We start from the raw sequence: 131,987 nt of genomic DNA, 5'->3' as shown, positions 1-131,987 counted from the left end.
TCACTAAAAAATAATCTTTGTCATTAGTTCCTTACCACTAAGTTGTAAGCCTATCAAGTAGGAATCGACACAAGAAAGAAGGAGGGAGAAAAGTATTACGTTGTTAATGGCATAGAGGAAAGATAGAGAAGATAAAAATATGTTTAAGGGCTTGAAAAAACACAGCTTCCCTCATCAGACCATATGAATCCATTCTTCTTCAACAAATCAATCATTATCCGTTCTATCTCTCCATAAAATTTCACAAACCCACGGTAGTAATATGTCAAACCTAGAAACCCTCTCAATTCGATTACTGATTTTATTTATGGGAGGACAACATTGCCTCTATCTTGTCTGAATCTTCAGCCTCTCTTTGTGCAAATATCTTTTAATTTAGATAAGACACCGCCATTTTGTCAAAAGAACATTTTTGGAGTTGCAATATAACTTGTGTTGCTGCATCAGTTGAAGCATCACTCCCAAATGGTCCATATGAGTTACTACATTACACCAAAAATCGTCAAAAAAGTACAACTTGAGGAGATATGGAGCCTGTTCGTTAAGTTGCCGCAGCAACCACATCCTGCAATTAAAAAAATAAAGGTTGCCGGAGTTTAAATCTTTGCAATGAGTCGCTCCTTCTGTTTAAACAAGTCACCGCTTCTGTTAAAACAAGTCGCAGCGGCAATTAAAACTATTGCCTGTTTTTTATGGCGAGACATGATATACCGGAAATCTCAGTAAAAGTAGTCGCAGCGGCAATTTTCACATTTATTTGGCCATAATGACATTAAAATTTTGGCCGCCGGAAGGAGACGCAGCGGCAACATAACAAACATGCTCATGATCTTTTTTTTTTTTTTTTTTTTGAACAAACATATGCTTCCTTTCCATTAGATAGACAGTAACATACAAAGCAGGTTGAAAAACTTAAATAACATAAAAGGGCATACCCCAAATTCAAAGGCAACAAGAGTACATGGATAGATAATAGCAAGAGATATATGGGTCTTGAGAGCTATGGATCAAGTGCTGAATAGCAAGTTGGAGCCTGTGAGATCAAAACATATCAATGCAGCTTCCAAGAGTAAGTCATTGGAAGGGAAGGTGGCCAAGGTCTTGATTCGAAGACTGGGTGGCGATGAAGTACGCAAAGCTGAGGATCTCATCGAAATGAGAAAGTCTACACGAAGTAGTGCTTTGTCAAAGGTGTGAGCAGGGTTGAGAATGCTCTGATTACCGATCACTGCAAGGGTGGTTGCGGTTTTAAGGCTGTAAGGGAGAAGCTTGGAGAGGTTGTGGTAACCACCACTCCTTGGAATGGTGATCATAATGCCACTACTCTTCAAGCCTATATGAGCGAACTTCAATAAGTAGATGATATACAGTTTGGAGAGCTTAGAACAAGGAAGTGATGGAGAAATCAAGCTGGCTAAACATCGGTAATCCCGCTCCGCAGAGGTGGAATCATAATGCCGAGTTTAAGCCTGGTTATACGCTGGGGCTGAATGAGTTGAGAGATTGGTGATATGCAGCAAATAGGAGCAACGGATGCAAGCATTATAAATCGCCGGAGAGACGGGTCAGGGTTAAAGATATAGCTCTGTAATGCAGTCCTCCATACCAAAGTAATCAACTTTCCTCGACACAAAAAGATGTCAAGCCAATCCGAAGAAACCGAGACTCTACTACCAAGGAGACCCCGACTTGACCAAGTAGAGAAACTCGATACTAAACATTTTGAACTTGAAATAGCTTTATCACAACCAGTTCTGAGGACGCAGACTCTACACTCAGAAACAACCAGGTGACACAGAAGTCTAAACGGGTTGGGTTCAAAACAGCTTTAGCGGATCTAAACATCTTCCAATTCAGGGGCAACGCATTTGACCAAGATATCCTAAGAGCCAAGGATTTGGGTAAAGAGTGAGAATCAAACCTAGAACAGAGCGGAATCAATGGTGTGCTAGAGATCGCCAAGGATGTGGTTTTCACCGTTAAAGTCTTCGTCGACTCCAGTGTCAAAACAGAGCTCCCGTCCAGCTGCAGCCAAGCAAACCACTTGGTGAGGGGAAAAGATTCCAAGGATCGGAGAGTTGTTGCGGTTGACAGTGTTAAAAGGCAGTAAGACCGGCGGAAGCCGAGGCAATTGGGGCGTTCAGGGATCTCAGAGGGAACATCTCGTGGCTGGACCCACGAAGGAACAGGCACATCGAGACGATTCACCAGAAACTGAGGCAAGGAAAGGGAAAAAAGAAGCTGAAGCATGCTCGGAGTCGAGATCCAAAATCTCGAGGGGACTTCGGGAAAATTAGGTGACATGGAACAAAGAAACAAAAGATCCAGTGGAAGAATGAAGAGCTTGACAGAACTGAGAGAACCGAGAGAACCCGACGCCGGCGAGCCGGAGCCCTACCGGCGTCGGGGAGAAGAGATGGTAGCGGATCTAAACAAGTCATTTATGATGCATTGAAATGTAGAGGGAGCATTAATTAGCCCAAAATACATGATTACAAACTCATAATGTCCATAACAAGTTTAAAAGGTGATATTCTCTATGTCATCACTCCTCATTTAGATATGATAGTACATTGACTTAAGATCTAGCTTGAAAACACTGTGAAGTGTATCCAAAAATTCTTTCTGTCATATGAATTGGGTATCTATCATGAGTGGTGGCTTTGTTGAGTGCCTTGCAATTAAATCAATTTTTGACACACTTCAACGCATAATATCATAAATAATTATGTATTCCGTGATGCACAAGTTAAGAAGAAATTTGATAGAAAAGACAAATGTAATATACATGAATTAGATTTTCTCCAAAAAAATAAATCTACATGAATTAATAAATAGGTTTCAACATTTTTCACAAGCTTATATTTTGTATACACCATAAATTTTTCATAGTAATATTATATATGTATCAAACTATTATAATAGGATTGTAAAATATGAAATTCAGATTTGAATCATATCATAATCGCATTACATATCGGAATCTAAATCGCATTAAATACAATCACATAAATAATATTAAAATAAAATAATCATAATTGAACATACACCACACCAAGATCATAAAGTATGAGATGTTGTTGATTCATACTACCTTAAAGAATCAGAAAAAAAATTTGCAAGAAAATAGTGAGTTAAAATGAAAAAATAATTAAGACATAGTAAACAATGTAGCTAAAATCAAACATAATAAAAATCAAATATTAATCTTACAAAAGTTATAGAACACATTTATAAAGATTCACGCTGAACACATTTATATTATCTTTCAATTATATAGATTCATGCTAAAATCGATCTTAAACATGAGATGTTTTTCACTTCTTTAATCGTTTTTTTCATCTTCTTTAATCTTTTCTACTTTAAATTTTGATTTCAGATCCAAAACTCTATTATTTCTTCTTTACGACAGCCTAACAGATACATATATTTTGTCAACTATAGTCTCATTAATTTTTCTAATAGTCATACTTTTGGTCTCGTCTATTGAAGTTCATAAATGTCGTTAATCACCACCACACTAGTATTTTCTCCAAAATCTACATTTAAAATTTTTACCGTAGTTTTGCCAAATTTTTAACATAAAAAATCAACGTAAAAAAAATAAATCCATCCCATTTTGTAATGCTACGAATAGATAAAACATGTATATATTGATTGTGCCATTGCGAATAATACAGGCGATATTGAGTGAACACTTTGATTAAATTTGGAAAAAAATTATTATATTTTAAGCATCCTGAACTACTTTACTACATATATTTTTTTTCAAAATATAAAGAGAATGTTGAAAATTTGATTGTTGTCAAGAGGATCACACTAGAAGAACATTATCCTTATTGGTTTTTTTTTTCAACTTAAATACAAAAATAACACTTCGACTGCGATCTTTGTTTGAGAACTATAATAAAAATTAATATATGCATAACCAAGACACGAGTTGGTATCTCAGTTGCGACAAAAGTTTAATTGCTAAAATAGCAGGAGTGATCTCATTAATTATTTTCTAATTTATTTCTCTGAATGCTTTCATTAATATCTCTTAATTAAAACAAAAAATTCTTTCAGTTATTTTTCCAATATTTTCTTTAGCTTCAACATCAAATAGTACCCAAACATATGACGATGATAAAAGGTGAATAATATATGTTCAAGGGTGTATCTACTCTTTAAGTTGAATGTTTAATTGACACTATAAAATTTCTAATAAATATTTTAAAATTATTGAATTGCACTTGCACCAACCTTCATGTTTGACACCATTAACATTACTAAATTATTATTTCAGCCAAAAAATATTATTTTATCTCAAAAACAAGTAGTTCATGTATTATTTTGACATCCAAATTAAAACTAGAAACAAAATGTAGCAAAAAATCTCAACCTAATTTTTTTTCCTTAGCAAACTCTTGTTAAGCTATTTTTTTTTTACATCTTGTTATGTGTCTCTTCAGCTCATTCTTTCATATTCATCTTAGTTCAACTATTGAGTCTTATTTGATCGGATTGAAAATTAATTTTTGAATAATAATTTAGTTTGTTTCGTCAGAAGTGATGTACATATTAGAAACTATTATAAAATGAGATTTTGGTAAGAATATTTTAGGATAGGAATGATCATAGAATAATAACAATACACTAAAATAATCTATATTAACATTTTTGAAGTACATTTTGTGTTATGCCCTTTTAGTTTTGTTTATTTAAAAAGTTATTTACAACATTAACCCCTAAAAAGTTCCAAAACTAACATTACATCAGATTTTTTTCCTAAATATTTTAAATTTCATTCTAACTAAAAAATAATAGCAATCAATATGGAAATAAAAACTATCATATCTTTAACCACACATTCTGTTGTGTTTTGAATCTGAATCCTTCACAAACAAAGAAAACAACAATTTGATTTCCATTTCGTTTTCCAAAACCTGTGAGTTTTGATTCTTAATGTAAGAAAAACTTCGATTGATATTTATTTAAATATTATAATTAACATATATATAAATTTAATCAAAAAATTAATTATTACGAATATGTAAAATTAAAAAAAAATTACTATATAATGTGGTTATATAGTAGATGAGTTATAAAGAGGACATATTGGAATTAATAAAATATTATTAAATTTGTGTTAACACGGGTTAAATCCTCATTTAATTATTTATCGACACTACTAATATTGGAATATTTGACATAAAATCAAGTTGATTTAACTAAGATTGTGTTAAATAATTAAATCATTAGGAAAAATGTGATTTAATCACAGCGTATAAATTACTTATTATGTATTTAGATCCCTTATTTTTTTTGTTATAATAATTAAAAATCAAAATAGAATCTCAAACACTAAACAAAAAAAATATATAACAAACAAATGGTCATGAAGTGTATTGCAGGTTAAAAAAATAATATAAACATTTAGCTGCACAACACCGGAAAATTTAGTTATTTTTCTATTTACAAAATCTCTAATATTTAACAAATAAATACAACATAAAATATAAATTATATGTCTGCGGTGTACCGCGGGTTAAAATCTAGTGATAATACAAAGAGAGAATATATGATGGCTAAATTACAAGAATGGAAGACTAATGTGTCAATGAAACAATTAATTATCATTAATACACAAGTTCAAAATAAAATTATACAAACAGAAGATATGATATCTAGGTAATTTCTAAAAAAATAAAGATGATATGTTATAAAAAATAAAGAAAATTAATACAAATCTATGACAATACATAAAAGTATTTAATAAAAATCCATGAAAAATGTCTTTAGTCAACTGGACCGACAGTTTTAAATTTTTTAGGCTTCTCATTATGCATGAGAGAAAGTTACCAAAGTGTAACAAAACATTAATTGGAATGGAATCAAATTTGTTGATCTTTATGTGGTCTTATATTCAACTAACCACGACGGTGCTACTTTTGTGTATCAAGACAATAACCTTTTGTTATTATCACATTGACGTCCAAGGGAGTATTGAACTAGTAAATATGAAATTAGACATCATTCGAATGGACCTTGATGGATTGCATTAATTACCAGTTGTGATCCTTACAACCATTACACATGTAGATGCATCAAATGTTTTAGCCAGGACAATAAGAAACATAACAAAATGATGTTTTACCAAAAACCCACTAAGTTGCAGCAACAATCGGTTTTCTCGACTCACGAAAATGAAGTTTCAAAATACAATGGATGCCGAATAATATTTCTTATAATAATTGAAAATTTATCGCGATATGTATATCAAAGGATGTCATTGTACAACGTACAAACTTCATCTGCAAATTCCCCTCTTCTAAACATAATTGTCAGATATCTTTCTCACATACATATATTCACTTTTTCGTTATTGATTTTCAAATCTCAAAGTCTTAATTATATTTCTGGTATACTTTTAAGATCAACAATTAACTATTTTAGAATTTACGATTTTTTGGAGATTGTGAATTTCGTGTTGAATTTTTTTTGTCAGTATGTTGATGTGTTTTTTTGTTAAAAGTCACATTGCTTGCATATATTAAGTATGAAAAACTATTGACCACAAATACATTTAATTTTTTAACAAACCTGTTAGATTCTCGATATCAATTCAATATTGTAAATCTTCAGACCAGTTTACCATTTTCATAAATACTTTTACAGAGAAAGTTGATGAGACTAATGAACATAAATATGTCAGTTAGGGAGTATTCATAATTGTTCATTACCTTCTCTATCACATTTAAAATAAATTGTTGGAGCTCATATTCTTTTTTCTTTTTTTTTGTCAACCATTGGGCCACAACTGGCCGGCCCATTAGCCAAATCCCTACATTCGTAGGGAGCGGGACTCGATCTCGGGTGTGATGGTGCCTTGTGCATTAAGGACTTATCATTGGCCACTACACTAAGGTCACTTCACGAGCTCATATTCTTTTATATGTAGCATTTAAAAGTTAAAAGTCTTACACTGTTTTGTAAACCAAATCTTCATCAAGTGATCTCATACAATGTTACTATAATTTAAGAGAATACCTTAGTTTGAATCTTTGATACACCTAGTTTGAAACTATTTATCATACTCATACTCTTCTAGAGTTAAATTTTAATGTTGTCAACTTCTTTTTCTTATTTTGGAATTTTCTATTTGTTTCGCAACATTTGTCGATTATGCTTTATCCAATATATTTTTCTTATCTTCTCCTTTGTTTTATTCATTGATACCTTAAATCGGTTTGTGTTATTTTATTGATCAATGTTTGTGTTATGTTCTTTTAGAGCTTGAATCGGCTTGTGTTATGTTATTGATCAATGTTTCGGTTTGTGATACGTTATTGATCAATGCTTGTATTCTGTTTTTTTAAAGCTTCAATCGGGTTGTGTTCTGTTATTGATCAATGTTTGTGTTAGCGTCTTTTAAAGCTTGAATCGACTTGTGTTATATTATTGATCAATGCTTCGGTTTTGTGTTCTGTTATTGATCAATGTTTGTGTTCTCTTCTTCTAAAGCTTCAACTGGTTTGTCTTATGTTATTGATCAATGCTTGTGTTTGGTTCTTTTAAAGCTTGAATCGGCTTGTGTTATTTGTTTTTGTTTGTGTTATGTTATTGATCAATGCTTGTGTTATGTTCTTTTCAAGCTTGAATCGGTTTGTCGGGCTGATCAATGTAATCTAAGTGTTTCTACCTTCTTGTGTGAGGTTAATTGGAGCAATTGCGACAATGATATCTGATTCATTGGGAGTATCTGAGGTCATACAATGATAGCTGCTTCCATTTCATGCATGAGTCACGGTAAATCATCAACCTAACACTTTGTTATATTTTTTAATGCTTGTTAGATATTTGAATGCCTGTTGAATGCCTGTTCAGAATATAACCTAAGAACTGATCTATTTTTCATAATGTAACTAATGGTAACATTGCTCACAAGTTTATTTGGTTCTTCTCTTTGTTTACTCAGCGGAATAACATTGCTCACAATGTTTGATATGATAACCATTACCTGCTTCCAGTTTTTGTGTTTTGTATTTGGTATCAGTGATTTGTGGTCTCCAATTCTTGCTAAAAATTGAAATAGTTTGTTGGTTTGCGCAGATGAGGGTTTTGCTGGTTTACGATGATGGTTTGCTGTTTGCTGCAGATGAAAGGCAATGATGGATTGCTGGTTTGCTTTGTGGTGAACTTGTTACAAGAAAAACAAAATTGAATTTGCAGATGGGTCCCTTCCACGTTATATGAGCTATGCCTGGGAGAACTAGCACATTCTTTCCTTCCTATGCAAGAAAATTGAACTAATATTAGACACATATTTTAACAGAACAGAACAAAACTAATATCTAGCAGCAAGAGAAGTAGATATCTCACTAGATCAACAATAAAAATGTTCATGAGGCTTAGAATTGCTTACTTTGAACAAACCCTTGCACGCATCTTGATGGTCTTTGAAAGCGTAGCCATATTTAACCGTAACCTCCTTCAGTTTATCATTTAATTTTTCTGTTTCTTCCTCCATACCAGGAATGTGTCTCATGGCCTGCAGATTTCCACTCATGCAAACATGGAGTGTTTTCAGCAGCTCAAGGATTTTCATATGTAACTCAGTTTTTTTCCTCTGTGAAATAACACCAAAACTTGAATATTAGTTACCCTCAAGTAAATGATTTTACAGACAATAAGAAAAAGCCTACCAGTTGTTGTTCTGCCAATCTCTTCATTTCTTCATCAGCTTTGTTTTGCTCTTGAATAGAATAGCCATTAATTTTCGCTAACCAGAAGAGAAATCACAGGAAGAGACATAAAAAATAGGAACTTATGAAATGTACTATGTAAAGAGTGGCTTGAAACTTGAACATTAGTACCTTCAAAGTGAATGATTTTACAGACAATAAGCAAAAACCTACATGTTGTTGTTCTGCCAATCTTTTTCATTTCTTCATCAGCTTTGTTTTCCTCTTGAATAGCTATTGAGTTTCGCGAACCAGAAGAGAAGATCAGGGGAAGAGACAGAAAAAATAGGAACGTATAAAATGTACTAAATAAAGAGTGGCTTGTGGTGAGTGGAGACGTTTGGTGAGTGGTGGTGTTTAACGTTTCAACGTTTTGTATTGATGCTATAAATGTAAAAGATATGTAAATCGTAAACTTTTACATCCATATAAATTGATTAATTTATGACACGCCCAAAATTCGAGGATCGCTCATCCGGATTAGAAATGATAGAAACTCGCCAAGGTGCAAGGTGCAACAAGGGAGATTTGATGGATTGAGGGGTCGCACAGCAGTTGCGGAAGGCTGCTGATATTTCCAACTCCAATCACTGCTAGATATGACACACTAGTCAAGCAAGAGGAGGTTGTTGCTTGGATATTACACACCAAGAAACAAAGAAATGTTCTAGACAAAGAACAAAGAGATAAACTCTTAAAATGAAAAAAGAAAATTGATTGATTATTCTCAAAATGAGATTATATGAGTTTATATAGGGATAAGAAACTTGGTAACAAAGCCAAGTATTGATTATTCTTGAAACTAAAACATAATAAAGATAGATAGTTGAATGAAGATTCAACTCTTGAAGTTTGTTTTCCCAATTGACTTAGGCACTCCATGCAAACGAACAATTTCCTTGAAGAACAACTCAGCAACATGCAAAGCATTATCAGTATTGTGACAAGGTATGAAATGCGCCATTTTTTAAAATCGATCAGTGACCACAATAATTGAATCTTTACCAGTCCTAGTTCGCAAACCAAGCACAAAATCCATAGAAATATCATGCCAAGGCTGAGTAGGAATAGGATGTCGATACTTTACCGTGATGTTGTTGATGGCTCTACAATCAACACACATGCGCGAATTTCCATCCTTTTTGGACACAAGTAGGACTACAACCGCACATGGGCTCACGCTCTCTCTGATATGTTCCTTCTCCATGAGTTCATTAACTTGCCTTTGAATCTCCAATGTCTCCATGGAATTAGCCTTGTAAGCTGGTCGGTTTGGAAGTGATGCATCTAGGACGAAATAAATTTGGTGTTCTATACCTCTTATTGGTGGCAAACCGTTAGGGTTCTCTTCTGGAAAGATATCTGAGAATTCCTGCAAAACATCTATCAAATCACTCGGGAGCTCCAGTGCAAGGTCAGAAAATGCTATTAGTGTTTCTTTATACACAAGCAAAAGCAATGGCTGTTGAGAGTACAAAGATTTCCTTACTTGACTCTTTTTGACAAAGAAGTTGAAGTTCTTAGAAGATACCTCAGGTTTTGCTGGTTTAATTTCTTTGTCTCGGCTTTTCTTCAACTGGACCTGGTCTTGATGGACCTCCAACGGAGTTAAAAGAACCAGAGTGATCTTCTTTCCTTTATGCTCAAAGGAATGCCGGTTGGTGTAGCCATCATGTATCGCCCTCATGTCAAACTGCCAAGGTCATCCTAGAAGAATATGGCTTGCATCCATGGGAAAGACATTGCACAGGATCTCGTCTTCATATCGGCCGATGGTAAGAGGAACCGTGACTTGCTCCCTGACGTACTGTTCGCCCGTTTCATTTAACCATTCCAGATTAAAAGGTCGCGGATGAGGTCTTGTCTCAAGTCCAAGCTTCCTAACAAGAGTTTCACTAGCAACGTTAGTACAGCTTCCACCGTCAATGATCAAAGAACAAACTTTATCTTTAACTAAACATCTAGAGTGAAAGAGATTCTCCCTTTGTTCTCGGTCATTGGACTTAGGCTGAACGCTCAATGATCTCCTAGTGACCATAAGTGTCCCTTGAGTTGGATATTCAAACTGCTCTTCCTCTTTGTCGAAGATTGGTCCGAGATCTTCCTCTTTTTCTTTATCGTCCTCGGACTCCACTTCACCGTTTTCTAGGAGGATCATTACCTTTTGATTCAGACATTTGTTGGCATAATGTCCAAGTCCTTGACATTTGAAACACGGAATATCCATTGCCCGATTTTTGGTCTCAACTACCTTTCCTTTATCAAGACGAGTAGGATCGTTAGTCTTAAAAACTGAATTTGATGGGTTTGGAGACTTACCTTTATCTTGATAACTTGGTTTAGGGTAAAGGAAGGTTTAGAGAAACTCTTCCTCTTGGTTTGTTGTTCGATTAGAATCGTCTTAGGCAACATTCCCTCCAAGCTTTCATTTTCTTGAAGCTCCATTTTGTCCTGAATGTCCCGATTGAGGCCTGCAAGGAATCTGGCCATGGTAGCTTCTAGAGTTTCATCTACGTCTGCCTTGATCATTAAGCTTTCCATTTCCTGGAAATAGTCCTCCACAGATTTGGTTCCTTGAAGCAAGCGTATGAGTTTTTGGTGGAGATCTCTGTGGTAATGAGCCGGCACAAACTGTTTCCTCATCAAGGTAGTGAGCTCATCCCATGAAGCTATTGGTCTTCCACATGTCCTTCTCCTGTGAGTCAAAACTTGATCATACCAGTTAATAGCATAGCCTATAAACTCAGTTGCTGCTAACCTAACCTTCTTGAGTTCAGAGAAATTTTGACATTCGAACACTAACTCTATTTTCCTTTCTCATTCTAGAAAAATATCCGAATCATTTTTACCTTCAAAGGTTGGAATTTTAAGTTTTAAACCACCTAAATTGTCATTTCTTGTACCAAAAGGATTAACATCACCTTGATCACAGTTTCTATGACTTCGTCTAGGTCGGTTGATGGATCGATCATCTTCTTCATGGAACTCCTCTACTTCAATTTCCTCCTCGGGCTGGTAAGTCCTCCTTGAACGTTCTCTCCTGGCTGCGGGTCTAGAACGGGTTTGTTGGTTGTTCTGAATCTCGTCGAGCCTCTGGTGTAGTTCTTCTAGACTTGTATTCATAAGGTTAGTAATAGTGTCATTCAATGCTCTCATTTAAAAGTTAGATAGCCCGACAACTGAATTCCCTGGCCGATCTCTTTCTCCATCACTTTTCATGGTTTCCTGAAAACTTAACACAAAAAGTTAGCAGATAAAAAGTCCTCACACACTCAAGTGTTTCTCTCAATTTTTTTTGGTAGGTCACTCAAGAGCTTTCTCCCTAAGTTCTAAGAGAACAAATCCAAGCAACCCAATGGAATTCCCAAGCAACAAGGGAAGAAAGAAGATAGAAAGACAAGAGGATTTTGTGAAATCTGTTTTAACCACTCCAAGGCTGGATTTCTTTTGAGCCAGCAGGATTTATCTTCCACCACCTAGCCAAATGCAATTTTTTTTTTTTTTTTTTTTTTTTGAGAAAATAGAGATGGCCTAGGTAAGGAGATGACCCAGATTTAAGATAGAAAGAAGAAGAAGTATTTAGAAATGGAAGATGAGAAGATAAACGGACAAATACCGGTTGAGTGGCTCTGATACCACTTGATACGCCCAAAATTCGAGGATCACTCAGCCGGACTAAAAATGATAGAAACTCGCCAAGGTGCAAGGTGCAAGGTGCAACAAGGGAGATTTGATGGATTGAGGGGTCGCACAGCAGTTGCGGAAGGCTGCTGATATTTTCAACTCCACTCGCCACTAGATATGACACACTAGTCCAGCAAGAGGAGGCTGTTACTTGGATATTACATACAAAGAAACAAAGAAATGTTCTAGACAAAGAACAAAGAGATAGACTCTTAAAATGAAAAAGGAAAATTGATTGATTATTCTCAAAATGAGATTACATGAGTTTATATAGGGATAAGAAACTTGGTAGCAAAGCCAAGTATTGATTATTCTTGAAACTAAAACATAATAAAGATAGATAGTTGAATGAAGATTCAACTCTTGAAGTTTGTCTTCCCAAGGTGTTCTTCCCAAAGTGAGTTGAACTCTATTTTCGTCACTCCTCTTTGACCACAAAGCAAAGTGATTATTTTGGGTTTTCTTGGACTTGAATTTGGCTCAAAGTGGGCTGGACTTGATAGGTATCATCCCCAATAGTTTTTCTCATGCTTTCTTTGGCCATAAACTCTTGAATAAGCCCATTTAGTGCATTTCTTAGCTTCTTAGCTTTTGCTCTAGTCATTGGTCCTTCATGTACAAACAATGGTTCCTCCGCTACAAGCTCCTCAGGTTCAAGCTCAGCTACAAGTTCTTCAGGTTCAAACTCAGCTACAAGATGCTCCTCATTAGCTCCATCCTTGATCACATCTATTTAAAACTAGAACTCCTTGGAAATTATCCCAAAAATGCGTGTGAAAATTTCTAATTTAGACGTTTGGTGAGTGGTGACGTTTGGTGTTTCAACGTTGTGTATTGATGTTATACATGTAAAAGATATAATGTAAAGCTTGAGAGAGGGAAAGAGGGTTTTTGTGGTTTACGATCTTCCAAGGGGTTGAGAATGAAACCGTTGAAATTTTGTATGATAAGGAAACAGTTTGCTAAAATAGAACATACAAGACAAAGGAAATGAATGATACAAATTAGAGTTTTGAGTAAACACAAGTGAGAATTCCAGTGCTGATTTAATGGGTTCGTGAAAGTGACAGTTTTAGCAATTTTGAAATTGTACTGTGTCATTTTGAATGGTTCAGAATTGTTACTTGTGTTTACACTTGTGAAAAAACATTGTTAAACATGAAACATTGTGAAATTGTGCTTCAAACAAGACGAGTACTCAGATTCACGAGATCATAAAGAGGAAAATTCTTAATCTGAAAAATAGTGTCGCCTTAACGATCGCCATTGAGCGTCTGCTCCAAATAGTGGTTCAGTATGATATATCCAAAGCTGTGGACTTATGCATTAGATTTTTTGCCTCACTAATTTCTTAAGCTGCAATGCAGTGATCAAAAGGAGATTATTCTGACTACTCTTTTTAGCAATAACATTAACTGTTCTTATTATTGCAGGGTAAAGAGCTATTAGAACCAGTAGCTACAACACAAAGCAAGCCGCAAGAAATATCAAGTTACGCTTACCGAAGCAAGCACATGCATTGTGAGTCGAATTTGTCTTTTAAAAGTTTTTGTTTTTTGCTTCTTGTTTACAGTTTAGATGGAGACTGAGATTTTAGTTTAGATGGAGACTGAGATTTTTGTTTTATACCCTTGTAGGTATGGAGAATTAGGGTTCCTGGAGCTTCCAACTCAAAGCCATGGGTTCTTTTCTATCTAAGTAGTAAATGCAACTTTCTAATAAAATAATTATAAAATTAAATAAATTCTATCTTGAGTGAAAATTTATCAACCAATAATTATAATAAAAATACATGACTTCTAAAAATAAAATATTAAATAGTTGAATTTTAAAAACACATATTTTACAAGAGTTACAATGAATTAACGCAACTGTAGGTTACATAATTAAAGTTGATTAAATTTTTATATTACTATATTGATTTCTAAAATCTTTAGTCAGATTATAGAATAATGTTGGATATGATATTAAAATTTCTATTATTTAGATTCAGCATGAAACAAAAACTTTGTGTCAGCGAACAATAATTTGTTAGTTATCTAAAAAGAGACAAGTATATATATATACACACATATATATATATATATAGTTCAAAAGACATTAACATGTAGATAAACGTAAATATTGGAACTAAAAATTGTGAATAAGATATGGTGAAAAAATTTAAGAGCGGATTGTCTCACTCGGTCTTCAAGAAGTTTAATTTCTGAATCTACTTTTGTAAACTCTTTTCCTCCGGTTTGGGCAATCAATCTTGGAGTTATCTTTTAATTTATTAATGTTTGGTTGAAAAAAAAAATATATGGTGAAAAAACACAACTGTACAATAAACAGACACAACCGCATAAATTTTTTTAATGGTAAAAGAAACAACTCTTTAATGAACAAACACAACCGTTAGATTTTTAAAAAATAAATATAAATAAAAATATTTAATAAAAATGTACGACGAAAAATCGTAACTGTTGTAGTCACAACTCTAAAACAAACAGATGCAACAGTCTAATTTTTTAAAAATAAACATAAGATACATATTTAACGAAAATGTACCACGGAAAATCGCAATGGTTATTGGCTTTTATTCAAATTAATATTATTATATAGATTTCCTAATTATTTCTAATAAACTCTTGTTTATTTTTCTTTTTAAATAATGTAACTTCAATTAACTTTAAAGTAATTTAGTTTGATTTCAGTTCTCAATGTATAAGTATTCTATATGGTTTTAGCCTTTTCCTTTTTTTATGAAAAGATAATATTTTAGGAGTTGGATGTCAAAGCTTTGAGACAGACTGTGCAGAATTGGTGGCGATGGTGCAGACGCCTGACGATTGGCCATCTTTTTCGAACCTGTTAGAGGAGTTTCTTGTGCTCAGACCATGCTTTTCCTCGTTCTCCCTGATCAGGATCTCTAGAGAGCTCAATGTAAGGGCAGATTGTCTAGCCCGTTCTTCAAGATTGCTTTCCTCTGAAATTTCCTTTGTAAACTCTTTTCCTCCGGTTTGGGCAACCAATCTTGGAGTTATTTTATGTTATTTGTAATAGTTTTGATAATTTGTTAGGCTTTCTACATTTTATGTTATATAATAATTTGAACCATTATAAAGTAAAACGGTGTTTACACATCATTTTAAAAATCATCTATCTAATCCGCAAATTTACATAATATAACAATATTCACAAAATAACATCTCGTGACTTTGGTTTTTCTCCCAGACACAAGTCTCGAGACATCCAAAAGAAGTTAGCTTTCTCAAAAGAAATAGATCTCACCAACTTTCTATTTCTAAAAACAGAAAGTTTTCTTCTTCTATTCTTGCTCCCTAGTTTCAAACCGGATGAGGATGGCTTCGTCATAAGGTTTATACTCCTGCGTACTCCTTCATCAGCGGTTTTTGTTGTTATCTTGGTCTGTCTCTCTGTTCCCCCTTTCCTGAGATTATCTTCCTGATGACAGTATCAGAGCTATCTCTTTTATTTCCCCTGCTCTGAATTTTTTTAACTGTTGGTGGATAAGAAAACCAAATTTAACTAAAATTCAGATGGGAGCTATACTCACTGTTGTCTGCTCCTGAAAAATTCTCCTGCTCCGGCAGAGTTCTGTATCCTCTAGTGGAGGGTTAAAAGCTCCCAATTTTCCAGCTGCAAGCTAAGACATGTGTTATGCCTGTCATGACTTCTCTCCAGCAGCCAGCTGCCTTCCGTCACGGACGAGTAGTTGAGGAGGAGGGTGAAGTTGTCATTCTGTCGGAGGTGGACAACTCGGCTCTTATTGAAAGGTACAAGTGGAGTCTTGTTGGACGGATGTTCCATCAAGGAGGTAGAAGTATTCACGCAATGATTACCCTCTTACCCAAACAGAACATTTGGAATGTAGCAGGACATGTTAGAGGTATCTCCCTCGGAAATTCCAGATTCCAGTTTGACTTTGAATCGGAAAGAGATCTTCAGAAGGTCTTGGACAAGAGTCCTTGTCATTTTAATGGCTGGTCCTTCTCCCTTGAGAGATGGGATGTTAGATTTACGATACTGTAAGCTCTGATTACACGAACACACAATTAAAACTAACTGATAAGAACAGAGAGAGACTAGCACATCACTAGCTCAGCTCCCAACACACCATAAGAGAGATACTAGCACATCTCTAGCTCACCTCTCCAACCACAAGCACATCGCTTGACCAATCTTCACAATATTCAACATTCAGCATAATGAAGAAGAAGAGCTTCAGAGCTCTTTTAAGCTGATCCCGTAACGGCCACGCCTCCTCCACAATCAGAGTCTTTCCTCTCTTCTTGTCCACGTCATCAGCAACCAACTTGAGTCCTCTTGACGTGGCATTGTACAATCGTATCAATACTCCCCCCATTGAGACAAGCTTGTCCTCAAGCTTGAAGAGAGAAAATTGCAGTGACAAGATACAAACGCCGGTCCTTGTGAGCTTGCAACAACTGTGACAGTCTTGCGTCTCCAGCGGTGCCATATAGAAGATGACGCTTGTATAGCAACCTTCTGCAACATGTACAATTGTTGACGTAATAGAGTTTCTGTGATTAGATTCACTATCTTGTCCCACTCTGGCTTTTCACCCCTTGTATACTCCATTGCACCACTCTCTTTCATCTTGTATTTGTACCTTGCAGCTCACACTCAATCAACCAATTGACCATTCGACATATCAGTCCACACTGAGTATGATGTAGTTGTAGTAGTGAAACTTGTATCAGATTTGCTGAGAGATAAAGCAATAAATCTGCATTTGTGGTCAGCCATAAATGATCCCGTACTTGGACCTTCTGTCTTGTATACAATCCAATCACAACCTTGTTTCCCATGCCCAAACTGTGATGAAAAACTGAGATATCCTCCAACCAAATCACCATAAGCTTGAGTTTATATTTCCAGGATATAGACAATTTTGGTCTCTTTAGTAGTTGATCTACCCTGAAACCTAATTGGAGCATTACATCCCACACTTGATATGCAGAGTAGTAGATCATGATATATAGCGAATGTCCTATAGTCGCTGCCACTCCTTTGCTAGCAATCAAAACCACAAGATCACAATCAGACCATGGATCACCAATATGAAAATTCACACTTTCTTTGTGAATTCTGGAAATTAGAGAAGTTGCACGCTTTGTCTTATGAACAAACTGAATGCAGATCAAGCTCCAAAATAGAAGTGGTTTACTTCTCCACTTGTGATACACTTGAAACTGTGCATCACCATGGATAAACCATGTCATGAGTGTTACATCTCGGTCTTGAAAAATTGTGTTGACTGCATGAACCCTTGTTAAGCTAACTGCATACTCTGGAATATCCATTGCTAGTCTATTTTGTAACTGCAGCTTTCCATACACCTTTGGATACGCTGTCAAGACCTTGAATCCTTGAAAAATCAACTCAGACACAGCTTCCTTGAGTGTGAGTGTTGTCGCTTCCCCTGATTCCACTTGACACAAGAACATGAGCTTCGTATCCCCATGCAGAAGCTGCTTCATGCCTCTTGGATCATGCAACATCCTCATTTTAGACATCACCCTTGACATGTGAGCTTGCTTTTTCATTCTCAGGTTCTGAAATCTTTTCTTCTTCCTCACTAAACCAATGTTATGATCCATTTGTGATCTATTGGTCGACATAGCCATGTTTTTGAACTTAAATTTCCATGTCTTTGAAAATTTGCTCTGTTTCATCAAACGTTTCTCACGTCTGATACTAAAACTTTGCATCGAACAGTTGGTGTGCAATGTTGTTAACAATGACACATGTTGATTGTGATCGATCTTCTGCCAACAACACAGATGGTACATCCTTCCTAATATCCAATGACTCACTGCAAATCCTAACGCTAAGGCTAGGTTCCAATTGTGAAATCGATACCTTAGGATTTGCAACAACATCAGTCTCCTTGTTTGATTCCATTGCCTCCGCTTCAAGCTCTGAAATCGAATCAGTTTCACTAAATGAAATGTTTGCAGTTGCACCAAGGGATTCTGCATCGTGAATCGACGATTCTGTTGCAACCAATTCAGGAACACAGGACGAATCTCTCGCGGATGAAGAACAACTCTTCACCAGATCAAATCGAGCCAACAACCTATGCTTAAAGACAGTCCATTCCATAAATTTCTCTTTATTAATCTCCTGCATAAACCATGTCAACGCAACTCCGTCTAAAAACAAGAAGACTAGATCAAGCTTCGCATCATCTGAGAAACAGCCACAATTGAAAAGCCTCTCCACTTTTGAGATCCACAGCAACGGATCTGTTCCGGTGAACATAGGCGTATCCATACAACCATCATCGTCATTGATCACAAACTCCACCGTCTTCATCGCGTTGAAGCTCCGATCACAGTTTCATCGCACCATTGTTAGATTTACGATACCGTAAGCTCTGATTACACGAACACACAATTAAAACTAACTGATAAGAACAGAGAGAGACTAGCACATCACTAGCTCAGCTCCCAACACACCATAAGAGAGATACTAGCACATCTCTAGCTCACCTCTCCAACCACAAGCACATCGCTTGACCAATCTTCACAATATTCAACATTCAGCATAATGAAGAAGAAGAGCTTCACAGCTCTTTTAAGCTGATCCCCTAACGGCCACGCCTCGTCCACAATCAGAGTCTTTCCTCTCTTCTTGTCCACGTCATCAGCAACCAACTTGAGTCCTCTTGACGTGGCATTGTACAATCGTATCATGGGAACCCCACATTGGTGATACCTTCCCAAACACCATGACCTTCTGGACCCAAACAGAATGTATTCCCAATCTCTACTGGTTGGAGCCTACTCTACGCAACTTTGGAAACTCTACTGGCACAACAACCTCCAATACGTGATAGAAGTGCCGACGGTGAGACCTAATTCATCGAGATACATGACAGAAAAAAGAGCACCTATTCCTCCGAAAGAGAGTAGCCGTCGTAAGAGAAGATACGATGATACCTTCGGTGTAGAGAAACATACTGGAGAATTCGAAGGTAAGGAGCTAGCGTTGGTGCCTCGCCGTGATAACCCCTCCCCATCGAACTCTCAAGCAACGATATCCGACCCACATGTTGCGATATTCAGAGCAAAACAAGTTGTTATTTCCCCAGATCATGCTCGCGAGCGACCATTCCGGCTTAATCTGCAAAAACAAATCAGAGAGCAACCCTGTGGAAAGGGATATCCCGTGTCAGAGTAGAAGAAAAGCAATTACGCCCGAATCAAAGAAATCGGCGAAAAAGAGTTTACTCTTTGACTCGAGGGATTCGGTGGAACCGCAAACACACTCCCCGGCGGTGGACACCACATCAAATGTCCCACCGGATCTGGTTATCAAAATTAACAAAAGCTGGTATGAACAAACCTTGGAGGAGGAAGAGGAAGAAAGTCACAGAACCCCTCTAGAAGATAGATTCAATAACTTAATCCGGATTGAGGATCCGAGACCTATCATGCCACCCTCGGAGGTCGAGCGAAGAGAGTCTCTCATTAGAGAGCCGTCTCCATCGCCGATTATAGTGGACTCCAAGAAAGACGATGTTGAGGACTTTCTCGACGATGTCGAGAGAGACGCAATGGAATGGGAGAAAAACAATGAGGATCTAGCAAAGGTGGATCTAGATTGGACAGAGGAAGACGCAGAAGCGTACCGAGAGGTGGTGGCGTCGGGCTGGGATCCATCCGCTTTATATATGGAGGAAGATGATTTGCTGGGCAAAGAACCTCAAGAACTTGGAGCCAAAATCAAGGAAGTGATCCCTACGGAGCTCACAAAGGAAGACGAGGATAATCGAAGTCGTCCCCCTCTTCCGTTAAGTGATGTGGGCCGGGCTAAAGGAAAAACTAAAAAGAAGGTAAACAAGAAAAGAGAGCCCAAAGAAAAGGCCCATAATGGTGGTTTCGTGGACAACCAAGGTGCAGCATCTAGGAAACTACTGAACCTTCGTTTCTCTACTAAGTGCCAAAGCTCTAATCTGGTCCCGACGAAAACCAGAAAACCTTGAAATGGATCCACCTCCTCAGGAGGTGAGAATTTAAAGAACCAACAACAAGAACAAGTGCTAAAAGGAAGTACTAGCAATTTCACCGGTGCGGAGGAGGATGGAGATCCGCCCACCATCATATCATGACAGAACTTATTTGGGGGAGAAAAGGGATGGTAAGTCTATATCAATACCATCGACTAGAAGTACTTTTATATCTAGGTTCGTACTCACTCCTAAAGCCAGGGCTCCCATCGTCTATGTGGCTCAATCCATTTCCGGTCTTGCAATATCATGATCTCCCTAGATATTTCTGGAGGAACATATTTGTAAGCCGAGAACCTTTAGTCATTATCTTTGACATTCCGGTTAAGAGTAATCAAGACATTCCGATGTTGAAATTTACGATGTGTGGTTACATGTGGAAACTAAGGACGCTAGTAAAGCGAATTTCAGCCATTTCTCATTGTTTATCTACTGGGTCATTGGCGTTTGCTCTCCACTCAGAAAAATCAATATTGGAAGTACGTCGAAACCTTTTTCAAGTGTTTTCTCAGGTTCATAAAGAGTTGGGCAATACAATACCCTCCCTAAGTGTCCTTTCAGGTTCTTATCCTTCAAGACTCTCGTCTTGTCCAACGTGTTACCACCCTTTTCAGGGACCTTTGGTGCATGTACGGAATCCAAATACCGAGTTCGTTCTTTTGCAACGTCAACGGGTATCAAAATGGCTGACTATGTGGCAGTGGTCGGTCATCCTTCACTACGAGCGGTCTTGAGATACGCATCCTGAAATAAAAAATGTATTTAAGATTACGGAAACACAAGACACAAAATGGTTACTAAACAGAGAGAATGGCATGCCTGAAAATCCTTAAAATTTGCTGCTGCTTCTTCGTGACTAATCTCTACCTGCTTTCTTCCCTGGTCAGAACCAATCCTTCCCTAATCATCCAAGGGACGCGTACCAATCCAGAATCTCTACCTACCCTGGTCCGATTCAATCTAGAATCTCTACCTACCCTGGTCGGATTCCATCTTTTCTTTCTAATAAGTGCTTCCGCTGAAGCCAAAAGACTAGACGATCTTGAAGATGACGATGATGATGCAGGAGCACTTGTAGCTACTTTCGTGCTTTCACTCGTGGAAAACGAATCAGACTTCTTCGGTCCAGGACAAAAATGATCAGGTCCAAACCGATGTTTCAAGCAATGATCTATGCTGCAGTCCCGACATTTTATGGTACAAGAGAATGTCAAGACTGCTCCGCACTTTGGAACAGGACATTTCGTCTTCTTCTTCTTCTTCTTCTTGTTAACATTTGAGGGATCATCACAAACTGAATTAAGATGTTCCTCCCAAGCTATGTTTGGAACTTCGTCGGGGTTTAACCGAACTCCTGTCGCACAAAACGGACAAACAACCACTGTGACATCTCCTCTGTTTCCTTTTGGACAATCGTGTCTCATATAGCTACGATGATCCAGACAAAGCACCTACAAAAAAAAAAAAAACGAGTTTCAAAAGTTAGATAATTATTCCGATTGATTAGAAGCAAATGAATATGTTCACTCATCTACTGAACATCAATTATATTTAAGAACAGAAATATATCAAGCATCGATTCCAATCAGCAAACTGAAATTGAACAAAAGGAGATAGATAAATTCATAATTTTCACCACAGATTAAGAAAATCACATTGTTCCTCTCTATTTAGAAAAAAATCATGCAACACTGTAGATCGTAGAAACTAGCGAGATCTAAGAATCAAAAGCGAAGGAAAAAATATGAAAGAGACCTGGAGGCAGCGATCGCATGTGAACGGCAAGAAATCGAGCTGCTTGCAAACATTGACGGCGCAGTGTTTCCCCAGATCTGGAAATTCCGGAGTTCCCATCGAAATTAGGGTTTCAAAACAGATTCCACTCTCGAGGTACGAGGAACGAAGAGAGCTAGCTTAATCAAAAATCTCACTACTTTGAGAACAATATCGGTCGAAGAAGAGAATTGACGCGGAGAGAGCGATATAGGTTAACAATATATCTTTGTTTCGATCTTCTCCTTATATTGGGAAAATTCCCACACAAAAAAAAAAAAAAAAAAAAAAAAAAAGAAGAAAAAAGGGAAATTTGCAAGAATACCCGAAAAAAAAAAAAGAAAAAAATAGTCAAACAACACTTACTTATAAGTTGTTTATTTACTCAAATAACACTTCCAACCAAACTTTTACTCAAACAACACATATAATTTGGAAAAAGACACTAAAGCTTTAGGTTAAACTGTTATTTCATACCATTATAATTAAAAAAATAAACTTTTTAATTTTTGTGTTATATATTTCATGCCATTAGTTAAAAAGTAAAAGGATTAAAATCAAAGATATAAACAAATTATTATGCTCATATTATAAGAGCAAATTAAAGAGAATAATCACACCAAATATTTATATTTTTCTGATGATATAGTTTTGATTAAAATGCCAATTTTAATGTTTAGTTTTGAACTGGTTTTGGGAGATTTTCCAATCATTTTAATTGTTCACATTTCCCAATTTGCATAATACAAACTGTCTTGGATAACACATGAATAAAAACATGATTCGTTGCAACAAACCATCACTGGATTCTTTGCAACATAAGGTGATATTCTTATGATTCAGAGGTTAGCAACTAATTTGGCGACGACGGCCGTTAATGCAGCGAGGAGGCGGAGGTTAGCCGCTATGAGTTGGTCAAAATCGCTTAAAAATCGGGAAAAGCTCCTATTACTAAACTTTTAGCTAAAAACTCATAATGAAAGGTGTATTTAAGCTTTTTGGACAATAAATGAGAGAAAATGACGGGAAAAAAAAGAAACGAAAAAATCTGAAGAACAAAATGCAGGAAATGTGTAGCGGCCGCTAGGGTTTCTGGGAAGAAGGTGACCAGAGAAAATTATGAATTTACCCTTTTTAATTAAGTTTTACAAATTTTTTTTTTGCCAACTGCTAAGGTTTCAACGACCTATCACGCCTATATGTATAACTCTACCTAACTTTTGTTATTTCAGTAAGAAATATGTCTACCACTACATTAACTCATAAATCTATCGCTTTTAATTATATCTACCCGTCTGGAAAGATCTACCATCTCGTAAAACTATATTTGTTATAAATCTATCTCAGTGTATATGTCTGCCATAATGACTATATAAATCTGTCAAACAAAACTGCTACTCGACATAAACCTATTAAATCTGTCACCATTGTAGTAATATCTCTATCAAAAAATCATAATTCTATCATCATTACAATATATCTATCCAATATCTCTACCGATAATAATAACTCTCCTTGCTTTTATTTTATCTGCCATCACTGATATTTCTCTGCCAAATTAATCTAGTCATTTTGAAAACTCTAGCCAATAAATCTGCCAATATTTATATAACTCTATTGTAAATAATTTCTCTATCGTTATGTAGATTAAATAAGCGGGAGTTTTTCCCCCCCAAAAACTTTGAACAGTTGTGATAAAAACAATGAGATGGCAACGCTTTTTTATGGCACACTCGTAATTTTTTTTTCCTAACTCACCTCCTAAAGGGTTTATATGTCATTAAATATTCCAAAAAATGACATTCTAGTCATTTCTGATATTTTCTACGCTATTTGAGTAAACCTCCAAAAAAAAAATTTAAATTAAACTTTTAGCACACCTCACAATAAAAAAAAAAGTGGATATTCGGTGTATCTCCTATATATTATTAACATAAAAGTACTTACAAGAAAATTTCTATAAATTAGTAAGTTCCAGACCATAAAAATTTATTAATTAAAGAGATTTTAATTTCTAGATTAATTATTATCAATAAATTAATAAAATACTAAATTTCTAGGAGAGTAATCCACGCTCTTGTGTGGGCAAATACTGATTATAAACATGTATTATAGTCATCAAAATATTTTAGTTTTGTAAAGAAACAAACTGTAGTATCAAGCTAGGTTGCATGGAAACGAAAACGGATATGCGGAAGCGAAATGTTTCGGAAACGGGAAACGATTTTTTCTAAAATTAGGAAATGAAAACGTTTTGGAAACGTATGGATATATAAAAGGGCAGATGCAAGGCAAGGGAGGGTGGGGCACGTGCCCCACACTGTTTTCTTGTTCTTTATACATTTTATGTTTGGTCCAATTAGTGCCACACCCTAACTAAAAATAAAAGTGATGCTTTAGCCTTAAACCAGTGTAATTAAAGAAAAAGCAAATATTTCAACCCAAAAATATGAAATTAAAAGAGTCGCATCCCCTATATATTAATAGAGAAGCATTCTCAAGAAAATGCTGATGTGTCGTCGCTAGAGAGCTCGAGACACTAATGAATTTATTGTTCTCATTTTTATGGATATTTACACATAATTGCTATTGAATGATTAAGAAATATTCATTTTCAATTAACTAAAAAATCAAACATTTTAATAAAATATATTTTAATCATTTTTATAACATATTTAATTATTATATCATTATTAGATCTAAAATATTTTCAGAAACCTAAATTATTCACCTTTTAAAATAAACTGATTAATATTCACATATTTAAAATTTTCAAAATAAAATTATCACAATAATCTTTATTATAGGCAAGGTTATTATTTAATACCATTGATATAATATTTCACGGGTGAAACATATTCTTACAAAAAGAAAATTAAACAAAATAAATAATGTTGCATAGGTTGAAGAAAGAGCGGATGATATATATATTTAGTTGATACATAGTAGTTTGATCTCAACATAATCTCACGGGTTATATATCCCCTATATATTAATAGAGAAGCATTCTCAAGAAAATGTTGATGTGTCGTCGCTAGAGAGCTCGAGACACTAATGAATTTATTGTTCTCATTTTTATGGATATTTACACATAAGTGCTATTGAATGATTAAGAAATATTCATTTTCAATTAATTAAAAAATCAAACATTTTAATAAAATATATTTTAATCATTTTTATAACATATTTAATTATTATATCATTATTAGATCTAAAACATTTTGAAAAACCTAAATTATTCACCTTTAAAAAAAAACTGATTAATATTCACATATTTAAAATTTTCAAAATAAAATTATCACAATAATCTTTATTATAGGCAAGGTTATTATTTAATACCATTGATAAAATATTTCACGGGTGAAACATATTCTTACAAAAAGAAAATTAAACAAAATAAATAATGTTGCATAGGGTTGAAGAAAGAGCGGATGATATATATATATATATATATATATTTAGTTGATATATAGTAGTTTGATCTAAACATAATCTCACGGGTTATATATCCCCTATATATTAATAGAGAAGCATTCTCAAGAAAATGCTGATGTGTCGTCGCTAGAGAGCTCGAGACACTAATGAATTTATTGTTCTCATTTTTATGGGTATTTACACATAATTGCTATTGAATGATTAAGAAATATTCCTTTTCAATTAATTAAAAAAATCAAACATTTTAAGAAAATGTATTTTAATCATTTTTATAACATATTTATTTATTATATCATTATTAGATCTAAAACATTTTCAAAAACCTAAATTATTCACCTTTCAAAAAAAACTGATTAATATTCACATATTTAAATTTTTCAAAATAAAATTATCACAATAATCATTATTATAGGCAATGTTATTATTTAATACCATTGATATAATATTTCACGGGTGAAACATATTCTTACTAAAAGAAAATTAAACAAAATAAATAATGTTGCATAGGTTGAAGAAAGAGCGGATGATATATATCTTAGTTGATACATAGTAGTTTGATCTAAACATAATATCACATGTTATATATTTGGTTATTAAACAAACAAATTTTAGATTTTCGATAATAACTACTTATAGCACTCATATTATTTGTATACCTAGTTACCTAGTTAAATTTTTATTTTCACAAACAAATGCATCCAACAATTTTTTCTCTAAAATTTTATTAATTATAGATATTTTAATTTATAGATTAGTTATTATCGATAAATTAATAAAATACTAAATTTTTTTAAAAAATTGATTTTCATAATTTTGAAAATTTTCTATTACAAAATAAGATACTTTTGTTATATCATTCACATTTTTATAAAAAAAAAATTAGTTTATAATCTTGGCTATCGTAATAGAATTGATGCTAATAGTTTACTAAATTATTCAGGTGGAAATGATAAATATTAAAAGTTTAGAATTTAGAAAAAAATGAATTAACTATCCTTCATGGTATTCACGAAGTCAAAGAAGATATGGCGGTGCCTTTATAACCAGTTACATGTAAAACAATTACTCTCCATAATTTTTGGATGCGATTTGAGAATATAATACCAAAAGTTTTTGATGCAATGTAAAATTTTAGAAATGAGCTCCAACTAGAATGAAATAGTTTACTAAATCTTCTTAGATATATATATATATATATATATATAGTTTATATCATTATTAATTTATGATACTGATGGGGCAACATTTTTACATAGGATTTCCAAAAACATTATTGTGACACCCCGATTTCACAGACATGCAGAGAGGTTTAAAAGAATTTATTGGACCACATATATCACCAATGTGCACTTCTCTTTTCGGTTAAGGGTATTGAGAGAATTTCAGTATTAAGCGTGCTTGAGCTGAAGTAGTCTCAGGGTGGGTGAACTTCCAGAAAGTGATTGTCGGAACTGTGCGAGTGGGAACAAAACACAGGGAAAGATCATGTGGTGAGTAAAGAAGTCTTTAAAGCCACGCGGGCGTAGCAAACTGAGCATTGGATATGGATGGACACACGGGCCTAGTGAGAGGACGTGAGACCTATTAAGGAAGACCCATGGACTGAGATTGGACATGGGATCCACTAAGATGTGGCAGTCAGGACGTTACAATTATTATCTTATTATTTTAGCGAATTGTGTTATTTTTTACACCGCTCCAACTTGGAACCAGAAAATTTTATTAATTTATACCGATATTAATTTAAAGATTATTAATTATAGAGGTTTTACTGTATATACCATTGTATTTTTCAAAATAGTAAATAACATCCAAAATTTGTCTAGAGACACTATTTCCTAATTTTTCCTCGGCTTTATCAATATTTACATTTACATACCACTATATTTTAAAAATAGTAAATAACATATAAAATTGAATACTTATGTTATATTTCTCTTCTTCTTCCTCATTGGTTTCACCATTCATCAGAAGCTTTGCAAGAATCCAACTCACACCCTCTATCTCCTCGCCAATCTGACCACCACCACTCTCTTCTACTCCTTTCTCTGTAAAACTAGAGTTGTAGTACACTGCTACTAAAGACTAAAATTGTCTTTTCCTTTGCCTATGCTGCTAGATTTTAATCCGCATGACAAGTTATTTATTACTACAAAAAAAATTAATTTTAAGTTGCATTTGTGTGTTAACCAATTGTTACTTGATTTAATGTTGAGAATTGTATAATTGTATTTTGATTGTTAATTTTATAATTTAATCCTCGCAATATCGCGAAACAATTTGATTTTTTACATAGTATTAATAATTAATCAACTTAACTAGATTTCTTTATTACTCTAATATTGATAGTGTTAGCAAAACAATAAAATGATATTTTACCGTGTAGCATCGAGTTAATGATTTTTTTAACTTTTTAAACATAGAAATTCTTTAAAAAAAAAAAAAAAAAAACAGAGTAAACCAAATAAAATTTATAAATTTGAATGTCTGATAAATTAAGCTCCCTCCTCATTTATATTTGAAATCATTTTGGCTTTTGGTTTCTTTTAAAGTATTCGAAACAACCGAACCCATTTTTCTTTTCTTTTAGATAATTAAATAATAATAATCACATATTCACTAACAACCTAACATCAATTAATACAACCAGCGAATAACAAATCAGTAGAATAACCCAAAATCATTAAACCAGGGAATCCAATAAACGAATAAATCAATAATCAATATCCAACAATGCCAAATATCTGAAAAACAATGTTATAGAAATAGCAACCTAAACATATGTTCTATACAACATTGTTCCATTCTAAACCTAACAAAAGCAAAGAATAAAGAACAAAGCCTATTGAACATCCTTCTCTTCATTACCTTTATTCCATGATCACACTTTGCTCATACATGCACCACAACACAAAAGAGACGCATAAGTACTTCCAGAAATATTTAACGAGGCAATCTTCTCATCTATTGGGCTATACACACAAGCAATAAGATCTCAAACCAACAAAAAACAATCATAACCAAACCAGGAAGCAAACAAGACGTGTCACCCACCTGCTAAACACTAGTCATTCATGGTGGGTGTCGAGCGACACTAAATGGTGGGTGTCGACACCAACAACTTTGGTGTGGCAATTTATTTTTTAAATTTCCGGTTTGGTTTGGGTTAAGAAAACCCTAGGGCTCGAGCATATATGGGATATCTTGATGTCCTCGTTAGGAGGTGGGTCATCTTATCGTTCGAAGGAAGATAGAAGCGAGGAGAGGTTAACATGGACGTGGACGCTTTCCATGGACGTATTGTTGCAATATTTTGGTTTCAAGCAAGACCAAGGTGGTGTCAGTCGACACCAGCATTTTGTTATGTGTTTGGATCGTAGGAGAACGGGCGGAGTTAGGTTTGAATGAAAAAAGTTTGAGGAAGGTGATGTCGAGGGCGTCAGTATCCACCGACACCGGGAGGGTGTCGATCGACACCATGTGTGTTGGACCACAAATGGTACAATGGGTGACGATTGACACCAAGTGGAGGTGTCGATTGACTCTGGAGAAGTTGATGGTGAATAGGAGTATCACAGGGGAAGTGTTGTTTGTGGCTGGACGAAATCAAATATTCCATCACACCTGAAACAACCCAAGACATTATTTTTTTAGTATCATAATTAATTACCCCATAATACTTAATTAAACCTACCAAAGCACAGATCATTATTAAACCAACAACAACACAGCGGAAACATACCAACAACATAACCATCTCCAAGCTATCATTGATACAAAAACATTCATAACCATGCTCATCCAATAATCTAGCATATCACTATACAAGGTTCCAAAACATAACAAACCATAACCATCAACACACAAACAGAACCCTACATCATCCTCTCCCTCATCAACATGATTCCATGTTACATACTTGCACACCACAAACAACAATCCAAATGTGTGTGTATTATCACAAATACTCAGTGAGGCGATCCTCCCATCTACTGGGCTATACACACAAACGAAAAGACAAAGACAAACAATACACAAAACAAGCAAACTAGACAATTCTGAACACATCTCTGATTTTGCGACCTTGCGTTGACCGATGCAACAACGTTGCATCAACCGAAGCACTTCTTGCATCGATTTATGCAACCTCCAAATCTCGAGCTGCATCGACTGATGCACTCCTTGCATTGACCGATGCAACGTCCATCATCTCCCTCAAATCCCTACCTGCATCATTGATGCACACCTTGCATCGATCGATGCAGTCGCATGAAGCATCACCGAACACGATCTCCATCGTCTTCTCTTGGCTCTGTGGTGCCGATTACATCCTCCATAGGCCATAAAACTCAAGGCAAACACTCACAAACACCCACACAAGAAATAAACACCCAAAAACACACAAAACACATATCTAATCGCTTAGATCAGCCATGGTCACGCACTCACCTTGATTTAGAAAGATAAGGATGAAGAACACAAAGATCCAAGTCTTCTAGAAGCCTCCAAACGTTACTCTACGTTCATATCTCCCTTCCCACAGACAAATCCCTCCAGAAACCATTACAAAAGACTCACATAATGATTTTACTATGATTTCTCTTTCTCTCAACTTCCAGAAACGAAAAAAGCTAAAACCCACACTAACACATCGAGCTTCCCTTATATAGAGAAACACTTGGGTTTGCAAAACCCAAAACGCAACCAAACGATCGTTTCACTTAAGTCTAAAGATGGGGTCCTTGTATCGCCCCGAACACCACTCTTAGTGAGCCTTGTTTCCACTCCCAGTCCATGGGCCCACTTTTCTTAATGGGTCTCACGTCCCCTCATTAGGCCTGTTAGCCATCCTTATCTGAACGTCGGTTTGCTACGTTTGAGAGGCTTTAAAGACTTCTTTACCGTCCAAATAACCACATGATTTGTCAATGTGTTTTTGTCCTCTTTTGCACAGTTTCGACAGCCACTTCCCAGAAAGTCATCCATCCTGAGACTACTCCAGCATAAGCACATTTAATTGTGGAGTTCTCTCAGAACCTTTGACTGGGAAGATAATTGTATTTTGGTGACATATGTGGCCAAATTAATTCTTTTAAACCTTTCCGGATGTCTCTGAAACCGGAGTGTCACAATTCACTCTCACTAACATATCGCAACGTCCTTGTTGCGCACCAAGACTGTCACCCCCGACAGTGTGAGCTCACTGACTCCAAACTCGTCTAGGTTTGACTAAGATACCACTTGTAACGCCCCAACCGCCACCTCTTAATGGACCCCATGTCCACTCCCAATCCATGGGCCCACCTTCCTTAATGGGCATCACATCGTCTCACTATGTCTGAGAGCTCATCCATATCTAACGGTCGATTTGCTACGTCCGGAAGGTTGTAAAACTTGTTACCATCCCTACAAATTACCACATGATCTTTCCCTGTGTTTTGTCCTTGCTCGCACAGTTTCGATAGTCACTTCCCGGAAGTTCACCCATCTTGAGACTACTCTAGCTGCATGCGACCCCACAACCAGAATCCCAGCAATACCGGTCAACACGGAACCAACATCTCCCACACCAGCTCCACTGGCCCAATCGATACCTCCATCGACCAACCCCTATTGTCCCTTCGGAAACGCATGCGAGTCTGCGACGCTTTCACCCGTGAACCTCTAGTCCATGATCACACTAACCTCAGGGCCTCAACCCAAACCCTGACCTTGACCGCGTCCACGAATATGACCACAACAATCAACAACACCACCTCTAACCAAATGACTTCTCAAGAACAGAAGCTACACAAACAACCAAACCGCACATACAAATACAGAACTTACCGTGGAATAACATTGAAGGCTCGAAAAGAATGTTCTAAGACCCCATGCCACAAACATTTGACTAACTCATATAATAATCAAGCATGACATCCAAACATACACAACACAAAGCCCACAACGAACCAATACCTAGAACTGTAAGGGCTCTAATACCAAATTGAAACAACCCGATCCGTTTTTTGAAAAAGAATAAATAACCCAAAATATTTATTTAAATATCGAGAAACTCAAATCACAAAATAAGCTGCAGAAAATACCAAAAATAATAAACCAACAATTAACTAGAATCATATAGCAAGAGCTATCAACTTAAACCATGGTTCTACATCAACATTCCAATTCGAACAACCTAGAAGAAACCAAAGCATAACAACTAAACCCCTAGAACATCCTCCTCTTCATTACCATGATCTCACAGTCACAATTTTCCTTTACCTACACCACAAACATAATAAGATGCGTGAGTATTACCATAAATACTTAGTGAGGCGATCCTCGCATCCACTAGCTATACACACAAACAAATCAAGAGTACAACCACAAATAAATCAAAACAAACCAATCATTAAATATAACACCCAATAATACATTCACCACACCTACACATCATCACACATAACAATTCATATATACAACTAAATTGCTCAGATAAATTCATAGTCACACACTCACCTTAACAAGTGATTCATGAAAATAACTACAACCAAAAGAGAGGCTCCTACAACCAATCACAGCAACAAATAAACATTGAAAACAAATTGTCAGGAAAACAGAAAAGAACAATCTCATAAGTGAAACCACAAAATCAAAACTAAATGTTAACTTTCCAATCCTTCCAGTGCAAAGCAAGGAATATACTCCCTGAAACTTCCCACAAAGTTTTGTCACGATCGGAACTGAGATGAACCCGCATTTGAGCCCCAAACACCTGCTGGTCTCAGTTCGCGACCGAGAAGAAACACCCCATGAAACTGCAGATATCTCATGGATGATTAAGTCAAATTCACTTCTGTAAATAGAAGAGTATACGAAAATTTCTTAGCTACAACCTTACCAAAAATAATACCTTTAAAAACTATTTAAGCAGCCGGATCTTCCTTCTCCCAACCCTGATAGTTCTGTTTTTTTTCCTTCTTTCTAAGATAAAGCTTTGTTGATCTCCTTCTCATTTTCCTTCACACCGAAACAACCAAGATATCTCTCTCTTTTTCACTGAGCAACCAGTGTCGACAATCCACAAAAAGGAGAAGGAGGCGTCACTTTTAGAAAGAAAACTATAGATTTTGGTTCAATCAGGATTTAATTATACGAAAATTAATTAAAATCCACTCATTTGGTTTATTCAACACATCCAAACTTCTATTCCCAGAACACGGTTGTTACACGAGGCATCTACACAAGGCTAGAGTTGTAACATCCATGTTGCATCGGTCGATGCAAAGCCGGTGTAGTCGCAAGCGGATTAAGTTAAACGTTGCGTTTTAGGGTTAGAGAAACCCTGTAAATCGAGTATCAAAGGAGAAACTCGTGGGTTTGGCCAAATTTGGCCGTTTTTGAGAAAGAGAGAAGAGAAGAAGAAGTTCTTAAGTGTTCTTGAGAGTTCTTGGTGATTTGTGGCTGTTCCTGTGGAGATCTGTAGATGGGATCATTGCTGGAGCTTCTTAGGAGTGTAGATCTGTCGTTTTAGAGTCAGAATCTTCTTTGGCAAAGGTGAGTGCAGGACCATGGTTTATCTAAGCTTGAGATTTCTTTTATTTTGCTTGTTTATGTGTTATGTGGTTGGTTCCTTGGCTTGTTAGGATGTTTATGGGTCACTTGAGGCTTTGAGAAGCTTCTTTGTGGCTTTGGATTGTGTTTTGGTGGTTTAGGGACAAAGATCCGACGAGAAGCTTTCGGGAAGAACGATGCTCGGCATGTGCGTCGGTCGATGCAATGCAAGGACGTTGAAATCCGACCTAGGAGCATCGGTCGATGCCATGTGGAGGCGTCGATCGATACAATTAGGGATTTCATGAAATGTCGAGCATGCATCGATCGATGCAGTAATGGTATCGGTCGATGCATGAGGTTGTGTCGGTCGATGTAGTTGTCCTGGTTTGTTGTTTGTCTATTGATTGTTTTTTGATGGTTAGAGTTATCTCAATCGCTTGTGTGTATAGCCTTGAAGATGAGAGGATTGCCTCAATGAATGTTTATAAAATTATCTTGCATCTCATATATGTTGTGGTGTAGGTAAAGGCAAAGTGTGAACATGGAATCAAGGCAATTAAGAGGAACATGTTCTAGTGGCTCGTTGATATGTTGTCTGACTTCTGTTAGTTTGCTAGATTTGAGTCAGTAGAACATTGCTAGGTTGCTGATTTTCTGTTTAATGACTTGGTTGAATTATCACTATTATTGGTTTATAAATTATTAGTTATTGGTTATTGATTATTGGTATCTTTTGGTTATTTCCGCTATTTTATTTGATTGTGGTTAGGTGGCTAGTGGGTATGGGACCACTATTTAATAATTATTATTAAAAAAACAGGTTGGTCGTTTCAGTTTGGTATCAGAGCCCTTATGGTTCTAGGTTTTTGTTGTTAATGTTGTGGATTTGCACGATGTGATTGATTATGTGAGTTAGTCAATAGTGTGTGACATGGGGTCCAAAAACGTCCTCTCAGAGGCTTCAATGTGATTCCACGATAAGTTGTGTTTTGTATCTTGTTTGATTTATGCTTGTTAGCCTCTGTTCTTGGTAGAGCAACGGTTTTGAGTTGTTGGTCATGGATGTGGGCATGGTTGTGGTTGGGTCGGGCAGGTTCCCCGGGCTAGCGAGTGTGTGGTCCAGAGTTCCACGAGGAGGCACGTTAGAGGGTTGCAACGCAAACATATAAGGAGGGCCCAGACAGGGTTAGCCGGTGAGTGTCCCTGGCGTGCTGTGAACCCAGGTGTGAGCCCAGGGTTGAGATGATCGCTTCGCGGATCTGTTGACGTGTTGTTGGAGCGGTTACCGAGAAGGATACCAGGGCTGGCTCCAGGTGTGCCGCATGTGGCGGGGTGCAGATGAGGGCTGTTGATGTTGAGGAGTTTCCATCATATCTTAGGAGGATGGAGCAGTTGTAGATGATTGGTATAAGATTCTTCTCGAGAGGTATCGAGCCTAGAGAGGTGGATAGGTGGCCAATGCAGTTGGAGCGGATATTTCTCTGTTTGGTGGGTGATCCAGTTGGATATCGGAACTTGACTGGACATGTATAACATTGCAATGTTATACTCGGACCACTAGATGTACTTATGGTCAGGAGATGTTAATAGAAGTTAAGGTTTATTGCTCTTTAGGGGATGGTGAATTCCCATGGACACCAATAGCTCGCAGGGCTGTGGGCCCTGAGAATGGTAGAGGGGGTGGTGTTCCCCTGAGGGGATGAATTCTTTCCCTGATACCGAGATCTCGGCGATTGTGTTCCAAGACTGAGATGGTTTGACTCGAATAGGATGGTCTGATAGTGAGATCGCTATGGCTCAAAGGTTGCGACTTAAGGGTGGATGATTTGGGAGCAGCAATGTCTAGGACGCGAGTATTAGCATAAGGACTTAATGTAGACGTCAGCAGATTGATGGTAGTTTAATCTCGAGTTTTGGTTTTGCTGGCTGGTGGAGCCAGGGTTGTGATTATCGTTGCGGTCAAGATTGTGTGGACGATGGTGTTGTAGTCCCAGGAGGGGGAGCTATGGCAGAGTTGAGCCAGGAAAGGCATGAATGTCAGCTGCAAAAGTTTAGGAGAAGCCTTCGAGGCGGGATAAACTAATTGTGGCGAGAAATGGTGGTTGAAGTTCATTGGAGATGTAAGGGGTTGCTAGGTTCAAGGATTTGACAAGCTTACTCTGGGAAAGTAGGTTAAGTGGCTTGAGTTGGCGGCTTACAAAGCATTTGATGCAGTGAATCAGAATATGCAAATGTATGGTACTTGTTTGTTTTGTTACCCTCGTATTGATGATTTGCTGTGGAGAATTGCCAAGCGAGAAAACTATTTATAGAATGAGCTATCTTGTGTAAGTTTTCTTAAGAGGTAAGTTACTAGAGGTTCTTGGACGGGCGAGAGGAGTTGGTATTCAGATCCGTAGAGATTCATGGCCAACAGATTTGCTCATCACCCCGGTAGAGTTGTATGATGTTATCTTGGGAAGTGATTTGTTGCATCGTCATGGTTAACCTTGATTGTCATCGGGGTAGAGTGGAGTTTGAACGTCCAGGAGGAAAGTTGGTTTTTGAGGGAATTAGACCGACTTCGGGGAGCCTCGTGGTCTCGACCATGGAAACTGGGGAGATGATCTAGTAGGGAGAAGAGGCTTATCTGGTAACTATATCAATGCTGGGGTCAGTAGGGCAGTCTACGGTTAACGGTATTCAGGTTGTTGAGGAGTTTGAGCATGTAATCCAGTCGTTGCAGGAGTTACCACCTTCTTGGTCTGATCCTTTCACTATTGAGCTAACTAGGGACAACGTCGTTATCCAATGATCCTTACAGGTTGGCTCCAGCAGAGATGGTATAACTGAAGAAGCAGTTGCAGGATCTGTTGAACAAGGGATTCATTCGTCCTAGTGTATCACCGTGAGGAGCGTTGATATTATTCGTTAAGAAGAAGGACATGACTTTATGCTTGTGTATTGATTATCAAGGTTTTAACCGGAATACTGTGAAGAACAAGTACCCTCTTCCCATGATTGATGAGTTGTTGGATCAGCTGAGAGGTGCTACATGGTTCTCCAAGATTGATTTGGTGTAACAACCCGTCCCACGGACACCACTGGCCCCCCGCTAGCTATCCCAACGGATCGTCCGTGGACCCCGCTAGCCCCCTGCTAGCTGCCTAAACGGACCCCAAGCTGGCTCTGTAGGGCATCGATCCTAACCCATCACGATGGATATCCCTATCCACCAGTAGGTTATTGGTGCGCCAGGCGTTCCTCGAACCCTGGTCCTCACCCTTTATCAACCTTCCCACATGACAAGTTGCCACCAATTGATCTGCAGGTCAGGATCAATTGATATGCAGGTTAGGATATCCACAATGATGGGTTAGGATCGATGCCCTGCAGGGCCAGCTTGGGGTCCGTTTGGGCAGCAAGCGGGGGCAAGCGGGGTCCACAGATTGTCCGTTAGGGCAGCTAGCGTGGGGCTAGTTGGGTCCACAGGATGGGTTGTTATAAAAAAATTGATTTTTATATGACAACCCGTCCCGTAGACCCCACTAGCCTCACTGCTAGCCGCCCCAACAGACCCCAAGCTGGCCCTGCAGGGCATCAATCCTAACCTCTCACTGTGGATATCCCAATCCACCAGTAGGTTATTGGTGCGCCAGGCGTTCCTCAAACCCTGGTCCCCACCCTTTAACAACCTTCCCACAGGACAAGTTGTCACCAATTGATCGATGAGTTGTTGGATCAGCTGAGAGGTGCTACTTGGTTCCCCAAGATTGATTTGGCATTGGGATACCATCAGATTCCGATAGATGAGGCAAATGTGAGGAAGATTGAATTCAGGATGAGGTATGGCCATTATGAGTTTGTGGTGATGCATTTTGGGTTGACTAACGCACCAGCAGGGTTTATGAGATTGATGAACAACGTGTTTCAAGATTTTATGGACGTGTTTGTCATCATTTTCGTCGACGATATATTGGTTTATTCCAAGATTCTTGAGGAGCATGTAGTGCATCTGAGAGCAGTACTGAAGAAGCTACGGGAGTAGAAGTTGTTTGTTAAGTTGAGCAAGTGTAGATTCTGGCAGCGGGAGATGGGTTTTTGGGGTCACATTCTCTCTGCATGAAAAGTTTCTGTAGATCCGGAGAATATTCAGGCCATCAGGGATTGGCCTAGACCGTAAAATGCCACAGAGATGAGGAGTAAAACTGTTTACAGATCATAAGAACCTTAAGTATATATTCACTCAGCCTGAGTTAAATTTGAGGCAGAGATGGTTGATGGAGCTGTAGGCGAATTATGATCTGGAGATAGCTTACTACCCTGGTAAGGCTAACTTGGTTGTTGATGCTCTGAGTCGAATCAGAGTTCATATGAAGGAGTTGTTCATTTTACAAATCAGGTGAACTCATGGCTATGCGATTTTGACCTACGAGCATTCAACGGAGGATTCCGACCAGGTCAGAAGTATTCAAGGTATGAATGAAACTGTTCTGGAATCTTGATCCACTACATAACCACGGAGAATTGGAATCACCTCAATATCAGTTCATATGTGAAAGATATAGATATTTCAAGTCAGTGGATCTATCCGAGTTCCAGTTTCACGTTTAAGCCAAAGATCGTGTTACACAGACCAACTCAGCAACAATTTTGACACGAAATCAGTTGGAGGATGTCGATAGATCTCGTATGTTTCTAACAAGTACAAGAAAACAAGATTTCGCTAACAAACCACAAAGATACGCTTCATTTGCCAAAGGAGGTCAATCTAGTGCTTCACCTGTCCAATTGGTTTACGAGCTTCCAGAATTATGTTTGGCAATCATGAGCTGTTTCTACTAAGACCAAGGTGAACAAATCATACTTCCCATGTTGTTTCTCATCAGAAAGTTGGAAAGAATCAAAGTCAAAGAAGATTAAGGATGCACTTAATGGGTCAATTGAAAAGCTTATGGCCAAAGAGAGTATGAGAAACCCTATTGGGGATGTTGTCTATCAAGTCCAGTCCACATTGAGTCAAATACAAGCCCAAGAAAGCCCAAAATAATCACTTTGTTTTGTGGTCAAAGAAGAGTAACGAAAATAAGAGATACATGCACCAAAAGTCACTTTGGAGGGAGGGAAACATGCACCAAGAGTTTGGTCTTCATTCAACTTAGTATCTTTAATGTTTTTAGTTTCAGGAATAATCAAGTTTTCTAAGTTTTCAAGAATAATCAACTTAGTATCTTTAATGTTTTTAGTTTCAATACTTGGCTTTGTAACCAAGTTTTCTATCCCTATATAAACACATGTAATCTCATTTGAGAAAATCATTCAATCAAGAAATCTTTTATCTTTTATTTGATAGTGGTAAACTCCTTTGTTCCTTTTGGATCTTGTTCTTTCTCATTGGTGGGTTACATCAAAGAGTTTTCGGTATATCAAGTGATTCCACAGCACTTGACGTTGCCATTCAGTAGCTGAGGATTGAAGAGTCGTGACAAGAGAGTCTAGGGCACAAGGATTTTCGGGATTTGTCTCACGCCTTGTCATCTGTCTCCGCGAAGCTTCTATCTAAAGTTCCACCGCCTTGCTTTGTTTGGTTTGTTTTAAGAGAGTTTAAGAGAGTTTGGGAAACACTTGAGAGAAACACTAGTGAGATATTTTACTACTAACCATTTGTTCAGTTTTGTAGGGAAAAATGTCTTTTAATGAAGGTGATAACTCCACCATCAACAATCCTAGAAGAGAAGAGGTAGCAGGTCTTTCGCCAATACAAATGGAGGCATTGACGGGGCTTTTTACACGGTTGTTTCAGACTGAGATTGAGGCTATACACCATCAGATTGAAAGAGCGCAACAACCTCAACAACAGTTCGAAGAGGAACCAGACCGGAGGGGCAAAGATCAGCCTAGACGTAACAAAAATGAAGAAGACGACTACTACATCCGCAGCCACTGGCCGCTGCTCCTCCGCCACCACTGGTGGCACTACCTGAGTCTGAGTCGGTGCCACTGGTGGCAACCGCTCCAACAAATGTGCCAGCAAACCCGCAAGGTCGACACCCAGGACTCCACCCACTGGGACACCCACAGCCGGGGCCCTAACATCACCGGCTACTGGAGCATCAACACTGCCCCCTCCGGCCACACTCATGAAATCCCCCTGGACACCCTGCGACTCGCCCACACCCTCTGCTGTCACACTCTGGTCCGCAGTCTCACTAACCACTGGGACTCTGCCCCTACCACGACCATGTCTGCGTCAACGACCACGTCCGCGACCACGACCACGACCAGCAACAGCATCCTCTCTAACCATCTGCAGTACCATGAACAGAAGGCTAAGCACACAATTATCATAACACAGAAACATAAATTCACAGTGGAATCACACTGTACGCTCGAAGAAGATGTGCTAGGACTCCATGCCACACACAATTGACTAACTCACATAATCAATCAAGACATGCAATCCCAAACATAACAACAAAAACCTAGTGAACCCAAACCTAGAACCGTAAGGGGTCTGATACCAAACTGAAACGACTTGACCCATTTTTTTTTAAATAATAAATAATAATAATAATATAATAATAATAATAAATAAACTACGACTAGTGGTCTCATACCCACTAGCCACCTAACCACAATCGCAAACAACAGCGGAATAACAAATACCAATTAAATAACCAACAAACCAATATCCAATAATAACCCATAGTAGAATAACCAATAACCAACCCTAATCATTCCAATGTCAATACAACAGGAAACCGGCAACCTAGCAAGTTCTAAGGACCCAACTCTAGCAACCTAGCAACGCCAGAACATCTTCCTCTTCATTGCCTTGATTCCACGATCACATTTTGTCTTTACCTGCACCACAAACACAAATTGAGATGCATGAGCATTTGATAAATACTCAGTGAGGCAATCCTCCCATCTACTGGGCTATACACACAAGCAACAATGATCCAATGTTCCAAAACAACCAACAAACAAAGCACACAAACCAGGAAAATGAACATCGTCTCGCTGGAAGGGAGGTGTCGACCGACACCAGCCTAGTGTCGACCAACACTGGCATTGGTGTCGACCGACACTACCCCACAGTGTCGATCGATGCCCATTTTTTCTGGTGTCGACCGACACCAAGTGGTGTCAATCGACACTCCACCTGCAACTTCAATCCGCACGAAGCCGAGAGTTGAATCTCGCTTCCCAATCTCCTCCAAATCATCCAATACTCAAAACCCATGCCGGAAACATCATTAGGAACCTGTATAATCCAATTCCCAGCAAGAAAACACACAAAACAACAACAAACAAGCAAGAACAAGGAAATCAAAGGCTTAGATTAGCCATGGTCATGTACTCACCTCTTTGCAGGAAGATTCAGACCAAGAGCAATGAATCCAACCCTCCTTGCAAGCCTCTAGATCCTTCCTAGCTCCAAATCTCTCAAGAACAACCAATAAATCTCACCAATCTCTCTCAAAAACTCAAGAACTCAAGAAAGCGGCAGACAAAATAAACCTCCAAAACCCTTATGGTCAACAATTCACTTATATAACCCGGTCCAATGGTTTTTCCTAAACCAAACCAGTTCAAATCGATAATTAAATCAATCTGGTCGAACCACAATAAGTGGTGTCGACCGACACCAACATGGGTGTCGATCGACACCCACCCCCAAAACGCAGAGTTTTGGTTCGCAGGCGTTACATTTTGAGTCATTTTGGCCCGTGTGTGGTTGTCTTGCGAGACAATGTGTGGCCTTTGTGACGGGCTGTTTAGCCAATTGTGTGGCATTTGTGGTGGGCATTTTAGCCAATTATGTGGCCTTTGTGGTGGGTTGTTTAGCCATTGTTGCATGTTTAGGTGGTCCTTCGTTATGTGTGGTCTTCGTGACAATTGTTCTTTGTGACGGTCTTCGGACACGTGGTCTTTGTGATGATCCTTCGGGACAAGTGGTCTTTGTGACGGTCATGTTTAGGACATTGTTTGGCTTTGGTGGCGGTGCTGTTTAGGACATTTGTTTGGCCTTAGTGACTGTCTGTTTAGACATTTGGCCTTTGTGGCCGTCCTATTTAGGATAATTTGTTGGCCTTTGTGGCGGCTCGTGTGGTCATGAGGTATTCCAATGAGGGGATATGTGGTTGGTAGGACATTATGTTGTTTTACGCGAGCCACGGAAAGGAAACCTTGTTAGGAATAGGGCTGAGACGTGTTCAGAATTGTTTGCTCTAGGGAAAGTTGGTCCTAAACGACTCTTGGGGGACTTTACTTCTCCTAGTACTGCCATATTCTGAAACCTTGTGGCTTGAGAGTATGGTTACTATATCGCCTAGAGATGACCTTCGTAATTCGGTCGGAGGAGTTCAGGTTGTGGAGATGGTTACACGGGAGTCCTTGGCTGATGATTTTTTGAGATTTGAGAACGGATCTATTTTGGTTGGGGAGAATTGTAACATACATGAACTGGAATCCCGGTTTGGGATGTGCACCGTTCGATGCAGCTGTTGAATCGGTCGATGCAAGGCTGGTTTGGTCACAAGCGGATTAAGTTAAACGTTGCTTTTTAGGGTTAGGGAAACACTGGACATCGAGTATAAAAAGAGAAACTGGTGGGTGTTGCCGAGTTTGGCCGTTTATGAGAAAGAGAGAAGATTGTAGTTCTTAAGTGTTCTTGAGGGTTCTTGGTGATTTGTGGTTGTTGTTGTGGAGATATTTAGGTGGGATCATTGTAGGAGCTTGTTAAGATTGTAGATCTGTCGTTTTAGAGTCAGAGTCTTCTTTGGCAAAGGTGAGTGCAGGACCATGGCTTATCTAAGCTTGAGATTTCTCTGATTTTGCTTGTTTATGTGTTATATTGTTGATTTCCTGGCTTGTTAGAACGTTTATGGGTTACTTGAGACTTTGAGAAGCTTCTTTATGGCTTTGGATTGTGTTTTGGTGGTTTAGGGACGGAGATCCGGCGAGAAACTTTGGGGAAGAACGATGCTCAGCATGTGTGTCAGTCGATGCACTTTGTGCGTCGGTCGATGCAATGTGAGGATGGCGCAATTTGACCTGGGAGCTTCGGTCAATGCCATGTGGATGCGTCTATCGATGCAATTAGGGATTTCGGGAAATGTCGAGCATACATCGGTCGATGCAGTGATGGTGTCGGTCGATGCAGGTGAACCTTGCATTGGTCGATGCAAGCTTGTGTCGGTCGATGCAACCCCAGTTGGTGTCGGTCGATGCATGGGTTGGTTTCGGTCGATGCAATTAGGGATTTCGTGAAATGTTGAGCATGCATCCGTCGATGCAGTGATGGTGTCGGTCGATGCGGTCGATGCAACTCCAGTTAGTATCGGTCGATGCATGGGTTGGTGTCGGTCGATGTAGTTGTCTTGGTTTGTTGTTTGTCAGTTGATTGTTGTTTGATGGTTAGAGTTATCTTAATCGGTTGTGTGTATAGCATAGTAGATGGGAGGATTGCCTTTATAAGTGTTTATAAAATACTCACGCATCTCATATGTGTTGTGGTGCAGGTAAAGACAAAGGGTGAACGTGGAATCAAGGCAATGAAGAGGAGGATGTTATAGTGGCTCGTTGATGTGTTGTGTGGCTTTTGTTAGGTTGCTAGAGTGGAGTCAGTAGAACATTGCTAGGTTGTTGGTTTGATGTTTTATGACTTGGGTTCATTATCACTATTATTGGTTTGATTATTGGTTTTTTTTGGTTATTTCTGCTGTTTGGTTTGATTGTGGTTAGGTGGCTAGTGGGTGTGAGACCACTAGTGTAACATCTGCGAACAAGTTTTTAGATTTTTTAGAGTGAGTGTCGACCGACACCACGGGTGTGTCGATCGACACCACTATTTCTGGGTTCGTCGGGTTTGGTTTTAATTCACGATTTCGGTTTGGTTAGTTTGGTTATTGGATTGTTGTTGTTGGAATTCTTATTGGTTTAATGGAATTGTTTTGGTTATCCGCTGTTGTGGTTTGTTGCTAGGTTGTTAGTGGGTATGGGACCACTAGTAAATTAATATTATTATTATAAAAAAAAACGGGAAGGGTTGTTTCATTTTGGTATCAGAGCCCTTATGGTTTGAGGTCTAGGGTTCACTATGCTTTTGCTGTTGATGTTTGGGATTTCATGCTAGAGTTGATTATGTGATTTAGTCAATTGTGTGTGGCATGAGGTCCTAGAACATCCTCTTTGAGCCTACTTCGTGATTCACAGTGATTAGAATTATTTGTTGCTTAGCCTTCTATTCTTGGTGATACAGATGGTTAGAGGTGAGGATGTTGTTGGTCGTGGGCGTGGTCGTGGTCGTGGACGTGGTCGTGGTCGTGGTCGGGGACGAGGTCAGGTTCCCGAGGCTAGTGAGAGTGTAACCCAGAGCAAGGCCAGTGAGGAGGTAGCAGAGTCACAGGTTCATCCTAATGTGTCTGGAGACCAGGCTGGTTTGGGTGACGACGGGGCGGATGGGCCTGGTGTCGGTCAAGGTGTTGCCCCGGGTGTGGGGGTTGCAGCGTAGGGTGCTCCAGGCTGGGAGGTTATCTTGATGGGCTTACTAACTCAGGTTTTGGCGCAACTTCCAGCAGCAGTGCCGCTAGTGGTTGGTGGGCAGGTTCCAGTAGTGCCGGCAGTGGTTGGAGGACAGGTTCCAGTGGTGCAACTTGTGGCGGGTTTGTAGGCAGGTGTGCAGCCGGGGGCCGAGATAGTGGACGCTCAGTATGTGCAGATGATGGTGCAGCTGCAGCGAGTGGGAGCAGGGTCTTTCTCAGGAGGTACGGATCCGAGTGTAGCGGATGAGTGGAGGGAGCGGAAGGAGGATCTGTTCTGGTCGCTTCGGTGTCCCGACCAGTTTAGGGTGGATTTGGCAGTGCACTACTTGTCAGGCGATGCACGTGTGTGGTGGAGGTCGGTGACAGCACGGAGGGTGCAGCGGGATATGACTTGGGTGGATTTTGTGAGGGAGTTTAACTCCAAATATTTTCCACAGGAGGCTCTTGATCGCATGGAGGCACGGTTCTTGGGGTTCACTCAGGGGGACCGTACAGTGCGGGAGCTGGATGTTGAGTTCAGTCGGCTTGTGGGGTATGCAGGTCGGGCTTGGGAGCCAGAGTCGGCTCAGGTGCGGAGGTTCTAGTTGGCCATGCGGGATGATGTGAGGACTCGGTGCAAGTGAGGAGCTATGCTACGAGAGCGGAGCTGGTTGAGGTTGCAGCTGGGATAGAGGACGACTTGAAGTCACAAGTGGTTGTGATAAGTCCTTCGGTGCAGCCACAGCGGTCCCATCCGCTTTCTCTTCCTAGCAAGGGCGGCAAGCCTACGCATGGGCAGAAGCGGAAGTTTGATGATATACAGAGATCGAGGCACAGTGTTGCGAGATGCTTTGGGTGTGGTAGCAGGGACCACAAGGTGAACAACTGTCCGCAGAGAGGTGAGCAGCGGGCAGTGATGGAGCAACGGGCAGTGACGGAGCCATGGACAGATACCCGAGTGTGTTACTACTACAGGGAGACGGGGCATATCAAGCCTCGTTGCCCCAAGTTGCAGCAGATGGCAGTAGCAGCGGTGCAGGCTAGAAGTCAACCAGGAGTGAAACAGGGTGTGCAGCCGGTGGGTTGAATCGAGTCGACATCGCGGTTGTATTCGACTGTGGAGACTGGTGGCACCAGTACAGGAGTGATCACATGTATAACTTCTGAGATGCGAACTTGGTCAATTCATTAGTGCAGATTATGTTTGTATTTGTTTGTGAGTGATCACATGAACCCACATTCTGTTTGACTCTAGAGTAACTCATTGCTTCATTACTCCGGAGTGCGCGGAAAGCGCTTGTATCAGCCGAGATCCCGGTGTGAGCATGGGGGTTGTCATGGTTGCAGGAGGGAAGTTCCTGAGGGTCTTTGGTCGAGCGAGTGATGTGGAGATTCTGATTGCGGGGGAGTCAAGACCGGCAGATTTGATTATCAGTCCAGTGGAGTTGTATGATATGATTCTAGGTATGGATTGGTTGCATCGTCATAGGGTGCATTAAGACTGTTACAGGGGCAGAGTTATCTTTGAGCGTCAAGAAGTGAGGTTAGTTTTCGAGGGAGTGACACCGACTTCGGGGAGTCTCGTGATCTCGGCTGTGCAGGCTGGGAATATGATCGGGAAGGAACGTGAGGCCTATTTGGTTACGATTTCTATGCCGGAGTCAGTAGGGCAGTATTCTGTAGGATTTATTTGGGTTGTGGAGGAGTTTGAGGATGTGTTCCAGTCGTTGCAGGGGTTACCACCATCTCGGTCGGATCCCTTCATGATAGAGTTGGAACCGGGGACAACGACGTTGTCTAAAGTGCCCTATAGGATGGTTCAAGCAGAGATGGCAGAGTTGAAGAAGCAGCTGGAGGATTTATTGAGTAAAGGTTTTATCCGTCCTAGTTGTTCACCGTGGGGAGCATCAGTGTTGTTTATAAAGAAGAAGGACGGGAGTTTCCGGTTGTGTTTCGACTATCGGGGTTTGAACCGGGTCACGGTGAAGAGCAAGTACCCTCTCCCGAGAATTGATGATTTGTTGGATCAGTTGAGGGGTGCTACTTGGTTCTTCAAGATTGATCTAGCATCGGGTTATCACCAGATTCCAATACATGAGGTAGATGTGAGGAAGACTGCCTTCAGGACGAGATATGGGGATTATGAGTTTGTGGTGATGTCGTCTGGTTTGACAAACGCGCCAGCTGCGTTTATGAGATTGATGAACAGAGTGTTCCAGGAGTTTCTGGACGTGTCAGTCATCATTTTCATCGACGACATCCTTGTATATTACAAGAGTCCTGAGGAGCATGCAGTACATCTGAGAGCAGTTCTGGAGAAGCTGCGGGAGCAACAGTTGTTTGCTAAGCTGAATAAGTGCAGTTTCTGGCAGTGTGAGTTGGGATTCTTAGGCCACATTTTTTCTGCAGAGGGATTTTTGGTGGATCCCGAGAAGATTCAGGCCATCAAGGAGTGGCCGAGGCCGCAGAGTGCCACTGAGATCCAGAGTTTTCTGGGCTTAGCGGGTTACTACAGGAGGTTTGTTCTGGGTTTTGCGAGTATGGCACAGCCGATGACTAAGCTTACAGGGAAGGAGGTCCCATTTGTGTGGTCACCGGAGTGTGAGGCGAGTTTTGTAAGTCTCAAGCAGATGTTGACTACCACACCGGTGTTAGCATTGCCTGAGCAGAACGAGCCCTACATTGTGTATACAGATGCTTCTGTAGTGGGGTTGGGTTGTGTGCTTATGCAGTAGGGGAAGATTATAGCCTACGCTTCACGGCAGTTGCGGATGCACGAGGCTAATTAACCTACTCATGATTTGGAGATGGCAACAGTGATATTTGCTATGGAGATTTGGAGGTGTTATCTGTATGGCGGGAAGGTACAGGTATTTACAGATCTTAAGAGTTTGAAGTACATTTTTACTTAGCCTAAGCTGAATTTGAGGCAGAGGCGTTGGATGGATTTAGTAGCGAATTATGATCTGGACATAGTGCGGCTTCGGCTCAGGAGCAGGATATAGAGGCGTTGGTAGGTGAGATTAGTTCATTGAGGTTGTGTGCAGAGTGCGGTTAGCTCAGGAGAGTCATGAGGGGCTGGTGAATGCCTCTAAGGATGCGGGTTCGGAGTATCAAGTTTCTGCTAATGGTACTATCCTTGTGCATGGTCGGGTCTGTGTGCCCAAAGGTGAGGATTTGAGGCAGGAGATACTGAGAGAGGCTCATTCAAGCAAGTTCTCTATTCATCCAAGACCGACCAAGATGTACCATGACCTCAAGCGGTATTATCATTGGGCCGGGATGAAGAAGGACGTATCCGATTGGGTTGCGAAGCGTGACACTTGCCAACTAGTGAAGGCAGAGCATCAGGTCCCTGGTGGATTATTGCAGAGTTTGCCAATTCCAGAGTGGAAGTGCGATATGATCACGATGGACTTTGTGGTGGGATTGCTTGTGTCGAGGACGTTTGATGCGATTTGGGTCATTGTGGACCGTTTGACTAAGTATGCGCACTTTCTGGCCATCAAGAAGACTGATGGAGCAGCGATTTTGGCCAGGAAGTACGTGAGGGAGATAGTCAGATTGCATGGTGTGCCTGCTAGTATTGTGTCTGATAGAGATTCCAAGTTCACCTCGGTATCTGGAAGGAATTTCAGGCTGAGATGGGCACGAAGGTGCATATGAGTACAGCCTACCATCCTCAGACGGACTGTCAGTCGGAGAGGACGATCCAGATTTTGGAGGATTTACTGAGGATGTGCGTGTTGGATTGTTGTGGTCATTGGGCAGATCATTTGAGCTTGGTAGAGTTTGCTTACAACAACAGCTACCAGGCGAGTATTGGGATGGCTCCTTATGAGGCATTGTATGGGAGGCCGTGTCGTACATCGTTATGCTGGACTCATGTGGGGGAGAGGAGCATTTATGGTGTGGATTTTGTTCAGGAGACCTCGAAGAAGATTCAGGTTCTGAGGCTGAACATGAAAGAGGCTCAGGATCGGCAGAAGAGCTATGCTGATAAGAGGAGGAAGTATCTTGAGTTTCAGGTGGGTGATAGAGTGTACCTCAAGATGGCCATGTTGCAGGGTCCGAACATGTCATTGACTGAGACTAAGTTGAGTCCGAGGTACATGGGTTCGTTCAGAGTGGTTGAGCGGGTGGGACCAGTGGCATACCGGCTGGAGTTGCCTGAGGTTATGCGTGCGTTTCACAAGGTATTTCATGTGTTGATGCTGAGGAAGTGTCTTCATGAGGGTGATCAGTTGTTGGCTAAAATTCCTAAGGATCTTCAGCCGAACATTACCTTGGAGGCGAGATCGTTGAGGGTGCTCGAGAGGAGAGTCAAGGAACTTTGGAAGAAGAAGATTCCTTTGATGAGAGTCTTGTGGGACTATGATAGAGTCGAGGAGCAGACTTGGGAGCCCGAGGCAAGGTTGAAGGCAAGGTTTAAGAAATGGTTTGAGAAGCAAGCGGCAACTTGAATTTGTCTAGTCGGGTCCAAATTGTAGTCCGTGGTTGGAGCAGGTACAGAGTATCTTATTTTTCTTATGTATTTTCATTGAGGTTGTAACGATTATGACATTTTTGAAATTAATAAGATGAGTATTTTTTCTTTGTGTTTGACTGTTGTTGTCATGGGAAAAAGAGAAATAGCTCGAGTTTCTATTTATGGAAAGTTTCCATAAATAGGAAGTTCCACAAAAAGGAGGTTTCCATAGTTAGAAAGTTTCTAAAATGGGGAAATTTTGTGGGAAGTGTTGAGGTAGATCTAGTCGGGAGATACTCGGTGGCATTAGACTTGTTTGCTCAAGGCCGTGAGGGCCCAACTCATGTGATACCGATAGTTCGATGTACTTTGTGGCCTGAGAGTGGGATTGGTATGTCGATTGACACCACTATTTCTGGGTTCATCGGGTTTGGTTTTAATTCGCGATTTTGGTTTGGTTGGTTTGGTTTAGTTACCTAAACCGAGTATATAAGAGGAGAAGCGACAACTTAAGGGTTTTAAGAGGTGTTTTCGTCGCCGTTTGCAGAGGAAAAAAAAAAAAGAGAGAACTTGTGGTTTTTGAGATTTTGGCTTGTTCTTGGTGAGCCACTAAATTGTCTTCCTCTATGATCATCATATTTTTTTAAGGAAGAAAATGTAGTTTTGATTGCATATCCATCAGAGATTTTTAAGTGGATCAGTAAGATAAGCTTTTACTATATAGATTTCACTGTATAAATTTCTGTCACTATGTACTATATCTTCTGTAGATTATACTGATGTGATATAAATTTTTTTTTTTTGTAATCCGTATACATATGTAAATATTATTGTATTGTAGTTACAAAACATTTGTTTTTATTTTTTTATTTTGGACAATAGCTACTCCAACAATTGGAGAAAAAGAAATAATTTTCCTTTTTACTATTAGTAAATAATTTGTCTTTATGAATTAAAAAAGAGAAATTTTCCTTTTTACTATTAGTAAAATAGGAACACTGTAAAAAGTAAAAGCATCAAAATCCTATTAGGAAAAGGAATTAGTTTACTCCATCCGTTAATAAATAGTCTGTTTTTTGGTAACAAATCATTGAATCAACCTTGAAAAAAATTCACGAAGATAAGGAAAGAAACCCTAAAAATATGTTAATGGAGGAAGAAACTTGTTTGGACTGCAAGAGAGCGACCATAATGGTGATCGACCACAGTAGTGGCGACACGATCTGTTCAGAGTGTGGCCTCGTCCTTGAAGCTCACATCATCGACTTCTTTGAGGAATGGAGAACTTTTGCCTCCGACGACAATGGCAGTGATCGAGACCCAAATCGTGTTGGTGCTCCAACCAACCCTCTTCTCAAATCCGGCGATCTCGCCACCGTCATCGAGAAACCTAAAGAAAACGCTTCCTCCTTTGTCTCCAAAGAAGAAATCTCGACTCTGTACCGGGCACAGAACCAAGTCAAGAATCATGAGGAAGACCTAATCAGGAAAGCCTTTGGCGAAACCCAGAGAATCACGGAGGCGCTAGACCTACATATCAAAATCAAGTCTAGGGCTTGCGAGATTATCTCAAGATTCGATGGTCACGCTAACACGAAACTACGCAGAGGAAAGAAGTTGAACGCTCTCTGTGCTGCCTCTGTTTCGACGGCTTGTCGTGAACTGAACCTGTCGAGGACGTTGAAAGAGATATCAATGGTTGCCAATGGTGTTAGCTTGAAGGATATACACAAACAAGCCTTGGTGATAAAGCATCTTCTCGAGTCAGAACAAGCCTCTGTGTCTGGTGCCAATGCGAGTACAATAAACACGGGAGAACTTGTTCGTCGCTTCTGTTCCAAGCTTGATATAGGTCAAAGAGAGATAAAGGCGATTCGAGAAGCCGTGGAGAAATCTGCGAATTTTGTTATCCGAAGAAACCCTAAGTCTATTCTTGCTGCTGTTATCTTCATCATCTCTCATATATCTCAGACCAACAAGAGACCTATTCGAGGTAACCTAATCATTAATTCTCCTTTCCTTAACTCTATTATAGTTAAAAAAGCTTATCTGACTGATCATTGTGCTTATAATTGTTTGGTATTAATTTGCAGAAATTGCGATCGTTTCAAAAGTAGTGGAGAATACAATCAAGAACTCTGTAAAGGATATCTTCCCTTGCGCCTCGAAGATTATACCAAACTGGTATGCTTGTGAAGAAGACGTTATAAAGAAGTTAAGAGATATCATAGCTTCTTGGGATTCTGCAAAACTTTCAGTATAGGGAAGTCACTACCTAAGAAAGAAGCTTTGGGATTAATTTCTGGTGTTAAGTTTACTGTGGTATCTTTTCTAATGCATTACTTACGTATGTGTGTGTGAATATACGTTTGCTTGTCGAAAAGAAAATATATTCAAGACTGCATTTTTGTAATCATTTAAATGCGTTTTGGATATGGACCGATTAGATTATCAAACAAATTAAAAGTAAAAATGTGAAAAAACTAGAGTTTTGGTCATTCAATAGTTAGAAGCCGTCGTCCCATATGCCAGTAGATTATTATTAATTGTTTATCCCAGTGAGATATTTTCATGTCATTTATGATATATTTTTTAACCAAAAGGATGTGATTCAAACGTCAATGATCACAAAGCAAGTTAAAACATACTATTACTGTACAAGTACAATTGTTTACTTTCTCTCGGATAACTGTACTTATCCAATTAATATAAGTGGGGTATTGCTTTCCAAAGATAACTAAGCAAGAAATTTTCTATGTATGTTAGAAAGCTACTTAAGTGTGCCAAGTTATTGCAGATATATTCGAGCTAGATGAGGTAGAAAAAGTACAGTTGATAGCTTGAACTTTGTTTTGAGAAGGGTAATATTTGTTTTGTTTAGTTAATTAGTTAATTAATTATATGTTTACTCTCTAACCACTATGAGTAAAATGTATGCTTGAACCTTTTAAAAAAGAACGTTTATACATTTACACTACTAAAAGAATGTACAAGATGTTATGAAGTTATTTATGTAAAAACCAAAGAATCTATCTTAAAAATTTATAAAGGATTTCTTTCAATTTATCCATATATATCTCATCATTAATTTGGATTTGTAAGATTTACATAATTAAACATTTAAATCCTTCCCGTTTGAATAAATATCAAAAACTTGAAGTTATTATTTATAATATATATGGATTTGTTTTTAAATTATCCATATAAATTATTTGTAAATTGTCACTTGCGCATTAACTATCTTTACTAATAGATAAGACCAAATTTGAAAAAAAAAAATAAAGAAAACAACCAGAATAACTTTTTGATAGACATATATGAAGATAAAAACTTGAAAAAAAAATCGTGATTTTGTTGAGAATAACAAGAAACGTGTAGGTTTTTAGACAAATGAAATTCATTATGAAAATCTTAGAATACGTTTTCTACCATTTGTATATGTTTAAAAGAATAATAGATGATGCATTCCACAATTTTTACATGTTTTACACATTTTAGAATTGGAAATTATAATGTACTAGTATTACAACCGTACGTAGTAAGTTAAGAAATTCACTTAATTGCTGTAATAATCACTACTTTTAATCCCCAAAGAAAAAAAACTCATCATCAAACTTAGTTTTATATGCTAACTAGGTACTATTCCACGCAATGCGTAGTTGAATGCATAATGTTTTTTTATTCTATTTCCGAATATTTATAAAAATAATATTTTATTTTTTTCTGGTAACAATAACATAATCAAATAATAGGTTTTTTCTTAAGATTGTATTATAGTAAAATTGTATCAAACAAAATTATCAAAAAAAATTAGTAACTTTATATAAAATTATTATGTATAAATATTCCTCATTTTCAAAGTTTAAAGAAATATGAATAGAAGATATATATATATATATAATATAACTAAAAATATAGCTACAAAAATAAACAATATGAGAATTTAACCAAAGACATTTTATCTTGAAAGATAAACAAATTAGTGAGAGAATGAAATTTATAATAATTATTGGGTAGGAGTTACTTTTGAGTTAAATGTAGAATTATACATGACATTAAATGTGAGTTAAGTAGAAATAAAATTTCAATTTTTTTTTTATTAGAGAAATACCAAGTGGTCCACGGAAATTTTAAATTTACACATGATTTGTTTTTTTTTGTTGATATAAACTCATACATAGTTGTCAAAAAAAAAAACCCCATACATATTCAAATTCATATTATTTTGTAAGTGACAAACTAAATTAGTTTTCGTATAACATCATATGAATTTCAATCTAAATATTTTTAAAAAATTTCAAGGAAAACTTCTGTCTTATTGGTTTCTTTTTCTAAATGTTCACTCATCAATTTAAATTCTAGTGCTAGATTTCATACTAATGGTTTCATCTTTAAAGGGTTTAATTAGATGACATATTTTAAAAATTATATTCTTTTTCTATATACTACTCCATTTAAACTTGAGTGCTATAAGAGAATAGAGAATTAGACATGGATATTTTCAACCTCATGACCTTGTGGGGTGAATATAGTAGAAGAATATTAAAAAAATATTACTTATAAGATGATAATCTAAAATAGACAATGGAGATAAACCTTTAAAAACATCAAAAACAATGTAATATATACCTTACAAACTCCAAAAGTATAATTTAGAATTAAGCTTTTACAATGATATTTGAATTGATTTTTTAACTCATACAACAACAACAACAACAAAAAACACAAAACAAAACAAAACAAAAAGGTATAGTAAAAGAGGATGAGAGAATAAATGAATGAGAGAATAAAAGAATTAATGAGTATTTATAGGAACAGAATTGATGTACAGTTATATTTAGAAAGATAGGAGTTACACTTCTAAGTTATTATGTGTTTTAATTATATTATTTTTCTATATTTTACTCCATTTAAATTTGAGTGTTAGAAGAGAATATAGAATTAGACATGGATCTTTTCAACCTCATGACTTTGTGGGGTGAATATAGTAAAAGAGTATAAAAAATGATTACTTACAAGATGATAATCTAAAATAGACAATGAAGTTTAAGATGATTACTTAAAATATCAAAAACTATGAAGAGAAACCTTTTAAAACATCAAAAAATATATGTATTAACAACAATAACAACAATAAAATTTGAGATATAGTTGAAGAGGATGAGAGAATGAGAGAATGAAAGAATGAGAGAATGAGTATTTATAGGAATAGAAGTGACATAAAATTCTAATTTATTATTTGTTTTAATACAATTAAGTGAAGAAATATAGATAGGAGTTACAATTCTAATTTATTATGTGTTTTAATACAATTGAGTGGAAAGATATAGTTAATGAATAATTTATATAATTTCAGTTTTATATTATAATGTGAGTTAAATGTCATGATTAAATATTATTTATTTGTGGATTAAAATAAATAAATTTCTTAATTGCATTGTCAAATGGACCAATAAGTAGAGAGTGAAATCTTACTTTTATGTATATGATTAATCATGTCTAAAATTCAGTCAGTCTAAAAACCAAATGTAATAGTGAATCGTATAGGGAACACAGGCCCAGCACACCCATAAAGCATTTAAAGCATTTGGGCCACACCATATAGAAATTTTGTTAGAGCATTTCCATCAATGTATCTTAGTGAAAGTTACTTAACAAATTATTTTTTATAAATTTTGAAAAAGTTAGATTAAGGCTGCAAATGGTGATTAACAAACTGAACCAGTAGGTTGAATAATGATGGGATGAATAAAAATAAGCTGAACCATCAAAATGAGCTGAAGAAGCTGAATGAGCTGAAAAAATTGCAAAGAAATAAATTAGTGTGCTAAATGGTGACCATTAATGATGTGAACGCCGGACGCGGTCGTCTGCCGAGTCGCACGGACGGACGGACGCTACGGACGGACGGACGGAGACGAACGATGGCTAGCGAACCGAGTAAGAAACTCGACCTCGGTTGACTAGGAAGAGATGGGGGCGAAAGGGAAACACAACTAACGATCGGTTTGACCGCGGTGCGATAGAGACGATATGGTTCGAACGGCGGTGTACACGAGCGGTGGAAAGCGTCGTACGCCGTCTAGAGAGATCGATCCCGGATCGGTCTTTCTAGGGTTTCTTTCAAGCCCAGTCCCGGACTAAGATGCGAGAAAGAGAGGGGAGACAAGAACACAAAGAATCTCTCTTTGGGAAAAGTTATATTTTATTCAAGTCTCCAGAACCTAAGCTCGTGGCGTTGGACGCTTAAATAGCGTAAGGGTTTAAAGGGAACTAGGGCACGCGGACTCATAATGGACCGCACACGTAGCCCTTGACGCGTCTCCACAGACGGTGAACACGTCACACTATTCCAACGTTCACAAGGGAAGGATCTAGAAAAGGTTCAAAACGCAAAGCTTAAAGAAAAAGACAAAATAGGCCACGTCCTTAGGCTGAACGCGGGAACCGCGTCACTGGCTTCAAAACGCGGCGTTGTGCGTCAGGACTCGTCGCCTCGTTAAAACCTTCTCCGGTAAACCTCATGGGAAAAACCCGAAGTAAGGGAAAAGAGTACGAGTCATGATCCTGACGTCTTGGCGCCCTCATCCTTGGTTAAGGACGAAGGCTGTACGGACGGTCTCGCCGATGGTTGCCTTGTCCGAGTCGCTCTCTTGGTCTTCTTGGACGAAAGCTTGGACGAAGTGGTTAATCTTGTGCTTGGATGTTCTGGCCGAGCTCTTCGAGCGAGTGGTTGCACCGGGAGTTATCCTAGGCATGCTGGTCCGGAGTTGTCCTGCGGGTGATCCGAGTGTTCCAATGGTGTCCGGGTCTTGTGCGAGTGTTCCTGGTCGGATGTCCGATCCGGTGCTCACATCATTCCCTCCCCCTTGCGAAGGTTTTGTCCCCAAAACATCTTCGTCATCACCTGCATCAAACGGAACAAGATCAGCAACGTTAAACGATGTGGACGTATTGTACTTACCGGGCAGCTCGAGGCGGTAGGCATTGTCGTTGATCTTCTCGACGATCCGGAATGGTCCGTCGCCTCGGGGGCTTAGTTTGTCTTTCCGTTTTTGCGTGAAACGCTCCGGCCGTAGGTGCAGCCAGACCCAATCGCCAGGTTGAAAGAGCATTGGCTTTCGGCCCTTGTTGGCAAAGCGTGCGTATTGCTCGTTTTTCCTCTCGATGTTGGCTCGGACCTCTTCGTGCAAACGTTTAACCATTTCGGCCTTAGTGGCTCCATCTTGACAAACGGTCTCGTCCGGTGGCAATGGTAGCAAGTCCATCGGTGTTAAAGGTTTAAATCCGTAGGCGACTTCGAATGGTGATTTCTTGGTGGCCGAGTGAACCGCTTGGTTGTAGGCAAACTCGATGAGAGGAATGCATTCTAACCAGGTTCCTTTGTTGCTTGCGATAGCCGTTCGGAGTAATGCGCCAAGTGTCCGGTTGACGACTTCGGTCTGTCCGTCGGTCTGAGGATGCGCGGCAGTGGAATAGAGTAACTTCGTGCCCAGCTTTTTCCACAAGGTACGCCAGAAGTGACCAAGGAATCTCGGTTCCCGGTCCGAGATGATCGTCCGCGGGAGGCCATGAAGACGGACTACATGGCTAAAGAATAGATTGGCTAAGCGCACTGCGTCGTTGCTCTTCTGGCATGGGATGAAGTGCGCCATCTTGGAAAAACGATCGACCACCACAAAAATAGTGTCATTCCGATGTATAGGCGGTAGTCCGAGGACAAAGTCCATGGACAAGTCGACCCAAGGACCCGTCGAGACTGGTAGCGGTGTGTAGAGTCCGTGGGGATGAGTGGTTGACTTTGAGGCTCGACACACCACACACTGGCCGCAATGCTTCTCGACCATGCTCCGCATCCTTGGCCAGAAGAAGTGTTCTTGAAGCATGGTTAAAGTTTTAGCCACGCCAAAATGTCCGGTCAGACCTCCACTATGCGCTTCTCGGATTAATAGGTCGCGGATAGAGCCGGCTGGGATGCAAAGGCGCCGACCTCTGAATAAGTAGCCCTCATATACATAGAACTCCGCATAGTTGCCTTTACCGAAATTTTTGAAACATTCCCCAAACTCAGCGTCTTCCGCGTACGCATCCTTGATGCTCTCGAACCCCAAAACTTTGGCGTCCATGGTGGTGATTAAGGCGTGTCTTCGGGATAGGGCATCGGCGACAACGTTCTCCTTTCCTTTCTTATACTTGATGACGTATGGAAAGGATTCGACGAACTCCAGCCATTTCGCATGCCTCTTCTTGAGATTCGTTTGGCCGCGCAAATGCTTCAAAGTCTCGTGGTCCGTGTGGATTACGCACTCCCGAGCTAACAAGTAGTGCTGCCAAGTCTCCATGGCTCGGACCAACGCGTACAGCTCTTTGTCATAAGTGGGATAATTAAGAGTGGCCCCGCTGAGCTTTTCGCTGAAATAGGCCACCGGTTTGCCGCCTTGCGTGAGAACGGCTCCAATGCCGACGCCCGATGCGTCGCATTCCACCTCGAAGGTCTTGTTGAAGTCGGGTAAGACAAGGAGAGGAGCTTGAGTGAGTCGCTTCTTGAGTTCCAGGAAGGATCGTTCTTGTTCGGCTCCCCACTTGAACTCCTGATTCTTCTTGATCACCGCGGTAAGGGGTGCGGCGACCGTGCTAAAGTCTCTCACGAACCGTCGGTAGAAACTGGCCAGCCCGTGGAACGATCGGACTTGGGAAACGCTGGTAGGTGTTGGCCATTCCTCTATGGCTCGGACCTTCTCGCCGTCCACCTTAAGCCCCTGTTCACTAACAACAAAACCTAAGAAGACAAGTTCATTAGCAGCAAAGACGCACTTTTTCAAGTTAGCGTACAATTGCTCTTCGCGGAGAGTGCTTAAAACAAGTTCCAAATGCTCGACATGGTCAGATAGGCAAGAGCTATAAACGAGGATATCATCGAAATAGACCACAACGAACTTGTTGATAAAAGCTCTAAGCACATGGTTCATTAGACGCATAAAGGTCGAAGGTGCATTAGATAGACCGAATGGCATAACCAACCATTCGTACAAACCTTGCTTGGTTTTGAATGCGGTCTTCCATTCATCTCCTTCTTTCATCCTCACTTGATGGTATCCACTTTTGAGGTCGATCTTAGAGAAGATGGTTGATCCGCTGAGCTCGTCTAACATGTCGTCAAGACGCGGAATCGGATGCCGGTACTTGATCGTGATGTTGTTTACGGCCCGGCAATCGACGCACATGCGCCAAGATCCGTCTTTCTTCGGAACAAGTAGGACAGGGACGGCACAGGGGCTAAGACTCTCTCGGACATATCCTTGCGACATGAGCTCGGATACTTGCCGCTCCAGTTCCTTAGCTTCCTCCGGGTTTACTCGGTATGCGGGACGGTTTGGTAGCTGGGCTCCAGGAATCAAGTCGATCTGATGCTCGATTCCTCGAAGAGGTGGTAGACCTTCGGGCAAGTCATCTGGGAACACGTCCGAGTATCGCTTAAGCACGTCCTTGATTTCGTCCGGGAGTGTATCCCCCAAGTCTCCTGTTCCTTCAACCAACAAATCTCTAAAAACCATCAATAACACTTGGTTGGAGTCCTTAAGGGACTTTCTAACGTCACTTGACTGGATCAGGAAGTTCATTTTAGAGTCCGAATCCTTAGACAACTTGGATTGCATTTCGCGGACTTGCGTCGGTGTTAAAGGCTTTAAACTAATACGTTTGTTATCGTGTACAAACGTATACTGGTTGGTGCGTCCGCAATGTGACGTTCCCTTATCAAACTGCCATGGTCTCCCCAGTAAGAGGTGACTAGCTTGCATCGGTACTACATCACATAGGACTTGGTCCTTGTACGGTCCGACACTAAATGGGACGAGGACTTGGTCCTTTACGCGTATCACGGTCTTATCGTCTAACCACTTAAGCTTATAGGGCTTGGGATGGCATGTGGTGGGCAAGGAAAGTTTCTTGACCATGTAGGAGCTCGCTACATTCGTGCAGGAGCCTCCATCAATGATCAAGCCACACACCTTCCCGCTTACCGTGCATCGCGTGTGGAAGATGTTGTCTCGTTGGTTGGAGTCGTCCGGCTCTTGGCTGGCATTGAGGATTCTTCGGATCATCAACAGCTCTCCAACTTCGGGCTCAGCTATGGCTTCCTCCAAGTCCGCATTGTCTTGGTCATTTGCCTCGGACCTTTCTCCTTCGGACTCGAGTTCTCCGGACTCGGTAATGATCATGGTGCGGGCATTCGGACAGTCGCGGGCATAATGGCCTCGGCCTTGGCATTTGAAACAGACGATGTCCCGACTGCGCGCGTCGCTGGTTGTCTTGCGAGGATCTTGTCGGCTATCTTTGGTGGTTTCTCTTGACTTGAATCGCGAGTCGACGACGGCCGTTTGGGACTTCTCTTGTGGCCGGTTGGAAGGTGATGCGCTTGGCGACCAGTTGGGAACACCTTGGGCTCTGGTCCGGCTCGTGGTGGCGATCTTCTTCTTGACTTGGGCTTCGATTTGCACTGCTAAGTGCAGCAGCTCTTCGAACCCCTGGTATGGTTGGCGTTCGACCTTACGCGCAATCCGGTCCTGTAATCCATCAAGGAACTGAGCCATGAGAGACTCCTCGGAGTCTTCTACTTGGAGTCGGTTGCTTAGGTGCTCGAACTCCTCGTAATATTCCTCCACGGATCGCGAACCTTGCGTGAGTCTCCTAAATCTCTTTTGGAGCTCGCGATGGTAAAGTGGTGGAACATAACGACGTCTCATGACGGTTTTCATGACTTCCCAAGTGGTGATCGGTCGGTCATGATTGCGACGCTCATCAGCGACCAGACGATCCCACCATGTGAGTGCGTGGTCGGTGAGTTGGGCCACGGCGTAAGAAACTTTGCGTAACTCCGGATAGTTGTAGCACGAGTAGATGTGGTCCATCCGGCTTTCCCAATCGAGGTATGCTTCGGGGTCGGACTTGCCGGCAAAGGTCGGAGGTGACAACTTGTGCCCTGGTTCGTACCGATCATCGCGTCGGTATCGTTGTCTTGGACGCGGTTCATACTCGTCGTCGGACTGGTCACTCGGTTCTGGTTCTTGCCTACGTCGTCGCACGGGCGGCGGATCTTCTCTCGGAGGATTGGCAAGTTCAAGTCGGGCTAATCGTTCGGCCAGATGTTCTATGCCGTTACGAAGGGCCGTTAAGGTGGCACCAATCTCCGGCGGGGGTAATGGAATCTCCGGTTGTTGTTGTGCAGCCATAGCGTCCGTGGTACGGATGGTGGTCGTACGGATTGACGGAGATACGGTACTTGGAGCCGAGGGATTGACAGGAAACTCGGACGGTTGATATCTCGGACAGACTTCGGGTCAAGAACGGTAGATATCACGGTCGGGAGCTGATTCTCGGACGGTGACGTGGACTTCGTCCGTACGCGATGCGCTGGCCGAATGAGTCACGTACCTCGTCCAAACCAAAACGAATATTCGTGAGTATAATGCGTCTAAAACTGACGGATGAGATATTTATTTGGGACAGTCAATGATTGAAGACAGCAAAGCTAACGACAACCTATGACTAGACAAAAAGAAACCTACACGCGCCTAAAAGCAAACTCACGCACAAAAAGCAAAACTTTTGGGACCACAACACAAACCCAAAAGCAAACGCGCTACTTTATGGATCTAAGGAGTCCTAGACAAGAACAACGACGAACAAAAAGAAGAACAGGAAGAACACGAAACAACCTAAGCACACGTCTAATAACACAACACAAACACCAAAAAAAATAAAGCTAAAGACTAACTCAGCAAGCGGAAACAAGAATAAGCGATCTAGACTAAGACAAAGGCTAAAGATCGAAACTTTAAACAAAAGGAAGGAGTTTCTGGGTTAGAAAGACACAACCTTTGAGTCAGGAGCTTTTAGAGCTCTGATACCAGCTGATGTGAACGCCGGACGCGGTCGTCTGCCGAGTCGCACGGACGGACGGACGCTACGGACGGACGGACGGAGACGAACGATGGCTAGCGAACCGAGTAAGAAACTCGACCTCGGTTGACTAGGAAGAGATGGGGGCGAAAGGGAAACACAACTAACGATCGGTTTGACCGCGGTGCGATAGAGACGATATGGTTCGAACGGCGGTGTACACGAGCGGTGGAAAGCGTCGTACGCCGTCTAGAGAGATCGATCCCGGATCGGTCTTTCTAGGGTTTCTTTCAAGCCCAGTCCCGGACTAAGATGCGAGAAAGAGAGGGGAGACAAGAACACAAAGAATCTCTCTTTGGGAAAAGTTATATTTTATTCAAGTCTCCAGAACCTAAGCTCGTGGCGTTGGACGCTTAAATAGCGTAAGGGTTTAAAGGGAACTAGGGCACGCGGACTCATAATGGACCGCACACGTAGCCCTTGACGCGTCTCCACAGACGGTGAACACGTCACACTATTCCAACGTTCACAAGGGAAGGATCTAGAAAAGGTTCAAAACGCAAAGCTTAAAGAAAAAGACAAAATAGGCCACGTCCTTAGGCTGAACGCGGGAACCGCGTCACTGGCTTCAAAACGCGGCGTTGTGCGTCAGGACTCGTCGCCTCGTTAAAACCTTCTCCGGTAAACCTCATGGGAAAAACCCGAAGTAAGGGAAAAGAGTACGAGTCATGATCCTGACGTCTTGGCGCCCTCATCCTTGGTTAAGGACGAAGGCTGTACGGACGGTCTCGCCGATGGTTGCCTTGTCCGAGTCGCTCTCTTGGTCTTCTTGGACGAAAGCTTGGACAAAGTGGTTAATCTTGTGCTTGGATGTTCTGGCCGAGCTCTTCGAGCGAGTGGTTGCACCGGGAGTTATCCTAGGCATGCTGGTCCGGAGTTGTCCTGCGGGTGATCCGAGTGTTCCAATGGTGTCCGGGTCTTGTGCGAGTGTTCCTGGTCGGATGTCCGATCCGGTGCTCACATCAATTAAGGTCTTGTTCGTTTGGTGAACTAGACATAATATCAGGATATAGTATCAAGACGCAATATCTGGACGCAATATCTAGATGATGTTCGTTTGTTTTATTGCTTGATGTGTCCATAAATTGTATCTGGATGTAATTATGTTTGTTTTGGAATTTGATATTTTTATCTAGATACAATTTATTGCGAGTTTGGTTGAAAACAAGATTTTGCGGTTTTGGCGAAAAAGCGAAATTCTACAATTTTAGCGGGAAAACGAGATTTTGCAGTTTTGACGGGAAAACGTAATTTTGCGGTTTTGGCATAAAAACGTAATTTTTATTTTTATGTTTTTGGTGAGAAAAAGTAATTTTGCGGTTTTGGCGGGAAAACGTAATTTTGCGGTTTTGGCGGAAAATCGTAATTTTGCAGTTTTGGAAGAAAAACGAGATTTTGCGGTTTTGACGGAAAAACGAGTTTTCGTGTTTTTAGCGGTTTTAGCGAGAAAATGAGATTTTGCGGGTTTTACCTATTTTGGATGAGTTTACCTCATCCAAACTCTAAAAAAAAACTCATCCAGAAATTCATGTATTTTTGGATGAGTTTTCAAAACTCATCCAGATACCTAATCTAGTTTATTTCTTAATTGTCACTAAACGAACAATAATATGTATATGCGTCCAGATACTGCGTCTGGTTCACCAAACGAACAACACCTAAGTTGAATAGGTGAATACAAAAATATAATATTAATAATCTATCGATAATAGTATCTGAAATTATATATTTAAATATAAGAAGGGAATATTTAAAAAACTAATATATTATTAATTCTTATTTGGAAATAATTTTTTATTACAAAATATTATATAAGATAAAATAAATTTTTTTCATTCATGGCTACAATTGTTTATGAAAAAGGTGTTTAGCTCATAATTATTTTTTTTCTGATGATAAATCGGGATGAGCTATGTATATATAGGATCTTATTTTAGTTTTGATTTTAATCAATAAAAACTTGAATTAGCCGAAGGAGTTTAAATTGAGCTGATTTTGCATACTAGAATATATTTTATTCGTAACAAATAATGCTAATTTAATTTATTTAGTTTAATATTGAAAACATATTTATCTTAAATGGTGAGTTTTTGGCTGAAGAAGGTTGAAAAATACGTTCAACTCATTCAACCAGGTTGAAAAGTACAACCATTTGCAGCCTAAGAACTTTTTAATAAACTGTAAGATTTCATGGGTCTATTGGTAGTTGCTTAACAAAATATTTTGCAATATTTGTGGCTCTGTTTTTTGCCAAAGTGCCTATGACATTTAGTGTAGAAAGCAAAAACATGAACACCATTAATGTCAAAAACAAGCAAAACAGACATTAATAGGTCAGACATTGATGAAGCAAAGAGATGCAGGATAATAGTATTAAGAATGAGAAAGAAGGTGTGGAGCTGAAGAATCCATAGTCCACATTCTCAGGCTATGCCCCTTTGCGAGAAGAGTTTCCAAACACACTAAGGATGATATTCATAGTCGAGACGTCGGGTTTGTAAGCACTACGCACTAGCACATCAGACAAAAAAATTATCCATCTGGTCAAACCTTGTGTTCTTTGCAAAGCGTAATTAGTCATATGAAGTTAACTTGCAATACTGAAAACCATAGAAACCACTACTTTCAGGGAAACAACATCTTGTTTGGTTCTGACAAACAACAATTTTGTTTCAATGCTATGGTTGAGATTTCCTAGTTCTTCCTAGGTTAGATTCTAGTTAAGATGGAACACAACACTTGTCGATTCTATCAACAAAAGGAACCACCTTTTGCAATGAAATGAATTGAGTGAAGACATAACCTGGTACCTGAAACGTTCCCTTCCGGTTAATCAAAAAATCGCCGATATAGGATCCTGAGACGATTGGCTCACATTCACAGTGGAAATTGGAAGAAGCGGCGAGGTCAATGTGCGTCGGTAGATCATCGAATTGGCGTTTGAAAGCATCCACCGCAGCCAAAAAAGTAGTCAAATCTCCAGCAGTTCTCCCGTCGTCGCTCAGATTTCTGACACTGATGCAGCCGGGGAATCGCCGCTGTAGAGGGTTGCGCGGCTTGCGCCTCCATTGTTGGTGGATAATTGGCGACTTGGTGTGGTGGATGAAGAAAGAAAGATTGCAAAATAAAATTAAAACTAAATCCCTAATTTATTTCCTGGTCAATCAGGCAGTGACACCACCATGGTTCTTAATGGTCCTAAAGAAGCTTTGATTTTTTTTTTTTTTTGTTGAGAGTAACATAAAACAAGTAGGTTTTTAGACCAAGGAAGTTTGTTATGCAAAGTTTATAATATATTTTCTAGCAATTGTATGTGTTAAAAAGAAAATAGATGATGCATTCTACAATTTTTACATGCTCTACGAACTTTAGAATTAAAAATTAGAATATATATAGTACTCAATTTAGACTTTGTATTTATCTAATACTACAAGAAAAACATACAAATATTTAAAAAATTGAAATGTCTTCATTGCATTTTTCCTTGCATTTAAAGAATGTTAAATAGTGTTTTATATTACTACACAAATATTAAATTTTCAAAATGAATGAATATAATATCTAACTTTCAAAGTCTTATATTATAGGGAATTAAGTTAAGGATATCAATGCTCAAAAAAAAAGTTTTATTAAATTAGTAGGTAATAGAAATCTTGTCTATGTGTGATATGCTATAAGTAGTCATATTTATTTAATTTTATTGTACGTTAACAGTTAACACACATATTTGTTCTACGCATTTAGTAGATCATTTTTATGTTCTTTTCATTTTCAATCCAATATTTTCTGTTGGGTATCTTATGAGAAATTGGAAAAGAGTCATTGGCTCAAATTTACGGAATAACATACATTTTCATAATTTTATTTTTTCTCGATTAAAGCACTTTTTTAGTTTTCTTCAATATTATATATATATATAATTAAAATTATTTCGTCTCAATTTTAATATTTTAAGTTTATTTTATAGGAAACTATTCTTGGGGTTTGAGGCTATCAAAAAATTTTGGTGGTCAATAATTTGAATTACGCGGAAATAGATGGTATTAGTACTGGGAAGAAGCACAAAGGATGTCGATGCAAGCATTCCAAACATCTAAAGTTGTAAGTTAATTTCAGGAATCCAATAAATTGCTATTGTTAAGCTGCTAGAAATTTCTAATATGATGTTGATCAATTGAGATTTCTGAGTTCATCTGCTGTAAGACATTGGTTAAGGTTAAACTAACTTTTTGGTTTGTGTACTCATGAATTTGAGCTTGAATTGATGTTTTTATTATTATTAGGTACTACGATTGCTTTGCATTAGGAGTGTTATGTACCAATATGTTTCTTTTGTATGATTCTACCTCTTTTTGTTTGTAGTTGTTGATGAATTAGGGTTGTTTGATCTGATTCATATTATGGTTATCTGATTTGGGATTTCTTGTCAATTTCAGTTTGCTTGGCCATTGATATTGCTCTTTGGTTTCTTCTTTGGCTGGTGTCATCGAAGATGACTCTGCCTTGACAAAATCAATGATGGTTTATGTTTACTTTAATTGTCGGTGATTAAAAAACATTGCTACGTAGCATAAATCAACGTATTAAGATTCACATATGTTGATTATTGCTACAAGTCTTTTGATTTCGTTTTATTCTCATATTAAACAATTGTTGCTTAAAAATCAGCACAAAAGTATGACAATCCTCTGTTTTATTGTGGCTCATTCAGTCATATCTATTAAGTTTAGAGTGACCCCTTCAGGATTGTTGATAAGGTCATTTGCAATACTTGCACTGTGAGACGCAATTCTAGGATGTTCCCATGTCGTGGTTCCAAATAATTACTACCTCCCCCATGTTTATAAAAGTATAACTCTATTTTCTAAATGTAATCCGAGATGTATCAAACCCGGTTCTAGTGTCGTTGTTTCACCATCAATAAAAAGAAAATAGAGCATGACATTTTACCAAAAAAAAAAATAAACTGATTAAAACTGCAAAAACAAATAGGTTTTTTTTTTTTTTTTTTGGCAAACAGACAACTAGGCTATGTGTGACTAGGACATATAAATTAAAACAAGGTTATCAATTTTATCAATACTTCTTTCTTGAAATCAACGCATTATACACATTCATGACTACCATAACAAAAAAAAAAACATTTTGATCACAAAAATAATAAGCATAACAGGAAAAAAAAAAGTTGAAATAATCAAACTAAAGAAATATTTAAAATATAAATGAACATTATAAAACAACTTCTCTCTTCTGATCAGAGGCGTTGTCGTAAATCTCGATCAGTTTCTTCAACACCACGACTTGTGTTCTAAGCCGGACGATATAATCCACCGTGTCTTGAAACAGCTGATCCGTCTCTCCACCACCTACATTCTCCGACTCACTCAGCTTCGCCGGTGCAGGAAGAAGGCTCTGCAACGCTCGGAGCTTCTCCGTTACCTTCTTCCCTCCGTCGATTCTACCCTTTCCGCAGCACGGGCCTAACACATGTGCCCTTCTACTTTTGAACTTATCGCATCTTCTTCTCCCACTTGTGCTTTGAGTGTTTAAAGTTCTCATCTCCTCAAAGAAACAGAAGCAAGAGAAAGAGAGAGAGATGATGATGAAGGTGAGAATGAAAGAGAACGGTGTTTTGAGGTTTTAAGTACGATCCATGTTACGAAACAGCCCTCAAAGTTTATGATGATTACAAAAGTACCACTACCACGCATGCTGTGTTTCTTTGTTGTTGCCTTTTCAACTTGGGGGTGTTATACGTAATTTGAAATGACATCTTACTGTCGTTGTGTCGTAGGCTTTTTTGGCAAATATATTACATGCAGTATCAGAAGAATGAGGGGATGAGTTGGCTTTTTCTTTTCTTGATGGGGAACTGTAAAAAAGACACACGGCAGTAAAAAAATTTGGTAAAAAGTATAACCTATTTAGTTATTATAAATCAGTAATGTTTAATCTGATATAGAATAGAAAAGTCTTATTATCTATGTCAAAACGATGTACGTGAGCTTTTTTAGACAAAAGTAATAAGTAGACAAAGATTCTTAAACAGAACATTTGATTACAAGTTACTAATTATAAGGACTGTCCAAATGTAAACTTTAGGACCAAAACATGAATTTTATGATGTCCTTCCGATTTGTTATTTATTATTTAAAAATATGGATTTTCCTTAAAGAAGATGGCTTCGAAAATCCATGCATGTGCAGTGGTGCTGTAGTGTAGTGTGAAGACTACTGTGTAGTACGGATTACTTTGGAGGGACATGTGGGGGAAGTGGCAATAGATGTATCTATCAATAATTTGGACAAAGAAATTGAATTAGAAAAAGAGAGAAGTGCGTGAGGAGTGCACATTTCTTAACTCGACTGTAAAAGCTTGCCATAGCCTTCTGTTACGACCACATGCCAAGTTTTTCTATCGTGGAACATTTCTATTCCATATTATCCCTCCTTAAGAAGTTATTGTTCTTCTATTTTTATAGTTTTTGGTTCGATTTTGATTTGTGTTTTTGTTAATTTTATCTTTTTACATCATTAAAATTATGGTAAATTGAAAACTCAAGATAACTACTATAATTTTTTTTTTTTTAAAGACACCATGTCAACTTTATGTTGGCCAAAGGTAGATATTGCTAATCCCTCAACTAACACAATAAAGTTCTTTTTTTTTTTTGTCAAAACCAACACAATAAAGTTACTAGATATAGTTTCTTTTTAAGTTTCAACACATCAAGCGTATCAATAATTAAAAATTTTGCATAAGCTTTAAATATATAGTTTGTGACGACCGAACTTTGAATCACAAAATAAATCCTAATCACTAACCAAATTGACGAATGCGTTTTGGTGAAGAGCGGTGGGAGGTTATATTGGTAAAAGTTGGAGGAAGAGTTGGGATATATAATGGAAGGGAATAGCTGGACAAAGAGGTGCATCGAAGGATGTGTGTTGTCCGTAGATTAGGTTGTCCATGTGAAACTGTTATGGGTCACTTAAAACCTCACTGGAAAACCATGGAAACGTGTAATAAATAAACCGAGAATTAAACCGGAAACCGGTTAAGTAAAAAGGATAAGAGAGTTGGGAGATAAGATAGGCAGGCATGTGAGTGCACATGGGAGAAGTTGAAGGGTAAGGAGACAGAGAAGCAAGCATATGAAAAATGTACAGAGCATGTTCTCCACATTCCCTGCATACACTTGTTTCTTCTTCTCTCCATGCATGCACACATTTAATTCCTCTTTTTCATTTTTGAGTAAATAATAAATCATCGATCACAAAAGATGGTGGTTTCTTTTCTGATAAATTTTGATTTGCTGCACATGGGTTTATATCTAAATTTCAGGTTAACAGGCATGTGTGACATGCATTTATATTTAGCTGTTGCTAGCACGTGATTGATTATGGGTTTGTAAATAAAATGGTATTTACAACAACAACAAAAAAAGAAAAAAAAATGATATATAATTTATATTTAAAATATTAGTTTGAATAATCTGCACATCTATAAGTAGGTATGGGATTTTGAACCGAACCAATTTGTCCGAACCGAACCGAACCGAAATTCGGACAAATCGGTTCAGGTCTTTCTAATTGATTAAACCGATCGGAATGAGTTCAATTTAGGATCGGTTAACCGAGATTTTCGGTTCGGCTTTCTCAAACCGAACGGTTATCCGAAGAACAAAAAACCCTAACCCAGCCGCCGAGCATTCACTTCCTTCTTCCTCTTTTTTCTTCGATTACTTCTTTGATTTACAACCATCTTTTTCGATTCATCATCCTTCATCATCATCATTATATATCTTCTTCGATTCATTATTCTTTGATTCTTTATCCTTCATCACTATCTTCTTCATCTTATTTACCGCGAGTTCCGCCTTTCAGATTTTGCCACCGGTCTTTCTTAGATCTTGCCGCCGGTGTCTTTCCAGATCTCACCATTGATGTCTTCGTCGTTCATCGCTAGAAAGCGAAACAAAAAACCAAGCTTTCTTCTTTTCCTTTTTCAGGTTAACGGGCCTTGTGTTTTCTGCAGACAAAGCCCAAAGCCCAATTTTCAAAATATTTTTTAGTCCTACAATACTTAACCGAATATCCGAATTACAATAACCGAAATAACCGTCTCCGAGCCGAACCGAACCGAAATTTTATTCGGTTAGATTCGGAACAGTTTTCAGTTTCCGAATAAACCGGAAAACCGAGTAACTGAACCGAAATATCCGATCTGACCAAATTCGCAGGCCTATCTATAAGTAAAGGAGAGAAGAAAGAGTAAAAGACTAATAATTGGATGATGCTATAAGCCCACGACTTTTTTAATGCATATATATAACTACGAAAACTGTTATCTAAGCTTAGATTTGATCTAGTGATTAATTTATCTATCTTTTGTTAAGATTTTCTAGAGACTAAAATTTCGATAATACAGTAATACTCTACCTCAACGTACCCAATAAAATATGTACCGACTAATTAACGAATAGCTTCAATTTACTAAGACAGAAGTTATTAAACTATCTTGATGTGGCAGTTTATGCATTTATCTAAGCTCATGCGGCAGTTTATGCGATTTGGAAGCAAAGAAACAACATCCTTCACAACTCGCAAAACATTCCTCCGTCTACCATTTTCAAACAAATAGACCGAGAAATCAATAACACCACCATCGCCAAAAGACATAGGAAGAATTTCAAGAAACTTTTCACTCTTTGGGTCGGTTGACTCGTGATTAGTTTCATCTGGCTCTTTTTGAGCAATTGTTGCTTCATTGTTTTTTAATTTTTTTTTTGCCAAGGAACTAATATATTGGTAATCCCGTATGTAAATCCAAACTTTTTCATTTCTAATGATATTTACTCGCTTAGTAAAAAAAAAAAAAAAACTATCTTGATGTGTATACATGATAAACTTTTTTCCTATTGGTTTATTATATGTATAACTATGTTTTCGTGTGTTTATTTTTTTATTTTATTTCTTTTAAGCCATAGTGTCTTATAAGATGAGAGAAGGAGAACAAAAGTTTTTGGTTTCCCTTTGACTTTTGCTTGTTTAAGTGTGCATGTGAAAGACAATATGTTGGAAAGGTCCAAATCTCATGTTTTCTTTCTTTTTTTTCGTACAAAGGAAATATATAGATGTTGACGAAACATCTTTTCATTCATTTTGTTTTTTTGTTCTTTTCCTCATCATTTATATTACAAAGCAAAGGGTTTGATTCATATCCAAACTTGAGCTGGTTGAAAGTTGAACCACTTTCTAGAGTATATAGGACGAGGTTCAACTAGCGATTATTAATTTATTAGTGTCTAAGTTTAGCCACTATCACTTAGAAACATTGTACAATATCTTTAGGCTTGGATTCTGCTGGATCATTGAAAATTGGGCCTAACACACTCGTAGCGTTTAGGCTCGAGTTTCCTCTTTTCTTTCACAGAAATAAAGCTTATGGGCCTATGGTCAATTACAACTTTACAAGTATACACAGTAGCATCCTCAAAACTCAAAAGAGAGTGCTTGGAAGCTACCTTTGTATTTATCCACAAATCAAATAATTGTGTGAATTATCTATTTCCAACAAAATTGATAAGATTAAAATTTATTATGATTTATGAAATTTTAAGTAATAGTTTCTAACAACAACAAAAAAAACTCTAGAAATTAATGTTTTCTAAAATAAAAACGAAAAAAAATCTAAAAATTGAGTTTTCCTTCGTAAGTTTGACCGAAACCCCAAGTCTCCGGTGCGACATTAAAGAACGCCAAGCTCCTACCATCACTAGTCCGAACCACAAACGAGAGCCTTTGTCCAACCAAGTTCAAACCAGTATTCCAAATTTGTCCCCAATTCCTACTCATAGCGATCCAATTACTCTTATGCCCTCTAATCTCAACGTTAGTCACATCTCCTGCACCACCAACGTTATACACCAAAACCATGATAAAATAAGGATTGCCCTTGATCTCAAACCTCACACCACCACTCTTACCACACATCATTCTCCTAAACTTCACCGGAACTATCCCTCCTCTGTACTCAGCGAACGAAAGGAACATTTTCATCGATAGGTCGAAGTGGTTGTTAGGAGGGTTGCACCAATGGTACTGAACCGGTTCGGCGTAATTTGGTGGGCAGAAAGTCGTGGCTGTGATCTTGATCGTACCGGCGTTAGGTTTGCAATACTGTGAGTTTACACACATGAGCTCAAAACATGCACCACAAGTCTGTCCGTTGTTGAACAACGCCGTGCTTAGCGCCGCGGTCTCTAAACCGTAACCTTGTTTGAATAGATCGCCATAACCACACGCTCCCTCTGGTCACACCAAAATTACATACGATTAATGTATTATTAAAAATAAATAAATGAGCATATAAATTTAAATAGGCATAATTGCGGTTGTATATAATATATGGTTTCAAAAAGAAAGGGCACATATATATAAATATATAGTTTAAATATGCATATATATATATATAGTTCGATTGGAGGCATAACCATATTGTTCGATTTTTAAAAAACAATTGTTGAATAGCATTATAACTAAACGATAAAAACAGAATGTTTTAGAACAGAAAAATTATGGTTAATTTCTAGATCTAGAAACACTAAATCTGAACAAACTTTTTTGTATCAAAAAAAAAAATTACTTGGAAGACACTATAAATCAAGAATCATTAACACAAAGAAAAAAAAACAGAAAAAGGCATTATAATAAAATACTAACGCATCGTTTCTCCGCCGCTCATGTCGCCATAAAACGTAGCGTGTGCGTCGTACCACGAAGAGTCGATATTCGTAAGACCGACATGAGCCAAGACAAGGTTGGCCGCCGACACAAGAATCGCCAGTAATACAACAAAACTCATTGATAGATTCATGTTTTTTTCTTTTTCTTTTGCTCTCTACGAGTTAATTACATATTTTTACTGAAAAGAAGAGTTATTATTTATAGAAGAATAGGGGACATTGCTGTGAATCTTTTTTTGGTAGTTTACCTTTTGAAAAAATTAATGGGCCTTATTAAACATATAACTTATTAACAAAATCATATAAAAAATGTTATTTTTTATGTTAGTATTATTACCATAATAATTTAAATAACAAGCTTTCAATAGTTATTATAATTGATTATAAAAAGAAAAATATATTACCCTTGAATTATCTCCAACCTATTAAAGGAAACTTAATTCCCAATAAATATAGATTTATATATATTCATAAAGAAATATAAAAATGACAACAAATTAGAGGATATCATGATGTGTGATTATTTATATATATCTAAGTATGTAAACTAATTAATCTCAACATTTAGTATGATTATTAATTCAAAAATGGAAATATTGATAACCGAATAAGAATATGCGTTCTAATTCTACATTAATCTATGTGCTATTAAAAAGGAATGAGACAATAACCCTTATCATTATAAATAAACTTAGTACCCAAAAAAAATCATAATATATTTAAAATGAATGATTATTAGATTATGAAAAATTGTTATAGTTACTCGATTAACCATAAATATAAAACTCAATTTTTAAAGCACACAAAAATATATATTTCCATAAATTGTAACATTTTATAAATATTTTATTTACTACGTTCACATAATTCACGGGTGAAAAAATGTATTCTTACACATTTAAAGATTTCACGGGTGAAACATATTTTTTACACGAAAAAGCACAGCTTTGAATAAATAAATAAAAAACTTCAGTTACATATTATGTTTGACACAAACAAATATTGGTTCTAGAATAATAATTTTACTTACAATAATTTTCTTGAAATCGATTTATCCTGCACATAGTGCGAGTTGTTACCTAGTTATATATTAACAGGGAAGCATTTTGTTGAAAATGCTGATGTGTCGTCGGCGCCAGAATAGTTTGAAGATCTAATTGTAGTTAACCATCTCAAGATAAACATATTTACAAAAACAAATCTTTCGATTTATTAAATATGTCATTGAAATATATAAGATAATGTTAATTTCACTATTATTTACATAAATAGGCCATTAAAATATATAAGGTAGTGTTTTTTCTATCTATCTTAAACTTTTTGAAATACATTTTTGTGTCATCCTCTCTTATCTTTGTATCCAAACAAGTCTCAACTAAATTCTCTACAATCTTTACAACCAAACACAATCATTTCCTTATTTGATAATATTAATTTCCTAAAAATTATCTACCTAATTTAAATCAATATGTTAGACTAAAATATAATTCTCTTTGCACTTTTATTTAATCTTATATTTAATACATAAAGTTAATAAAATTTTAGATTTTTTTCAGCATATGATGTGATTTGAATTTTTATAATCGGATATATATTTTAAAATTTTTCTTAGAATATTTATAACCAAAATAAGTATATCCACATACACAGCTCGAAATACATTTTTAAAGTACAATAGGGTGCCATCATTTTTTGGCTTTTTGCCAACTTTGGGTCAGATTTTTAACTAAAATTATAACCGATTCAATTATCCGGATCCTCCTTAAGATTACCGAATATTTTGGGTCAGTTTTTAACCAATAGCGTACTTATTTACATCCAATTAATGTCAATTAATGTCCATTGTATCTTAGAAAAGATCTAATTTACATGCCAAATTTTTAGGACTGAGTTTGACAAAAAGAATTGATAACACAACTAATTCAAGATGAATACATCTTAGAAAATATCTAATTTGCGTTTAATAAACGATTACATATTTACTAAGTTCTTACTAGCTTTAAATGTACATTATTAATCCAATAATATCAATTGAGAATCAAAATAAGAATATGTCATAGCATTCATTCCTAAATCATAACTCACCAAATCATAAAATGTATATTCTCAACTTGCGAATCAAGAGTTTATACAAACCCTATCTACAATCGTTAACAATATATATATATATATAGATGTCGTTCACCATAGACTACAAGTACCACTAAACTAATACAGTATCATATCAACAAAATAATAGACTCGTGGTGTACCACATGGTAAAACCTAGTTAGTTTAAAAAAATGAAAGACTTAAACAACTATTAAAACCAGAAAATATATTTAATTATTTAATTATCGTTTTCATAACATATATACTTATTAAAAGTTAATAACATTTCACAAACAGTTATATGAATAAAATAAAATAAAAATAATAACGTTAATTCAAGCAATACATTATAGTGATAATATAAAACAGACAATATCGAAACTCTATACCTCAAAATTGTTGTTTCTTTTTTCGATTTTATTCCAAGTATTTTTTTTTATCCACTTTACTCGTCGAGTTCATGCTACTACGTTTGGCCGACGCAATAGATTCTAGTGCCTAAAGCAAAAAAAAATTTTGAACCTATTGAAAAACAAAATTTAAAAAAATCCCAAAAATAACTTAGCCAAGGATCGAACTGGAAACATCCAAGTGTGCTAAACCAGGGTTGACCACTACACTACAACACACTTTTGGAAAACGATGCCCTTGACATTTATATATTTTTTTGATGCTTAAAAGCACCAGCTTCATGAGCTTTAGCCACGGGCCGGACCTGAATACAACAAACCTCTCAACAAAGAAAGACGTTTTAACCCAAATTAAAAAACAGCAATAAATGTGAATGGTAGGTATAGCTGCATCATCCCATTTTGGAGTCACATCACTCAGTTGACGTCATCTTTTCTACGAAGAGATCACTCAGTTGCGTCATCATTTCTATGATGATATCACTCAGTTTTTTATTTGCTTATAAATAATACACATCTAATTCACTTCCCACATCAAAACATCTTTAAATTTCTGCATTCAAAACATCTCTCACTTCCCACATTAATTTATGACTACCAACTAACCAACTAAGGATCTTGGAAGTGACAAAAAAATAACGAAGGAAAAGAAGGTCGGAAAAACAAAAAATTACTATGTCCCTCACACACACAATTTGGTCATGTTTTCATGTCTTTGGGGATTTGTCGGTGGAAGAGAGAGGTCTTAGACTATTGGGAGGGATGTTTGGCAGGAAGGTCTGAGAGGTAGAAGAAGAAGTTCAAGCATGAGGCTAATTCAGGCATGGGGACAGACGTTAGTAAGAAGTAACAGACACGACTAGTACAATAATATTATTTACTTTACAGAAATATTAATTACTTAACAATAAGATTCTTATTTTTATTAATCGGCAACTTAAACCAGAAATTACAAATCTATTTATTAACATTAAAAATTTATTTCTCAGGACAGAAATCAGTTTTAATATATTTAAAACCTAATATGAAATAAAACTTATATGAAATTGCTTTTAGAAAAACATGAAAAATGTTTAACAATAAAAAAGAATTACCTCAAATGAGAGAGAGAGAGCTACTGAGATAGAGAGAGAGATAGAGAGATTTCTTACCACCATCCTCTTTGCCATCACTGCCGCACAACATCCCGAAATCTAGGGTTTCGTATGAAGAAGAGGGATTTTTTTTCTTTAGACTTTTTGGGCCATATTGATAATGAACTTTATTTTAAGTATTTATTGACCGTTTCTAAGGCCTTCTTAGCACATGATCGCTTTTTATAACCTAATCCGCGAGTATATTTGATATTTTTTAAGTTGATGATTAATTTGGTATTAATTTCTGAATCTCTATATTAGCTTTTTAATCAACGAGACAATATTTAATTCTTAAACATATATTGGTATTAAATACTTACAATTTATCATTTAATATTTTACTATAGGATTAGGCATTGTTGGTGTTTTTAGATTTAAATAGTAAAACAAATGTAATTCTTTCCTCAAATCTGAGGGCGGATTGCCTTGCACGATCGTCTAGATATTTGATTTTGTAAAAACAATGCTCAGCTAGTAGCTCAAAACATGGCCACACATCCCAACATCAAATTTACTTTTTTGATAAAAGCCTAGGTAGACATATATATAGTACAATTTTATATTAAAAATCCATTAAATAAAATATATATTTTCTGCAATCTAAAATCCGCAGGTCAATACCTTTTTTAAAAAACAGTCCCGTATATTATCCACTGAACAATCCGTTTTAAAAAAAAAAAAAAAAAAAAAAGCAAATTACCTCTTTTTGTGATTGAAACCACTAGTGCGGTTTTAACTATTTTTGTTTTTATAAAAATGCAAATATAGAGTTTCTATTCACTATCCCTATAAATTAAGACTCCAAATGGTACCAACGTATTTGGTTGTGCGGGAAAAATGATTTATCAGTATGGTATGGTTCAAGTGCGGTTCATGGGGAACAATTATATTTGCGGAACAAATGCGGTTAATACAAAATAAGCGGTAAAGAATAATATTTGTTTGGTAAAAAAATAAGTGTGTTTCACAATAAAGTCACATATATACATTATATATATATGTATCTAATCTATTATTATAAAAATAATTGTATTAGTAAAGAATATAATTAATTTAATTGTAAATGATGATATGCCTTGTGTTAATAAAAATAAATTTCAAACATTAAATATCCAAATTTATTTAAACTAAAAGTTTAATTTCTTATACATACATTTTTTTTCACAACTAAAAATATTATTTGTAATTTATTAATTTTTTATCTCTTTATAATATATGTGAATTAATTATTATTTCTTTTTATTTATAATTTATAAGAGAGAGAAGAGAAAATAATTATATTTTTTTTTTGCTTATGAATTATATAAATATAAATAATGATTTATTAGATAGAAGATAAAATAATAATTTATAAAAAAACACTGTAGTACTTTTCACTTCTTTCTAGTTGAAAACCATTGGATAAAAGCCTATGGGTGATAACAAAAGCGATTCATGTTATAAACAGCTCATAAAACCGTAAATTGTTATTTCTCCTTTTCTCTTTCTAAAACCACAAATTGTTAAATTTTTCCTTGATTGGTAACAAAAGGCGTTTATATGTTTCTCTCCTCCTAATTATGCTTTTTACATGACATGATTCATGGCATGAATCAATGGATGGTGCCATAAACAATTTTGGGAGAGATACCACACATGAGCTGATAAATGAATAAAGTTATTAAAATATATGTTTGTTTTTGTTTATTCTCTTTATTAATTGATATCAAAACAGTTCATGAAGATGAAGATGAGCTGGAAAAAACAAGAATAAAATAAATAAAATTTAGGAAATCTTCTTTATAATTAAAAGAGGAGTACGTTTTTTAAAATGACTGTAATCATCCTATTATTTACAGAAATTGCCACTGAATACATAATAAAGGAGACTGAATCGTGAAATTGAGCAGGGTAAATTTGTCCGAAAAATTCAAAAAAAAAAAAATCTGATCCATTGAACGCACGATCCGCGTGTTTTTTCAACAAACCCGGTTCCATCTCTTTTGGGCCTGACACGAAGAAGGCCATATTAGCGTTCCTATTTAATTATAAGAAGATTGTCCATCAGCCCATACTTTAACACTATCGACAATCAATCTCATGAATATCCCAAAGGATAAACTATGGAAACTATAAACACAATATTTACTGTATCAATCCCGCCCTCAAATCTCTCTGCATTATCTCAATTTGCCTGACTATCAATCAACATTGATTTCAAATTCAATCACAATCATAATTTAATCCTAAACAGAACCAATAATCTCGCAATCATCAACCACTAGACCACTATAAATAATCCAACATCAAACACATTCATCACTCATCAAGCAAAAAACATTTCTCAAGCATACAAGTCATTAGAACAAGAAACCAATGGCTGCATCTTACGCTTACCTGCGAGACGTGAAGCCAAAATCACTCATTGATGTCCAGAAGCAGCTAAGTCATCTTTCAAAGAAACCGGTCTGTTCTAATGAACAGTTTACGTGAAAATTGTAAGTTGACCAAGCTCGACCCGACTATTCCAAGCTCGACCCGACTATTCCAAAGCACAAGCAAACAAATTAATTTTGACATCTCCAATAGTTCGTCTTCCTATACTTCTACTATGATAAATTGATAATACTGTGTTATATGAAGCCCTTCTATATGTCGTATTAAACATGCCCTTTTCTAAAAAAAATACCAGGTGACTCCATTTACAAAGTGAGTGTTGAAAAGGAGAAATCATATATTATTACCAAGCAAACTTCAATCTTTATGTAAGCTATTTCATCAACAGATACAGAACTATATATATGTATAAATATGAGTTTGTTTCTAACCTTTGTCGAGATTGATTGCTAATGTCTTAGCTTCTTCCTTTTTTTTTCGGTTCATATAGTGGCACCTACGAAGCAAAACAATTGTATATATATATATATATATGAAATTGTCAAATCTAAATTCACTAAACAACCCAAACCTTGCCTGTATTTTCTTCTATTAACAATCCTGTAAGATTTTTTGGTTGGCAAACCAATTAAGTTGTTGAATTTTTAACAAAATTGAGTACATAATCAATAGGTTAACTCATACAATAATTGTCTGTCCAAGAAAGACATATTAAAAAGAGAAGAAGAAGACAAAGAACTTACGGCAACGCGATGACTATAAGAATAGCTTAGCTATTCGAGAATCAATCGGAAATTTCGAAGCTTCATCCACTATAATATCCGCCGATAAATTCTTTTGAGAACACCACTACTTATGAATCAACAAAGTGGCTACAAATTCACGATTTCAGCAGCATACAATTCCGATTATAAATCTCGAGAAGGATAACCATACATGGCGGATGTGTGGTACAAGGTCGTTGAGTAATTTCCATCGAAAATCACTAGGAAGATGCATGAAAAATTAGAAAAGAGGTGTGAGAAGATGGGAAAGTTTCAAGAATTGTAAAAAGAAAAAAAAATGAAAAGAAGAAGACGTTTTTGTCGTGGAAGAAAGAAGAAGAGAGAAGAAAGAAGGCCTATGGCCCATTTTATGTAGTTAAGGCCTGAGTGATTAGTGGGTTTTTTTTTTGTGTTTTTGTATTATTATCTTTATTTCATATATTACACAGATTTGTAATAATATATTAGAATTAATTAACTTACAAATTATATCCATATTCTTTATACTAACCAAACAAATATTATACACACCTTTTTACTTTTGAACAAGTAATTTTACTTGAAAAACTTTCCAAACAAAAGTATTTTTAATTTGTGTATACATAAAAGATATATACACTAACCCACCGTATATAATTCTACAATACAAAAAAACGATATTGTTTTGTGTTGTAACACCAGTCCAAACAAGTTAGGGCAATTGTTATAAATACCACTAAAATAGTTTTTTTTATTCCAAAATACCACAATTTAGTTTTTTTCCAAAAATACTACTAAAATGTAAATTTTTCCAAAAATACCACATAATTGAATTAAAGTTCTAATACTAAAAACTAATTCCTAAATTCTAAATACTAAACCCTACTCCTAAAAACTATACCCTAAAACTAAATGTGTCAACCCAAACCTAAAAAAAAAAATTCTACATCCTTAAAAATCAATTTTTTTTGTGTTTGTGGTAATTTTGGAAAAAAAAACTTTTGTGGTATTTTTGGAAAAAAAAAACTAAAATGTAGTATTTTTGGGGAAAAAAACTTTTTTAGTGGTATTTAAAGGAATTTCTCAACAAGTTATAATTTAAAACTTAAAATATTATAAACATTCAAAACTTATAGAGTGTAAATATCATTGGACGGAATTATATGGTAGGACGGGTTTAGACCGACATTCATATCACTTTAAAATAATTTCACATGGTGTTAAAACATGGGTAAATCATTTCGTCAGGTGATATTTTACTTTTTTTTTATATATCCATATATCCAATAATACATACCATTAATTATTGTAAGAATATATATAATATTATAACATTTATATTAAAACTCAAAGAAACTTGATCTACTTATATATATATATAACAATATAAAAAGTGTCAGTGATGTACCAATGAGAAATTAGTAAAATATCAAACAATATTAAAAAATTATAATATCTAATTGACCATTTTTATTAAAAGATAAAAATTATCTAACTCAAAAAATAGAAAAGCTGTCACACGACATTAGAAAGTAATAATATGAAAACAATAGTCATTTTAACAACACACAAACTCTAAAAAATAAATATTCCAATTCACAATACTAATATTAAATAACAATACTACAACAATATCAATATATGACTCCAAGAAAAACATAAACCTACTAATTCCCTTTGATAAATAGTAAAACACTAAAACTTACACTTAAATTCGATGTATAATACAATAACTCTTACCCTAAATAAATAACAATAGAAAATACAGCAAACCCACAATATATAGGAAAAATAGTCTTTTGATACCGCAGATTCAAACCTAATAAATATTAAATAATCGCAAATTAAAATTTACTTAGTAATAAATATAAAAGATCAAAACTTAAAAATTATAAAACATTTGACCCGCGGTGTACCGCGGGTTCGAACCTAGTATGCTTTTAAAAAAGTAACAAACATTCACACGTGACATTTATTATTGTGGAACAATTATTTGGTTATTGAATTACAAATAACTTTTCTGATTAAGTTTTCGTTATTTTTTGTTTTTGGGTCAAATATTTTCCGCTTTATAGTTCACAATCATTTTTGGGACCATTATGTGAACTAAACTATAGCGATCCTAATCATGTCTATGTGAACCTGTTAATTGTCGATATATAATTACACAACTAAATCCATATATTCAAGGGATTTTGGCAGCAGTAACGAAAAAAATTATTAACTCTATAACAAAACTAACTGTAACACCCCACTCTAATTTAATAAATTAAGTTGTTTTAATATTGTATTAGTATATATCCAACTCATCTTCATTTCCATTTTCATAATAAAGTTTGGAGTCAATTTTGTTTCAACTTCCAACTCATCTCCAAAGTAGATATTTTTTTTATTATCTATATTTGGAGAACTCTATTTCCATCTTACACTATAATTTGGAGATTTTTATTTTTTTACTCTAAAATGGAATAGAATTGGAGTAAAATCCAACTTCAAAATAGAGTTCCTCCAATTTGAAGAAAAAAATGGACATATTACAAGCCCAATAAGATTCATTGGAGCATCATTATCGGTTATCATTGTCTTAAAGTCTCTAAACACTTTTTAAAATATATATATATATATATGTTATTTTTATTACTATTTTATTATTTAATTAATTGTCCAAAACCAATAACTGTAGAACAACTATAGATCATTTTTCTCATATGTGTCTCAAATGTCACCCAAGAGACACTATTAGACCATCAACAATGGAGGTGTTGAAAAAAATATTCAACAGTTTAATAACTACAATGGAGGTGTTGAAAAAAAAAATAATGATGTGGATTAATTTTTGTTGAATTCATTCAACCGGGTGAATCAAAAGATTTTGGCCCCACAAACACATGCCGACATTCAATTTTTGTTTTTGTTTTTTTTTTCGTCGAAAAAAGAAAGAAATATATGAGAGACACATGTGTTGTATATTTATTGGACAATGGGATTTTGGAGATGTTTTTCTTATCTTATCATTTCAAAATCAATTATTATATAGTAAATATTATTTTTATAAAATAATTTTTATATCAAAATTCATCATTTTTAAAACTCTATAAATAGAGACTTGGTTCATTTTATTCCGACACAAAAAAAAAACCAACATTTCTACTATATTTTCAAATTCTTCTCTAATAAACTCTTGTTTATTTCAGATTTTTTTTTTGGGATGGATCCTAACAACAATCCTACCCAAAATTCTACTAATTACCCTTTTCCATTTCCAAATCCCAACAATTATCCAAATCCTTATTTCAATCAATCCCAAAATATCCCACAATATCCCAAATTATGGCTTTCCACCAAATTTTCCAATCCCGTCATCTGTTCCAAACTATAATCCATATTATGGATCAATGATGCCATATTCATTTCAACCACCTCCTTATTCTTCTACTCCAACGGGTAATGAAAGTGTTCAAGATGTTAGAGAAATTGAATTTTCCGGATTTTCTACGCAAGTAACTCTTGGAGGGATTAACAGTGTTGAAGCCACTCCAAATACAAAAGATTCAACTCCAACTCGCCGGAAAAGCCCCAAATGGACAACAGAGCAAAATTTGGTGTTATTGAGTGGATGGATTAAATATGGAACAAACAGCGTTGTTGGTAAAAACAAAAAAAGTGAAGCTTATTGGGGTAAAATTGCTGACTACTGTAATGAGCATTGCTCATTTCATCCTCCTCTCGACAGAGCTTCATGCAGAAATCATTACAACTACATGAATCAAAAACTAGATAAATGGATTGGTGCTTATGATAACGCCAAGCGTTTACAACAAAGCGGCTGGTCGAAGAATGATGTATTGGCAAAAGCGCATGAATTATATTCAAGTTCTACAAAAGGCCAATTCAATTTAATGTCAGAATGGCAAGCTGTTCGTGATCAACCACGTTATGGTAGTCAAGTAGGAGGGAACACTGGATCTGGGAGCAGTGGATCGAATAGATCCCGTGAGAGTGATGCAAGTGATTCCAGTTCTGTAGGATCGGTTGCTCGTCCAATGGGGAGAGATGCAGCTAAAGAAAAAGGGAAAAAGAAAGGTAAGGGCGCAACTTTGGAAGTAGTCAACGAAGAGTGGAATGAATTCAAACAATTCAAGACGCAAGAGTTGGAACGATTGGACAAAATAACCATGAGGCAAGAGGAGGCAAACCAATTAATGACAGAAAGAACAGAAGCTAAGAAGATGAAGATGTATCTAAAGCTAAGTGAAAAAGAGCATCTTGATGACCGAAGTAAAGAGTTGTTGGAGAAGTTGAGTCACGATCTATTTGGAAATTAACTATTCTCAATTGTCTGGTTTGATTATGTATTTTCTATTATAATAATGTGTGCTGGTTTGATCTGCTTTAATAATGTGTGTATGTCTCTTTGTGTTTTAATAATGTGTGCTTGTTTTCTTCTTCTTTAATAATGTGTGCTTGTTTTCTTCTTCTTTAATAATGTGTGCTTGTTTTCTTCTTCTTCATCACTGCATCGACCGACACCATCACTGCATCGACTGACACCAATTGGGGTTGCATTGACTGATGCAAGGTTCACCTTCATCGACCGACACCATCACTGCATCGACCGATGCATGCTCGACATTTCAAGAAATCACTAATTGCATCGACCAAGACCAACTCATACATCGACCAACACAAGCTTGCATCAACCGATGCAAGGTTCACCTGCATGGACCGACACCATCACTGCATCGACCGATGCATGTTTGAGTTTGTCCTTGAATCTCAAACAACCATCAGCCAAGGACTCTCGTGCAACCGTCTCCACAGCCCAAACTTCTACGACCGATCTACGAAGGTTACCTGTACAAAATAAACTCACGTTCCAGGCATTATTTGCTCTCGACTTTTAGACTTACCTTTACTCATAGGTCTCGACCTTAAGTTAGACTTCTAGGATTATCAGTCTACCTACCTTAGAGCGTCGATTCCTTGGGAGAATCACATCATGCTTTAAAAGAAGTCTGACCAGACCGGTGCTTATGTATTCTGGTGCCATCACGATCACTATAGCGAGCATTACGGCTATTGATACTCTTTGCTTCTGATTTTGGTTCACACCAAAACTTGACCAAGCCATCCCATACGGTATGATCAAGCCACCGCGGCATTGCATCATTAAATTTTTGCTTCCATTTTCCCTTCCACCGAGACACTTGATCACTCATCCGGTCTTCAACTTTGCTTCAAACTCAGCTCTAACTCTTCCGTTGATGGAAAGGTCCCAGTTATATGTTTGCTTTCAAAAAAATAACATGAATCATAATCAAATAAAGTGAGTAAAGCACAAAATATGTAATTTAATTCATCAAGAAACATTTTACTTACCGCAAAAGTTTCAAACCAACGGTTTACAACCGGACCTGGTGTTTGGGTCCAACTGGCATGAGCATCTTTGAAATCTCTTTAAAAAATGGCCCAGACAATAGCAGCAACCGAAGAATCCTTGTCAAACCTACAAACCACAAGATAAATGGAATGAGGATCAATGAAAATACAAAATATAAAGATAAACTATAGGTTAGATACATAAGATTCTCACCAAAGAGTACCCTAAGGTCGCTTAGGATCCTGTTTTGGTAAGCTAGCACGCCCGGGACTTGCAAGTAACTCTTCCAAAGTGAAAAAAGTTTGAGAGACAGACATACTGTTGACACGCGAAGTTAATTGATTGCTGAGGAGGAAGATCATTTTGCATATCCGGAGAGGTTGCATTACGGTTATCTTGTGTTGCCGGTGAGGTTCCTTGAGAAGAAGCGGGAGAAGGTACCCTTTGAGCAGAGCCAATAGAACGTATCCCTCGAGCAGGGATGGGAGGAGATAACCCTTGAAATGATATGAACCTGGTGTAAACATTTTGGTTTACAGGCCCATTTTGGTCACGAGAAGACATATTAACAGAGAGTGTAAAATTCAAATTAATTAGGATCCAAAAAACGAAAATTAAACCTAAACCCTACAACCTAAATTCATTAAAATTAAAAACGAAATGAAATCCTAAAATCGAAATCCAAATCAGAGTAAATGAAACCCTAAAACCAAAATTCAGTAAAATTAAACTCGAAACCCTATAATTGAAACCCAAAAATCAAAATTGAACTCAAAATCGAAACCCTAAAATCGAAACCCTAAGATCGAAACCCTAAACTCAAAATTGAATACGAAATTAGAACCCTAAACTCGAAATTAGAATCCTGAACTAAAAATTGAACTCCAAATCATAACCCTAAAATTAAAATCAAAACCCTAAACTAACAAGATTTTCTATCTACAAAATAGCCGGAAAAGAGATAAGAGATTGAGGTGAAGATTAATCAGAGATAGAAGGGGCGAGGAGGAGACTCACCGTACATGAGAGAAGAGGGGGAGATTAACCAGCAAAGAGAGAAGATATCGAGGTGGAGATTAACCGGACAAGAGATTCACCGGACCAGAGAGAAGAGGAGGAGTTAGGGTTCGAGAAGGAGATTCACCGGACCTGAGAGAAGAGAAGGAGACTCACCGATAAGAGAGAAGAGAAGGATTAGGAAACTAGGGTTTTTTTTGCGGTTGTAGATGTATCGTGGTTTGAGCGGCGCTCAAACTAGGTTTTCAGTATATATAGGAAAAAGAGCCTCGCAAATATTGCTAGGATATCTCGCAAAAGCCTAGCAAAATTAAATAAATATTTATACAATTTGTGTTTCCAGATATCTAACTCCCCCCACCCCCCCCCCCCCCCCCCAATGTTTAAAAATGTAGCAAATACATCCATAAACTAAAATTCAAAAAATTTCAATTTTTCAAAAGATTTGCGAGAGAATTGCGAGAAACCGTAACAAATCCCTTGCAAAGTCTTTAGGGTTTAGATTTTGAAGTTGTCATTTGTGTCAATATTTGCGAGGAATTGAGACACATTTGCTATTCTTGTAACAAATTAATCGCAAATTTGTCGCAAACCTTGATTATCTATTTTGTAAAAACCATCACAATAATTTAAAAAAATTAGTCAAAAAAATTAGTCAAATATACTGTCAAGTATATTATAAGGTCCCGTGATCTCATCATACTCTTTTTTACCATCAAACTTTCCAAAATTGTCCAATTTTTCATCTTCCTCTAATCATTAACTATCTTCTACTATATCTTCTATATATGTTCATTACATTGAGACAAATATATATATATATATATATATATATATATCTCCAACAGTTTTGTTTTTGCACTTTCCTATCTTTCATTATAAGTGTTGGATTCATCTTTTCAATCATTAATAGTAATGTAATTAGTCTTTAAGGTTTAGGGTTTAGGGTTTAGGGTTTGATAATTGCGATGCAATTCAAAATCATCAAAATAACCTTTTTAAATTGTTCAAATTAACTTTCAAGTATATTTTAAAGTCCAATTGTCTCATCATACTCTTTCTATCACCTTCTCAATCATTAATAGTAATGTCATTCAGAATAATTCACCTTATGAACATTCAAATGTATTTTAGAATAATTCTTTAAAATTTTGTAATATTTATAAAAAAATAATTTCCTAATTTTGCAATGGATTTGCTATGGTCTCCGCAATTCACTCGCATATCCCTAGCAAAGTTGCTATAGATTTTGTCTTCACAAAACCTTGCAATATTGCTATAGATTTGCGAGGCTATTACCTTCCCTGCGAATTTGTTGTGAATCCCTCGCAATTGTGCAGGGGATTTGCGACGACCGCCTTCCTCGCAAATTTGCGAAGGATATGCTACTAAATATTTTGGTCTCGTACTACCCTCGAAAATCCATCGCAAATTTGCGAAAGCTTGTTTCTGTCGCAAGTTGTCCTCGCAAAACGCGTATTTTCTTGTAAAGAGTGCCTTCCCATCCTATAACTGAACATTTTATTTTGGAGAAGCCTACAGATTCACAGCCACAAACTGAACTGAGAGACCTGGTTGCGTTTAGTCACGAAACAACTCATGCTCCCGCAGTGGAACCTGAGACCTGTCCTGATTTTACCTTAGTAGACAAACCAGAAAAGCTTCAGCTCCAAGGAGATCACTGCAAGATTCTAGAGTCATTTCACGTTTCATATATTTGAGCATACTTATGTGGAGAGATAGTGAAAAAAGGGGACTCATATGTTCATATACTTCAGCCCATAAAATTATAACAATATACTTGGTTGAAATTAGACTAACCTTGCCTATTCTTTTCTTTTTCTGCTTCAAATATGTCAATAGCCTATGAACTGTTTCATAATCGATACCAAAATTTGCAAATATTTTGGCCAAAACCCTGCAAAGTATAACTCAAAAAAACAAAAGCTGCAAATTAGTTCGCCAAAAACCTGCAAATTATAAATCAGAAAATTAATAGCTGCAATTCTCAAATCAAAATCTGAAAATTCATTCATGAAAAACTTCTATATATAACTTAAAAAAACCAACTCCTGCAATTTCTCAAAGTAATTAACTTGTAGACTTGTCTGTTGGGTTTATTATAGTTCTTCGTCACGAACTCCAAGCAATATCAAGCAATATCTGATCATCAACCAACTAAACCGTCAAGAAGCAGAAATAACACCATAGACCATCTAAGTTAAACATCCAATTAGTCGTTCTACAAAGACAGAAAAGGAACACGACCACTGAAAAACCAAGTAATTGCTATTGTTGGACCAGTTTCTAATTATGAAGCTGTCGAACGGCGACATTAACCTAAAAACAAACAAAAAAGATCAAAAGTAAACAACATGCACCAGAGAAACGCATTCTTACTATCTTACATAATCCTTATCTGCATCATTATTGAAACGACCCGACCCGTTTGTTTTTTAAATACTATATATATAATTAAGCATCTCATACTACTTAATTAAATCAACCCAAACCACAAAACATCATTTAAACCAGCCATAACCATCTTACACAGCGGAAACGTACAAACAATACCAAACCAACATATCCTTAATATAATAACATTCCTAACCATTCTATCCAACAACCTATCATAACTCTAACCAAGGTTCCAAAACATAACCATAAATAACCAACAACACACAAATGAGACCCTAGATCATCCTCCTCCTCATCGCCTTGATTCCACATTCACACTTGCCTTTACATGCACCGCAAACACAAATTGAGATGCATGAGTATTTAATAAACACTCAGTGAGGCCATCCTCCCATCTACTGGGCTATACACACAAGCAACTGAGATTCTATTATTAAAGCCAACAACCAAAACACAAACAACACAACAAACCATGAAAACAAGACTTGGTTAAGTCTGGTGTCGACCGACACTAAGTCGGTGTCGACCAACGCTAACGCATCACTGGTGTCGACCGACACTAGGTCGGTGTCGACCAACACTCAACCAACATGGTGTCGACCGACACCAACTGGTGTCGATCGACACCACCTTCGCAAAATAGATCTGCACGAAGCCGAACGACGTACCTCCGTTCCAAACCGCTTCCAAACTCTTCCAAACTTCTCAGGAACCTGTGGGAACATGAAAACAACCAACCCACACAAGCAAAACACCACAAACACAAAGAAACAGCCAAAACAACAGAGATCTCAGGCTTAGATCAGCCATGGTCAAGCACTCACCTCTTTTGCAGGAAGATTCTCACTTAACAACGACGAATCCAACACTTAGAAGTTTTCTCCTTCGTTCCTAACACAATATCTTCACTCCACAGCAATAGATCTCTCAAGAACAACAAAGGATCTCACAAATCTCTCTCGAAAAAGTTTTCTCCTTCTTCTCTCTGCTTCTCTATCCAAAAACGGCTAAAAGGACGAAATCAGTCGAGTTCCCCTTTTAAACTCGAGTTTAGGGCTTCTCTTAAACCAACCACGCAAACCAGACGATTAAAATCGAACCAATCGAACCGTCAGCAAACGGTGTCGACCGACACCACATGTGGTGTCGATCGACACCCTAACAAAAATTCCAGAAATTGGTTCGCGGGCGTTACAATTCTGACACTTCAACTATACACAAAACATTTGCACAACAACTTACATAATCTCCAGAAGCTAGCTTATTTTCCTTGAAATCCAAATCCAATTTCTTTCTATTAGCTTCAGAGACATCTTCTTCTTCGTTTTTCTCTTTTCTTTTGTAGGCGGCGATCGAGAGGGGAGATAAAGGAATAATAAATAATATTAGATCAAATTTAAATTCTCGCTTAGAAGAAGAAAAGGAACATAATCCGCGTGCTTTTAAAAAGGGTCTGGTAAAACGGGTCGGGTAATCGATTTTGTTTTTTCTGACAATTTTATCCTTTTCAATTACAATAAAGCTACTCCTTGCAAAATTGAATGGCAATTTGAGTAAATATAATGAGGATTTTGGACATTTACCCAAACATATTCTTCTTTTAATTATAAGAAGATAAGTCGTACACGAAACTTATAGATTATTATCTTACAAGCCATTATGTTGTTCTATCACATTCTCCAAACACATTAGGCTAGAAATTTATCTAATTACAAGTACCAACATTTTGTGTTCATGTTCATTTGATATTTCTACGTTTTAGCATTTTACTAAGTTTCATATAACTCAATACGCGTTAGCGTTATAGTTTTGTTAAGTTGAAAAATGTTTACAGAGTTGCATAAATGAATTTGACTGTTTGAAACCAAATCTCAACGAGAACTAAAAATATGGTTTTCTTTTTATCGCAGGAGTTGCAAGGTTGGTTATTTTTGAATGTGTCTTATGATTCATTTAGTCCGTTTTAAAATTTCATTGTAAGTAATTCTACAAAATATGGTTAGATTACGTAGAATCTTAGATTTAATATGCTCCACATATTAGAACGCTAAATTGAAACCTTTTGTTAATAGATAGTTTGTTATAGAGAAAAATTGGCTTATGTGATATATTTAGAAAAGGCCTATAGAAAAAGAAAAAATTGAAAAACATACGTTGTAAATTATAAGTGAATAATTTATGTCAAATTCTTGGGGGAAGGGGGGGTGTACCTAGTATATGTAAGTATGGATTGAGAGGAATGCTTTAAGCCGTAAAGAGATCTAGAGAAGTGATAAAGAATCATATGCAGTGGTCACAAGGGCCTAAGGTGAGTTTAACTTATAAAAGAAATGTGGCTTGTTATATGAATAAAATAAAATAAAAATAATAATGTTAATTCAAGCAATACAATATAATGATAATATAAAACATACAATATCGGAACTCTATACCTCAAAATAGTTATTTCTTTTTTCGATTTTATTCCAAACATTTTTTTTATCCATTTTACTCGTCGAGTTCATGCTATTATGTTTGGCCGGCGCAATAGATTCTACTGCTTAAAGCAAAAAAAAATTTGAACCTATTAAAAAACAAAATAAAAAAAACCCATAAATAACTTAGCCAAGGATCAAACTGGAAACATATAGGTGTGCTAAACCAATGTTGACCACTACACTACAGCACACTTTTGGAAAATGATGCCCTTAACATTTATATATTTTTTTGATGCTTAAAGCACCAGCTTCGTGAGCTTTAGCCACGGGTCGGGCCTGCTATGTACTACTTCATTTTCTTTTCTTTAACAAAAAATAAATAAATTATATTTTATTAAGTTTTCAGCAAAATTACGTTTTAAAAACATGAAAACGCAAAAAAAAACATTCAGGTTCACGATTTTTTAAAACAAAGTGTCCGAAGACATTCATCAAATCAGATATGTGACTTTAGTTAAGGGAAAAAATGTGCTTGCTTGTAACATCCGCAAACCGGAATCCCGGTTTAGGATATGCATCGGTCGATGCTGGTGGTGCATCGGTCGATGCTGGTGGTGCATCGGTCGATGCTGGTGGTGTTTTCTGTGTTTTGACTTAAGTTAAACGCTGCGTTTTGGGCAAAAGGAAAAGGAAAACCCTTAAATCAATTATTTTGTCTCATTAGTCAACTTTGGCCGCTTTTGAGAGAAACAAAAGAGAGAAAGAGTGTTCTTGGTGTTCTTGGTGAGTTTTGGGAGATTGGAGGCGTTTCTATAGAGATCTGTAGCGGAGATCATTGTAGGAGCTTCCTAGGAGCGTGTTCTTGCTTGTTTGTGGTTCAGAATCTTCTGTGGCAAAGGTAAGTGCATGACCATGGCTTATCTAAGCTGGAGTTTCTCTGATCTGTTTGATTATGTGTTGTTTGGCTTGTTAGAACGTTGGTTAGGTTTGTGTGAGGCTTTCTTGTGGCTTGGGATCGAGTCTTGTGGTTACAGGAACGAAGATCCGCCGAGAAGCTTCGGGGAAAACGATGCTTGGAATGTGCATCGGTCGATGCACTTTGTGCGTCGGTCAATGCAAGTGCGAGGACAGCGCGGTTTGACCTAAGAGCATTGGTCGGTGCCATTTGGAGGCGTCGGTCGGTGCAATTAGGGTTTTCGCGTGATGTCGAGCATGTGTCGGTCGATTCAGTCCCCAGGTGGTGTCGGTCGATGCAAGCCTTGTGTCGGCCGATGCATAGTCTGGTTTGTTTGTGGATTGTTGTTTGATGGTTAGAGTATCTCTATTGCTTGTGTGTATAACCCAGTAGATGGGAGTATTGCCTTATTGAGTGTTTATAAAATACTCATGCATTGCAATTTGTGTTTGTGATGCAGGTAAAGACAAAGTGTGATCGTGGAATCAAGGCAATGAAGAGGAGGATGTTCTAGGGACTCGATTGGAAGTTGTCTGGCATTGCTAGGTTGCTAGAGTTGGCTCATTAGAAACATTGCTAGGTTGTTGGTTTCATGTTTCTCATGATTGGTTATTGGATTATTGTTATATTTGATCAATGGTTATTATTTATTGGATTTTTATTGGTATTGGTTATTTCGTTGTTGGTTGTGATTATGGTTAGGTGGCTAGTGGGTATGGAACCACTAGTTGTAGTTATTATTATCATTATTATTATTTATTATTTTAAAAAAAAACGGGTCAGGTCGTTTCACTCACTCTTCACTTTGTTAGTAACGGTGAATTGTCTACACAACTGTTCCTAATCCTTGTGTGCTCTAATCCTCCGTTGTGGAGTGTCATGGTCACCTATTCTTCTCCTGTCATTTTTCTTCTGCAATTTGGACGAGCTTTGTCTCTCATCCTGGATTACCCAGCAACACAATCCACCTCAGCGTCAAGCCATTGTTGTCTTTAAATTGCTTCTCAGCCTCCTCTCTAAACTGCGACCTACCACATTTGGAAGGAACGAAACGCTACGATTTCCACTGGCCACATTTTATATGGCCTTGAGCGAAAGCCTTACCACGGGCCACGGCTATGAAATGAATTAAAGTCATACTAGTCAATCAATCCTTTAAAAATAAAATCTATGGCATTTGAGCAAAAAGGCCTCTCTTTACAACAACTTTTGAATGTCTCTACCAATCATCTTCTATGTTTTCTTTACTAATTAAATGAGGCTATTTGAACAAACTTATGGGTTTGTGATAACGACCTCTCATCGTCATCGTCTCTATACTTTCAGGATTTGACTTTTGAGTTTTGCTTCTATGTTTCAATCCTAAAATAAATGATACCTCATCATTTGTTGTGACATCTCATAGCTATTAGTTTTGGTTCTTACTCAACTATTTTCAATTACCGTGAAAAACACTCAACAGAAAACAATAATTAAAGAAAGATTCCCTAATTCGTAAGCGATCTCATATGTCATATCCTTGCTTTTCAAGTTTTTGCTACAAGACGAACTCATGCTTTGTGTGCTTCATTTTTCTGCTTGAAATCCTGAAAACATTTTTCTTTTCCTACCTTTACAAAAAAAAAAAAAAAAAAAAAAAAAAAAAAACATGCTTCCATAAAATGAAACATTTCAAGAATTCAACTAGAGATCAGGACATATTCAAATATCTTAAGATTTTGGGGTATCTGGATACCGATCTATAACTTATGAATTTATAGATTTTATTTCTCACACTAAAAATTTGGATATCTTGATCCATATTAGGATCTTTTTAAAAAAGAAATTTAATTGAACGTCAATACAATATATTTTATTTTAAAACAAATTTTGATAATATTTTTAAAAACAAATTTGGATATATATCTATAAAGTTAGTTTTTCTCTCTTCCCATTCTGTTACCTAAGCATTCATCCACCTAAGCAACATTATATTTTTTACTTTAAAATAAACTTAAAATATTCATATATTGCATATTTATGTTATTTATAATTAATAGAAAGTTTAAATAAATAAAATAAATTAATTATGTAAAATAAATGAAATGTTAAAATAAAAAAAATATCATAAATTAAGAATATAATTCAAATTTTCTTTTAACTGATCATAGTTTGAAAATTTTAAATGTTTTAATGAGTTTTAGAATGAAAGTAAATTTAAAATTTATGTAAAACAAAATTTATGTAATTATATTTATAAAATTTTAAACAGGAAAAATAAAGTAGAAAGTGAAATATTAGTTTATAACATGATCAAAAAGAAAAAAAAATTGATATTTCATAAATTGAATCAAATACTTTTTATAAAAATTTGTGTATTGAAAGATAGTAATTAAAAAGAAAATAGTTATAATATGTCTTGAAAATCACTTTACAATATTTGTTTTGAAAAAAAAATAGATGCCAAAAGTCAACGACTATATCGTAGATAATGACTAAATAATTGTAGTTAATAGTGTTTATATAGATTTTGCTCAAAAATTTCTATAGATAGAAAATAATTTTAAATTAAAATTTCGCCCAACCTACGGGTATAAAATCTAGTTCTTTATAATTTCAAGTTCTTATACTGAAGTTTAGGTTTTTCTATTTCAGATTTTAAGTTGTATTCACAGCTAAAAAGAGAATGATCCACTCATTTTAAACAACTCATATATATGAGTAGATCGAGTTTGTGCATCCATTGTGGCATTGTATGGCTTATTATGGGTGAGCATTGTCTTCGAGGTTAATACTTATATACCAATATATAAAGATCTTTAAAGATCTTTAAGAATTAAATATATGTTCTCGACTTTGCCCTAAGTTCTATGACTAACTAAAAGACATAAGTTGTGCTTAATATACCAGAGATATGTGATAAGTGAAAAATTTACTAGTGAGTGATAAGCACTTATGGTGTTGCCCTTTGTGTTCATAGTTGAGAGTTTATCCTTTTTATCCACAAGGGAACTAGCAATGATAGGAAACCGTTTAGAATTAATGAGCAATTATGTTAATAATATAAAAAGTAAAACAAATGCAGTGAGCGTTGATTGAACACGTGACCTTCAGATCTTCAGTCTGACCCTCTCCCAAGTCCCAACTGAGCTATCCCCGCTTGGTATTTGTTTACGTTTTTCTTATAAAAGATGATGGGCATCTCTCAATCCATGACACATAATCATCATTTTTGATATTAAATTAAACTATTCAATATTGAAAAATATTCAGTATTGCTACTAATTTTTCTTTTTTATTGAAAATTATTAAATCAAAATTACTCAATATAAATACTTTTTGAATTCTCCAAATCGTTTATTTAATAGTTTAATCTTCGTACTAAATATATTATAGAGATTCATAAAATGCTAATAGAGTGACTGATAAACATTTTGAAAACTACATAAAACATCGTTTAAATATTTCAAAAAATACATAAAATGACAAAACATTTTCTCTCCTTGATTATATTTTATTAAAATGATTATTTAGAATTTCTTTTAAAATTATCTAAACATATATGTTCACACTATATTTACCTAACACATAATATTAACAAAATAGGGTAAATAATATTTTTTGTGTTAATTTTAAGGCCATGAAATATTAAGCATGGAGAAAAAAATATGAAAGATACATGGGAATAGTTCATTTGAATTTTGGTTTCGATATATTTTTGTACAAAATAATAAGAAAATAATCATCAGACACAAATATAATAAAATTTATACATATCTAATTATATAAAGTTGGGTTTTGAAAGTTAGTCATTAACAAGATTTTGACATATGTCAAATTACCAATATCAGATTTTGACATATATAAAAGTTAATATTTAATAGGAGAAATTTGATTACAACACAACAAAAATAAAATATTTTGTTTTAAAAAATACTAATCATGTAAAAAAAATAATTATCAAAAACTACAGAAATTTATAAAAAAATACAAAGTTTTTTAAAATAATTATAAGGAGATTATATATATAAATATATATATATATATATATATTTCATAAAATTCGAAATTATAATATTATTTACTTGTTTTTAATTTGAAGTTATTAATTCTACAAAATAGAAAAAGGGATTAAAGAAAATATACAATTAAATATTAATATTAAATTTTGTAAATAGTCACTTCAATATAAAAATAGACCGTCTCATCTTTTAATAATTTATCAAAAACACTGCTTTCAACTTCTTTTAATCGGGAATGTTTTTTCAAAATGGGAAGGTAATTTTTTCATATTTCTTTTAAACCAAAATTTTCTCCTACTTTCTCCTTTTTCAGTTTGGAATAGGTAAGATTAATATGTTGATCCCAAAAAGATTAATATATGCGTCTTCTTTTCTTAATACTGTATTTTATTTTATTTATATTTTCATCTTTGATTTATTTGAAATTCATATATTACCATACTTATAATTTTGTATTTTTTATTTAATTATGTCAAATTAATTTTTTTCTAATTTCTCAACCTTGATTGGTTGGTCATAAACCCTTCTTTTTTTTGCAAACTTAATTGTTACCATTATTCATTCAATCCCAAAGGGAGATAACAAATAGAAGTTCATCAACCTAATGGATGAATAAAATTGGCTAATCAAACTCAAGCTTACAACAAACATAGACAGATAGACTGGAAAAACATAAATCGCTGTTGATAGTTCCATGGAGCTTAAAGACTGTGACATCCTGGTTTGCGGAAAGATTTAAAAGAATTGATTTGGCTACATATGTCACCAAAATGCACTTATTTTTTCGGTCAAGGATCCTCAAGGAACTTCATTATGGGTGGCCTTCCTGGAAGTGATTGTTGAAACTGTGCGAATGAGGACAAAACACAGGAAAAGATCATTTGTTGATTTGTAAGGTCGGTAAAGAAGTTTTTAAAGTCTCCCAAACATAACAAACCGGCCATCGAATATGGGCGGATCCACAGGTCGGGAATAGATGTAGGGTCCACTTTCCTAAGTGAGCCCATGAACTGAGAATGGATACGAGTTCACTAAGCAAGATGGCGGTTGAGGCGTTACAGAGACAGAGGTTACATCATGGTGTGTTAAAGACACTTCCACGAATACATTGGAAAACTTAACATTAGTTACAATTAAAATATTTTGTGACGTTAGAAAAAAGTTTTTACTTTCATTGGTTGTCGGAGCAAGCCATTTTGAGATAGCAAAAAGACATGAACTTGTTCTTTTCACACAGGAGGAGGGCAAAGCCGAGGATCTTTCTATGGTGGAGAAGGTTGAATACAAGGTTATCTCCCCAAGGAAGAAAGGTGGAGGAGGTTGGATGCAAGATTATCTCCCCAAGGGAGGAAGGCAGAGCTAAAGTTTTCTCTATGGTGGTCATACATCATTGTGATGATACATCATTGATTAGTATATTATGTAATATATTTTTTAATCAAAATGTTTTATGAGCCATCAATTTTAGTAACTAAAAAACTATACAGAAGTGAAAGTAAAATAGTTGGCTTAATATGTTCATATAGACATTTTCTAGGTGGTGATAAAGAATATATTTTTAGCATAAAGTATATTTAGGTGTAAAAAAATATACTTTTAATAATAACATACATAAAAGATTTGTAAATGAAGTATATTTTCATGTACACCTAAATATACAGTATATTATAACAAAAATAAAATTTATAAATAACGTACAACAAATTTTAATATATTTTTATTAAATTTAATTTAATTTATAGAACTTTAAACCCGCACATCGGGCGGGTCCTCATCTAGTAAAATATAAGAAACACATATATTTAGTTGACAAAAAAAACACATATATTTACAACTAAAATTATACAAGTAAGAATTCATATTATTTATAAAAAATAAGTAATACTATATGAATTAAATTCAGATATTCATTTGTAATATATGAGATGAGGAGATTTTTTTCCTATAATATGATACAAAAATATGCATAAACACAATCCTCCCAACATATGTGTGGATAGTAGTGTTCCCATGGGTCTCTTTGATGAAGAGGCGGTTTAAGCAACTTGGTTGTCGATCTCATTTGTTGCTCTTCTAATCTTTCGTATCAATTATTACAACATGGAAGTGTTTCCTATCTATATCCCTAATCGTAACGAGGATGATTTAGTTTTGTATAAATATATCTATTTTTGTTTATATTTGTAACTATATATTAAAAATATACTATAACATATATAAAGTGGTCGTGTATCCAGTTTTCTCTCATAAGTACGTAATTTTATTGATCTGAACATTCCAAATATTCTATTATTGAAAACTCAAATAATTATATCACTTCTAGTTTCAAAATTCGTGATTTTTTGGTTCAATGTAATATGTTGTCTTAAAAAATATATATATATGTAGTCTTGAGCATACAAATATTCGGAATTGTCTTGGTTCGATATGAATATTTTTTTTTTTAATCTTTTTGACTCAAGTTTAGTATAATAGTATCCATTCAATATTTCTTAAGTTCGGTTCGATTTCTCTTGGTTGTTCGTGTTTTTGGATCATGAACGAGGAACCAATCTCAAACCAAACTATTTTTTGGTATTTTTTCTCTCAATTCTAACATGAAAGTTTCAGATTTTTTTTTTGGATATCTCATGTATTTTATGGATATTTTCGGTTCAGTCTTGGTTTTGATATTTGGGAATTTAAAAGATTTTCGGTTTTCCGTTTCGGGTATTTAGATATAATTTCTTTTTGGTATATTTTAGTTATTCGGCCTAAAATAAGTTAATAAGCAGTACTTTTACTTATATAAATGTATTAGAATTAGGGTATATCAAATATTTATTCGGTTTGGTACGATTACGTTTCAGTTTTTAAGTTTAATCTTCATTCGATTTTTACATCAGTTTTCTATTCGATTTGGTTATTGTATCTGCCTTGTACAATACATTTATTTAAGGAAATGCCATTTTCAATTAAACTTCTTCTAAAATGTTAGAGCAATCCCATTGCACATACTCATGGGATGTCTTTTATTTTTTTATTATTTAAGTGAATGAAAAATAATGTTTTAATTGTGAATTATGAGAGAACTGTGTCTCTGCGCCCATCCTTTTACATACTCAGAGACACGCGACGTGTCACTTATCTAATGGTTAAGATTTATTTTGGTTTTATTTTGGTTTTTTTCTTTCTCTTTTATTCATTTGCTTCCGTCTCTCTCTATCGAAACCATCGAAACAACGAAGAATCATGAATCGATTTATCAAAATCGACAAAAACAAAACGATCGAAGTTCTGATCAGTTTCCAGAAAAATTAGATCTCGCCTCGTCGTCTTCTTCTTCCTCGAAACTTCCAATTTGGTGTGGAACTCCTCCTCTCTCGTTCTCTCTCGGCGTCTCTGTGTCTTGTTGCTGAATGAGCAAGCTCCAGCGTGAGTTAAATCTATTAATTGCCTTCTTCTATTTGGAATTGCATCAGAGTGTGAGTTAATTTGAAGTATAGTTAACTAGTGAATTCAAAAAAAAAAAATCTTCTTGCGTGTGTCTGTGTTGATGATTGTTGTTGTTCACAGTGAAGTTGTGTTATGTGAGTGTAATCAAACCCGAATTTGCCAATACGAAGAGTGGGAAGAGCATAGTTAACCCGATGTGTTATGTGAGTGTTATGTGTTGTGTCTTGTTTATGAATCAAAGTGCTGCAACGTTTAGACTTGAGAGTTGAGCTTAACACAATGAGAAGAGGAGGAAGAAGAGAAGATGCAGAGCTTAACATAGGAATCAAACCGTTGAATCCAACCACAGGCTTTCTAACTGTAAAAGCATTTTCACTCTGTGTGGTTCTGATTTAACTCTGTGTGGTTCTGTTATATGTGGTTGATGTTACAGGAATTTAACATTGAGAAGTTGCAGCTAGTTGAAGCAGAGAAGAAGATTAAACAAGAGCATGAGAAGAAGGAGAAACAGGTCGATGTCAGAAAGAAGATGTGAGCTCTCATCAACATCTCTTTTGTTTGTATTGTATCTGAGAATTATGTGTTCCTCTTTTCTTTCTTTAGATCTATCTTTGTTTCTTTAAGAAAGATAGATAGAGTGTGGTTATGTCTTGATTTTAGGCCATGGCTAATTGTACGTGTTTGCTTTGTTCTTGCTCGTTTTGTAACAGTGATTACTTAATGCAACTGAATGCGTCGAGGATCAAGGTTCTACAAGCTCAAGATGACATTGTTAATTACAAACGATTGATGATGATCAGAGGGATGAGATCACCTTGAAATTATACAATGGTTTGAATTGTTGAAACTTGTTTTGGTTTGTGATTGTTGTGCAATGAGAGGATGTTTGAGAGTTAGATGGAAAATGGTTTTGGTTTGTTTGATTGTTGTTTGTAAAACAAGTTCTCTGATTTTTTAAAAAAAATTGACACCCAAGAATGACTAATGGGAGGACAAAAAATAAAAACAAAGATGTGAAGATCTAAACTTAAATTAATATTATTTTTAATATTATTAAAAGTTAAAGACATTAATTTGAGGATGTGCAATGGGTTTGCTCTTATAGGTCCCACTTTGATTTATTGAAAATGACACATGTCTTTCTTATATTTCTTTCTCAATTATCTCTCTTCTATTTTTATCTTCTCGATCTCTCATCTCTCTTCTCTCTCACCTCTCTTTCTTTTTCTCTCCTCTTTCTTTCTTCAAACTAAAGAAATTTTTCAAAAACACGACTTCAATCTAACCCGCAACGTGTTTTGTTTCGTTCTGGAGATGCTCCCCTCAAGGCTGAGTATAATATTTTCTTAATTTTGAGTTTCTTCTATTTGTTTCCTTCTCCATACAATTTTAGTGTATCAGATCTGATATCTCACCCAAATTTTTTCCGATGGACCAGATCCGGTGGACTAAATATGCTTTCCTCAAAGCAGAGTATGATATTTCTCAATAAGATCGGTACATGCGTCAGCAGATCTTAGGGTGGAGGAAATTGTTTCATGTTATTGATGGACATGTATCACCAACCAAGTGGACATAGTCCACTAATGGTCTACTAAGAGACCAGAGGACATAATTGGGGTGGACAAGTGTTGTCAACCAAACGGATTTGGTCTACTAAGAAGACCGAAAGACATAATGTGGTGGACAAAAACCTGTTCGGACGTTAAATCTGGTCTACTGGAGGCACAATAAGATCGGTAGATGCGTCACCAGACGTGTAGGTGAACAAATAGAGTCCAACCAAGTGCAACTTGTCCACTTAAGAAATCGAAGGACAAATTTAGGTGGACTAAATCTTATTGGGCGTTGAATCTAGTCTACCAAAAAATCGAAACTCTTGCCATTATTCTAATTTTTTTTCAAAAATTTTCTTTAATTCAAGTGTAAAAGTATCTTTTTACTCTTAAGAAAAATTGAAAGTGACATTTCTTATAATTTTAATTTGAAAAAAGTGGCATTTTTCACTTCCTTATTTTTTCAGTTTAATTTGCTTTCGATTTGTACATTCAAACTGGTTTAATTTTCTGGCCAGCACTAGGAATTTGGGTCAAATAATTATTTTTTCCACTCGTAGACTCGTGCATGACAGACGAAATCTAACTATGACCAGACAGTACAACAACCGCGTACGGCACTTAAACACAAGGGTTATCATCGTCATTTACACCGTATTCACTCGTTTCTTTGAAAAAAAATAAAAATAATAAATAATAATAATGCCAGATGTAAACTGCAATCAAAGTATCAACACTGTGCTCCCACCACCACCACCGAACCTACAGGTTTCTTAAGTCTCTCTCTCTGGTCGGTCAGGGGCAAAATCGGAAATCCCAAAATTCTTATAAAACGTAACATTGCTTCTTCGTCTTGCTTCCAATATATACATTACATCCTCACAACACCATTTCCACTCGCTAATTTGTGTCTGAAGGGAAAAAAAAATTTCGTCAGCTGTGTAAAAAATCTCCAGCAGAGGTAATGATTATAATCATAAACATCACTCTAATGCAAATTTCGTTTCTCTTAATACATTTTTTTCGCTAATTCACCGTTTCATTATATATGTCTCCTGATCCCTGCTTTGTGAATCGTCAATCTCAGATCCAAAACCAATAGATCCGTCGTGATTAGATCGTTAATGATGTGTTGCTTTCATATACGAAGTATTCGATTTCATTGTTTAGTAGTTATGTTTTCATTTAAGATCTGACTCTGTTTTTTTTTGTTTGTAAAAGATCGATCTTTTTGAAAATTTTGGTCCGTGTCTCTTTCGTTCCTTCTCAATTCTGGATCCCGAAATTGGAACAAAAGTTTTCTCCAATTGTGTGAATTAATATTTGCCTATTTTGAAAAAAGGATCCACCTTTTTTAGCTGATCCTCTGTTTTGGTTTTGATTATAAAGTTATTGACTTTGTGAAAATTTGATTTATAAGCAGAAAATGGTGAAGATTTGTTGTATTGGAGCTGGGTATGTTGGTGGACCGACAATGGCAGTGATTGCACTGAAATGTCCAGACATTGAAGTAGCTGTTGTGGATATCTCCGTGCCGCGTATCAACGCTTGGAACAGTGACCAGCTTCCGATTTACGAGCCTGGTCTCGACGATGTTGTGAAGCAGTGCCGTGGCAAGAACCTCTTCTTCAGCACTGATGTTGAGAAACATGTCAGGGAAGCTGATATTGTGTTTGTTTCTGTTAACACACCCACTAAAACCAGAGGTCTTGGTGCTGGTAAAGCCGCTGATCTTACCTACTGGGAGAGCGCTGCGCGTATGATCGCTGATGTTTCGGTGTCTGATAAGATTGTGGTTGAGAAGTCGACTGTTCCTGTTAAAACAGCTGAAGCTATTGAGAAGATTTTGACACATAACAGCAAAGGGATCAAGTTTCAGATTCTTTCGAACCCGGAGTTTTTAGCTGAAGGAACCGCGATTAAGGATCTTTTTAACCCTGACCGTGTTCTCATCGGAGGACGGGAAACTCCAGAAGGGTTTAAAGCGGTTCAGACGCTCAAGGATGTGTATGCACATTGGGTTCCTGAAGGTCAAATCATAACTACTAATCTTTGGTCTGCTGAGCTTTCAAAGCTTGCGGCAAACGCTTTCTTGGCTCAACGGATTTCATCTGTCAATGCTATGTCTGCTCTATGTGAAGCCACTGGTGCTGATGTCACGCAAGTGTCTTACGCGGTTGGTACTGATTCGAGGATCGGTCCCAAGTTCTTGAACTCGAGTGTTGGATTCGGGGGTTCGTGTTTCCAGAAGGACATTCTGAATCTTGTTTACATCTGTGAGTGCAATGGACTCCCTGAAGTGGCGGAGTACTGGAAGCAAGTCATCAAGATCAATGACTACCAGAAGAGCAGGTTCGTGAACCGTGTTGTTTCCTCCATGTTCAACTCTGTATCGAACAAGAAGATTGCGGTTCTTGGTTTTGCGTTCAAGAAAGATACTGGTGACACGAGGGAGACTCCAGCCATCGATGTGTGCAAGGGTCTTTTAGAAGACAAAGCAAGGTTAAGCATCTACGACCCGCAGGTGACTGAGGAGCAGATCCAGAGGGATTTATCCATGAACAAGTTTGACTGGGACCATCCTCTTCATTTGCAGCCAATGAGCCCAACCACAGTGAAACAAGTGAGCGTTACTTGGGACGCATACGAGGCAACCAAAGACGCACACGGTATCTGCATCATGACCGAGTGGGATGAGTTCAAGAACTTGGATTTCCAAAAGATCTTTGACAACATGCAGAAACCGGCTTTCGTATTTGATGGAAGGAACATTATGAATCTACAAAAGCTAAGGGATATTGGTTTCATTGTTTACTCCATCGGTAAGCCCTTAGACGCATGGCTCAAGGACATGCCTGCCGTTGCCTAAGTAAGAGGAAAGGGAAAGTCCATTGCTGATTCTTTTTACCTTATATTTCATCATTTGTGCTTTTTGTTTGTGATAATTGTTGAGTCTTTAAGACTTGTTACATTTTCTTACTATCTGTTTGTTATGTAAGCTCTCTTATTACCATTCTTCTGGTGTGTTTCTTTTCCTTTGGTATAATTTTTGATATTCGACGATGTCGTTTCAATTTTGTTGTTTACTTAGAAAACTAAAATAAATATTTGTTCTTATTGGAGTAAATGGGTTTGTAGTTAACCGTTGGAAGTGTTGACACTTCAATGAGTTTTGTCTGGAAAAAGTTTTAAGACTCAGAAGAATCTTTGCACATTGTTCATGGAGAATCAACATGATCTCTCATTACTCTCGGTTTAGGAACCAAACGCATCTAAAACAAGTTTCCAGGTTGGAGATTCTCAACGTCACACCTAACGATTCTACGTTTTAAAGCTTCGAAGATTTGGATGCTTTCATGTTTTGGATTTCGTTTTCGTCCTCCAAAACAATGGTCCTCAACCTCAACATTGTCTTTCTGGCAACCATTTTTGTCACAAATGAATGCAAGTCATGGTCCAAAATTAAGGCTTCCAATTACAAATGTAGTGGTAAGAGACCTTTTTGAGATCACGTTTTAATCCCAAAATACTTTGGACTCTTATCATTTCAAGTTTTCTATACAAATCAATTAACCATGGGATACATAAAGTGTTTAAATCCAAGTTTGAATAAATAGACTTTTTTTATATTATTTGGTAGGAAGTTTGAATAAATAGACTTTAGCACACTATGTCATCAATTTGTGCATATTATTTTCTTCAAAAGCTAGTTATTATTTGATTTATTTCTTTCTTTGAGAGATTTTTTTCTTTTAATTTAATTTAAAGTTGTTTGCTAGTGTATAAATCTTACTTTCATTCACGTGTGATTAAAAATACCGATATAAAAGGTTGCAATATTCATGTATGATTTTTTTTTCCAAAAACCTTTATTTATTTTTTTATAGATAGAGATGTCCAAATATTAATGTGTTTTCTCTTTTAATTAATTTTCCTATATTTAAAGTAAACATAAAAAAAAAAAAAAAAAAAAAAAAAAAAAAAAAAAAGTCTTTGATGGCAGAAGCGTTATATAATTCGTGAGAAAGACAAGACACAATTGTGTTTATTTCTTCTTGGGATTGGCTATTTCCAGAAATCCAAGTCAAAAATCTCCTCTCCTAGTCTCCGCTTCACTCTTCTCTCATGGACGCTCTCATTTCTCAGTTGCAGAGGCAATTCCGTGATTACACCATTTCTCTCTACCAACAGGTTTCAATCTTCTACAAATCTCCGAACCCAATTCATTCCAACGCATGTCTTTTGGTTATAGCTAAGCTAATATAGATCATAGACACTAGATTTACTCCTATATTGCATAGATTCATGATAAAACTGAAGAAAGATTGAATCTTTAAGGTTGTTTCTGTAGATTTTGTGTTTCTTACAGGTTATCATCTTTTTTTCTAGGGATTTGAGCTGTGTAAAGGTTAAAACTTTTTGATTCATGGGTGATGGGTTTTGGTTTTAGATCATTGCTTGTTTGTTTTTTTTGTGAAGGATTTTTTGGATGATCAGTTTACTGAGTTGAAAAAGCTTCAAGATGATGGAAGCCCTGATTTTGTGGCTGAGGTGCTCTCTCTTTTCTTTGAAGATTGTGTGAAACTTATCAGTAACATGGCTAGAGCTTTGTAAGTCTCTCATTTCTCACTCTCAAAGTCAATTCAGTCTTCTTCCATTAGAAGTTGCGCTAGATTCATCATTGCTTGTGTGTATCTTTCAGGGACCAGACTACGGGAGCTGTAGATTTTAGTACGGTAGGCGCGAGTGTGCATCAATTGAAGGGTAGTAGCTCAAGGTATGTTCTTGATTTTTATCTAATAAGATCTTTAGTAGCAGAAGTTGTGTGTGTGCTTTGATAGATTGAAGCTGTTTCTATGCAGTGTTGGTGCCAAGAGGGTCAAAGCATTGTGTGTTAGCTTCAAAGACTTTTGTGAAGCTCAGAACTTCGAAGGGTGAGCTTCTTCAAGATATTGGTATCGTTTTTTCTTTCGGGACCTATTGGTTGAGATTTGTGGAGTAATAAATATCTTGTTACAGGTGTGTGAGATGTTTGCAGCAAGTGGATATCGAGTACAAGACGTTAAAGACAAAGCTTCAAGATTTGTTCAATGTGAGTGTGAATAGAGAATCAATCCATTTCTGTTTTTGGGCTGCTTTTATGAATCAACTTGATGATGACCAGTTAAACCATTGTTGTTGTTGTTGTTGCAGCTTGAGAAACAAATCATTCAAGCTGGTGGTATTGTTCCTCAAGTGGATATTAACTAAAGAGACTACTAAAGTCCCCTAAACCCTAAAAAAAAAAAAGATGATGACTTCAAATTTGGATTCTTCAGTTTCTCTTTTAAATTACTTTGGACTTTGGTGTTTGCTCTCAGAGAACTCAAATGTGTGCAAAAAAAAAGAGACAAGTGATTTTGTTGTTGATAAAATTCAGTAGTGTGTATTGTTCTTTTGATCTCATCCGAGAATATAGATCACAAACCGGTTTCTGACCGGTTTATGAAAAAATAGCGATTCCTTAGTTCATGGGTCTAGAGGAGGATACCAATGATACCCAAAATAATAGGGAGCACGAAGTTAATTGTAGACGCGAGTGTAGGAGATAACAATCCCTTCCCAAATAGTCTTCTTTAGCTTCCGCAACAAGTTATTTTTTTATCAGTCTCTCTCTCTCTATGAGTAAAAAAAGCTGAGCAAGAAGAGCTCGGGCGATTCAAGTCGTGATACCCAAAATCAAGTTAGGGTTTTTCTCAGGTAAGCTGATAAAAAAAGCTCACAGCTTTTTGCAATTTGCGATCTTTCATCTTTCTCTCTATTCTTTTTATGATTCGTCCCTTAATTATTATCTCAATAAAGATTACGACTTTTTTACAATTTCAGACTTTCTCGTAACGTCTCCTGGGTTTTGATCTTGTGGGTCTAAGCGTATCCGATGATGAACTTGATTTGCTAAGGATTTGGGTTGTCTTTGTTTGGTTTCAATGTCACTTAAGGAACATGAGATGGAAGAAGCTGCAATGAGCTTGGTTATGTTATCTGAACGAGTTTGTGACTTTGATTTGCCTCCTGGTGATGATGATTCCATGGATTTAGATAAGCTCATACCTATTCAAAAGAAGAGCTTAGGTTGTGTTGAGTCCATACAAGACTTCAGGGAAATGGTTTCTCACTCGGGTTTCGAAAAGTCTACTACTTGCAGTGATGATGTTGTTGTTCTGAGAAGTGACTTGCAGAGTAACTCAAGTCATAAATGTAATGTATGTGGCAATAGTTTTGGGTGTTATCAAGCTCTGGGTGGCCACAAAAGACTTCACAGATCGATTAAAGAGAAACTAGAGAGTAAAAAGGAGAACACTAAAGATGATAGTTCACTGTTTTTTGGCTCATCAGAAGATAAGAAGATTGTTTCAATACCATCAAGCTTTGAAGTGTTTCAGAAGGAGAAGATCTTAGATTGTGTTGTGTCAAGACAAGACTTCAGAGAACTGCTTCCTTCGGTTTGTAAGTTTCAGAAAAGACCTGAGAGTAGCTCCAGCTATAAATGCAAAGTATGTGACAAGAGTTTTGAGTGTTTGCAAGGTCTAGATGGCCACAAAGGACATAACAGCCTATTAGAGCGTGAAAAGAAGTACATAGGTGATAATAAGTCACTGTCTTACTCAGCAGAAGCTAAAAAGACTGTTTCAAAACCATCAAGCTTTGAAGTCTCTCAAGAGAAGGTCTTACATTGTGTTGAGTTGAAACAAGACTTTAGTGAACTGCTTTCTTACTCTAGTAAAACCAGTTTCAGTGCATTACCTTCTACGCTGAGAAGTGAATTACAGAAAGATACTCAGAGCAAATCAAGCTATGATTGCAACATATGTGGGGAAAGTTTTGTGCGTTCTATATCTCTAAGTAACCACCAAAGAGTTCACAGACCGAATAGAGAGAAATTATCGCGTAAAAGGAAGTATACTAAAGATCATAATCCACTGTCTGACTCATTACAAGTCTCTCAGGGGAAGATCTTACATTGTGTTGAGTCGAAACAAGACTTTAGTGAATTGCTTTCTCATCCGGGTTTCGACAAGTCTATTAGTTGCAGTATCATTCCATTATCTTCTTCCCTGAGAAGTAAATCGCAGTCCAGCATTTCGACTCGATTATTTTTTGTTGCAGTGAGCTTGGTTATGTTGTCTCAGCGAGTTTATGACTTTGCTTCTATCAGAAACTTGCCTCTGGGTGGTGATGATGTTATGGATTTGGAGATTAAACCATTGAGAAGTAAATTGCAGAAAAAGACTCACTCCGGCTATAAATGTTGTAAATGTGACAAAGAGTTTTGGGTGTTATCAAGTTCTAGGTGGTCACCAAAGACTTCACAGATCGATTGAAGGGCAATTAGCACATAAAAGGGAGTATACTAAAGATGATAATTCGTTGTCTGACTCATCAGAAGCTAAGAAGATTGTTACACAACCATCAAGCTTTGAAGTCTTTCAGGAGGAGAAGAACTTACAATGTGTTGAGCCGAGACTAGAGTTCCACGAACTGCTTGCTCACTCGGGCTTCGATAAGTCTGGTACTTGCAGTATGACCAGGTTCAGTGCATTACCTTCTACCCCAGAAGCTAGGAAGATTGTTTCACATCCATCAAGCTTTGGAGTCTCTCAGGAGAAGATCTTCTTACATTGTGCTGAGTCGAAACTAGATGACTTTCGTGAACTGCTTGTTGCTCACTCGGGTTTCGACAAGTCTAGTAGTTGCAGTAAAACCAAGTTTAGTGCATTACATTCTCCTCTGGGAAGTAAATCTCACTCCAGCTATAGATTCAAAATATGTGGCAAGAGTTTTGTATGCTCTCAAGCTCTAGGTGGTCATCAAACACTTCATTGATCGATGAAAGGGCTGTTAGTGAGTGAAAAGGAGTACACTGAAGATGATAATTCAATTTGTGGCAAGACTGAGTAGGAAGCTAGGAAGTTTGGTTCACAGCCCTCAAAACCAAAGCTTTTGAGGTTTCACATTGTACCAAATTACTACAGAGAAAGGATAAAAATATGTGTTCATCTATACATTGATTGAATGATTTGATTTGCAGATGTATATAGTTGTGACATTTTTCCCTGTATTTTTTATCCACTTTATTATAGTGTTCAAGACATGAAACAGAAGAAAAAACCAGGTTTTTGTTAGTCTGAAACTATCCTCGAGCTCAGTCTCAATTCTTGGAGATACAAATACTTCAAATACTTCTTCTTTGTATGAGTTGTGTTCCACCTTCATGTCTGAGATACAGAATCATTCCAACTTAATTTATCCAAGTGAAATTGATTCTTTACTGGTTCAATTAAACCAAAAGGACAGATTTTTCGATCTAACTGGTTTGTCTGATCTTTTTTGAACCACTTGGAAATGAAGAAAAGGAAAACTTTAATCTGTATTGATGGTAAAAGGAGCAAAAAAGATCAAAACTTTCATTCAATGTTTTGATGGATTACAACAGCCAGTGGCAACAACCGCCGGCACCGGCGATGCAACCACCGGAAATGAATATGTCGACGCCGGCTGATGGGTACTACGCTTCCTATTATGGTTACTACGCAAATCCAGAACCTAACCAGCAAACCCATGACGAATCCTTAGCTTTTGCAATTCCACCACCGCCTGGAGTTGTTGATCCTACGGCGGCTACGATTGCCACTACCACGTCGGATGTGACTGTAGATACGACGGCGTATTACATATTGGATTCGGATACTCAGAACTGGGCTTGGAGAGAGGCTATTCATATGTATGGCACTGATCCTCTTGCGATTACAGGACCTGTAAGTTGTTTTGATGAGGGGAAAGTTATGACATTTTTTCTCCTTTAACTTTGGAAATCAATGGGGTCAAGCTGATGATTTATTTAGTGATTCGTTAGGATATGTGGATGATAAAGTTAGGTCCTTTGCAACAAGTTCTTGATGCATTAGGTGATTTCAGTTTCAACCATGTTGCTCTGTTTTCGCTAGACATCAAACGGTTTGATTATCTAGTGATTGTTGTTTGTGCAAATCTCAATGTGAAGATGATGTCTTTTATGTATGTCTTACTGATTCCTTGTGATCATGTGTATCAAGTCTAAGATGATGTATGTGTGCAGGGTGTGTTACTTGTATCATTAGTGAACTTCAGTTTGACAATGTTGCTTTGTGATTGCTCTCTTGAGATTGATCTATTTGCTCCTCTTGTTATGCTGCAAACTTGTTCTAGAAAGGGAACCATCATGTAACTTAGGGTCACAGCACAACAAAAATTCTAGGATCTGAAGAAATAAAATTTTGTTTGTTTATGCACTATATTTACTACCTTACCGGTGTGCTGAATTTGATATTTGATATTTTCTTGTACTTTTGTAATTGAGGAGGAATCAGGATCCCACAGGGCAGCCTCATAGCTTATACCCGCCGGATATCTCTTGGACTGGCTACGTAGTTCAAGCTCAACTTCCGGAAGTGAAGAAACCATCAAAGAAGGGAAAAGTTGTTCAATCTGCTTACTGTGAAGTTTGTAAAGTTTACTGTAACGGTCCGAGTGTGTTCGAGCAACATATATTGGGGAAGAAACACCTGAAGAACTTGGAGAAGTTAAAAACATGCTTAGCGTCATCTAACACGGCTTCTTCTTTGTCTGGACCAACCATTGCAGTCCCTTTGATAGGACCACAAGAGAATCCGTTTAAGAGCAAGGCTAGGAAGAAAGGTGCGGAATCAACACGAGAAGATCTAGAGACAAAGAGACGGAGAGTCGTTGAATGTGGGGTTTCAAATGAGTCAGTTAGATTGTGTAGAATATGCAACGTGGTTTGTAATAGCGACAAGGTTTACAACAATCATTTAGCCGGTCAGAAGCATGCCGCTAAGGCAGCGAAGGCCCCTGTAAATACATAATAGACTCTTGAATCTTATTTCTTACATTCAATTGTATTGCATCATTACATGATTATTTCCTTATTACTTTTGATACACTTACAGACTTGGGAAGGTACAAAACAGTTTCTTAACGTAGACTGGTGTTCTCAAGCCTCATGGAAGTTCAACTTGCTTGATGTTCCATATGTCTTTAGCGTATTCGTGGATTGTCCGGTCACTGCTAAACTTGAATGAACCTGCTGTGTTCAAGATTGACATTCTCGTCCATCTCTGTAATCATAAATAGCAATATTTAAGGTTTAAATCTTTGAGGAAGTTTTGCACTGAGTCAACATAAAGCTTGATGATCAATGAAAATGTACCAATACTTACTTTCTGGTCTCGGTAAGCCTCATCAACCTTTTCTTGGCATTCAATGTAACTAGGAAAGTCTTTCCCAACGAGGAAGTAGTCCGCTCGTCCAAAGCCTTCATTTCCTTCCAAAGAGCCAATTAGTTCGTCGTAGGTGTTTGAGCCAAAGACACCGCTTCTAACGAACTTCTTGACTTCTTCAAAAGTAGGATCCGGAACAAACTGGAATGCGAAGAGCAAGCAGATCAAAATCAAGTTCTGTTTGATGCTAAATGAGAAGCGTGACAAGGTTAACTCTTCAAATCGTATACCTTTCCCTCTGCTCTCTCCTTCCTGAGTTTCACAATCTCATCAGCTTTGGCACCAAAGAGGAAGAAATTTTCTTCTCCAACTTCTTCTCTAATCTCGACATTTGCCCCATCCAAGGTTCCAATCAAAACACATCCGTTCATCGAAAATTTCATGTTGCTTGTCCCACTAGCTTCCATCCCAGCGGTACTGCAGAGAGAACTCGTAAGTATTCAGAAAATACCACAGTACCATTGAATATAACTTTTTCTAAATTTCACTAAACATTGTTACTTGTGCCAGGATTTGTTCCTACAGTTCTCATGACAAACAGAGATACTAGCCCAAGCTCCTGGTTTACCAGTTATCTCAATTTCAGTGTTTCAGCCTCATGGAGTTGTGACCAAAACCTATAAAAGGTGACTAAGCCAAAGCAGTTGTTACCTGATGTGCTGAGAAAGCTCACTTGCTGGAATAAGCAATTCAGCAACACTGACATTGTAATCAGGAACAAAGATAACCTACAAGATAGTTAACACTTCTGATTACTGGTTCTAATATAGGTACCATCTTCCACAAGACGCTTAAACCAGACTTCATAGAGGATTATCCTGGTTGTCTGCTCTACGCTTGAGACGCTTAAACCAGACTTCATAGGTAAGAAAAGTCACGTACCTTAAGCAGGTCACCTATTTCTGGATCATGGTTAATTGTAGATGCAACATCTGTGATGAATTTCACAATCCTTTTAGCTTGTACATATGTGGCAAATGCTTTTCCCCCAAATATGCAAACTCTTGGAACAAATGCCTTCTCCCTCTCACTGGCACTCAATTCCTTCATCTTTTTGTAGCGGTAAACAATTCCCAAGATATTAAGCAGTTGTCGCTTGTACTCGTGAATACGTTTAATCTGCAAATAGTTTGCAAGGCAAAAACCAAAGTTTTACTATTTAATGAGATGATAAGAAAGCTTCTTAGATTTGTGCTTTACACATATATTTGTTGGGTAAAGCCCGGATGTCGAATGGACTTTTCAAACAGAAAAGCAGCATCCAAAAAAAAAAAACTCATCAGTAAAAAAAGATCCTTTGGAACTAACCTGAATGTCAAACATTGCATCCGGGCTGACAGTATATCCGGTTCTTTCCTTGATTAGTGACACAACCTTCAACTTGTTTTTCTTCTTTGCTGCCCTCCACTCAGATTGGAGATCTTCATTATCTGCAAACTGGAGAAATACCAAACAATGATACCCAGTGTATTACTACAGAGACTACAGAATGTGAAACAACACCGAATCTGATAAAGCACATACCTTTCTTAGCTCTGCAAGCTTTTCGGTATGTAAGACCCAGTCTTCTGTGCCTATCCATTTAGTTATGATATCACTTAGATAAGGGTTGCAAAAACGAATCCATCGCCTTGGTGTTACTCCATTGGTTTTATTCTGAAATTTTTCTGGCCACAACTGCCAAAATGATAGAATATTCAAAGATGAGAGCTACGTTCTTCCAGGTAGTATATTTTATAGCATTTCAACGGTTCATAATTAGAATTTTTACCTGAACGAAATCATTAAAAACATCCTGCTTCACTATTTCACTGTGTATCTCTGCAACTCCGTTTACAGCATGACCACCCACGACAGCAAGGTTGGCCATACGGACCATCCCTGGTGGTTTTACTGTCGGTTCTGGGATAACTTCCTCCTCCTCCACAGCAGTTTTATCCTCTTCTTGTTCCTTATTCACACCAGTTTGAGCATCTTCGAGCTCGTCTATGGTGTCTTTTGCAATAACTGGTAAGATCTCCGGCTTCACAATCACATCTGCAAAGGCAGAAGGCAACTCGACGTTTTCTAAGATTCTCATTGCCTTCAGTTTTTCTTTGAGTAAGTCATGGTCTGCAGTGCCATACTCATAGACAATTGTGCGAACTAGCTGCAATACATGAAACTGAAATTTAGATCAAGTACGAAAGAAAAGATAGAAGAGACATTTGATGTTGTTCAGGGATGACCTCCTCATCAATCTTTTCTATAATCTCTACATGACGTGGAAGCAATTTCTCCATTAGTTCCAAGCTCCACTTCTCCAGTGCTTCAGGCAAGACTGTATGGTTGGTGTATGCCACAGTCCTTGAAACATTATTAACCTTTCAGAAACTCGTTGCAGGTTTTAAACTTGTATGTTTATCTTTTATTTTGGAACGAGAAAAGCAAATAAGCACAAGAGACTAAAAGACATTTTAAAAAGTACCTTTGTGTGATTTTCCAAGCGTCTTCCCAGCTTAGTCCTTTCAAATCCATTAGAATCCTCATTAACTCAGGAATGCATAGGGTAGGGTGAGTGTCATTCATCTGCACTGCAACCTTCTCTGGGAATTCTTCCCAGTTGACATTTCCTCCAGATCTTGTCTCAAAACGTGTTACGATATCTTGGAGCGAGGCTGAGCACAGCGTGTATTGTTGCTTCAGACGAAGAGTTTTTCCTTCACGTGACTCATCTCCAGGGTAAAGCACGTAACAAATCTAATTTCATTAGGAAACACAGGAAAAAAAAAAATTATTTTTCAGCAAGTACACATCAAAAAGCTCGTTGTTATATAAAGAAGTGCAAGTGATGCGAGTCTGAATCTCCATGTGATAACATATTGTTGCTAGCTCTCCCTAAATTTGTCAGATATATGCACTAACCGAGTAACCAGAAAGGCCTTTGTAAACAGATCATGGTCAAATTTATTAGAAGTGAAAAGTGCTAGGTGTGAAAACACAAATGTGAAAGCAACTTTAAATGAAACTTAATGCATCTACCGACAGTTTTCTACGCAATGATGTTAGTGCTGCTCAAATACAGACCTTTTCAGCGTTAAATAGAGCTTCTGCTGCTTCAGTATGCTTCCCAGAGTTGTATGAAGATAAATCAAAATCTTCTGAAGGAGCTTTCGTTGACCAAAGTCGCAGATTGATTGTCGTCTTAGTTTTATAACCAGGTATAGGAACATCATAGGCAACAGCAACTATGTCTTCTCCACCAATCCACCGTTTCTTACCATCTGATCCAAAAACCACTTTTCCATAAAACTTAATAGGATATGAGACATCGTTTCTGACTATTTCCCAAGGATTGCTCAGCTGAAAGAAACAGGTAAGTAAATAAATATGTCCACTTCTCAGCATTGTTTCCAGGGAGTACAAATTAGGAAAAGAGTTAGAGAAGGAGACCTCAAGCCAATCTTCTGCAGCTTCCTCCTGTCCATCTTTTGTGATTCTCTGCTTGAACAAGCCATACTTGTATCTAAGCCCATAACCCCAAGCCGGATAATTCAAAGTTGCCATGGAATCCAAAAAGCACGACGCAAGTCTCCCAAGTCCACCATTCCCAAGTGCAGGGTCTGGCTCCTATCATTTGGAAGTCAAAGATTAAGCATCTCAGCACAAATAAAGAAGATAAAGGCTCTGTGAAACCAAGCAACAAACCCACAAAAACAACCAGCTCTTAGACTTTTGTAGTAGATCATCCATCCTTGAGAAGATCAATCTACAATAATAATCAAAAACTCACCTGACTAGCTACACTTTCCAAATCAAAACCAAGCCTCTTCAAGGCGTCACCGTAAGCGCTATTAAGCCCAAGGTTACCCACTGCATTCGACAAGGCTCTACCCTACAATGTGAAAAATAGTAAGGTAATATAACCAAACACAAGACCACTAAGAGTTACAAACACACAAGAAAGAATAAAAGTCAAAAGCAAAAACCTGCAAAAACTCCATTGACAGATAATAAGCCTGTTTCACATTCACCCTATTGTAATACTCATAAGTAGCATTCCAATTCATGATCAGAGCGTCTCTAACACTCTGCGCAGTCGCAAAGAACGCCTTAGGTAACTCAAACTTCTCCGGAGAAAACAAAGGCGTGAACTCCGCGTGGTACTTGATACTCGAAGCTACGGAAGCAGCATCTGGAGCAAACGGATTCATCACTTCTGAAAAAAAAAATTCAATCACATTGAATACGAATCAGTAAACTTTCACAAACCCCAACATTTTCACTACAAAATCCAAATTCCATACCCTAAATTCTTGAACTAGAACCAAGTAATTCGGATGAGAAAAAAACCTTGTTCGGAATCGATAACTGCATCAACCACCTTCTCCTTAGGCTCGCTAGAGATAGATTTAACCACTAAGGGAAACCTTTTCTTTAACGACGGTCGCCAGTTTCTGCTTCTCGCCGGAAACATCCTCGTCTTCCATCTTCCGTTGTCAGCAAAACGACGAGCAACGAGGCTTGATAATGAATTGCATTGAACTAAAATCTCAGCTCCGGTCGATACACCGGAGATTCGCATCGTATCCATCAAATCACAGTGGTGGAGTAGAGAGCTCTGAGCTTCTTTTTTTTTTCAGTTTCACGAGGCAAAATCTTATCAGTGAGAGTGATCAAGTTATAAACAAGTGATCTGTGTGATTGACTACGCCACGTGACATTGATATCCACGTGTCGTGTTTTTATTGGATGATGAGACTGTACTATCCGTGAGAAATCACCTTTCTCAGTGGGTTTTAGTAGTGAGGAAGGAGATATTTCTGGGAGAAAGCGACAAGAGAAGTAATGTGCACCGTACACGTGTCAGATTTCTTCATCGTCAATTTAGTGCGACTCCTTTTGTTCACGTGAATATACTTGTACTGAATGATACAGTACACTCGAGAATAATGCAACAAACAAAAACTTCTTATTGAGTTACAAACACAGAAAAAGAAAAAAAAAAATTACACTCCAATTGATCTACCTAATCAAGCTGGCTGGTTTCTACAGGCAACTGAGGAGACCATCACTCAAAGAATAACATTTGTCTATGACAATAGGGTCGACTCGAAAATGGCAAAGAGAGTACAGAAAGACGGAAGTGGAATGAGCAAACCAAGGAAACAATCACAATGCAGTTTATGTTACAATTTCTACAACTAAAAAGGTTATCTCATTGAGTTTCTAGAACATACCAAAATGCAGGTTTTTGGAATTAAACTACTCATAACCATAACCAATGATGTCGTCGCTTTGGAGGACTTTTCATGCCACACTAGTCAAGGCTCCATTTTTAGTGGCAATGGAGGAGAGAACATTAAGCTTCCTTTTTGAACCTGGATTTCCCTCTCGTGTTTGTTATTTCCTTGGTGGTTCACGTTTCTTGTAACTCCTTCACTGCCCTCTGAAGAAGAGACTTCATTTTCAGAATCAGTTTCTTCTTCTTCTTCTTCTTCATCATCTTCAAAGCTCTCGTTTTCTTTTCGAACGTATTTGATTTCCTCAACCTCATTCACATTCCCTTTCCCTTCTCCATTTCCATCGTTTGATCCGCTGATCGAGTCACCTTCCTCCCTTACGCTTGACTCTGGCGTATCTCCATACACCTTATACACGTTCCCATTCTCATCAAAGCTCACAGTTTTCACCACTGGTATTGTTTTTCCTCCACTTCCTTTCACCAAAACCCTGTTCCCAGTTTTCGAACTATGCCTCTTTCCATCATCCCTCGACATCACGAGAGTTTCCTCTCCATCATCAACTGAATCATCATCCTCTGCACTTGAAGTTAGGTCATTTGTATCTCCATAAACCTTACATACATTCCCATTTCCATCAACGCTCATAGCTTTCACCACCCGGGTTGTTTTCGCTCCACTTCCTTTCACTGAAACCCCGTTCCTAGTTTTCAAACTATGCCTCCTTCCACTATCCCTAGACATCACGAGGGTTTCCTCGTCACCATCAACTGCATCATCCTCGGCACTCGAGGTTAGATCATGCGTACTTCCATATACCTGATACACATTCCTGTTCTTGTCCAATACAACAAATGTACTACCCGAAGGCTTCACTACATTGCCTTTTATTACAGCCCCGGTTCTAGAGTTAGAGCTACCAATCTTCCTCTTATCAATACAACTCACTGGAACTTCTTCACTATCATCAGTCATGTCTGCATTGCTATCTTCATCTTCACTAGAAGTAACAAAGACTTTCCCCATTCCGTTCCTCGATTTCTCTATTGTTCTGTCATCAGCTACACCAAAACCCTGAGGCTTTTTACCATTAAGTTTGCTGCGGCTACTCACGGTTATTGAAGACTTAGCAACAAAATCACTCCTTTTAACAGCACAATCATCAACATACTGCAAAAACCTCACCAAATCTCTGCTCAATGATCTCTTACTACTTCGTATCATTGGATCAATCCTACCCTAATAGAGAGACAATGATACTAAATCAAAGATCTGAAAAAAAAAACTTAATAAACAGAAGGATTCATTTAATACCTGATACGAGTCAAGTTGAAGAAGCAAGTCTGTAGCTTTCCGAGAAACTGCTTTGAAAGGGAAAATGGGTTTCCCTGAAACAGAAGACTTGAGAGACAAGAAGCTAGATTTGATCGTTGCAAGCTCCTTGAGTTGCCTGAAGGATATGGATCTGTGAACAAGGTAAGACCGGAAATGGGTTTGGATGACACGCGCCGCCGAATCTCTCAGCGTAGAGTGTCGATCTCGACGACGTTGGTCATAGCAAGATGAAAACTTGTTGAGCGACGATTCAAGATCATCGATTTTGCGGAGAAGACAAGACAGAACAACTTGGTCGTATTCTCGTGGAACATTCTTCTGCTGGCGCAAAACACGGTGCTGACCTCTAACGACATTGATGTTTTGACACGAGGCTTCGCATGAGCATTGTGTTTCTTGTTGCTGCTGATTTTGGAGGTAAGTAGCGACGAGATGAATAAGATTATCCTCCGGCGGCGGCGGCGGCGGAGAAGGGTGGTTGATTTGAGTGCAGCAGTGTGATGATGTGGCGAATAGAGGGATGTTATTGTGGTGGTTCTGGTGGCGTACGCAGCCGTGGTGGTGGTGAGATGCCATAGAATCGGCGGCGGAGTCTACTACTAGATCAAGGAGTATTAAATGGCTTTTGACCAAATCGGTCCCGTGAATGAGAGAAACCTTTTTAGAAGATGAAGACTGAGAAACGTCACGTAGTGCTTGTGAGTTATTATGATCCGGCACGCATTTCATCTTGTGGACGACTGGTCGAACCAAACCGGATGGGATTTGTACGAGGTTCTTAATTTGTTCCACTTGAGTTTTGCAGATTATGCATCTTAAACACTTTGTGACAGAAATGTTGGTGACATGAATGAATATTCTGGTTGATGTTTGCGAGTAACATTAAAAAGAATAGAAGTGTGAATAAGATAAGAGTCATAAATATTTTCTAAACATCAAAATAAGGTTGAAATATTAGGTTCCACGCGCGAGTACTATTATGGTATGAAATTCTTTTGGTTACGTGGACTGGACATTGCGTATAGTTTGCGAGAGAAATGTTGGAGACATGAATATTTTTATAATCTACTAGTAAAAGTTTGCTTACAGTTCATTAGTAAAATTCTAAACTAACTTCTTAAATATAATAATAGTCTATTTAAAAATTAAGTTTGTAAACAAAGTTCTTGAATATTTTCTAGTTTTTAATTTATTTTTATTTTTGCAATTCTGAATTTTTGGTGTAAATTTTAGATTTTGCAAAATTTGGAATGATAAAATTTGTTTAGTTTTTGATACCGAGATGAACCAAGCAATAGTGACACCACTATAACTACCAAAGTCAATATTGTGATTCAGATAGTATGATAATTTTAGATCTATTATCACAACTGTAGTTTATATAGCAAATTATATTATTCCTTTTCTAGTTCCTAAGATATGTGTTCTTCTATTAATCATAATGGAGACATGTTGGTCGTATGATTTCCCCATATATGTTGATTTGACAGCGTCACTTAAGATTTGAGTTTAATTCTCAAGTAACCTTGGCATTATAGACTTTTGTCTAATTCTCAAGCCATAAATAATTTTTGCCTAGTCTAAGGTAATTACCTAAATGTGCTTGCTATGGTCAAATAATTTCATGAACATCCGTTTTTATTACAAGTAGTTCTGAAAAACTAAAAATAATGATAATAAGTAAAGGAAGAAGGTAATTTTACAAACATATTATTTTAAATCCAAACCATGCTAATCTTTGGAAAATACTAAAAACAATTGAGAAACGTCTTACCAATTCATATATAGTTAATGGAGGAATGGAAACCAAACTATCATACTATAAATATTTGCAGTATGTTGATATATAAATATTTTGATTATGAATTAATTTAACATTTCATAAAAGAAAAAAGAATATGAAGTTAGAATAATTTTAAAAATCAAACATCATTGAATATTTTTTCATAATTTTATTATAATTCCAGTGCTTTGTATCATGTACATCCTAAAAACAACAACTAGATTATACAGGCACCAATTTTTTCCAAAGGACTATATCAAAATAAATCTATATTTATTTGACTATAAATTAAAAATTCACAAATAAAAGTTTAAATTAAATCACCCACATATCACAATTTAGTCGATTATAAATTTAAAAATCATCTAAATTATAATCTTCTTATTATCAATGATATCATGACAATTCAGTCCATTCGTCAATATAACCAGGAGGTTTACATCCACCTGTGAAGATGGGGTAACAAAAGGTAGCTCTTTTAGCGATCAGAGTTTCAAAGTGTCACATTTGATCTCGGGTTTAAATTTATATTTCTTTAGGTGAAAGATTTTTTAAGTCGATATTCGAAACCCGACCATATAATAATAAATCGACGAAACTCTAGTTTAATGCAGCTGAACTAAAGGGCTTACATGGTTACGAATTATGCATGACAAAGAGTCCTAAATGTAGATATATAATGACCATTGTAAATTATAGATTAGAGATGTAAGTTGATCTTCCAATATTTTGCAACTCTTACGGTATTTTAAACATTTTATATTAACAATCGGCTAAAGTTTGTAACTTTAATTTAACTTTTGAGTTATTATAGAACTTATTTTTGGTGTAAAACGGCTTTTTATACCAGAAACAGAAAGGACAGCTAGAGAATCAGAACACAGAAAACAACAGATGTAGGAAACTATGTGAAAGCAAGCGTGGCTTTGGTCATCGAGCCATATGTCCACAAAACATACAGATTTCAAGAACACTCCAAACAAAACAAAACAAAATTAAAATGTAAAAAGACAAAAAAATCAAATAAAATCCTAAAAAGAATTACGATAAAAACCCTACCACGACGGTGAAGTATACGGCGAACCAGACGACGAAGACGACTCACCATTGTTCTTGTTCTTACTGTTGGATTCTTCACCACTAGGAGAAGTTTCAACATCTTTTAATGAAACAGAGCATGCCTTTTCAGGCAGATCCTTCATTGGAGACAATGTTGGTGTTGAATCTTCATCGGTTATATCGTCGTCGTCTTCATCATCTTCAAGCCGTGACGGTGAAGACTGAGGTGTTGCAAACGGTGTGGTTTGTTTACTTGTAGCTTCGTTTGAGTAAATTGGGTTTGATATGTAGATGAAGTTATCAACAGAAGAAGCCGTGGTTTCTTGAATCAGATCAAGAGAAGCTTGTAAAGATGGTTCATGGTGAAAATGGGTTTTGTTTGGAGTTTGAAGAACGCCTGTGTAGAGAGGATTGGATAAAGAATTGATGTTCGATGATGGTGACGGTGAAGGTTCGTTACTTGTGGTGGAGATGACTTGGTTGAGAGTTGTGGTGGTTGTTGCTGCGCCGGCGGTAGAGACCGTAGTAGTAATGGGGAGGCTGAGAGAGTTGTGGCGACGGCGGCGGAGTAAGAGAGAGCAGTAGAGTTCAGCTAGAAGTACTAATACTAAGCTTAAAACCATGACTAAGCTTACTACCATGACCATTGTAGCTGCCATAATCACCTTCGAGGAGCTGTTCATCTTTTAACTCTCTATGTGGTGATGTGTTAACCAGAACATAGAGGAGGAGGAGAAGAGTGGTTTAGTTGTAAGAAGCAGCTTTTGTTTTTTGGCGGGAAAAATGGTGCTATTTTCAGTGTGTGTAGTGGACCTTTTGCAGAGAGAGAAGGATTGGGTACGAGGAACACGAGGTGCTCTGTTTTACGAGCTTGTGAAAGTGATAAAAGCAAAAAAGAAAACAAATTTGCCCATTTGAAGAGGAGGGTATTACTGTAACTTAAGAAGATTCTCTAAGACTATGTTGCATTGACCAAGAAGCTCAAGAAGTTACTTGATTTGCTTGAGAAGAAAGTAATCATCTCTTTCTTGACAAGTATTTAAGATCCTTCCAAAGAAAAAAGACAAGACACATGTTGTTCTTTTGTTTCCTAATGATTCTAAATCCCAAAGTGATGCAGCAAAATATTTGAAATTATCCAAATATTTATTATAATTATTTGTTTAGGTACATCTCTAATTGTCTGTTTTAGTCTTCACTCTTGTAAATGGCTGTGATTCTAAATTATTCTAAATTTTTGGGGTTTATACTTTATCATAAATAGTTTTTTAGACCTCCTATTTTATTCAGTTATTAATTATTAATCAAAAGATTTAAAGAGGTGCGTATAAATCACTATAAGGAGTATTTACAAACCCAAAAGCTTTTGCGAAAGACCTTAGAGGAACAAAGCACTCTCAAACCCTAGTTTTCTAGTATTGTTAGAAATCAATGGATCACTAGTTTTATCACAAAATGGGTGTGTTGTCAAACTAGAATTAGATAAACTTGATTGTTTGAGAATTAGTGAGACCTAGCTAGCTTTATTAGTGCAATGCCGCTTAGGGCACTTCCATTGCACATCTTTTGGAGTGTCTCTAGATTTAAAACAGAATTAAAAAAAAAAAAATTATTGTTTAAACAGGAAAGAACTTGTGTCTCAAATATCTCTGCCGAGACATTGTCATACCCTTAGATACACCTTACTTGTCACAATTTCATTGGTTTGTGTTTATAATTTTGTTTTCTGATTTTTTGATTGTTCCTTCCTCCTCTTTGCAAACACTCATAGAAGACACTCGTAGGAAGGATGACTAATGGAGAAGGAAAACTAATAAAAAGCCAATGAAGATGTTTACATTAAAATAATATTAATTAAATATGACTAATGGAGAAGGATGACACTCGGTTAGAGACACCTTACTTGTCACAATTTCATTGGTTTGTGTTTATAATTTTGTTTATTAATTTTTTGATTGTTTCCTTCATCCTCTTTGTAAACGTTCATACAAGACACTCGTACCAAGGATGACTAATGGAGAAGGAAAACTAATAAAAAGCCAATGAAAATGTTTACATTAAACTAATATTAATTAAAGTTTATGACACATATTACAGTATTACATGAAAATGCTCTTATATTTTAGATTCCAATGTTAGAAACTAGGCACGAGCATATGTCATCAACAAACTTTTGCTTCCTGTCCATAACCTCATTAACCAGACACAAACAATGTTAGAGTCAGCTCTAGAGAGGGTTCGTACTCAAGGGCTGGTTGAAACAGAGGATGTGGTGCTTTGGAAGGGAAAAATATATCAATTGAAGGAAAAATTCATTACGAAGGAGACGTGGCAAACCTTGCGAACAGAAGGTGAAATGAAGGAATAGTATAAAGGAATCTGGTTTCCCCAAGCCACTCCAAAATACTCCTTCATCCCATGGCTATCAACACGAAATCAACTTACAACTGGGGACAAAATGTTACAATGGGTTATGGAACACGAGAGCTAATGCAGAATTTGTTATATGCAGGGATCCAAATGAATCTAGAGACCACCTCGTTTTGCATGCCCATACGCCACAAAAGTGTGGGAAGGTCTAACCTCCAAGCTCCTCACAAGCAACTTCTCGACGAATTGGACAACTATTCTACATCTTCTTACTGATCAGTCAATGGGAAAGGATAAGCTCTACTTATTCTCTTTTGAAGGAAAGGGACGGTCATAGGCATGGGGAACCTCCGAGATATGCTACAATCCATTGGCGACCAAGAAAATGGAAGCTACGCCATATATATATGCTCACATGGTTTGCAACAAGATGAAAAAATAAATGCTCCTTTTAACACAACATCAGAATTGTTTGTCAAAAAAAGTCATGTATATTAATTTTTGTAATAAAAGTTGCAAATGATGGGAATTTGGGCTTCGGCCCATCATCACTTGTAAGGCCTCGTTTAGGCTTTTCATTTTAATTGGAAAATTGGTCGACAGGAAAAAGGGTTTGATTCCCTTTGAAGGGTTTTCTCTTTCTCATTCTCAGTTTCTCTCGTCCGTCTTCGCCGTCTTCCACTGTAATCTTCGAAGATGAGGCCGATCTTGATGAAGGGACATGAACGTCCATTGACGTTCCTCAGGTACAACAGAGATGGTGATCTTCTTTTCTCCTGCGCCAAGGATCACACTCCTACCCTCTGGTATGCCGATAATGGCGAACGCCTCGGAACCTACCGTGGCCACAATGGTGCTGTTTGGTGCTGTGATGTCTCCAGTAAGTGTCTCTCATATTTTTCCTGAAAATAGTATTCGAGGTGGATGAGTAGATTCAATGTTTCCCTTTAGTTACAATGCTTATTAGTTTAGGGTTTGATAGAAACCATTAGTTGCTGAATGATTTGGTTTTGGTGATTTATTTAGGAGACTCGTCAAGATTGATCACTGGTAGTGCTGATCAGACTGCTAAGCTGTGGGATGTGCAATCTGGACAAGAATTGTTCACATTCAAGTTTGGTTCTCCGACCAGGTCTGTGGATTTCTCTGTTGGAGATCATCTTGCTGTCATTACCACTGATCCCTTCATGGAACGTACCTCTGCTATTCATGTGAAACGCATTGCTGAAGATCCCCAAGACCGTAAGTTGCTCAATTCTACTTTTTTTTTTTTTTTAGCCTATTGTCTTTTTTTGTGTGTTTGTTTGATGATGATGCAATGCTCTGTGTATGTAGAGGTCGCTGACTCTGTGCTTGTTCTTCAAAGTCCTGAGGGAAGGAAGAGGATCAACAGAGCTGTTTGGGGTCCTCTGAACCAAACTATTGTTAGTGGTGGTGAAGACGCCGTTATTAGGATCTGGGATTCTGAGGTAAATTCATAAGTGGTTTCTTGTGTATCAATATCACTTTTTGAAAAAGTTGTTATTAGCTTTTAAACCTTATGTGTCATTGTTGCTAGACTGGGAAATTGCTCAAGGAATCAGATGGGGAAGTGGGTCACAAGAAGCCCATTACATCACTCGCTAAAGCAGCTGATGATTCTCACTTCATTACTGGTTCACTTGACAAAACTGCCAAGGCATGTGTTCCTTTCTCTCTTTCAACAATTGTGCTCTTTACATATAAAGAGAAATCTTTTGTCAGAGTGTTCTTTTTTCTTATTTTGTTGTTGTTGATGCTTCCAGTTGTGGGACATGAGAACACTGACTCTTTTGAAGACTTACTCAACAGTGGTGCCTGTAAACGCTGTCACCATGTCTCCACTTCTCAACCATGTCTGAACTAATGTTTCTTGATATTCGTTCAAATTCGGTTCTCAATATCAACAAGTCTTGATGTTATCCTTTCTGAACGTTTCTGCTCTCTCTTAGGTCGTGCTTGGAGGTGGTCAAGATGCATCAGCTGTGACTACCACTGATCATCGTGCTGGAAAGTTTGAAGCTAAGTTTTACGACAAGGTTAGTGTTTACAATAAGAGGGTTTTACTTGTAACCTCGAAACGAGATTTGTGACTGTATCCATTTTGTGTTTGGCATGGTGTATATATATAGATTCTGCAAGAGGAAATAGGTGGTGTCAAAGGTCATTTTGGACCTATAAATGCTTTGGCATTCAATCCTGATGGGAGGAGGTAAAACTAACAACATGGGTTTTTATTGATACAATGTTCAAATGATGAGTTTGTGTATCTTTGATGGCTTTGTGACTGAGTTTGTGAAATGTATTTTGCAGTTTCTCTAGTGGAGGTGAAGACGGATACGTGAGGCTGCATCATCTTGACCCCGATTACTTCAACATCAAGATTTAGATTCGCTGAAAAAGTCTTCCATTCCGGGTTTTACTTTCTCGCTTTTTTTAGCATTTTCATGTTTTTGTGTACTAGCACCAGTCCCAACACTTTGATGATAAAGCTTTTGAATTTTGGCCTAATCTTTAGTTTTCATTTCTAGGAGTTTTTTCTAGTTCAACTTTAATTATCGTATTAATGGCATTTAATAATTAAATCTCTATATATTATACCAAACTGAATAAAACAGAGAACATAAACAAGCAATTTTAGTTCTAGGCAAAATTAAAGTCTTGTAGTTGAAAACAGATTCATTCCAACTTTGAAATTCTGTCCACGATTGTTTCTTTTCGTTCACCATATTCCTTTTGTGGGGTAATCTATCATTTAAAACTATTAGAGTTTCATCAATTATCATAACGATTATGGAAAGGAAAAAAACTTGCATTGCGAAAAAACTCGCTAAAGGATAATAGGAGGAATCAATCAATCATTGGTTTTCAAAGCAAAAGTAAAAACAAAAGAAGAAACGTGAAGCTAAGGGACAAGCAAGCCACCATTAGCGGTCTTCTGAGTCTTCTTCCTAGAGTTAGTTTTTTAAAACAGACAGCACTGAATTTCAAGAATAAGCTAAGTTGTGAGATTAGAAATCAATCAATCATTAACAGTCAATTCTGTTTTGTTGAGTGTGTGGTTCCGCATCTTTGAGAAAACTTGTCCCTCCCAGTTGATCCCATTCCCCGTGATACATACAACCTGCAATGACTCCAATTTGTAGCTCACCAACCTATGTAATTAAATGCTGGCTGCCCTGGGTTGATCAAGTTCAAAATCATTGCTTAACTACCTCTCTCTGTTACAAGTTGAACAGATGAAGCCGTTTTGAATTGAGAACAGCGTCTGGAAATTACAGAGTAAATATATCTTTATCATATAAACAATGAAACGAAAAATGTTGCTATGAATTGCCATGAATCATACCGATAGTATTTAATTATTTATAATAAATCAAGAGGTGGCTAAGGTTTTTATAAAAAACAGAAATTATACATTATGATAATGCACAAATTTAAGATTTGAAAAATATACATATCCAAATTGTGAAATCCAAAAATATATGCTTCCATTTTTTAGATATGCATCGATATTTTATTATAAAAAAAAGAATTATTTTCAAAGATATGCAATAACATGTTCGTAATACTTTTAAAAGGACAATAATAGCATTATAATTAATTACTCTTCCTAACGATATGCTAGATGGGCAACCAACCATCCACTCCCAATACTTGTCATATTTGATATGCTAGTTGTGAAATTAAACTTGAATCTGATCATGTTTGACCCGGAAAAATAAGAATTGTACATGACCTCCTGCATTTTAGGTCGTCGTCACCTTAGAATCGTGTGATTGTAAAGATTTGAGCTCATCAGTCACGCCTTTGAACTTTTACTTTTTCTTCTGCCCACTTGTGGCCAGAAATACCAACTTCTCTTTCATGTTAATAACAAACTCTCTCTCTCTCTCTCTATATATACATTTATTTCTATTAGAAACTTAATTTATCTGTAAAATTGTAAACTAAATAACTTATATCCATTCATAAGCGCCACCACCTCAACGCTAAACCATCACCAGTTAGAAAAAATAGAAAATTACGAAACAATGTACCCTTCATTCCAAAACAATGTACTCTTCGTTTTAATACCTACCTTGGTCGTGGTGGCCACTCAGCTGCTCCTTATCCGTAGAGTTTCGTCCTTGAAAATGACCAATGCGTACCTGGACCACAAATGCTCAGCCAATCAAGGAAAATACAAGCCAGGAAGCTACTACGAGAAAATCTTCGATTCAGCCATTCAAGAACTGTCCAAAAATACCGAAGCTTTTCGTGGCGGTTCCATCTATATGGACTATACCGATCTTCAAGAAATCCGTTCTGATCCTGAAAGGATCTACTTCACCTTTCAGTGCCGTGGAGACATTTACGGGCCTCAGTGCCGCTCCTGCTTTGCCACTGCCCAGTCTGAGGTAACTACGCCCGCACACACATGCACGTTAAGAAAAACTCTTATATGCTGATTGATGTGGTGTTGATATGCAAAATGTAATATAACAGCTTATTAAGAGATGTCCGAGAGATAAGGGGGCAATAATATGGTACGATCATTGTCTTTTCCAGTTTTCTTCGATCGGTACCGCAGGGGGAATCAATTACGATGATAGTGTATGTTATAATACCGCAAGGGCAAGACCGAACGCGAAAAGTCATATCAGTGATTCTGTTTTCAAGTTTTTGACTCTCCTTGATAACCTGACAAGTATAGCCGTCATTAAAAGAAATAAATTCTTTAAAAATGTGGATCAGCCGGCACTATTTGCGGCAGGAGAGAAGACGTTCGGGAACAAGAAACTGTATGTAATGGTTCAGTGTACGCGTGACTTAAATGCTAAGGCTTGTGAGGAGTGTATGGCATATAATATTAAGCATTTTGAAGATTGCTATGAAAATAAACCAGTAGGTTTGAAAAGCGGTGCAAGAGTTTTGGGTAGGAGCTGTAACTTTCGGTTTGAGCGTTACCCTTTTGTTAACCCCAAGACAAGTTCTATTTATTTGAAGTTCTAAAGCAATTTGATTGCTATAGACTTATTTTGTGTCATCTCTAAATTTTATTTTACTTGAATTTATTATATTATTTTAAAAAATTCAAACGATTTAGCTTTAATTAAAATTTAAAGAAACTTTTAGACATTTATAGGGTAGTTGCAGCTGAATTCGTAATATGCAAGTAATGCTTGTTCCTCTTTGTACGTATATATATGAATTTGGCGAATAGCACAAGATGTTAATGCATAGTTTATAATCAACTAAATAATACTCTCTCTCTTCCTAGTTAATCTATTTTTTAGATTTTTTACACATATTAAGAAAATACTGAAAAGTTGATTGTACATGCATCATCCATTTAAACTTTTCTATAACTCTAAACCAAATAGTATTGAATAACCAAAAAGTTTTTTGAAATTTATAATAAGCTCTTATGTGGAAAAAACGGAAACCAAATATTAATGCATAATTCAAACTTCACTCAAAGAGCTTCGGCCAATGTTTATATTAGCTTAGTTGGTTTGAGAACAACTATTACCGGAGTGTGGAAGCCGTATGACATGACGTATATATCAGTTATGTTGTCGAATGAAGAAACTTTCTTTGGTCGAAATAAAAGCGTAGCTAAAATATCACTGACATCTATTTAACTGGTTGGACTGTACGCGGGCTTTTCTCATGTTCCCAAATTATCAAGTTAGAATTTCTGCAGTTTCTTTTTAAAAATTTTCGTTCTAAAGGCATAAATGAATTTTAGGGTTCTATTTTTTCAGTCGTTGAGGGTTAGCTAGAGCGAATTTTTCTTTGACGTAACGAAAGACTGGAGAGATCATTAACATTTTGTGCTTTGGCACACAGAGGATGATATTCGTTGGAAGTTGGAACACTAAATTTTTTGGATTAATTAGATGGCAAAGTGAATATGATAATAGTTAATATCCAAATGGATAGATACTACTCAACATGTATATATTTAATTATTTATACAGATAAAAGGAATGTGATGATTGCTAAGATAACCTTTTTATTTAATTATTTGTGGTAACTTGATGAGAGTTGTTAGAAGTTATAGTCAACTGTGAAAATGGCCAAAATCAACCTATACAGTTTTTTTATACATAACCTATGATACCATGTGTTTACCAACATAAACCTACTAAAAATTTAAATTTCAAACATGAATTTTGTATAATTAGCTGATTTCATCATTTCACAAAACATTATTAATTAACTATTTAACGGTAATGAGTCAGACGACAAAGTGGATATGACGGGCATCGGGGTGAGCAAACAACGTCGTTTTACAACACCAAACAAAGCCGAACCCCAAAAGAGCCACAAGCCCAACAGGAAGAAACAAACCTTCTTCGTTTTTACAAAAACAAACCTTCTGCGGCTAAACTTTAGTGGCTCCGAATGGATGCACACCTACAAAAACAACAACACCAAACAAAGTAACAAACGACCTACAACCGGAGCACATTAGTTTTGAAAGGTACCAAACCAAGTGATGAGAAGAGAGTCTCCTTGAGGGCTTAGGATGCTTCTTGCTCTCTGAATCCTTGAGAAAGTGTAGCATCCGTGTTCCAGGAATAAAGTTTGGGATGTGTTGAGTAAACCAAAGGAGTGGGTTTGTTGTAAATGTTTGCTTCATATGGGCTTATTTGGTCTAAACCATGAATTGGGCCTATATTGGTGTGTAGCCCATTCAGGATCCGAGTTGTGTGGTCTGCAAGGGTAAACCGACATAAGGTCTAGGGTTTCACTATATAAGGGAACCTAGGGTTGAAGAAACAAGCAGTAATCATAAAGACGCACTAAAGAAGCTGGTGGTACCTTGGTGGCAGCTGTAGGGCACAACGTAGAGCGATGTGCAGGGCAGATGCAGAGATGCAGGGCGCAGTGCAGAGAGCATGCGCAGGGCGTCGTACATGGAGCTTGAAACTGTGCGCAAAACCATGATAAAGGAGCACAAGCTTAGCTGGGGTCGAAAGGCTGAGAGTCGGACATAACCTTGTCTAGGTTTAAAGTGTCTTCATGACACTTATGAGAGACGAAGGTGGAGCTGCTTCTTTGGGGTTGTGGAGGTGTTTCAGGGTTATACATGGAGTGAGAGCTGAACCAGAGACAAAGAGAGGGGAAGAAGAAAAGCTAGATCTATTATGTGTTTTCTTCTTCAGGTTTCTTTGTAGTTGCTCTGTAAGCTTGTATATGAAACACTGTGTATAAACCTTGAGTGATTGATAGTGGATGTTTGTGGGAGAAGGTTCCCACACGAGATGTACCCTCTACATGAGGGGAACTCGTTAAATCTCCGTGTTATGTTTATGTTATGCATATTGATCTGTGAAGTAGACGAGGAGTAAGGGCAGAGTCGCAGTATGCGTTTCACTACAGAGGTGAATCGGGGTCTGCGATTCTCAATAAGTGGTATCAGAGCTCACGCTCAGGATTTCACAGACTTAGGCATGGGATTGTAAACATACAAAGAGGATCCAGAGACTATTGTAGAAGACTCGAAGGTTAAATGAATTATGGGGGTTGTTTAAGGTAGAGTTATATGCAATGTTTGATTCAGGTTCATGGATGGATGTGTGAAGGTGATTTGCACATGGCTGTGGAGAGGGAATTAAAACATCATCCAAAAGGCTCAAACTTGTCAAAACATGAATTCAGTTTCCGCTGCGATCACAAGGTAAATTTGATGTTCTGTTTTGAAGCTTCTGAATACTCTAAACTGTTTCAGTTTAGGGAATCTAGACACTAGGAGAACACAAGGATGTAGACGTCTTCAACTATTGAAAAATCAGTTTTTTGGTTGTTGAAAGTCTGTGTAGTGGTGTTAAGGAATTGGTTGAAAGTACAACTATAGGATTCACGGATTTACTAAGGAAGCCTTTATAGGTGAATATGTGTGTAAGAGGGTTGTTAGGTCAACAAGTTGTGTCGAAGATTCAGATGAGTATGTAGATGGACCAGGCAATTTGTGTTTAAGTAGTCAGTTTTGGGAGGATTTAGGTGAATGGCTAAGTCTCAGGAATGGACGCAGAGCGCTGTGCAGGGCAGATGCAGAGATTCAGGGCGCAGTGCAGAGAGCATGCGCAGGGCGTCGTACATAGAGCTTGAAGCTGTGCGCAGAACCATAATAAAGGAGCAGAAGCTTGGCTGGGGTCGAAAGGCTGAGAGCCGGACATAACCTAGTCTAGGTTTAAGGTGTCTTTAGGACACTTATGAGAGATGAAGGTGGAGCTGCTTCTTTGGGGTTGTGGAGGTGTTTCAGGATTATACATGGAGTGAGAGCTGAACCAGAGACAAAGAGAGGGGAAGAAGAAAAGCTAGATCTATTATGTATTTTCTTCTTCAGGTTTCTTTGTAGTTGCTCTCTAATCTTGTATATGAAACACTATGTGTAAACCTTGATAAAATTACTAATTAATCACATTTAACTTTAGAGTTCTTATGGGATGTTTGACCAAAAAGCTAAGTGCATTTTAGTGAAGGAAAAATGGCTTTTTTGTACCCTCACTAAATACTTATGTTAAATTCATACATGGTCTATGCTCTTGTGTCAAATCATACCTTCACTTAACAAAAGTTCAAATCTATAACCTAAAATTCTACTTCTGTGCTAAACCATACATGAACCTTAGCCGTGTTAAATGGCCGTGAAAAAATGATGACATGGACGCCACGTATTAGATGACATTGTGTTAGTGCAAAATGTAGAATCAAAATCTTTCCTTTTGTTTTAAAGCTATGTAGAAATATGTGTTGTCTCATTCTTATTGGTTTATGACATATGATATGTTAAAAACATAACAAACCAGAAGCAATAACAAGCCAAAAACAAGATACCAAATAAATAAAACTTAAGGCAAGAATAAGCCGATTGTGAACAAGGTTCCAAAGACCTAAAACAAACGACATAACAAACCAAGGTTTCAGTAACGTGGAAAAAATAACAAGGTTTCAAAGACCTAAATATCTGAGTCAAATCCTCTAGAAAACGTACTCCAAAACAGTGACTTCACCAAACAGCTCTATTATCAATTCCATCACCACCGTTGGCTGTTTAATCAACATTAGCTTCATTGGCATTTTCATCTCCATCAGCTCTATAACCATTCTGATGATTACCAGCAGCTATATTAGCATTTTCATTCTCGTAGCTGAAACAATAACAAAAAAAAAACTTTAATTTCAGAAATTAACAATTTATCGAACACTTGGTGTTCATAAACAAGACATTGTGTTTCATTAGAAAAAACTGTATATATAGAGACATAAACACACACCACATCTAAAATACATATCAAAGACGACATCCAACTAAATCTATATGATACGTAGATAAAACGAGTGAAACCCCCGAAATTTGTTCCAAACTTACCCCATTTTCTAAAGGATGAGAAAGTCTAATTCCACTTTCCTTAAAGAGAAGACACGCTTGATGGATTTTCTCGTTGCACAAGTGACACCCAAATTTGGTGTTCTTCGTCAAAGAGTTTAGAAAAATTAGTCAACACGTGATGTTGTTTTTTATGGGTTCATAGTTTCATTATAATAGGTGTCGTTTTGAACAAAGATTTTGATTGTTTTTTTCATAAAAATGACGACTTGTGACGAAAACAAAAGTTTAGATAGTGAATTTAAGTTTTTGATATGTGAGGGAATGATTTAGCACAATAATTAATTTCATGTATGGATTTAAATAAGTATTTAGTGAGGGTATGTAAAATCCCTTTTTTCCTTTAGTGACATTGATAACCAATTTTTTTTTTTATAAAAAAATCTTTTCATGCACCACTATATTTTTAAAAGTTGGAATGTTACACTTAGGCAGTCAATGTAACAATGATGACCAATTATCTCATGCACTGAGTTGATGCGGTTTGAGATAGTTTTTTCAATAAGTTTCATTAATCAAGCTTTTCAAGATTGAACTCACCCATGTCTTCTTGCATTTCTCTCATGCCTGATATAAAGTGGCTTGGAATATGTACCAAAATATCAATAGAGTGGGTCGTGGAATTGAGATGTAGAGCAATCTAACTGTTTGAATGTGTTATTGTGCGATCGCCTCAATGGGTATTTCTGGTAATACTCACGCATCTCATTGTGTTTGTGGTGCAAGTAATGCATTTGTAGCGTAGAATCATGACGATAAGGAGAGAGAGAGACAAAGATTATTTATGCGTGTATTCATTACAAAAGTGAGATGCGTTATTCTATTCCTAGTGTATTATTGATGTGTGATTGGTGACTCATCAGAGTTTTGTGTTTTTTTTTTTTGAAATCCAAACTCAGACGTGTCACCATTCAACACCTGAATAAAATACAAAATTATACTTGATGGGTGAAAAATAACTGCGGTTCATAACAAAATTATTACTTTGTTTTGAGTTAATGAAATTTTTTTTAATAAATTTATGACTCTTAAAGACCCAAATTCGTTTAAACTAAAATTTTAACTCTTTATGTACATATTTTTTTATGCTCAACTAAAAATAATTTTTATAATTAGTTAACCGTCTTTGCTATATAATGCTATTTATTTTGTTATTTATAATTTATTATCAACATTACATAATTATATATTTTCTATTAATTAAATTACTATAAAAGCGGATTTTAAGAGTCCCACACCATAAGTGGAGAGTACTTATTGGAAGATCCGTTTTTCAACTGATATGAGAAAACACAAATTCAAAACGGTTTAAAAAAAAACGCAAATCAACAATATATAGGGTTCGAATGGTGATAGTGTAATTGACTGTGCGGGACAAGCAGTTTTGCATTGCGGTACGGTTCAACTGCGGTATTTGTGAGGAAAAAAAATATTTGTGGGACATGTGCAGTTTATGCATAACAAGCGGAACAAAATAATGTTTGATTGGTGAAAAAACTTTTTAACTGCGGATTTCATATTATTTTACTAATTTTATATTATATATCTCACAACACGATTTTGTGATGATCTATAAGGAGCGAGAAATCCTTGTTTATTTGGATATCCATAATCAACGAGATAATACTCCTCTAATGGAGGCAAGAGAAATCCAAAATCACTTTGGTGTGTCATTTGGAAAA

The 131,987-nt window shown here is 36.8% G+C and overlaps 12 protein-coding genes, 4 long non-coding RNA genes and 4 pseudogenes across 21 annotated transcripts; 10 read left to right on the top strand and 10 right to left on the bottom strand.

The window, feature by feature from the left end:
• Positions 1–9,601: 9,601 nt before the first annotated feature.
• Positions 9,602–12,137, bottom strand: LOC147942358 (uncharacterized; annotated as a pseudogene).
• Positions 12,138–15,482: 3,345 nt separating this feature from the next.
• Positions 15,483–18,786, bottom strand: LOC147942357 (uncharacterized). 2 transcript variants are annotated; one of them, XM_087456324.1, is made up of 2 exons: positions 15,970–18,786; positions 15,483–15,857 (listed from the first exon to the last, which is right to left on the bottom strand). In XM_087456324.1, the coding sequence occupies exon 1, from the start codon at positions 18,753–18,755 to the stop codon at positions 18,135–18,137; it is 621 nt and encodes a 206-aa protein (XP_087312450.1). In that variant the 5' UTR covers positions 18,756–18,786; the 3' UTR covers positions 15,483–15,857; positions 15,970–18,134. The 2 variants fall into 2 exon arrangements, with proteins under 2 accessions (XP_087312450.1, XP_087312449.1); XM_087456323.1 differs by having other exon boundaries at positions 15,483–15,898; positions 15,970–18,755.
• Positions 15,483–22,575, bottom strand: LOC104790581 (zinc finger AN1 and C2H2 domain-containing stress-associated protein 13). 2 transcript variants are annotated; one of them, XM_087456322.1, is made up of 3 exons: positions 22,207–22,572; positions 21,271–21,902; positions 15,483–21,195 (listed from the first exon to the last, which is right to left on the bottom strand). In XM_087456322.1, the coding sequence occupies exons 1-2, from the start codon at positions 22,303–22,305 to the stop codon at positions 21,315–21,317; spliced, it is 687 nt and encodes a 228-aa protein (XP_087312448.1). In that variant the 5' UTR covers positions 22,306–22,572; the 3' UTR covers positions 15,483–21,195; positions 21,271–21,314. The 2 variants fall into 2 exon arrangements, with proteins under 2 accessions (XP_087312448.1, XP_087312447.1); XM_087456321.1 differs by having other exon boundaries at positions 20,733–21,195; positions 21,319–21,902; positions 22,207–22,575.
• Positions 22,576–49,272: 26,697 nt separating this feature from the next.
• LOC104790580 (plant-specific TFIIB-related protein 2-like) lies at positions 49,273–50,672 on the top strand. Its single transcript, XM_010516353.2, has 2 exons — positions 49,273–50,167; positions 50,268–50,672. The coding sequence occupies exons 1-2, from the start codon at positions 49,318–49,320 to the stop codon at positions 50,435–50,437; spliced, it is 1,020 nt and encodes a 339-aa protein (XP_010514655.2). The 5' UTR covers positions 49,273–49,317; the 3' UTR covers positions 50,438–50,672.
• Positions 50,673–65,206: 14,534 nt separating this feature from the next.
• LOC104790579 (uncharacterized) lies at positions 65,207–65,755 on the bottom strand. Its single transcript, XM_010516352.3, has one exon. It carries the CDS (start codon positions 65,692–65,694, stop codon positions 65,365–65,367), a length of 330 nt encoding a protein of 109 aa, XP_010514654.2. The 5' UTR covers positions 65,695–65,755; the 3' UTR covers positions 65,207–65,364.
• A 3,961-nt stretch (positions 65,756–69,716) lies between these two features.
• On the bottom strand, positions 69,717–71,054 carry LOC104698767 (expansin-A23-like). Its single transcript, XM_010414164.2, has 2 exons — positions 70,860–71,054; positions 69,717–70,447 (listed from the first exon to the last, which is right to left on the bottom strand). Exons 1-2 carry the CDS (start codon positions 71,011–71,013, stop codon positions 69,828–69,830), a joined length of 774 nt encoding a protein of 257 aa, XP_010412466.1. The 5' UTR covers positions 71,014–71,054; the 3' UTR covers positions 69,717–69,827.
• Positions 71,055–76,283: 5,229 nt separating this feature from the next.
• LOC104790578 (uncharacterized) lies at positions 76,284–77,973 on the bottom strand. 2 transcript variants are annotated; one of them, XR_768709.2, is made up of 4 exons: positions 77,639–77,973; positions 77,327–77,391; positions 76,896–77,040; positions 76,284–76,507 (listed from the first exon to the last, which is right to left on the bottom strand). It is a non-coding gene; the product is annotated as an uncharacterized LOC104790578 (long non-coding RNA). The 2 variants fall into 2 exon arrangements; XR_015559218.1 differs by having other exon boundaries at positions 76,284–76,536; positions 77,639–77,959.
• A 2,873-nt stretch (positions 77,974–80,846) lies between these two features.
• On the top strand, positions 80,847–81,963 carry LOC104698766 (uncharacterized; annotated as a pseudogene).
• A 15,056-nt stretch (positions 81,964–97,019) lies between these two features.
• On the top strand, positions 97,020–98,271 carry LOC104790577 (uncharacterized). Its single transcript, XR_768708.3, has 3 exons — positions 97,020–97,240; positions 97,695–97,792; positions 97,972–98,271. It is a non-coding gene; the product is annotated as an uncharacterized LOC104790577 (long non-coding RNA).
• A 182-nt stretch (positions 98,272–98,453) lies between these two features.
• LOC147942356 (uncharacterized) lies at positions 98,454–99,228 on the top strand. Its single transcript, XR_015558987.1, has 2 exons — positions 98,454–98,594; positions 98,700–99,228. It is a non-coding gene; the product is annotated as an uncharacterized LOC147942356 (long non-coding RNA).
• Positions 99,229–99,528: 300 nt separating this feature from the next.
• Positions 99,529–101,944, top strand: LOC104790576 (UDP-glucose 6-dehydrogenase 2). Of its 2 annotated transcripts, none has more exons than XM_010516350.3 (2): positions 99,529–99,778; positions 100,241–101,944. In XM_010516350.3, exon 2 carries the CDS (start codon positions 100,244–100,246, stop codon positions 101,684–101,686), a length of 1,443 nt encoding a protein of 480 aa, XP_010514652.2. In that variant the 5' UTR covers positions 99,529–99,778; positions 100,241–100,243; the 3' UTR covers positions 101,687–101,944. The 2 variants fall into 2 exon arrangements, with proteins under 2 accessions (XP_010514652.2, XP_010514653.2); XM_010516351.3 differs by having other exon boundaries at positions 99,538–99,778; positions 100,238–101,944.
• Positions 101,945–102,726: 782 nt separating this feature from the next.
• Positions 102,727–104,231, top strand: LOC104790570 (histidine-containing phosphotransfer protein 2). Its single transcript, XM_010516345.3, has 6 exons — positions 102,727–103,008; positions 103,297–103,427; positions 103,520–103,594; positions 103,680–103,751; positions 103,837–103,909; positions 104,011–104,231. The coding sequence occupies exons 1-6, from the start codon at positions 102,943–102,945 to the stop codon at positions 104,065–104,067; spliced, it is 474 nt and encodes a 157-aa protein (XP_010514647.1). The 5' UTR covers positions 102,727–102,942; the 3' UTR covers positions 104,068–104,231.
• A 184-nt stretch (positions 104,232–104,415) lies between these two features.
• On the top strand, positions 104,416–106,979 carry LOC104790571 (uncharacterized; annotated as a pseudogene). Its single transcript, XR_015560486.1, has 2 exons — positions 104,416–104,556; positions 104,683–106,979. The product of XR_015560486.1 is annotated as an uncharacterized LOC104790571 (transcript).
• LOC104790572 (uncharacterized) lies at positions 106,959–108,774 on the top strand. The gene is made up of 2 exons (XM_010516347.2): positions 106,959–107,612; positions 108,204–108,774. The coding sequence occupies exons 1-2, from the start codon at positions 107,277–107,279 to the stop codon at positions 108,717–108,719; spliced, it is 852 nt and encodes a 283-aa protein (XP_010514649.1). The 5' UTR covers positions 106,959–107,276; the 3' UTR covers positions 108,720–108,774.
• LOC104790573 (alpha-glucan phosphorylase 1) lies at positions 108,612–114,121 on the bottom strand. Its single transcript, XM_010516348.3, has 15 exons — positions 113,466–114,121; positions 113,102–113,331; positions 112,906–113,007; positions 112,566–112,742; positions 112,200–112,475; positions 111,601–111,872; positions 111,362–111,479; positions 110,905–111,282; positions 110,658–110,810; positions 110,442–110,570; positions 110,016–110,252; positions 109,785–109,861; positions 109,364–109,550; positions 109,074–109,274; positions 108,612–108,971 (listed from the first exon to the last, which is right to left on the bottom strand). Exons 1-15 carry the CDS (start codon positions 113,704–113,706, stop codon positions 108,855–108,857), a joined length of 2,895 nt encoding a protein of 964 aa, XP_010514650.1. The 5' UTR covers positions 113,707–114,121; the 3' UTR covers positions 108,612–108,854.
• LOC104790569 (BAG family molecular chaperone regulator 8, chloroplastic-like) lies at positions 114,063–116,562 on the bottom strand. Its single transcript, XM_010516344.3, has 2 exons — positions 115,670–116,562; positions 114,063–115,594 (listed from the first exon to the last, which is right to left on the bottom strand). The coding sequence occupies exons 1-2, from the start codon at positions 116,417–116,419 to the stop codon at positions 114,437–114,439; spliced, it is 1,908 nt and encodes a 635-aa protein (XP_010514646.2). The 5' UTR covers positions 116,420–116,562; the 3' UTR covers positions 114,063–114,436.
• Positions 116,563–118,293: 1,731 nt separating this feature from the next.
• On the bottom strand, positions 118,294–119,431 carry LOC104698765 (uncharacterized). Its single transcript, XM_010414161.3, has one exon. The coding sequence runs from the start codon at positions 119,213–119,215 to the stop codon at positions 118,529–118,531; it is 687 nt and encodes a 228-aa protein (XP_010412463.2). The 5' UTR covers positions 119,216–119,431; the 3' UTR covers positions 118,294–118,528.
• A 2,062-nt stretch (positions 119,432–121,493) lies between these two features.
• On the top strand, positions 121,494–123,431 carry LOC104790568 (eukaryotic translation initiation factor 3 subunit I). Its single transcript, XM_010516342.3, has 8 exons — positions 121,494–121,782; positions 121,929–122,144; positions 122,238–122,371; positions 122,461–122,580; positions 122,687–122,776; positions 122,873–122,959; positions 123,053–123,132; positions 123,234–123,431. Exons 1-8 carry the CDS (start codon positions 121,599–121,601, stop codon positions 123,307–123,309), a joined length of 987 nt encoding a protein of 328 aa, XP_010514644.1. The 5' UTR covers positions 121,494–121,598; the 3' UTR covers positions 123,310–123,431.
• A 1,420-nt stretch (positions 123,432–124,851) lies between these two features.
• LOC104790567 (putative cysteine-rich repeat secretory protein 14) lies at positions 124,852–125,949 on the top strand (annotated as a pseudogene).
• A 3,781-nt stretch (positions 125,950–129,730) lies between these two features.
• LOC147942355 (uncharacterized) lies at positions 129,731–130,507 on the bottom strand. Its single transcript, XR_015559533.1, has 2 exons — positions 130,288–130,507; positions 129,731–130,066 (listed from the first exon to the last, which is right to left on the bottom strand). It is a non-coding gene; the product is annotated as an uncharacterized LOC147942355 (long non-coding RNA).
• Between the last annotated feature and the right edge of the window lie 1,480 nt (positions 130,508–131,987).

This window comes from Camelina sativa, chromosome 6 (assembly GCF_030686135.1).
Source record: "Camelina sativa cultivar CO46 ecotype springtype chromosome 6, ASM3068613v1".
NCBI classification, from domain to species: Eukaryota; Viridiplantae; Streptophyta; class Magnoliopsida; order Brassicales; family Brassicaceae; genus Camelina; species Camelina sativa.
Note: the sequence above shows the minus strand (reverse complement) of the source record. Positions and strands in the feature narration are given on the sequence as shown.

Coding starts and splice junctions, on each gene's coding strand:
- LOC104790580 (XM_010516353.2), top strand. CDS start 49,318: ATGTTAATGGAGGAAGAAACTTGTTTGGACTGCAAGAGAGCGACCATA. Junction 50,168..50,267: donor CAACAAGAGACCTATTCGAG/GTAACCTAATCA, acceptor ATTAATTTGCAG/AAATTGCGATCGTTTCAAAA.
- LOC104698767 (XM_010414164.2), bottom strand. CDS start 71,013: ATGAATCTATCAATGAGTTTTGTTGTATTACTGGCGATTCTTGTGTCG. Junction 70,448..70,859: donor GAGCGGCGGAGAAACGATGC/GTTAGTATTTTA, acceptor TGGTGTGACCAG/AGGGAGCGTGTGGTTATGGC.
- LOC104790572 (XM_010516347.2), top strand. CDS start 107,277: ATGGATTACAACAGCCAGTGGCAACAACCGCCGGCACCGGCGATGCAA. Junction 107,613..108,203: donor CTCTTGCGATTACAGGACCT/GTAAGTTGTTTT, acceptor AGGAGGAATCAG/GATCCCACAGGGCAGCCTCA.
- LOC104790569 (XM_010516344.3), bottom strand. CDS start 116,419: ATGAAATGCGTGCCGGATCATAATAACTCACAAGCACTACGTGACGTT. Junction 115,595..115,669: donor TTCAACTTGACTCGTATCAG/GTATTAAATGAA, acceptor TCTCTCTATTAG/GGTAGGATTGATCCAATGAT.
- LOC104790576 (XM_010516350.3), top strand. CDS start 100,244: ATGGTGAAGATTTGTTGTATTGGAGCTGGGTATGTTGGTGGACCGACA.
- LOC104790570 (XM_010516345.3), top strand. CDS start 102,943: ATGGACGCTCTCATTTCTCAGTTGCAGAGGCAATTCCGTGATTACACC. Junction 103,428..103,519: donor AGTAACATGGCTAGAGCTTT/GTAAGTCTCTCA, acceptor TGTATCTTTCAG/GGACCAGACTACGGGAGCTG. Junction 103,910..104,010: donor AGCTTCAAGATTTGTTCAAT/GTGAGTGTGAAT, acceptor TTGTTGTTGCAG/CTTGAGAAACAAATCATTCA.
- LOC104790581 (XM_087456321.1), bottom strand. CDS start 22,305: ATGGGAACTCCGGAATTTCCAGATCTGGGGAAACACTGCGCCGTCAAT. Junction 21,903..22,206: donor CATGCGATCGCTGCCTCCAG/GTCTCTTTCATA, acceptor TTTTTTTTGTAG/GTGCTTTGTCTGGATCATCG. Junction 21,196..21,318: donor CTGACCAGGGAAGAAAGCAG/GTAGAGATTAGT, acceptor TTTTTATTTCAG/GATGCGTATCTCAAGACCGC.
- LOC104790573 (XM_010516348.3), bottom strand. CDS start 113,706: ATGGATACGATGCGAATCTCCGGTGTATCGACCGGAGCTGAGATTTTA. Junction 112,476..112,565: donor CTGCAGAAGATTGGCTTGAG/GTCTCCTTCTCT, acceptor TGTTTCTTTCAG/CTGAGCAATCCTTGGGAAAT. Junction 109,275..109,363: donor AGGAGAGAGCAGAGGGAAAG/GTATACGATTTG, acceptor TTCGCATTCCAG/TTTGTTCCGGATCCTACTTT.
- LOC104698765 (XM_010414161.3), bottom strand. CDS start 119,215: ATGAACAGCTCCTCGAAGGTGATTATGGCAGCTACAATGGTCATGGTA.
- LOC104790568 (XM_010516342.3), top strand. CDS start 121,599: ATGAGGCCGATCTTGATGAAGGGACATGAACGTCCATTGACGTTCCTC. Junction 122,372..122,460: donor TTAGGATCTGGGATTCTGAG/GTAAATTCATAA, acceptor CATTGTTGCTAG/ACTGGGAAATTGCTCAAGGA. Junction 122,777..122,872: donor TGTCTCCACTTCTCAACCAT/GTCTGAACTAAT, acceptor GCTCTCTCTTAG/GTCGTGCTTGGAGGTGGTCA.
- LOC104790579 (XM_010516352.3), bottom strand. CDS start 65,694: ATGAGAACTTTAAACACTCAAAGCACAAGTGGGAGAAGAAGATGCGAT.
- LOC147942357 (XM_087456324.1), bottom strand. CDS start 18,755: ATGAAGACGGTGGAGTTTGTGATCAATGACGATGATGGTTGTATGGAT.